We start from the raw sequence: 130,137 nt of genomic DNA on the forward strand, positions 1-130,137 counted from the left end.
TTTGGAAGCAGAATGAACACCGAATCATCAAAGAGCAATCAACTGTGGGCTCCAATTCAGACATCTCTTTGGGTGGGAGAGGTTTAGCTCTATACAAGATGAAAGTTTTAAATCAATAACTCATGCTTCCTTATTCAGCACCACCAAACCAGCTTTTCAACAAATGTTAAGGGAACTTCTCTAGGCAGGAAACACAAGAGAAGGAAAAGACCTCCAAAAACAAACCTAAAACAATTAAGAAAGTGGTAGTAAGAACATACATATAAATAATTACCTTAAATGTAAATGCTCCAACCAAAAGATGTAGACTGGCTGAATGGATACAAAAACAAGACCCGTATATATGCTGTCTACAAGAGACCCACTTCAGACCTAGGGACACATACAGACTGAAAGTGAGGGGATGGAAAAAGATATTACATGCAAATGGAAATCAAAAGAAAGTTGGAGTAGCAATTCTAACATCAGACAAAATAGACTTTAAAATAGACTATTACAAGAGACAAAGAAAGACACTGCATAAAGATCATGGAATCAATCCAAGAAGAAGATTTAACAACTGTAAATATTTATGCACCCAACAGAGGAGCACCTCAATACATAAGACAAATGCTAAGAGTCATAAAAGGGGGAATCGACAGTAACACAAAATAGTAGGGGACTTTAACACCCCACTTTCACTAACGGAAAGACCATCTAAAATGAAAAGAAATAAGGAAACACAAGCTCTAAATGACACATTAGACAAGATGCACTTCATTGATATTTATAGGACATTCCATCCAAAAACAACAGAATACACTTTCTTCTCAAGTGCTCATGGAACATTCTCCAGGATAGATCATATCTTGGGTCACAAATCAAGCCTTGGTAAATTTAAGAAAACTGAAATCGTATCAAGTATCTTTTCCAACCACAACACTATGAGACTAGATAAAAATTACAGGAAAAAAACTGTAAAAAATACAAACACATGGAGGCTAAACAATATGCTACTAAATAACCAAGAGATCACTGAAGAAATCAGAGGAAATCAAGTACTACCTAGAAACAAGTGACAATGAAAACACGACAACCCAAAACCTTGGGATGCAGCAAAAGCAGTTCTAAGAGGGAAGTTTATAGCAATACAAATCTACCTCAAGAAACAAGAAACATCTCAAATAAACAACTTAAACTTACACCTAAAGCAAGCAGAGAAAGAACCAAAAAAACCCCAAAGTTAGCAGAAGGAAAGGAATCATAAAGATCAGATCAGAAATAAATGAAAAAGAAATGAAGGAAACAATAGCAAAAATCAATAAAACTAAAAGTTGGTTCTTTGAGAAGATAAAATTGATAAACCATTAGCCACACTCATCAAGAAAGAAAGGGAGAAGACATAAATCAATAGAATTAGAAATGAAAAAGGAGAAGTAACAACTGACACTGCAGAAATACAAAGGATCATGAGAGATTACTACAAGCAACTCTATGCCAATAAAATGGACAACCTGGAAGAAATGGACAAATTCTTAGAAAAGCACAACCTTCTGACACTGAATCAGGAAGAAACAGAAAATATAAACAGATCAATCACAAGCACTGAAATTGAAACTGTGATTAAATATCTTCCAACAGACAAAAGCCCAGGACCAGATGGCTTCACAGGTGAATTCTGTCAAACATTTAGAGAAGAACTATACTCTATATTTCTCAAACTCTTCTGTTCCAGACTTCTCTCCCAGCCTATGGTTGTTGTCAGTAATCTTGGCATTCCTTGGGTTGTAGATGCATCACTCTAAAATCTGCCTCCACTGTCATTCTTACAAGGATGCTAGTCATATTGAACAAGGGCTCCATCTACTGTGGCATGACTTCATCTTAATTTATACCTTACTTACATGTGCAAAGACTCTATTTCCAAATAAGAGGCTAGGACTTCAATATATGTTTTTGTGGGACACTATTCAATTCACAACAGTAAGAAAAAAATTTTCCTGATTTTAACAAAAATGACTAAGGGGAAAGAAACAATTTTGTGTAAACTATTTTATGGACCTATTTACCCCTAAAAATGTAAACCTTTGACTTAACCTATGAAATTTCAATATCAGAAAGTTACGTTTTATATAGAAGGCCAAAACAGATGGGTGGCTTTTAACTCATCAGGTCAGTGCCCTTTGGCCTCATTAAAATAATCCATTCCAGTTGCTACACTTGGGCAATATCTAGAAATTTCCTGTTTGAAGTTGACTTCTAGCAAAGGACTTATCATGTATGATGAGACCAAAATTTAGGGTGTTAGAGTTTAGGCAACTCAGATATTAGAAGCTCAAGGAAAGAATCAAAGCTGGGTATCCACTTTGGATGTTTCCTACATGACCCACCAAACTTGGAGTGCTTCCAGTGGAATTCCAGAACAAGAATGCTTGGAAAGTAGTTTTTCTGATTTCAGAACAGTAACAAGAGAGTTGCTCTAGCAGCAATTCCAGTGAAACTGGCTCCATCAGGTGTTGTTCCTATCATCCTTGGAGGGATCCTGGCCAGAAGTACATTGCCATGGACATTCAAGTTAAGCCAACCCAAACTTTGAACAAAGCCAGCCAATCAGGCAGCTTTAAGGAAAAGGCAGAGTAGAGACAAATCATCAGTCATTTGTGACTGACTCTTCCATTTTTACCTGTTGAAATTAAATGTATAAAGCTCTTAATTTGGGAACATTATAAGTACCATGAAATCAACAACTATATAGTAATTGCTTTGACTTCCACAATTTCCCCCAACATTTTACAGTGAAAATTTTCAAGCATACCGCAAAGCTGAAAGAAGTTTATGGTGAACATCACCTGGATTCTATTATTAACTCTTCACTACACTTGCTTTCTCGTATGTCTATCCATTGGTCCAACCTTCTATCTACCTATCAATTTATCTTATTTGTATGCATTTCAAAGTAAATTACAGACATTAGTTCATAACCTCCTAAATACTTCACGCATATCATTAACTGGGGATTTCCACAGCTTAAAGAGCTGTGGAACAGGCCACATAAATCATGAGACATTTATAGCATAGCACCTCCATAATGATAATTTGTTTCATGGTAAGTGTCTTAGATAGCATTCCCCAAGCACTTGAGTGAATATCTAAAATATAAGGCAAGAATGGTTATAAGGTTTATATTAAGATATTTCATCAACAAAATATTTAAGGGACTTCCCTGGTGGTCCAGTGGTTAAGACTTCACCTTCCAATGCAGGGGGTGCGGGTTCGATCCCTGGTTGGGAAGCTAAGATCCCACGTGCCGCATGGCCAAAATTGTAACAAAATGTAACAAATACAATAAAGATATAAAAAATGGTCCACATCAAAAAAAAATCTTTAAAAAAACCCCAAATATTTAAAAACTCATTGAGACATCTTACTCGCAAATATTGGTACTATATCCCTTCCTGGGTGTATATATAAGAACTTGGGTTGGTATTACTTCAGAATTCAGGCCTCACAAGTTCCCAGCTGTCCTATAACTACACTGAATGTGCTGACTTAAGTCCTCTCCAAAGACCAGAATCATTCTCTCTCTACCAGGGCATCTCTCACACTGTTTCTTCTACTACAATCCTCTCAAATACAAGTTTAAACTCTAGGCCTCACCAATAAAAATTTCATAAAGCATTACCTTCTATTTTATTAATATTTGTCAAACACTATCTTTCCATTAAAAAGAAAGCACTCTTGCCCCCTCTGTTCTCATGGGTTGCTGACATTGCAGGGATTGCCTGGATAACATAGCCCCGTTCTGACAGAAAAAGATTCAAGTAAAACATAGAATTTCATCGATTAATTGGAGAGAGAGAACAAGGACAGGGAGACATTCATAAACTTAAAAATTGAATGAAACAATTCCCTCTTTATAAGAAGATCAGTAAACAGAAATGTTATAGAAAACAAACTTACAGTTACCAAAGGGGAAATGTCAGGGAGGGATAAATTAGGAGTTTGGGGTTAGCAGATACAGACTGCAATATGTAATATAGATAAACAACAAGGTCATCCTTTACAATAAATCTATATCTATATTTTTATTATTATGCTGTACACCAGAAACTAACACATTATAAATCAACTATACTTCAATAAACAAATAAATATTCAAAAATTTAAATGATCCCCCCCACCCCGCCAAAAAAAGAAAACAGAAATGCTAGAACTCAGGGAAGAGATGGCAAAGCAATGGGAGGAGATGAATCAAGAGCTGGTGGAAACCGGCAAAGAACTGGAAAAGAAAAATCATAGAAATAAGACAAAATTGGAGGGAGCACAAATCAAATCAAACAGATGCTGTAACGTAATCAAAACAGAAAAGAAACTTACTTCTTTAGAAGTTGAAAAGAATTAGAAAGAAAATGAGAAAGAAACAGGCAAAGGAAATCCAACACATTGTTAAAATTACCAAATAAGCAAAGAAAAAAAGACTTAAACAATATGAGGATTAGAGGGACAGAAACAAAATGATAAACATGATACACCCCCTGCAGTAGAGAAACTGTAAATGGTATATGTCTGGCAATATAAAAGTGATTTAACTATCACAGAGTGAAATGGGAAGATGGGGGAAAAAAAGGTGGGAAGAAAAGCACAATGATCTGTAATATATCTGAGTCAAAGGATGTCATTTAAGGCTGTAAAATGAAGTAATATAAATACTAGCATATATAAATCATACAAAGATAAATTTTAAAAATTGTTTCTTACCAAAATTAGAAGGTGTGGGGCAGCAAGTTGAAGGGAGAACAGGAAAATAAGCTTGTTTTATTATTGTACATAGTAAGGAAAAACAGATATCGTCTCTAAAGAAATAAAGGGCTAAGGGTATTACATATGTATAATTACACAAGTAACCACAAAACAAACACACTAAACTTCCTAAATATCAGATGAATCATCCACAGTATAAAATAAAGATCACAGACTGAAATACATTTTAAAAACTATAAAGGGAATTCCTTGGCAGTCTAGTGGTTAGGACTCTGTGCTTTCACTGCCGAGGGACCAGGTTCAATCCCTGGTCAGGGAACTAAGATCCTGCAAGCCATGCAGTGCAGCAAATAAATAAATAATATGAAAACCGCATATATAAAAAAAATAACAGAATTAAGACTACATACGTCTTTTAAATCAATAAATATAAACGGACTGAACACATCTATTAAAAGAAAAAGAATTGTAGACAAGTTCAAAAAGTAAAACACAACTCCAAGCTGTGTGTAAAATACTTATTTAAAACAAAGTGATTCAGAAAGACTGAAAATAAAAGCATGGGAAAAGTTATACCAGATAGATATAAACTGAAAGAAAGCAGGGGTTCCAATCATAAAATCAGAATAGTTGGAGTATCAGAAAAAGAATATTAAATGAAACAATAAAAGGACATTTTGTAATCCTAAAACTTGCAATTAATGGTGACTATATAAGAGCTATAAATATTTACTTGAGCATGAAAAAACATAGCATCAATTTTCATAATTCGGCAAGTAGGAAATACCAGAAAGCTTGACAAAAACATGTTTCTAGTAGAAGCTTAATTTCTCTCTCAGTCCATGAGTGAGAGTGAGGATTTAGAAGATTTAAATAATGAAATTAATAAGGGAGATAAATTAATAAAAATTCAATACCCAGAAAACAGAAAACATGTCTCTTTTTCAAGCAGCCATGGTACAGTCAACCAAAATTGACCAGACTAAGCTATGAAGAAAGTCTCAATAAATTCTTTTCGATAGTGAGTTTTGTCATCGAGAAAATGAATGCCTTTCCATTTGTCCAAGTATTTTTTCCTTCAGGAGTATTCTGTCATTTACTTCACACAGGTCTTTGCCTAATTATTGGCACACTTATTTCTTGATATTTTATCTTACTTGTCACTCTTATTAATAGACCCATTCCATTAAATTGTCATACTAACTATATATATGGATATATAGGGAAATATATACGTGTGTGTGAATATATATACATTTCTGAATATTAGTGCTATACTATGCTCCTTTACTGAACTGTAGATTTTTCAGCTGATTTTTGTTGCCAAATAACCAGAAACTGCAGTCAACTTCCCAGCAGCCCTATAGTCCTGAGGAGGGTGGCTGGCAGGGTAATCTGAAGGTTTCTGCAAAGACTCAAAACAGCTGAAGCCCACTCAGCTGCCTTCACTGCTGGAAGATAACATGATTTCTGCCTTCTTTCCACCTTCCAAATTCTTATAATGTGCATTTTATGCATACAGTATAAACTGCAACCATAGGATCAAAGGGAGTCTAGTAAAAGTACTTTCTGGTTTCCAATTCACCTGATATAGGAGAGAGCATACCAGGGGGTGGGAATGAATGCTGGTCGCCAAAAAAAAAAAAAAAAAAAAATATCCAGCACGAATATAAAATATATGAAAAGTTTTTAAGATGTCAATAAGATATAAAAAAATGGTGAAAGGACATAAAGAGTTTCCCCAAAAGTTGGTATAGGTATGAATAACAGTTCACAGAAAAGGATGCCTATTTAATGCCTCTTAAATATATGAAAAGGATGTCTATACTCACTCAAAAGAAGAGAAAAGCAGATTGAAAGTATCCCTAGATACCAGTGTCCATTGTTTGGAAACACCATAAAGTCGGTAACACACTGTATTGGTGAGTGTATGAGGAAACAGGAACTCTCCATGTATGTGGTGGGAGACTGTGATGTGGTATTACCTACCAAAATTAAAACTGCACACAAATATTTCACTTCACTTAGAAATTCCACTTTAAAGAACTTATCCTCTAGATATGCTTACACATGTGAAGTTGAAATAGCAAACACCTGCATACAACCTAGCTGTCCATCAATAGGGGATTGGTTAAATAAATTATGGTACAGTCTTCAATGGATGATTATGTATATTAAAAAATGGAGAAAAACTTTGTGTACCACTTTAGAAATAGTTTCAAGATATTAAGTGACAAAATCAAGGTGCAGGACTTTACGAAGAGAAATCTAACTTTTGTTTTAAAAAACAGAGGAAAAATCACATATTATTATTATTATTATTATTTTTTTATTTATTTATTTTTGGCAGTACGCGGGCCTCTCACCGTTGTGGCCTCTCCCGTTGTGGAGCACAGGCTCCAGACGCGCAGGCTCAGCGGCCATGGCTCACGGGCCCAGCCGCTCCGCGGCATGTGGGATCTTCCCAGACCGGGGCATGAACCCGTGTCCCCTGCACCAGCAGGCGGACTCTCAACCACTGCGCCACCAGGGAAGCCCCAAATCACATATTATTGCATTGGCTTTTAGATGCTAAAAATTCTGGAGTGGCATATAGGAAACTAACAGTAGTGATTATCTTTGGGAGAGGACAATAAGAAATGGGCAGATGGAGGACAGAGTGGGGAAGATACTATTGGGATTTATGGTTGAATTATATAAATGTGTTGCTTAGTCAAAAATAAATAAATGATTTTTTTAAATGAAGAAGACTGAAGAAGGAAAAGAACTTGGCAAAAGTTCAGTGGAATGTTATAAAGGCAACATCAAAAGACTTGAGCTTGCTTTCACTAAAGCCAACCAGTCCTTGAAATATAGAGCTCTCAGTTCACTTGCTTAAATACTCTGAACTGGCTTTTGGTCCAACTGCTTTAGAACAGAATACAAAGCCCTTCATAATCCGCACCAGGCTACCTTTTAAACTAGGGCTATTGCCAGACACCTTCTGCATTCCTCCTTTCACAAGATATACCCTCACCTCTGGCATGTTTATAACTTCCTGTTTTTAAAATCTCCTATGCTTTTTCGTGCCTCCATGCCTTTGCTGATACTGATCTCACTTTCTGAAATATCTTACTTATCTTCCTAAAGTGCCCCTACTCACTCTTGAGACCCAAGAAGTAACCCCTTTGTGAAACCGTTTCGGAGCCCTCCCAAATCATGGCATAATTTGCTGGGCCCTCCTATGCCTTCCCAAGTCAAATGCTCATATCTCTATTTCATTGTTCACGAGGCTACATGATGATTAGTGGAATAGAGGTATGGTGCCCCACTAAAGTTGGCAGATATCAGATGTTATCTTTTTATCCTTAGAAACCAATATGGTGGCCCATGGTTAGCACAGGACCTGGCCTCAAATCATGCTTACTGTATGGAGAGTGAGGTGTAAAAAAAAATGTATTTGAGAATAAGAAAATTTAGGCACTCACTCTGTGCTTATATATTTCAAACACTTTGATGGAATGATTACTGGTCTGCTCTCCTATGTTTACAACTTCAGGAACAGAATCCAAGGCAATCTGTGGGATGTACTAAACAGATCCTGAGCATACTGGAATATATTCCATTTCAAAAGATGCACAGTGGGTTTGACATCAATGCAGTTGTACGATGGGGAATATAAATGTGCAAAAACGTGCTCTGAAAGTAAAGCGCCATCTGTTGTACATCATTACTTGAAAAGGATGATCATTTGGGTGTGTATTTTCTGATAACATGTGTACTTAAAACTTCCAAACTTAATGTACCACTAATTTACTTTAGCATTTTAGTTCTTTTCCTTAAGGAGAAAAAGAAAAAAACAGCCCACAAATGCTTCTGCCTTGACCTTACCAGCACCCGTTTCCACATCACCCATCACAAAATAAACAGAAATAGGTCCTCTTTAAGAAGCCTTGGTTTTAAAAATGGGTTTCTTACATGTCAGAAAAATACATTTCAATTTATAAAAAGGTTCCAATCAGCAAATTCAATCTCAGGTTCATATTTTACATCCAAAGTCTTATTCAAACACCTGAGTCCCTGTGCAATTATTTTATTTATCATAACTGAGTAAATTATTCATAATTATCATATATGATCATATCACATCAGGAAATTGAATCAAGCAGAACTACCTATGCCTTCTTTCAGTCCAATTTTATATTGAATCTACACAAAAGAAGTGGAAACATTCTCCCCTGAAGTTAGGCTGAGTTGGGTTGGACTTGCCATTCCATCACTATGGTTGGACCATGGGCAAGTACTCATCCTCATTAAACCTTTGTTTCCTCCCTTATAAAAGAGGAACAATAATAACAACATGCCTTAGAGAGCTTTGAATTAGAAATGTGTTGCATGTAGTACCTGGCAATTAATAGGTTCTCAATTAAGTTTTGGGTTTTTTTCTAAATCATGGTTCCATGTGCTAATCAGTATTTTCTTTGACTTATTGTGGTTTCCTCAGTCTGGAGCACCTGTGCCATTCCGCTACCTTACCCTAATCAGGCAAACTCATCTTGGTGCTTAAATACCAATGTCAACTTCTCAAGAAAACTTCCTGATTCCTTCCAACTTTTCTAGGCCAGGTTAGTCATCCTTGAATATTCTGCTTACTTCTGCATTACCCTTGTTATACTGCTGTGTATTATTTATTTACTCACCTGTCCCCCACTTTAGTGTAAGTTCCTTGGGAAGAGAGATTGTGTCTTGATCTGTGGTACCTTTGTACCTTCTAACACCGTGTCTGCATTTAGAAGGGAAATAAAAATAAGAACTCTTAAAATGCTTTTATTCAGATAGCTGGAATTAAAGACCCTGTAGGTATTAATGAGATTTTGATTAAGAACTCAAGGTGAAATTTCCTATTATGGTAAATATTTAAAATGTTCTACGTCCTGAATTAGTCATTACTCTTCTCAAAAAATAAAATAGTGGTACCTTTTTTTGTTAATCTAGAGAATCTTAGGTTTTGAATCTAGTGTTTTCTTTGCCATATAAGTAAAATAAAATGGCAACTCTGCTGAAGCAAATTCAAGCACAACATGGACAATGTCCACAATGTATGTCCATAATGTCCAAAGTCCATAATAATGTCTCACCAAACCTAAAACACAAAGTATGTCAATAATGTCCAAAATCCATAACCTAAAACCTAAAACCTAAAACACAGGGTCTCTCATTTTAACCTTTGGGAGAAAGGTTAAAAAGTTTCAGTGATGAGTGTTTACCAGCTATTCTATGTATTTAATTCCCTGATGAACTATGTCTGAAGGTGGAGTAATACTGGTTTCAGGGCAGGGCAGGAAATATGTAAGAATCCTCAATATTCCCTTCAAATCCCTCTCCACATGGATATGTTTCATCCGTTAAGATTAATGTAATTAACAAGATCATTTTTCAAGATGGAAAATACCACTATTGAAAGTGAAGCAATCATTTGAATGCTATAATCAAGCACTCAATCAGAATTAGAACCACACCTTGCTAATTAAGTTGGAGGAATCTTACACTAGGAGTCTGAAAGGCTCAGACTCTTACTCTCCATACTTTTGGTGTAGGACAGTATATCCAGATTTTGTTATTGTTGGAATCTGCAGAGATACTCTACTTCAAAAGCCAAGAAACCTGGTTTTTCAAACCAAAAGCATGCAGAAATCTAAAATAACTCACAGAGTTTTTAACACAAACAGAGGAAAAGAAAGATTTTTTTATTTATAAGTGCCCCTTATTATCTTAGGAAGAAGGATTCCACCATGGGGAGGAGGTGAAAGGGCCTGAGCTCTGTAATAGAAACCAGCTTCCCGACCACGCCTTCATTAAAATGTCCATTTCTCACCAATGCTTGAAGGAGGGGCTTTTTATTGGAGAATAAGGAAGGAGACCCTCTGAGTTCTGCTCCCAGACAGTCATGGAGTGAGGACAAAAGCTGTACCCAGGATCCAGACACATCTGTCCCACACAATTATTTTAGTCTTTTGGTTTGATTCAAAACCCCAAAGTGAGCAACTAATTTCATCACTGACAGAGCTGAAAGAAAAAGATAAACTAACTCCAACCAACATAGGGGTTATACATCCTGCAGGAGTTTGCTCCTGGGAACTGATCAAAAACAGTGATGTTACCTGGAGTCAATAATGGAAAAACTCTTTAGAAATCATTGAAATCGAGTTTAATGGGCCACGCGGTCACAGTCTCAACTGGAACAGCTCTACCGACAGAGCTGTAAATATTTCCCTTCTAAATCACAACAGTCCAATACAGCATGGCTCTGTAGTAAAATCCTCCCTCCTGGCTGATGAAATCCGTTGCTGTGGTAACAGGTGAAAGCAGCAAGTGGCAGAAAATCATTTTCCATCCCCAGCATGATGCCTTCCCCTTTCACAAAATAACACCAGCACTCAGGCAAAGTAACAAAAAAGAAAAGCCCTAACTGTGAACACTCTAGAATGCACAGATACTGTCTCTTCCTTGCTCCACTCCACCCATCTCCCCACCCCACCCCATCACCTGATCCCTACCAAAAAATTTTTTTTGATTCATCCTTTCCCTTATCACAACTCTCCCTTCTCTTTGGACGGATTTGATAGTGATAGTGTCATTTTGTAGTTTTTCACAAACGTTCACAGGCAGCCAGGAGCCAGGACAGACCCAGTAACACCCCCAGTTCCCAATTCATCCACCCTCCAAGTCCAAACAAGCCCTGCTAGATCCTTACCTGTGAAAGTGAACACATCCCCTACCCCTCCAAACTGATCTACTTTCCCAAATTCCTCATTTCGTATCAAGGTGTGGCCACTTTTCCCTGGTCTCAGATTCATAATTCTGGTGTCACGTTTTACTTCCGATCTTCAGGCCACACCAGCTGCTAAGTTTTTCAGATACTTCTTTGTGGTGTCCCTGGACTTCATCCCTTCTTTCGCCCTCCGCAGCAACTTTCCAAATGCGAAACTTCGTGACTTACACTTCATGTGCTAACCTCTCTCCTGGCATCATATTCTTTCTCTCTGACCTATTTCCTAACCCTTGTATTATAATGTAGAAGTCCAAAAAGATTTTTCTTTTCTCAGCCTTGAAAAATCAGAGAAATGCTTGTAAAGGAAGACCTGCCCTTGTTGAGGAAATGATCTGAATCAGAATCAGCTGCTTTTGGCTAGAAGCTCAGTCTAGAGGGCCTGAAAGTGGGTGGAACTATTGTGGGTGGGGTGAGGGGAAGAATTTGCCAGTTACTCAGCAGAAGAGGAAGGACGTGGGAACCAGCGAGATGGCAGCGGCTTTGTACCCCAGGGTCCCCGAAAACTTTAGGGAAGTGATCAAAGTCACAAAATGCCTGACCTTACTTAGATTTTGGTTTTGCTTATTTTGTGGGATTTGTATCTGTGTGGGGCAATTGGTGAAAGTGCTGTTCTTGTCATCCAGGTTGACATGGCAGGACTTAGGCAGCCAGTTTGTCTTCCTGAGACAGACAGGGAGCTGAGGGAAAAACTATGAATATATGAGTAGTAAGAAATTCTCAAAACCATAGAAGGGCTCTGAACTCTCATTTGTCATGTTTGACTATCTGAAGGAGGCCCTGGGTGATGCCTAGCATACATTTTAGTAAATTTATGTAATTTTATAACCTGCCTTTAACACTTTCTGGCCCGAGGGCATAAAAACAAACAAACAAATAAAAATTTTAAAATGTGAATAGGACACTTTATACATTGTGACTACAACTTTGTAAAAACTATTTATATGAAAAAAATTAAATATACCAAAAGATCAACAGTCTGGTAGTGGAATTGTGTATAAATTTTCTCTTTTTCAAATGTTCTGTAATATGGTTATATTACTTTTGCTTTACATTTTAAATAAGTAATTATGAAGGCTATATAATAACTTGAGGAACTGTTTATGATAGAGTGTATTTTTTAAATAGAATAAAAGTAGTACTGTGGTATGTCTGCAATAATGTAAAATAAAAATGCAATACAGGTATCCTCCACTCTTTGAAAGCTCACTTTACACCACTTCACGTTTATGAAAGGCTTACATTAGCACCTGTTTCCGCTAATGGAAAGAAATCCTAAAAGGATTTTTGTTTTTGTGAAAGAAGGTGAAAAGCAACAGTAGTGTTCAATGTTTGTTTTGAAGTGAGCTGTTAGAGACAGCGTGCACCCTGAGCAGAGAGAGTGGCACCACCAGCTCCTTCTCTGGAACTACACTCAACATCTCATCATCAAGTTGCCTTAGCTTTAACTGTGTCTGTGAGCATCTGCGCTTTAATCTCAATTTGTTTTGTGCATCCCTTAGCTAGATGTGTTCTAGGGTAACTGCTTCTTCACTTTACGCCGTTTTGATTTACAAAAGGTTTTGTAGGAATGCTGTATTTTGTTTCTTTTTTATAATTAATTAATTAATTAATTTTTGGCCGTGTTGGGTCTTCGTTGCTGCGTGCGGGCTTTCTCTAGTTAGGGCAAGTAGGGGTTACTCTTCGTTGTGGTGCACGGGCTTCTCATTGCAGTGGCTTCTCTTGTTGCAGAGCACAGGCTTTAGGCATGCGGGCTTCAGTAGTTGTGGCTTGTGGGCTCTAGAGCGCAGGCTCAGTAGTTGTGGTGCATGGGTTAATTGCTCCGCCGCACGTGGGATCTTCCTGGACCAGGGCTCGAACCCGTGTCCCCTGCATTGGCAGGCGGATTCTTAACCACTACACCACCAGGGAAGCCCCTCTATTTTGGCTATGGAGGAAACCCGTGTATGTAGACAAGTGGTGGAAAAGTGTTAAAAATGATCCCAGTTTGATTTTTATGGGAAGCAGACTCTGAGACAAAGTTGGGTTCGATATGTTTATCAGGGAGCCCTTAGGATCAAGATCTGTGGGAAGGAGGAGGCAGAAGCAGGGAGGGCAGGGAGAAGTGTAGCTGAACTGGTTCCTGGCAGTTGTCCCCGCTGGGCCAGAATCCCTGTCCTGCATGGTCCCCCCGCACTCAGTCACTGGATGTGGGCCACTCCAGGGAGTGGCAGCCTCGAGAGAGGCACTTCTCTGCTGCATGGGCCTCCATCTGAAGGCTGTCTGATGACAACACTTCTAGCAGCTGAGCCAACAATTTCTTCCTTGAAGGGGTCTCTGAGCCACACATATAATATGAATTCATATGTACAGCAAAGTGATTCAGTTATACATATATATTCATATATATATGTCCATAACTGGGACAAAAATGAAAACATTTTGTATAGAATGGCAGGATGGAATGTCATTCGAAACAGTTTTTGTGTGTAAATATCCCTTTTAATTTGGCTATGTCAAATGTTTATTTCTATAGAATGGGGCTTTTAATAGTATCCATCTCATAGTGTTTCTGTGAGAAGATAAGAAATGCAAAGCACAAGGCCTGGCACAAAGTGCTCAATATTATTATTGTTCTTTGTTTCTAACTTTTCCTAAATTATACCCTGATGAGAGGCTAGTCTTCTCCTTTGCCTTCCTTGTGTCACTAGTCAGGGCCTAACTACCCTTTTTTTGCACCTGCCCCTTCTCTTTCTGCTTTCTGGTATTGAAAATGATGTAAGGAGTTTGGGATTAACATACACACACTATATAAAATAGATAATCAACAAGGACCTACTGTATAGCACAGGGAACTCTACTCAATATCTTGTTATAACCTATAAGGGAAAAGAATCTGAAAAAGAATATATATACATATACATATATGAATATAGATATATATGTATGTATAACTGAATCACTTTGCTGTACATATGTATTCATATATATGAATATATATGTATGTATTATATGTATTTATATATTGTATATAAATTTATGTGTTCATATATATGTATACATATGCATATATATGTATGAATAACTGAATCACTTTGCTGTACACCTGAAACTAATACAAGATTGTAAATCAACTATACTACAGTAAAAAATAAAAATGAAAAATAATTTTCAAAAATTAAAAAAAGAAAAAGAAAATGACATAAGGATGTGATGCTGGAGTCACACCAGCCTTCTTACGAGCGCTGGAAAACAGGCAAGAGGGAAACAGGCCCACACTCTAAGGATGGTAAAGCAGAGGAATAAATAGTCTGGGTCCTTAATGGCGTTGTTGAGATGCCAAGCAACCCTGAGTTGTTTCACTCAGTAAACCATAAATATCCTCATGATATTTAAGCTACTCATAGCTGGGCTTTATTACTTGCAGCTAAAATCATTTCTAACAAATATTTAGGTCAGTAGGGATAGATGCAAGACTGGGAGGAAAGAAACACATGAGGTTTACAAACTGGCTTGAGTTCTGTGAATATGGGAAATTCATACATAGAACTTCATGATGAGATCCCTTCTGACTGGGTCTGCTTCAGATTGATCCATGGTTTAATTTTCTGAATACCTCCCTGCTCGTGACACAAAACAAATTAAGCCCTCCTTTGCCTCTAGGCTATATGGAGCAGGTGTGTGGGGAAAGAAAGGATACTGATGAGATTTTCTGTTATTGGTGGATACCAGTGTGGCCATTAAAAAACAACCTAGAGACCTGCTTCAATCAGTACACTGAGATTCCTAGAACTTTGGTAAGAAGACCTGCATTCTGACAATTTACAACATCACCTATAATTTTAAGCTATTCATCCTCTTTATTATTCAGTGGGCATGATCCCTGTGGAGTTGTGGAAAGACACTTTCATCTCCATCCTTAGGAGAGCTGTGTGAGCATGGCTCAGCTAGTGACTGACTGTGGACCTAGGGGGAAGAAATTCAGGAGCTAGGAGTTTAACACACTTGCCAGAATTCTCCCAGCAAACAAGGAATGGAGAGAGGAATAGACTTTACTGCTTCCCCAATTTTTATTCTTCATGCTAACTCTCTAAATGATGCTGCTTATCAGAGGCAAATTTCAAGCTTTTGTATTGTCATAGACAAAAGAGACAGCTACAGAAATAAAAACTCCCTAAATGATTATTTTAAATGAATTTCAAGAACTGTAGAGTTTGGAATTGAAACATTGTGAAAAATAAGACTGACTTCCTGGGTTGGCTTCTAAGAATAGAGTGAATCCATTTCCAAAGGAGGTGGATGAAATGACCCAAGCCTCAGGTCCACTGATCCCACACGCTCATACACACTTAGAAATGTCAGTTATTTAGCAAGATGCTTCCCCATGTTAGTGACACACTTGGTTATGCATATGCCCTAAATTCTGTTTTGTCTTGGCTCTTAACTTCGTGTGGGTGACTGCACACTTGTCCCAATGAAATGATTTCTCTCTGCATGGTTGGGGTCTATGGGATTAGCAGAGCAGCTCCCTGCTCTCCTCTGCTGGGCTGTGCTTCTCTTCCAGCCCTCCACACACCCCAGCCCAGACATCCTGGCACGTCTTTCCAGACCTTTCTTTCAGCTGCTTACATGAGTATGTGTTTATCTTTGACCCATCAAGTGCTGTGCAATGAAGTCCATACATATAATGTCCACGTATCCTGACTCTACTATAAGGATCTGTCTGCTGCTTCTCTCAGCACCTTGGGTGAATCCAGAACCCTGAGGAGGGGCACACTGGAGCAGTTGGTAAGTGCAGCACTACAGAGCCTCACTCTGACCTGAGTGCTTCTACGAGCAGGCCAGCTTTCATCTCCTTTGTTCATGCTCCCCTTGGGCCCTCTGCTCATCAGCAATGCCTCAGCAGTGCTCAGCATCACATACAAGATAAGCAAGTACATCCTGCCCTTCAGGGTACCTACAAGGCATGAAATCAGATTAGGTGATGAGAGCAGATAAAAAGGCCTGTATAGGGGCTTCCCTGGTGGCACAGTGGTTGAGAATCCGCCTGCTAATGCAGGGGACACGGGTTCGAGCCCCAGTCTGGGAAGATCCCACATGCCGCAAAGCAACTAGGCCCGTGAGCCAGAGCTACTGAGCCTGCGCGTCTGGAGCCTGTGCTCCGCAACAAGAGAGGCCGCGATAGTGAGAGGCCTGCGCACCGCGATGAAGAATGGCCCCCGCTTGCCACAACTAGAGAAAGCCCTCGCATAGAAACTAAGACTCAACACAGCAAAAATAAATAAATTAATTAATAAACTCATACCCCCAACATCTTCAAAAAAATTAAAAAAAAAAAAAAAAGGCCTGTATAAGCACAACCGTGCAAACCCTGAACAGACACATCAAATGCATAATAGACTGTTACTTTTTAACCCCAGGCCAAAGAACTTGGCACAGAAGGGACCAATTTTAATCTGTGAGAAAGAACAATAGTCGGCAAAGTGATTCCCTCTAATTCCTTTATTCCATGAACTGGTAGTAGAAGTAAAGCTATAGGACACTCCCCCAGATAACAGACTCTTCTTAGAGTTCTCTTTTTGGTCTAAATGTGGGTATGACAACATTGGGCAGTGTTTCCCCCAGTGTGAGCTGAGAGCCCTTTTCCCCATAAATCACCAGGGCGGATTATTTAAAAACATAATTTTGTAGACTCCATCTCAGAGCCAAATCAGAAGCTCTGGAGGGTGGGGATGCTGGCAGTGTGTATTTTAACCAGATCCCCAAATTTGAGACCCACCCACGTAGAGAATATGAGGTTTTACTAACATATCAATGTTTCCCAAATGTGCCTGGAGCCATGAGGATCTTTTTAAACAGACTCCCAGGCCCCTTCCCTGGAGATGCAAGTTCAGTAGGTCTGGGGCAGGGCCCTGGAATCTGTATGCTTAACAAGTATTCCAAGTGATTCCTCTGGTGGGGCAAGTTTGGGGAACTCTGATAGGAGGCGATTGCAAAGCACATCCCAGTTAAACTATAATAGTAAATCTGCCAGTTATTGCATCCTTACCACTAAACACTCTGCTGAATGTTTTCCAGTGATAGCTCATCTCAAGACGATCTTAGGAGGTAAGTGGTATTCTGACTGCTATTTTATGCAGGAGGAAAATGAGACTTAGCAAAGTAATTTGAGGTCATAGAGCTCATAAGTACTGAACTCAGGTCCTAGGAGTTAAAGGTCCCTGCTCTTTCCCAGGGGACCAGCCTGTCTCTCTTTACACACCAGACAAGCACCAGAATGGAGTGTCTTCCCTCCTGTACTACACTGGAGAGATCCTCTTCTATGTGGTTTTGCGATGTTTGGAATCAGGACTTAGTATTCAAGGTCATAAAATACATTCCTCTTCATTTTGTAAAATGTTTTTTTGACCAAAACCTTTTTAGGTTTCTATTTTTAAAATTCTTGGTCTGATGCTCACACTTTATATAAAATTCACTTCTTCATCAGAACACCTGAAGTTTCATACCATCAGGTTCAACCCCAGTGACCTGTGGAATTCACCTCTATGTCATAGTGCAGAACTTGGAATTATTTATTACTGCCAAGAGGCTAGAATGAACATCACAGAATCTCCTTCTGAGCAGCTTCAACAAAGATGCTTTGGTCTTAGATATCCTTGATCTTTTTTCTTTTCTAACTATATCTAATGTTCACATGAAAATTCCAGGTCAGGCTGAACTCCTGAGCTTGTAAACTAATTTTGAAATTTGCTGGAGAAAGTTTGTAAAAAAACAATCTTCAGAAAGCTACTTTCTGTGTGTACATATTGCCTGGGGCTGAAGTACATCAAAGAAAGGATTGTGTCATAGTTAGAAAAGGACATGGGGAGGTCTGGGTGAGGTGCGAGTGGGGAGGAGATGAAGTTGGTCTTATCCTAAATTAATGGACATTATATGTCATTTCTCATTCAAATTCAAAGGTGGAAAAAAGAACTTGATGATGGGCAAGCCAAGCTTGATTTTCAGTGTGGCCACCATCCTAAAGGGTTATTTGGTTCTGGGTAGTCTCTGAGCTCCAGAGCAATGGATCATGAGTAGTTCAAATGGATAGGGAAAACAAATCAGGAACTGTTCTTAAAAAGTAATTGCATTTTTGATATACCATGTTGTTGGATTGGAAAAAATCAGTATTATTAAAATGATCATACTACCCAAGGCAATCCACAGATTCAGTGCAATTCCTATTCAAAACACCAATGGCATTTTTCACAGAACTAGAACAAATTTTTTTTTAATTTGTATGGAAACACAAAAGACCTTGAGTAGCCAAAACAATCTTGAGAAAGAACAGAGCTGGAAGAATCATGCTCCCTGACTTCAGACTATACTACAAAGTTACAGTAATCAAAACAATATGGTACTGGCACAAAAACAGACACATAGAACAAGGGAGCCCAGAAATAAACTCACACACTTATGGTCAATTAACCTACAACAAAGGAGGCAAGAATATATGGTGGAGAATAGAGTGGTGCTGGGAAAACTGGACAGCTACATGTAAAAGATGAAATTAGAACATTCTCTAATGCCATATACAAAAATAAACTCAAAATGGATTAAAGACCTAAATATAAGACCAGATACTATAAAACTCTGAGAGAAAAAAATAGGCATAACACTCATGGACATAAATCTCAGCAATATTTTTTTTTGATTCATCTCCTAGAGTAATGGAAAAAATAAACAAATGGAACCTAATTAAACTTAAAAGCTTTTTCACAACAAAGGAAACCATAAACAAAACAAAAAACAACCTATGGGATGGGAGAAACTATTTGCAAATGATGTGACCAACAGGGGATTAGTTTCCAAAATATACTAACAGCTCATACAGCTCAACATCAAAAAAACAAACAACCCAATCAAAAAATGGGCAGAAGACCTATACAGACATTTCTCCAAAGAAGACAGATGACCAACAGGCACACGAAAAGATGTTCAACATCGCTAATTATTAGAGAAACGCAAATCAAGACTACAATGAGGTATCACCTCACCCCAATCAGAATGGCCATCATCAAAAAGTCTACAAATAATAAATGCTGGAGAGGGTGTGGAGAAAAGGGAACCCTCCTGCACTGTTGGTGGGAATGTAAATTGGTGCAGCCACATGGAGAACAGTATGGAGGTTCCTTAAAAAACTAAAAATAGAGCTACCATATGATCCAGTAATGCCACTCCTGGGCATATATTTGGAAAAGACAAAAGCTCTAATTTTAAAAGATACATGTACCCCAATGTTCATAGCAGCACTATTTACAATAGCCAAGACATGGAAGCAACATATATATATATAATGGAATATTACTCAACCATAAAAAAGAATGAAATAATGCCACCATTTTTCATTAGATTAGAGATTATTAGACTAGAGATTATCACATTAAGTGAAGTCAGAGAAAGACAAATATCATATGATATCACATATGAGGAATCTTAAAAAATGATACAAATTAACTTCTTTACAAAACAGAAATAGACTCACAGACATAGATAACAAATTTAAGGTTACCAAAGGGGAAATGGGAAGGGGAGGGATAAATTAGGAGTTTGGGATTAACAAATCAACACTACTATATATAAAACAGATAAACAACAAGGACCTACTTTATGGCACAGGGAACTATACTCAACATCTTGTAATAACCTATAAAGGAAAAGAATCTGAAAAAAATATATATATATATAACTGAATCACTTTGCTGTATACCTGAAACTAACACAACATTGTAAATCAACTATATTTCAACAAAAAGTTGTTTGTTTTGAAAACAATTTTTAAAAAATACTTGAAATATTGGGGAAAAAAGTAATTGCATTTTTGTAATCAGATGAAACAGTGGCCTGTTTAGTTACTGGGAATGCTTAAGGCACCACTCAGACCTAACTGCTTCAGCATCCTCTTTCCGTCTTTGTTTTTCCTTTTAAAGAAAAGCTTAACAGTTTTATTGAAGTATAATTGGCATAGATACACTGCACATATTTAGAGTGTACAATTTGATAAGTTTTGGCATTTGTATACACCGTGAACCATCACCACAATCAACATAATGAACTATGCATAAGTTTCCTTTTGGGTTGTTTCTAGTTTGGAGCCATTATGAATAAAGCTGCTATGAACATTTGTTTACAAATCTTTGTGTGATATATGCTCTTATTTCTCTTAGGTAAATACTTAGGGGAGGAATTGTAGGGTCATTTAATTGATGCAGTCTTTTATTTTTAAGAAACTGCCAAACAGTTTTCCAAAGTTGTGGTACCATTTTGCACTCCTACCAACAGTGTTTGAGAGCTCTGGTTCTTCCACATCCTCACCAACACCTGGTATGGTAGGGCTTTCTAATTTTAGCCATTCCAATAAATGTGTAGTCATATCTCATTGTGATTTTAATTCACATTTCTCTAATGACTTACAATGTTGAGCATATTTTCATGTGCTTATTTGTCATACATATACCCTCTTTGGTAATATGCTTGTTGAAATCATTTGCCCTTTTTTTAATAGCATGTTTTTTTTAACTTTTGAGTTTTAAGAGTTTTTTTTTTTTTTTAACATTCTGGATATAAGTTCTTCATCAATTGTATGATTTGCAAATAGCTTCTTCTAACCTATGGCTTTTCTTTTCATCCTCATAGTCCTTTAAGAAGCCTGTTAATTAGAGGAATCAAATCTGCCAGCAGCCTGGGTGTGGCATGCCCACTGCCCACTCAGCCCCATGTAAGAAGAGCCAGAGGAAGGCCTAGGACCTCCCGCAGCTGTGAGTCAATGCCCCAAGGTGATGTCAGGGTCAAGAGTGGAGGGCTGGTGCCAGGGCAGGCCGTGGGCAGGGGAGACAGGAAGGGCATCTGCTAGAAACGGGTACTGGGCTAGAGGCCCCCTCATATTTCCTTATTCTTGTCTCACACTCAGTCCTAAGAGTTAGCCGTTATTACCCTGATTCTATAGCAACTTGCCGAAGGCTACAGAGCCTTCTGTAGCAAGGCTTCAAATTAAACTATGTACGTCTGACTACAAAACGAACGTTTTGGTTTTCGTTTTGTTTTGGTTTTTCACAATGTCACCCTGTCTGCACAACAGCCTTGCATGGCTGTGGGCTGGGCTGGGCTAAGTGGATAAGACCGCTAACCTAATTGAACACAGTACCAGTCCAACAAGAGTTCATTGAAGCCCATCTGTGTACGGAATAAAGAAAAAATTGTCTTAAATAACCACCTGAAGGCCAGAGAATCTCATGGAACTATTATGCCGTAGAGACAGGGCCCAGTCATTTTATAAGAAATATCGTAAAATGCACATGCTTTGTCCACCATATTGTTTGTACATAGGAAAAGGCCAGTCACTAAATTAGCCTTGAGAAAATGGGTGGTCTTCAACGAGCATTTGAGGAGACCCTAGTACTGCTGCGTTTGCCAATAGATAACATAAGTACTGGTCCATCAACCTGAAAAAAACTGACTGTAATCACTCACTGGTGTGTGGTATCAACAGAGGCACCACCAGCAATCCCATGTGCAACTGATCCAATTTGAAGTGATTTGAAGGCTCTGCCAACATGATGTGACTAATTCAAATGTATAATAATGACCTGCTTCTCCTGAACAAACTGCAGACAAAGATTCTGTGTTTCCAGGAGACAAGTCTTCTCCAGTCGCCTTCCCAGTGTCTGAAAAAGCATAAACTAGAAAGGAAGGTTTATTTATTTCTTTTACACTTACTGGAGTATAATTGCTTTACAATGTTGTGTTAGTTTCCGCTGTATAACAAAGTGAATCAGCTATACGTACACATATATCCCCATATCTCCTCCCTCTTGCGTCTCCCTCCCACCCTCCCTATCCCACCCCTCTAGGTGGTCACAAAGCACCGAGCTGATCTCCATGTGCTATGTGGCTGCTTCCCACTAGCTATCTGTTTTACATTTGGTAGTGTATATATGTCAGTGTTACTCTCTCACTTAGTCCCAGCTTACCCTTCCCCCTCTCCGTGTCCTCAAGTCCATTCTCTATGTCTACATATTTATTCCTGTCCTGCCCCTAGGTTCATCAGAACCTTTTTTTTGTTTGTTTTACATACTATATGCGTTAGCATATTGTATTTGTTTTTCTGACTCACTTCACTCTATATAACAGACTCTAGGTCCATACACCTCACTACAGATAACTCAATTTCATTTCTTTTTATGACTAATATTCCATTTTATATATGTGCCACATCTTCTTTATCCATTCATCTGTCGATGAACACTTAGGTTGCTTCCATGTCCTGGCTATTGTAAATAGTGCTGCAATGAACACTGTGGTACATGTGTATTTTTGAATTATGGTTTTCTCAGGGTATATGCCCAGTAATGGGACTGCTGGGTCATATGGTAGTTCTATTTTTAGTTTTTTAAGAAACCTCCATACTGTTCTCCATAGTGCCTGTATCAATTTACATTCCCACCAACAGTGCAGGAGAGTTCCTTTTTCTCCACCCCCTCTAGAGCATTTATTGTTTGTAGATTTGTTGATGTTGGCCATTCTGACTGATGTGAAGTTATACCTCACTGTGGTTTTGAGTTGCATTTCTCTAATGATTAGTGATGTTGAGCATCCTTTCATGTGTTTGTTGGCAATCTGTATATCTTCTTTGGAGAAATGTCTATTTAGGTCTTCTGCCCATTTTTGGATTGGGTTGCTTTTTTGATATTGAGCTGCACGAGCTATTTGTATATTTTGGAGATTAATCCTTTGTCAGTTGCTTTGTTGGCAAATATTTTCTCCCATTCTGAGGGTTGTCTTTTTGTCTTGTTTATGTTTTCCTTTGCTGTGCAAAAGCTTTTAAGTTTCATTAGGTCCCATTTGTTTATTTTTGTTTTCATTTCCATTTCTTTGGGAGGTGGGTCAAAAATGATCTTGCTGTGATTGATGTCATAGAGTGTTCTGCCTATGTTTTCCTCTATAAGTTTTATAGTATCTGGCCTTACATTTAGGCCTTTAATCCATTTTGAGTTTATTTTTGTGTATGGTGTTAGGGAGTGTTCTAATTTCATTCTTTTACATGTAGTTGTCCAGTTTTCCCAGCACCACTTATTGAAGAGGCTGTATTTTCTCCATTATATATTCTTGCCTCCTTTATCAAAGATAAGGTGACCATATGTGCGTGGGTTTATCTCTGGGCTTTCTATCCTGTTCCATTGATCTATATTTCTGTTTCTGTGAAAGGAAGATTTATCGATCCTTTTAGTCAGGATGGCTATTTCCAACTACACAGGATTTATAACATAACCCAGAGATGTTTATTCCCAGTGGGAACTTATTTTTCTTACCTTCCTGTTTTTTTTCCCCCCCTCTGAGTAATTTCTGCTCTGAGAGAATGCTCTTTTCCACCTCCTTCTGATGGAATTTGATATTTATACACAGCAGAAGGATACCTCGTGAAACAGTTGTGTTTGAAAGATAATCCTTTCACTTGTCCTAGATGTGGAAATTTTGTCCTGTGGGTAGGATGGTCCATCTCAAGATGCAGCCAGACATGACCCAATAGGGGAGGGTGAGGCAGTCTGTTATGAGCCAGGACTTGGGTCCAGAGAACTTCTCACTGGGGCTGGCGGGTGCTAGGGGAAGGGGCTCTGGAACTGGAGACCCCCACCCCCATCATGAGTCTCACTCACTTCTAAAGGTTGACCAAGCCCTACTGCACTTATTTTAAAATGTATTTAATAAACATTTATAAAGAGCTTACTGTGGCCAGGCATCATCCTAATCACTTTACACAGATTCACTCATGAAATTTTCATTATTGCTCTGTGAGGGTGATACTGTTTTGATCTTCACTATACAGAGGAAGGAACAAAGTCACTGGCAGGTTAAGAAGCTTGACCCCAAAGTCACCCCAAAGCCAGGAGGTGGTAGAGCCTGACAGTGGGTGTCTGAGTCCACTCCCTTTATCCCTACCTGTGCTGCTTCCAAGAAAAGCCCGACATGGACAACGGGCCATGGCAGCAGTCATGGAAGAGTCAGATGGGAGCAGGTGGCACTCAGGACTCCAGGCCAAGGGAGGGTATAAAGGAAGTCTGTGGGACTATAGAGCCAGGATTCTCAGACCAGCCCACATGTGGGTGAGGAAGGAAGCTCTGAACCAGAAATGTCAAATGTGGCACCCGCATTTAAATCCTCAGCCTTGCTTCTAATTTGTCTTATAGCTAAACCTGATGGTTTGATTAAGGAATCTATTCATTCATCCATTTGCACATTCATTCACTCATTTATTCATCATTTATTTGTTCAATCAGTCAGTCATTCAAAGAACATTTACTGAATGTGTCATATTGCCAGGAACCTTGCTAAATGCAAAGGAGAAAACATAGCAATAAACCACAGACTGTACACTAATTAATTTAAGATTTAATAATATCCCTAAATTAAAATAATCCTTGCTTGAGAAGCCCTGGGAATAATTTACATTTAGACTTATTTAAAAATGAAGGCTAATTTAAATTGAGATAGAAAGGAATAAGTTTGCCCATGAGTCAACAGTAGTACACATTTAATGTGGATCCTAGTCATTGAACCATTTTGGTCAAATGAGTCCATTTTCCCCCTTTGGCTAAGCTAATACTAAAATTAAAGAAAGGGTAATAGGAGGTGAAAATATAAGTTTTGACTTCAAATTCACTAAAAAGAAAAAAAAAACTATAGGTACTATTGAACCATACATTTAAATGCTAAATCAATGTTATTGTTTGAGCAGCTGTTCTTTTACGAACAATTTTATAAGGCATAAGCTAAATTTTATTTCATTAGCAGAGTATAGCTTTTCAATAAACAATGTAAATATAATAGGTAATTTCAATTAAGGCATTAATTAAATTGGGTGAACTAGGGTTTACTTTAGACCAGTGGTTCTCAAGTATTTTGTCCTCAGAATTCCTTTATGCTCTTAAAAATCATTGAAGACCCTAAAGAGCTTTTGTTTTTGTGGATTATATTTATCAACATTTATCATTTTAGAATTTAAAGCTAAGAATTAAAATATATATTGATTTAAAGATAACAATAAACCCATTTCATATTAACATATTTATGAAAAATATATTTTCTAAAACAGTAATATTTAGGGACAAGAGTGGCATTGTTTTACATTTTTTGCACATCTCTACTGCCTAGCTTAAGAGATTCTCATATTTTCTTTTGAATTCAATCTGTTGCAATACACAGTTTTGGTAGAAAAAAAATCAAACTTCACAGAGATATTTAGTTGGAAAAGAGAGGAGCATTTTTAAAAGCTTTACTATTGAGGTATAACTGACAAATAGAATTTTAAAATATTTAAGGTGTACATCCTGGTGATCAGATACATGAATAGATTGTGAAAGGATTCTTCCCATCTAGTTAATTAACTTAGTATAATGTCCTCAAATTCCATTCCCATTGTTAAAACAGCAGGATTTCCTTCTTTCTCATGGCTGAATAATATTCCACTGTGTGTGTGTGTGTGTGTGTGTGTGTGTGTGTGTATACATGTGTGTGTGTGTATATGACACATCTTTATCTGCTGACACTTAGGTTGTTTTCATATCTTGGCTCTTGTGAATAATACTACAATAAATATGAGAATGCAGATACCTCTTCAAGATCCTGTTTTTTGTTTCCTTTGGATATATACTCTGAAATGGTGCTCATGGATCATATGGTAGTTCTATTTTTAATTTTTTGAGGACCCTCCATACTGTTTTCCACAATGGCTGTACCAATTTCCATTCCTACCAGCAATGCACAAGGATTCCCTTTTCTCCACATGAGAGGAACATTTAAACAGCCTTTAAATAACTGTGGATAACCTTCTTTGGTACAGTACCAAAACTCAACAGCAGTACTTTCTTACAGGTAAACTGCATTGTGGAACCTGAAAAATCAATGAACCTTTTGTACTTTGTAACATTAAAATCCACTGGTCTATCTTGTACTTCAAGTTGATCTCTTACTTATGCATATATTTTTTTACTAGATCACATTTTGGTAAATAGCCACTCATAACACTGTGCAGATCTTCCAAATGTTGATATCAACAAATTGTACAATATCCAAAAAAAATCACATTTATCAATATCTCCATCAATCTCATCAAAAATTATCTTTTTTAAATTTTTTAAAATTTGGCTGCGCCGGGTCTTAGTTGCAGCATGCAGGATCTAGTTTCCTGACCAGGGATTGGATCCAGGCCCCCTGCATTGGAAGGGTGGAGTCTTACCCACTGGACCACCAGAAAAGTCCCCAAAATATCTTTAAGTATTGGGAAGCTGACAAGCTCACAGTAGAAGACACAGGTTTTCCAAAATTCTAATCTCTTGAAAGTCAAAACTTTATCATTAGCAAAAAATACAAAATTAGCCAAAAATGTCAGTCCTGGAAGTGACAGTCTACTTTGTTAGTTTTCAAAAAAAATGCCCGCCGAATCCACCAGTCTGAATAATCATGGTTTGTATGTTATTTGTTCTATCAAGTAAAAATGGTCTTCTACATATAAAGCAGTCAGCTCAGCTTGCAATTCAAAGAGCTTTTCCTTGAAACAACTGTCTTCAGTCTACAGCAGAAATGTCTTATACGTCCTCACTGTTTTGTCTCACATAATAGTTTTCTGTTGCATCAAGGTCATTGTTAAGTGAAACTGGCATTTGTTTTTTCAGGGCATGAGCGATGTTGGAAGAATACAAACACCACTGGTACAATGAAATTGCCTTAATTTGTATTATGGCACCAGCGTTTTTACCCACCACTGCTTTTGCACCTTCAATAAAATGTCAACACATTTGTCCCAAGGATAAACCATAAGATTCAGAAAGAGTGATTCAACGCTTTGAATTTTGCAGTGCGGCTGGAGCTTATTGCAGAACATTCACGTATAGGAAACTCTTCTTTGTGCTAAGTTAGTGCTGGTATGAGATGAACGTCAGCAAAAAAAGTCAGTACAGCCATGTCTATAGACCAATCCATTTGTAAGGTGAAAGTGCAATTCTGCAGAAGTGATGTGAACTCCATCTTCACATTTGTAGCTAAATCTTGAATTCACTGAGTTGCTGTAACCTTGGAAACTGGTACTGCTGGGATTTCCTTTACTTAACTCACTGACCAGCAGGCAGTGAGCAACGTCTGATTAAAAAATCGTTACAGGATTTGTCTCTGAGTTGTTTGTGCTCCTTCAGTCATGTAACTTATCCTAGAAGATGTTTCATGGAGTTTTCATTTCTAGTTCAAAAAGTTGGAACAAATCATTTTTTGCATTTAAAGAGCTCATCAGGTCTATGTTTAAAATACTCGATTATTTATTCTTTAAACTCTGAGTTATTGGTCTCAAAATTGGCAAATCTAAATTGCATTATAGAATGACAATTTAATTGATACTCTATATTATCTGAAAATTTTCTATTGCATAAGACCCAGCTGGGAAATTATCAACACCCACAAAGTGAAGGAAACAGAACTTTTGTCATTTGTTTCATTTAGAGTTTTGCACAGTCTCTTTTGAGAGAATTCACAGAATTTCACAGAATTCTGTTGTGTCAGTTTCCACATTCTTCAGCATCCTTAGACATGGATGGTATAACTGTGGGTTGAGAAAGCAAATCCTCTAATCTTTCCTTTTTATGCCAAGATCCCTTCTTTAAATGTAAGAAAAATATATTATAATTTTAAATTTTACAATAAAATTATTGAACTCAAAATTTTCAAATGTTTTCAATAAACTTTTAAAAGCATTGCAAAATTGTTTATACAGTATGAACTCACTTAACAAAAATACATATGTGTGTATATCTAAATATAAAAAATACATGCAAGAATGGCCACAGACATGTTAATGGCGATCATCTCTGAGTGGTGGGATTTTAGCCATTTTTGCTTTTTCCTTTATATTTTCACATATTGCCTAAATTTTTGCTGTGTTTTTAAAAGCTATTTTCCTTGTTTGTTACAGGGAGGGTACCCGTTCCCAACCTTGGGATGCTGCTGTGTGACGTGCTGTGGAAGGATGAGTGGGACTAGTCAGACGGTTTGATTGATGAATCTGATGAATCTGCCCAGAATTAATCTGGGAAAGGGAACTTGTCCATGCTAATCAGAGCTTGCAAAGTTGTATTTGAATACCAAAACATGAATACTTTTTGATTTACTGAGAGAACTATAGCTGTCAAATTCCACCAGAATATCATCTCATTCTTTTCCAAATCACAGTGCAGATGGGAGAAAACAAATTATGGAGTCATAGAAGGCCAGAACAGGAAAGAAATTTTAGAGATCATCTGGCCCAACCCTGTCACGTTACAGACAAGAATACTGGGCTCCAAGAGGAGGAAGTACGTCTTCCAGGTCACGGAGAAATCTCGGAGTGTGTGTGTGGTGAGGACCAGTGCCACCTGGGAGGCCTGAGATTATGTCTTCATAGAGCCCTGATTTATCAGCCCTGGACAAAGTGTGTCCCAGCCCTGACTCTCCACCTCTCCCTTATCAACATCACCAAGACTTCCTATAAGCATCTTGTCATGGCTCCAAGATGTCTTCTTATCATTGTTTAATTATACTTACTCTACAATCTTCCTGCTTTCTTCAGAGATGCCACCTCATCCTCATAAACATATGATATTGAAGTCTTAAAGCAGAATGAGCAGTCTTAATGCATTAATGAGTCGGCTGTTAATGTTTATTACTATCAGTTGCTGACTGAATCCTATTTCCAGATTCCAGAGTTCAGTCTCTGCTGAGCCCATCATTTTTATTCCTTTAATGTATGTGCTGTAAAGATCCTCAGCCAGCAGGGCAATGGTCTGGAACAGTGAGCAAGGGATTGAGAGGAAATAAAGGAGATACTCCAAAATCTACTACAGGCACATTTCTTGCCCTAAAAAATTGCTTAAACCTACAAAATGTAAAGCCAGGTTGCACTGAATGTGGCTGCCTAGCCATCTGGAAACACTTCTGGGAAAAGGTGGGGTAGGTATTATGGTTCTCCAGAGAAACAGAACCAACAGAAGATATATATAACAGATAGGTAGGTAGTTAGATACATCGATCTATATATAGGAATATATATAGAGAGAGGATTAATTGATTGACTGACAGAGAGAGAGATTTATCATCAAGCAGAGTATGCTATATTGATTACCAACCTCAGGAAAGGACTCCACACACTTATGCCCATTGCATCTTGGTATTGGAGTGACCAAGGAAGACACTATGTAGTCAAGCACTAGATAGAACAAGTCTTTACTCACATAGAGAAGGGGCAGAGCAGGATTAGCTCCAATAGTATGCCGTGGTCCTTATGGTTGGTGGGTCCACCTCCACCATGGCCAATGCAAGGCAATTGGCCTATGAACCCCCAAGCTCCTGAGCACCCCTCCCCAGCGGCAATAGAAGGACCCTGACTGGGTCTGAAATACCGAAAGCTGGGGTTGTGCCTGAGGGCCGCTGACATACCCGCTTAAACAGAACAAAGGGACAACTCATCTGGGAAAAACATTTCCACACTAGGTGATAACCTGCACAGGCTGTATGGGTTCTTTATCTCTAAGGCCCAAGGCCCATTCTTATTCCGCCAGATTGGGGTGAAAATACTGTGCACATGACACTGTCTTTGCCAACATTTATTTTAAGGAACTTGCTCACATGACTGTTGGGGACTTCTAAGTCCAAAATCAGTGGCTAGAAAGTCAGGTGAGAGTTGATGCCGTGTCTTGAGTCCAAAACCTGCAGGACAGGGCAGTTGGCAGGCTGAACACTCAGCAGGGCTTTTATGTCTTGAGGCAGAATTCCTTCTTCAGGAAACCTCAGTCTTTACTTTTAAGGCCTTGAACTGATTGGATGAGGCCCACCCACATTATGGGGGGTCATCTGCATTGCTTACAGTCTACTGATTAGTCATGTCTTAGAAATACCTTCACAGCAACATCTGCATTAATGTTTGATCAAACAGCTGGGCATGATACTCTAGCAAACTTCATTTTTTTAATGCATTGATTACTTTCCTTATGCCCTAAATCACTGGTTCCTCTCTGGATGAGTATCACTGATTCTTAATTATCCTCACTGTGCCATTTCCCTGTGGGAAAATGTTCAGAGGGTCTCCACTACCACTATAGTTAAATACAAACTCCTTATTCTGACACATAAAACCTGTGACCTGGCCACACACATCACCTGCCATCACTCACCCCCATGCAGGCAGCCAACCTGTACCCCTGGCTCTTCCAGGCTCTAGTACTTGCTCCCTAGGTTGCCACCAGCCCTGCCCATCAAAATCCTACTGCCTGAGAAAGGTCAGCTCAAAGACCAAATCCATTCAAAAATCTTATTTGTTGCTCAATTGAAAAAATCTCCCTCTTCTATGTTTTCAAAATATAGGTCCTTTTTTTTTTTCTTTTTTTTTTTTGGCCATGTGGCATATGGGATTTTAGTTCCCCGACCAGGGATGGAACAACACCCCCTGCAGTGGAAGCGTGGAGCCTTAACCACTGGACCACAAGGGAAGTCCCACAGAATAGGTTCTTTAAAACTTTTATTTTTAATGTTCTGCCTTCTACAGAGACCTTTCAAATTCACTATATCCCTTGGAATGTAAGCATCCTGAGGACAAGGATGACCTCGATATCCTCACAGAACAGGCGTTCAGAGGCCCAAATAATTTCAGAGTCTGAGAGATAAGGGAGTAGAACAGTGTTCTCAAGGTTACCGAGCAGCATGAGAATAATCTTTACTTTGAGATGAAAAAAGCAAAGTCCTGCTGTAACTACCTTCCCACTCCCTCCTTCTGTACACTGCCCTCTGAGGCCACTTCAGCCCCACCTGTACACTCCAGCTGCCCCAACCATGGCCTTGGAGGAAGGAATGTAAGGCGTACAAGATCAATTCCTCTAATCGCTGACGCTGCTCTCACTTCAGACTCCCACTGTACTTCCCCAGGACTGAGACCCACTCAGTCCGCCAGACCTTAAAGGACTAGATTCCTGCCCACGTCCATCCTCTCATAACTAACCAAGAGTTACCCAAGGCCGCAGCTGTGGTTAAGAAGAGGAGCATGGGCTGAGTCTAAAGATCTGGGTGTGAGTCCTGAATGTTCTACTCACCAGCTTGGTTAGTTATGTAACTTCCCCCAGCACCTCTTCCCCATCTGCAAAGTTAGCATTATTGATACAGTGCAATGCATAGGGCGCGGGGTTTGGTGAGGAACAGATGAGATGCAGCTCTTGAAAATGCTCTGCAACACTTGCTACAGATCTCAGTTATTCCCTTGATTGGGGCTCATCGCAGTCCCTCTGCCCCGGAAACTCTTGGGATCAGGGACTTACCCCAATTTACCAGCCTTTCATGTGGGGTCATGTGGGAGGACAGAGGGAAGGAAAAATGCTAACTGAATTGAGAAGACCTCTTAAGACAGAAAAGCGAGAGAGGCAGCTCCCTATAATCAATGAATCAGTTTATTATAGGGTAACTTACTCAGAGGGTGGGATTGGGATGGGAGGTGGTGGGGGAAGAAAATGATCTGGAAGAATTTGGCATTTGCAGCTGCATTCTGCACCGCCAAGGGGCCATTGGGACAATTTTATAATTAACCTAGGGTGTCGGGGGGCGGGCGCGGGGGTAGGTGCTTAGAAACAGGAAGTACATTCTTAAGTCAAGATTCATGAATGGGTAACTAGTTTCATGGACGCTGGGAATAGTCACCAAAGCTTTTCATCATTGTCTGGGGACTAACTCAGCATACAGGTTACCTGGTCCTAATGACTATTAAATAATACCTATTAATTACAAAGCCCTTGATGACAGAGAAGTGATTTACTGCACAGTACAGTCCTGGGTAGGGTCAGCAGAAGGACAGGGGAAACAGTAAGGGTCCAAGATAGTGTCAGTTATGCGCATTCCGCCCCCAACAACTTGATGGCCCCTACAGTCTTATCTGACATTCTTCCATGTAGACCCAAGAGCTGGATATAAAGATTAAGATCTTTATGTCAACTGATGTAAGTGTAAGAAATTCAAACACAATTTTCTTATGTTTCTTATGGCAATAACTTTGAAGTTATTTTTGAAATAGAACATTCTCTAAGAATGTTTAGGTCCCCTATTTTCTGCCCCTTTCCACATGGTGGGGTCAGCCTGCTGGTCAACCGGCATGGTCTTCATCCAGCTTTCATGTCCTAAGGCATGGCTTTTACTGACTGGATCAAGCTGGGCCCCAATTCCTGACCACCCTGGGCTGGCTTAGCTGATACTCTCTTCTAGAAATGACAAGGTAGGAGAAAAGGTCAGCAAGTGGCAGGGTCTAGTCATCTGAGGGCACATGCAGGTGGCAGACCAGCCAGGTGAGACAGAAGCCCATAGCTCAGCCTTGGAGGGGCTCTAGTTGAGTGAGTGGCACTGTCCTCCTTTAGGTGAAACTGGAGAGTTGGTACCCATCTTCTGTGCTGGACAGCACTACTGCCGATCCAATAAGAAAGGGATGCTCCACCACTCCCTCCTCCACTCCTCCCTCCTTTCTTATTCCTAGAGCGTTTCAGCAGGTGCAACACTGGCTCCTCTGTGGCTTGGCCTCACTGCCTTTATACGGTCCACCAATCCCTTCATCCCTCTGGCCTTAACTGCTCTTATCCTCCATGCCCATTCTGAAAGGGATTCCACCAGCCTTCATCCAGGAAACCTGTTATGATTCCTTAAGACTAGGGAAGGATTCTGTCTCTAGCTCTCGTGGTACCCTTTGCACATTTCTAATGCAGCATTTATTGTAACGCACCACAGTTGTTTGTTTACTTATTTGTACCCACTAAATTAGGAGCATCTGGATTAAAAAAAAAATCTGTTACAGTGAGAGATGGAAGTGTCTGCCCAAAGTGGGCTCAGAGGACATCAAAAATTCTGAGTTAACAAAGGGACAGGATGGGTGGGTGACAATAATGCTCTAGATGAACAAACTTCCTAACAATTGTGTATCACTTGGGTACTTGAAGATGCTGGGAGTATAGGGAAACTCCTGCTGTTTGTGTGGGCCTTGGTTCCGTGTGGGTAGGCATGCATCAGCACGGCAAAATGCCAGAGCTCAGCCTGGGAACTGTGACTTAGAAATAAATTATATAGATAGTCAGCGCTTTCCTATATTCTCCCTTGCCTACCATGTTGTAACGTATCATTCATGAGCTCTGCAATGAATCACAACAAGAAAGAAAATAGTGATCCTTTTCAGTTTGCCTCTGAGATTGCAGAGAAATGTGTTATGCAATAAAAACAGCACTAACATTCTCTGAAAATGTTCCCCTAGAACGTACCTTCTAGGGCTTTCCAAACAGCTCAGAAGAAGGGTTTCAAAACTTTTCCTGTAAAGAACAACTTGAGGCTAGCACTTCTCAGAAGAAATGCCAGCCTCAGTTTTTCTCGGCTTAATTTCATTTCAAGAATAGTACATTTTCTTCCTCCTCCAATCAAGCTCCACTGCCTCGTCCCAGGAAGAAAAGGAGTCATGGTAAAGCAGCCACAGTTAATAGATGAAGAAAGGAAGAGAAAAGCAATGAGACTGACAACAAAAATACATTTGGGAGGATGGACAAAACCAGAAATTCATTATTTAAAAACACTAATAAAATAGCTAAGCTTTGAAAAGATTGATGAGAGAGATAACTAGCTAATAACAGGAATGAAGAAATGGCCTTTAACTACAAATGAATACGCAATACCCCAAACAAGAAAATACTATGAACAATTTTTCCCAGTGAATTAGAAAAGTTAGATAAAACAAACCATTTTCTAGATGAATATGTTAGCAAACTGACTCAAAGGGGAAAAAAAGCACAGAATCCCAGCTGTAGTCTAAATGTTTATGTCCCCTCAAACTCATATATTGAAATCCTAACCCCTAAAGGTGATGGTATTAGTAGGTGGGGACTTTGGGGGATGCTTAAGCCATGGGAGTGGCTAATGAATAACATTAGTGCCCTATAAAAGAAAGATCTCTAGCCCACAGCACCATGTGAGGACACAGAAGAAAAGTGCCAGCTATGAACCAGGAAGAGGCCTTTCACCAGAATAGCACCATGCTGGCACCTTGATTTTGGGCTTTTCAGTCCCCAAGACTGTGGGAAATAAATTTCTGTTGTTTATAAGCTACCCAGTCTGTGGCATTTTGTTACAGCAACTCAAACAGACTAAGACAACTCCAAATAGACTTTAAAATATTAAAGATGATCAATAATATAAAAATCTGCCCATGGGATGAGGGGAAAAGTGATGAAACAGTTTTACAAATGAGATCTACCAACAATTGAAGGAACAGATCCCTGCCATGTAGGAATTTTACCATAAAATAGAAAAAGGGGAAGAATTGTCCACCCCAAAACACACATTACATGACCAGTATTACTCCGATATCAAAACCAGGTTAGAATGATTTAAAGAATGAAAATAACAACACTAATCTCACTCACAAACACTGATAAAATCCTCCTTAATAAAATATTAGCAAAGAAGATTCAGTGATTAGAAAACAAAACAAAAATTATGACCCAAATGGGTAACTGGTTTCATCCCAAGAATATGAGATAAGTTTAGAAAAACCTATTGTTTTTTAAATCTATATTTTGTCTATTATCACATTAGCTGAATAAAAGAGAAAAACAAAATCATCTCAGTAGATGGAGAAAAACTTTTTTTTAATTTATGATTTATAAAACGTAGCATATTTGTTTGCAAAATTAGAAGGAAATTTCAACTTAATAAAAATTTTAACACAAGATTGTACTTAATATAGAAAATAGAATAAGTTTAACATTTGATAAAATTAACACCATTAAAAATTAAAAACACAAATTCACAGATATAGAGAACAAACTAGTGGTTACCAGTGGGGAGAGGGAAGCGGGGAGGGGCAAGAGAGAAGTAGAGGATTAAAAGGTACAAACTATTAGTATAAAATAAGTTACAAGGATATATCATACAACACAGGGAATATAGCCAATATTTTATAATAACTATGAATGGAGTATAACCTTTAAAAGTTGTGAATCACTATATTGTACACCTGTAACTTATATAATATTGTACAGAAACTATACTTCAATTTAAAAAAATTAAAAACAAATGCCATGCACATATATTGGGAGAAAACTGTAATTCGAAAAGATATACACACCCCAATGTTCATTGCAGCACAGTTCACAATAGCCAAGACATGGAAACAACCTGTGCCCATCAACAGATGAATGGATAAAGAAGATGTGATATATATATTATATATATATATATACACACACACAATGAAATACTACTCAGCCATAAAAAGAACGAAATGCCATTTGCAGCAACATGGATGCAACTAGAGATTATCATATTAAGTGAAGTAAGTCAAAAAAAGGAAGACAAATACCATATGCTATCACTGATATGTGGAATCTAAAATATGACACAAATGAACTTATCTATGAAACAGAAGCAGACTCACAGACATAGAGAACAGACTTGCAGTTGTCAAGGAGGAGGGTGGGTGGGGGAGAAATGGATTAGGAGGTTGGGGTTAGCAGATGCAAACTATTATATAGAGAATGGATAAACAACAAGGTCCTACCATAGAGCACAGGAAACTATATTCAATATCCTGTGATAAACCACAATGGAAAAGAATATGAAAAAGTGTGTGTGTGTGTGTGTATATATATATATATATATATATATATATATATATATATATATACACACACACACACACACACATATATATAACTGAATCACTTTGCTGTACAGCAGAAATTAACACATTGTAAATCAACTATAATTCAATAAATTAAAAAAACAACAAAACAAAAGTGCTGTGCAAACTAGGAATAAAAAGACACTTCCTTAACCTGGTAAAACTTGTAAAACTATAGCAAATATCCTATTTACTGGTGAAACATTAGTTTTAAATAATTTAAAAATTATTTTAAAGGAAGAAATAAAACAAACATTCACAGATAGTGTTCATTATCTAACTCAAACTTGAGAAAACTCAAGAGAAAAACAGACCAATTATTAGAATTACAAATTGAGGTCAGAATAAGACAAATATATATAAATAGGTTGCATTCCTACACACAAAAATATACATATGCATAAAATTTTAAAGCATATCGAATATAATAGCAACAAAATGTAAGGTACTAGAAGTAAATCTAATGAAAATGTGCATATCTTTATGAAGGAAATTATAAACATTTATTGAAAGACATTAAAGAAGTTCTATGTCAGTGGAGATATATCCCCTTCAAGGATAAGAGTGAATATGATAAGGTTGTTAATCTCCCCCAAATAAGCTATAAAGCTTCAGTTATAATCCCAACAGTATTGTTCATGGACTTTGACAACTTTGCCTTAAAATTTATGTAGAAGAGCAAAGAACCAAGAGCAGACATGACAATTCTGAAGAACTTCAAGGTGGGTGAAGACCCTCATCCTGGCAGCTATGAAGGTCTTCCTAAAGCTTGAAGAATGAAGCAACATGGTACAGGGAAGGGCCAAAGAAACCTATGAACAGATGGGAGACTCAGGCATTGACATATTCATAGACAAAAACCTGACACATGACAGAAGTGGCTTTGGAAATCAGAAAGGAAAGGACAGAATAGTCCAGTGTTTTTCACATTTTGTTTTACCAATTACCCACAGTGAGAAATGCATTTAACACTGCAACCCAAACCATACAGCATGTAGGTAAGTATATACATAAAACGAAAACAGAAGATTCAAGGAAAATAGTTACAATTACTATGTGCAATGCATTCTGGTACTTTTCTATTCAGCCCTGTTTTATTTAAAACACACACAAAATTGTTGCAACCCATACAGTTGATTCCATAAGCGCTATAGAGTTGTAACCTTCAATTTGAAAAACTGCACTGTGCAACAAGGTTCTTGATAGAGAGTTCTGTGCAGTGGGCATGCTAGTATGGTTCCCCAGGGGTTGCAGAGGGAGTTGATTTGTAGTGTTTGCCCATAACTGTGGTATAAAAATTCCTGCCATGGCCCATATGAGCTAGCAATGTGTTTAACAACCAGCTAACGCGAGGCCTGAGAATGAACAATGAACTTTCATGAGCTAGTACGAGGTAGCTGCAGCATGCTGCTGATTCTTGGATAACTGGTTACCCATATGAAAGAAATAAATAATCAGACCTGTACACCACACCATATATGAACATTAATTTCAGGTGAACTAAATACCTGACACATGAAAAACAAAGATGTGAATGTGAAATGTGAAAAGCAAAAGTTAGAAAAGTGCAAAACAAAAAACAGTAGTATATCTTTTTAACTCCTGGGTAGGAAAGGATTCTTAAATGATATGAAAATCACAAGCCACAAAGGGAAAGCTTGATACGTCTGATTACATTTAAAATAGACATTCCTGAGCATTAAAATTCATCACTTAAAAAGTGAAAATACAAGCCACAGCCCAGGATACAACATTTGCAACTCATATACATTCAGAATTTTATAGGAATTCTTATAAATCAACAAGAAAAAAAAACCTATAGAAAAATACACAAAGACACGTGCAATTAATTTACAGCAGAGATGATCTAAATGGCAGAAGAAAAAGGAAGAGAGGGAAAGAGGAATGGAGGGAAGAAGAAAGAAAAAGAAAAGCTCAACACCATTGTAAAGCAATTATACTCCAATAAACATGTTAAAAAACAATCTCACTTGGGTTAGATGTATCAGCTGGGTTCAGACTGGAAAGCAACATTCACACCCAGCCTTTCAGTTCAGAGGAAATTTAATTCAAAGACTTTGGAAACCCAAAAGTCGAGTCAACCAAGAGATATAACTGCAGGAACCCCTAGGCTGGGAAGGAAAGAGAAGACATGGTGTTTTCAGAATCCAGGACCTGGGGCTGCCCAGCAGGCCCTGAGTGGAGAAGGGGCCATCCAGCTGAGTCAGAGCCATGGCAGGGGCTGGCCAAGGTGAGCTGGGGCCATGGAGACCCCATGGAGGCAGAGTGGATGGGGAAAAAGACCTTGGCTTCTCCCATTTAACCTTCCACCAGTGCTTCACATTAGCTGAATGAAAACGGAAGCCAGCAGGCAAGGGACCCTGGGAACTGTCCTTTTAGAGATGGTCTCCCTCCAGGATAGGAGAAAGGAAAGATCTGAGAGAAAACTTGTAAATGCCCAACACATCAGGGGATGCACTGAGACCACTCCGTATCCATTAGATCTGGAATATTTCTAAAGTCAAACAATAAAAAGCATTTTAAGGATATGAATGTATGAGAAATCTAATACACTGGTAGTGAACGAGGAAACTGATACAACAATTTTGAAAATAGAGATTTTTTTTCTCTAGTAAAATGGAAGGTACACACATCTGTGACCTAAAAATTCTACTCCTAGGTAAAAATTCCAGAGAAAATTCTCACATGTATGCACAAGGTGACATGTACAAGAATATTAACCATTTGGAGATGGTTTAGAAAGTGGAAATAATTTCAATGTCCATCAATAAGAGAATTAATTTTTTAATGTTATATATTCATATGATAATGGAATACTATACCACAGTTAAAATGAAGGAACTAGTGCTACATGTTTAACATGGATTTATCCCTCAAACCGTGCCATTAAAACAAAGCAAAGAGCAGAAGACCATATACAATATCATTTATATAAAGTTTAAAAACATAAAAGACAATTCTGTATTTTGCACAGGGATATTGCTTAGGACCACATACAGAGGATAAAGTATAAGAAACATGCAAGAGAAAGATAAACACAAAATGCAGGATAATGGTAAACCTGAGAGTGATCTTGAGGAAAATGGCATGATGGAAGGGTCCCTAGGAGGCTTCATCAATATATAAGTGCTTTGCTCCTCAGGTTAGGTGGGCAATACTTGCCTGCTCCTGACAGTTTCTCTCCACATTTCTATATGTCTGAAATATTTGATTTTTATTAAAAAGATATGGAAGGACTGGCATCAAATTACTTTATTACTCACCTATATATATCAATCCTCATATTGGTCAAAACTTTGAAATGTGTTTATAAGAATTCATAACACAAAGCTGGTGTGAGAAATAGAAATGGTTGGTAAATTGCCCATTAATTACTCCTTATGTTTTTGGACTTAAAAAGAACTTGTGAACTTTCCTCCAAAAAACTCAGCTCCCTTCATTCCATCAAATATATAAAAACCCAGAACATTTGGAGATAGTATTAGTGGCTAATATGTATTAAGTATGTCCTCTGCTTCAGGCACCTATCATCCCCACTGTATGTATGAGAAAAACAGGGCACCAAGAGAAGAAGTCGATTTCCCAAAGCCACCTAGCTAATCGGGGATAGAGCCATTTCCACACTCACTCTTCTACCCCACCCAGGTCAGCCCTTGTTTTTCTGTCTTACCTCGGAGTAATTTTTAAACCAGGGTAGATGAAATAAGGGTGCTTCTGGCTATCTCTAAACCTGACCATAACGTGGAGCTTTCTAATGTCACGGAATAGAAAACAAAATTCAGCGGGCTCTCTGGGGAGAAGCGAGCACACCCTATTGGCACCCCTGGTTCCCCGAGGCCATGCGATAGCTCCCACCAGTGTGTGACCTTGGGCAAGTTAATCAAACCAACTTCATTCCAGTCCTGGTTCTACCATTTTCTGACCCATCACTTAGCTTCTTTAAGCCTCATCCAGAAAACAGAGTATTTAATACCTTCCTCATTGAGTTGGTCTGAGGGTGCTAAGTGAAAGCACGTCAGAAGTTCTTGCACCCTGCCTGCCCTGTAACCTGAGATGGTTACCCACGGGGCAGAGCCAACAGTGCCCGTCCCTTCCCCACTCCACATTCAGTCACCTCACGTTGACATTGGCCATAGTGAGACAGGCTGGGACCTGGGACCCTTTGCTGCAGTGCTTGCAGCTGGGCAAACATCTCCCCAAGCAACAAAATACAAAGAAACTCGAAGGGACTAAAACAAACTGTGTGCATGTGCGGTTGAGGCACATTATGGACAACAAGATACAAAAAGACCAAAAAAAAAATCAACTGCCACTTCTGAAGAGCCAGGAACAAAAGCAGGACACTGTGCATGCCCCCTGCGCAGAGCACCACCAAAGAAGTGGGTAAAGCATCTAAGCCACTCCTCCGGCCAGACCCCTGGACACAGCCCTACCCTCACCCCATAGAAGGAAGCAGCTCAGCCCCTGCCTTGGGGCTCAAGCCAGCGAAACTGTGGCTTGTTCTTGCTCCCCGCTGCTGCAGCAGCAACCCCAGTAAAGCTTTGCCTGAATTTCTTGTCTGGCCTCTTATCAATTTCTATTGATTAAGGAGGCTAAGAGTCCTGGTTGGTAACAGCAGCAAAAGGACTTAAACCACAAAAATGGACAAATTCTACAAATCAGGGCTATATATATTTATTTTTCTAAGAGCTAGTTGTTAAACATTTTACCAGCAACCCCTGCAGCACTGTTGGAATTGGTTTGTCAACTATATAAATATTGACTATTATTGTTTAAGATTTCATGACCAAGAGGACAAAATGGAGAATGTTTAGGGGTGAAAAGAGCTCCCACAAGAACATGGTCCTCCATCTCACAGAACACCTGTGCAGCACACACAGGTAACGCCTTCCTCTGTGCACAAGCCAGGATGGTGGGGTGCCAGGGAAACAGCAGTTTTTCCACAGCTGTTCCAACACAAAGGGGCCAAGCTCCACGGCTTCATTACTGAGTGAGCAGGTGGTATCTTCACGTGTTACTTTCTAATCTGACCAGCATTGTGCTTTTCCTGAAACCCCGGTAAGTACCGGGAACCCTGTACTTGGTTGTCTTTGCCACTTCCTAACTGGGTGAGGGAGAATGCCCCTTCTTCTAATGGTTTACTGCACAGAACTCCCATCTCACTGAAGGCTTAGAACAATTAATTCAAGATTTTAAAATATGAAAGTATATATATTAAAATACACCAGACAATATGTGAAAGGCAATGAGAAAAATCTAGATGTATAATGATTCCTGTGATTTTTTTTCTCTAAACTGTGCAAGAATGTGGCTATCCTGAGAATTGCCTTGTGACAATTCTTATATTAGTAAAATATTAACTTGCTCAGAAAGTGAGAAATCCTCAACATAACAAACACCTGAATGTATTTTACTAAGAATTTCAGTAGCTTCTCCCTTAGACATGTTTACGAGCCAGAGTTATTTGTACCAAACACAAATAACTGTGTTTCTCAGCATGTTCGAAATGAGAGGAAATAAGAATTGTAATGAAGTCAACACAGACCACCTCAGCAAACACTACAATAAAAACACTTCCCTCACTATTCTGATCACCACGAGTTGAGATGATGGCTAATTAGAAAATCCTGAGTCAGAACATAAGCTCTTCAAATTCAAGGAAGAGAGTTGCCAGCATCATTTTCAGATTTAACTCCAAGTGTCCAGTTGCTAAGAGACATATGGACAAAATGTACTGTAACATGGAGACGGTTGTTCCTCCCAAAGAGCCAAGCTTACACAAAGCCTGTGTGGTTTGTATTTGCCTCCACGGCTACAGTGATGATTTGCATTATTTAATGTGTTTGCCATTGTACCAGAATTAAAGATGTCTCATCATGGCCTTATTTGTCATTAGCTGCCCGCCTCTCAGACCTGTCCCTTCCAGAATGTTCTCCCCACGCTATCACCAGAGTTCTCTTCTTAGAATGTTAGTCATTCATTTATCAACCTCACAGCTGCCTTCTGCACTGTTATTTAGTTTACACTCTTAATTTAAATTGATTTATACCCAAGCTTATTCTTGCCCTAAGCACTCCATATGATTTACTGTCACACAATGGAAGAAAATATTCGTGAAACATACCTGAAAAAGGACTTGTATCTAGATGTACAAAGAATGCTTCCAATTTAACAATAAGAAAAACAATCCAATTAAAAATGGGCGAAAGATTAAAACCCTACAAAAGACAATATACCAGTGGTCAATAAACACATGATAACAAGCTCAACATCAACAGACATCAGACAAATGCAAATTAAAATCACAATAAGATACCACTACACACAAACTTTTAAAAGATTAATAATTCAAGGTTGTTGAGGATGTGGAAGGGTTGAAATTCTCATACAGTGCTTGCTGGTAGGACTGTAAAATGGTACAACCAATTTGGAAAAAAAAACAACCTGGCATTTTCTTAAAAGTTTGAAACTGTACATTAAAAAGCATAATTATCTAACTAGTATATGTCTCAGCACTAGATCTAGAAATGTACACAGAATAAAATAGGGTTTAAAAAAAGTTAAAAAGTTAAAGTCAGTTACCACATGACTCAGCAATTTCACTTGTGGGTATCCATCCAAGAGAAATGAAAAAATACATCCCCAGAAAGACTTGGGCATGAATGTTCTGGGGACATTAGAAGCTTCTCTCGGGGTGACACCCTTCCTAAGAGCTGAGCACTTGCTGGAGGGCTGGGGGCAGTGGCCTGAGGTCCCCTCGGCTTGCTCTCCGGGTGTGGAACCAGTGCCTCATTACCAAGGCCCCGAGCTCAGTGTGCTGCCCCCCAATATGGAGCCTCCATTCCATGAGTGCTGACCGGGCAGCAGAAGAGAACTTTAACCAGGAAAGAAAACGTGTTTTTTGTATTTCGGATAGGTGACTCTGGCATTCTGGCAGACAGAGAGAACAGACTTGGGATTGCCAAGGGGGAGGGAGGGTGTGGGAGGGAAGGATTGGGAGTTTGGGATTAGCAGATGCAAACTAGTATATACAGAATGGATAAACAAGGCCCTACTGTAGAGCACAGGGAACTATATTCAATATCCTGTGATAAACCATAATGGAAAAGAATATGAAAAAGAATGGATATATAACTGAATCACTCTGCTGTACAGCAGAAATTAACACAACACTGTAAATCAACTATACTTCAATCAAAAACACACAACCCTGCCCCGCCAAAAAAAAAACCAAAGCAGAAAGACACCAAGAGACTGGGGCTGGCTGAGGTTTCACTTTTCCTTTTTAACCAATTAGCCGCCATTCTAAATATTGTAGACCAAACAGAGACTGGGTCATCTGCCCAAGGGTGGCAGCTATCAACAGACACAGCCCCAAACTAGTTTAGGACAAGTTTATGTGGCAGAGAAGACCACAGAGGAAGCTGGAGTCAAGCCTTCTCCAGCATGATGGAGTTAAGTATTCTGGAGTGGAAAGCATTTCTCACTCCTCCATCACATTAAGGTGAAAATTGAGGGCCCATAGCAAGCTCTAGACAAAATAAAATTATCTTACCTTGGACAAGTTTCTCTGTTCTCTTAATAGACTGTGGTAGGCAGAATGGTCCCCCAAAGACGTCGACACCCTAATGCCTGCAGACTTTGAATATGCTATATTAAATGGCAAAGGGGACTCTGCAGATGTAACGCTACAGATTTTTAAGATCAGGAGGTTATCCAGGACTATCTGGGGGGGCCCTGTCTAATTGCATGAGCCGGTAAAAGCAGTGAACTTTCTCCAGCAGGGGGAAGAAAGACTGTAGCAGAAGGGAAATGCAGAGAGATCTAAAGCATGAGACGCGCTGGATCTACCACTGCTGAGGGGAGCCACCTAGATAGCATGAGAAGGGACATGGGCAGCTATACAAGCAAAGACTGGCCCCCAGCTGACTGCTAGCAAGGAAATGGGGAACTCCAACCTCAAGGAACTGAATTCTACAAACAACCTGAAGGAGCCTGGAAGCTAAACATTCTCCAGCACCTCCCGAGAAGAATCCAGCCCAGCTGACAACCGGATTTCAGCCTTAGGAGGTCTTCAGCAGAGGACCCAGCTGAGCCCCATTGGGCCCAGACCTCTGAGCCATGGAATAAATGGGTGTTGTTTTAAGCCTCGAAGTTCACAGTAATTTGTCCTTGTGGAAATAGAAAACTGATACAAAACTGACACATAAACACATTTTTAAAAAGGAAGTAAGCAAGCAGAATTCTCAAGGAAAAGTGACTTTGAGTATAATTCCAATTTTCTTATTGCAAATACAGGACGTAGGAGCCTTGGAGCTCTTTGCTCAAGAATAATAATTACAATCCATACTCCCTTCTGCACTCCTCAGTATACGGCTGTATTAAATGGGAGACTGAGGCTCATTTAGGGGAGTTTCTAAGGCCCTCTAGCAACACTGGAGTGGAGAATGGATTTCAGTGAGGTCAAGAATGCAATAGGAATAAAAAAAAAACAAAAACCTGCAAAAGGAAGACCAGTTGTCGGGCTATTGTACTGAGGTGACTGAGGGACCACAGGGCAGGGCTAGCTGGTATGGAGGAATCCGATTGGAGAGGAATACACTGATCCTGAACAGTTCCAGAAGGGCTGGCTAGGTGGAAGGTAGCACCAGTAAATCAGAGAATTCAAGAGGAGGAATAGACCTGGGACAGACTGAAACCATGGGTTTGCTTAAATCCACTTCAGCTGCCTTCACTGATCAAGGTGGTTTTGCATGTCCTCCAAGAGGCATGTAACCTAAACAATAAGGTATCTATCTGCCCGAGCTATTTTCCAGGAACTTGGAGTCAGCTGTGTCTAGTTGGAGCTTAGCTGGTTAACACTGGATAGGACCACTGACCCTCCAAATGGGCACACATGAGTGGCCACGCAGGGACCTTCTGATGCCAGAGGGTCAAAAACTCCACCCTCAGCTCGGGCTAAGCGCCTCCACTCTTGAAGGTGCAGAAGCCTGTAGCCTTGTTACGCCTGTGCAGAACAACAATCACCCCCACCTTTTCCCGGTCACCTTTCCCCATGCTCCCCACGACTAAGACGGCCCTGCTTCTTCGTTCATTATCCCATAATTCCCCTGAGCCTGTTGCGGATCTGAGACTTGTTTTCCCGGCTTCTCACCTGGCCGCCTTTTTAAATAAACCCTCTCTTTGCTGCAATCCTTGGCGTCTCAGCCTTTCGGCTTGCTGAGCGTCAGCCAAACATTACCCTGGTTTGGTTACAAGATGGTCACGGCAAAAGCTTAGTTTGGGGTCTGTTGAATTTGAGGGGCTTGTGGAACACCCAGGTGATAACTGGATAATGAAAACTGAAGCTCAGCTGATTCTCAAAGATGCCAATTTGGGAATTATTAACATATACGTTCAGAAGATGCTCATGGGTTTTCTTTTGCTTTAAAATACAGTAAGAAGACTGAGGAAGAGAAACAAACAGGGAGTAACCTGGAGGTAATTAGAAAAGGGTTTGGAGGAGAGAGGGAAAAGGAGGGTAGACAAGATGAGAGAGCTGGCTAAGGTAGAATTAACAGATATATTACTAATAAACTACAAAAAAAGGTGTGCCTGGAAAGTTCATGATCTTAGGGGAGAAAAAAAGAGGTGGTAGGAAGGCAGAGGTAGAAAATGTTCCTGTTAGCCACAGGGAGCATTGCCACCCCCCGCCTGAGTGAATGACGATGCATGGAGGAGGGAGACACAGGGAAAGAAAGTGTTGATCCAGCCACTTGCACCTGGGGAGCTTCCTGCGCTGGGGGTTTGTAATTTGAGGAATGTTAATATTGTGTTCCTCCTGAGTACACCATTCATTCAGTGAAGACTTAGCTATTTACCAAATCATTTACAGGGGAGCTGGAGACCCCCCACGCCCCTATTTCTGTAAAAGCAATGCTGCCATCCTGAATACGGCTGTAAAATCTAAGTTAGCTTACGCATAGCCACCTATGCATCCAACACAGTTTCCTCATGAAAAGCTCACAATGGCTTTTCTTTTTTTTTTTTTAACATCTTGATTGGAGTATAATTTCTTTACAATGGTGTGTCACTTTCTGCTTTATACCAAAGTGAATCACTTATACATATACATATGTCCCCATATCTCTTCCCTCCTGCGTCTCCCTGCCTCCCACCCTCCCTATCCCACCCCTCTAGGTGGTCACAAAGCACTGAGCTGATCTCCCTGTGCCATGTGGCTGCTTCCCACTAGCTATCTATTTTACATTTGGTAGTATATACAGTGGCTTTTCTTGATACCCTTTGCAGAATCCCAATCTGTGAAAGCTTTTGAAGGCTGCACACAGCAGCAGGGAGAGAGAATAAGATGCCCACACAGCAGAGCTTAGGAGGCAGCTGTGGAGCAAGCAGCCAGCCAGGGAAGGTACCATTTAGGATGGAGTGTTCCTCATTTTCCCAGCTGGTCTAGATGGGCTCAAAAAGAATTTAAATTTAACCTATTCCAAAGCACCAAATGATTATTTTAGACCATGAAACCAGATGCTGTACTTTCATTATCTTTCCTGATGCCTCTAGTTTTGGCTAAGAATCAAAATAGTTGTCAAGGCTGTCTTAAACTTTCTAAACACATACAATCCAAAGCTGCATGTGTGAAGTGTCTCCAGAATCTTTTATTGCTGCTTTTAAAATTCCCCGTAGACACTAACCCATACTGTTGCACTCATACACATTTCTACCACAAAGATTAAAAAGTACTTAAGAGTATTTTTTTATTCTAGTCTGTATCAAGGCCACAGACACACAAAATGTTTGGATCACTTAATAAGTTATAACATTCCATGTTTTCATAGTAAGAACGAGGACATAAATGATCATTTCCTGAGTTTACAGTGCAATGTAAAATTTAATCTGTATTGCTAATCAGACATCTTACAGCATAGAAATGTGATCAGAATGATCATTTGCTTTATCATGTCATAAAACACAAGAGCTTATTGTAGAACAGTGATACAGTTTAAATGGTAAGGAACTTTGTGATTCATAACAAAGAATCCTCTATATACTTGTTGCCACGATTGACCTTCCAGGACAAATATCAGTAGTAAAACAAGTTATGGTACAAAATAAAGTCAATAAGGTATCTATAGTGAAGAAACATTTGATTTCATTTAAGAAACTAAAACCTGGATTCTAGTTAACCTACATACAAAAATGTTCTTTAAAAAAAACCTAAGTAATCACAAATTTAGCTAAAACAGTTGAATGACAGCTCTTCACTATGCTGTAAAACTATGGATCTCATCTTTGGAAAAGTTCAAATCATGCAGCAACCTGAAAAGCAAATAAAAAGCACATGTTTCTTAGGGAAGATGTTTAAAAATAAAGAAGTAAGATCAAAGTTTACCACCGTAACCATAGTATTTCTTCATTTTCCCCATTTAGCATGTGTTTTCTAAAAAACTCCACAATTATCACTCCTAAAAAATTAACAGTAATTCCTTAATATAATCTAATATCTAGTAAGTGTTCACACTTTCAATTGTCTCATAAATGCCGTAATTTTTAAAAGTTTGTTTGAATCAAGATCCAATTAAAGTCTACTCACTGTGATTGGTTTATATGTCTTTGGGGTATTTTTTGATCTATATCATCCTCTCCATCTCTCTCTCTCTCTCTCACTCTCTCTCTCTCTCTCTGTCCCGCAATTTATTTGTTGACAAAATCAGATTTTTAAGTGTTGAGTCTCCCACGGTTCTCATTTTGCTGCATCCCTGTGGTTTACTTTAATAATATGTTCCTTCTTCCTTTTATCTCCCCAATTTAATAATTGGATCGAGAGGCTTAATCAGATACAGGTTCAATTCTTTTTGACAAGACTACTTCATAGTGCTCTTTCATCAGGAGGCACATAATGCCGGGTTGCCTCTCTCTTTGGATGCTAACCACCACTGGTGATCTATGTACAGATCTACTAGTTTCATTAGGGACCGAAGTTGGTGATATTCTACTCCTTTCATTCTTTATTCGTTTATCAGCCGAGGAATTCTATAAAGAATAACTTCTGCTCATCTATTATGTGGTTATCCAGTAGTATAACTCATACAGAAAAGGCAGAATAAATGTTGGTTTTCTTCCTCTTCATTCACCAGATTTTGAAGTAAGGACTTGATCCCCTAGCATTCTATCATAGTTTTCCCCCACTGAACAGAAGAAGCAGAAATACTGCTTAAGTATAATTCAACTTGGAAAATACTGTAAATGGAGACTGAAATCTTAAAAGTAGCTCTGTTTAAAATAGTGCTGAAGGGGACTTCCCTGGCGGTCCAGTGGTTAGAACTCCATGTTTCCACTGCAGGGAGCATAGGTTCAACCCCTGGTTGGGGAACTAAGACCCTGCAAGCCATGTGGCATGGCCAAAAGAAAAGGAGGTGAAAAAAAATAAATAAAGTGCTGCTGAATATAATAAACATTTACTTCGTACTCACTCTTTGTAGTCACTGTGCTAAGTATTTCACCTGCATCAATATTATCATTTATTCCCTCTGATAAGTGAGTGCACTAAACTTAGAAGGTTTTGGCCCTAGGACACTTAGCTGATGATTGTAGCATGACCCTAAGTGGTGGAGCTGGGATTCCAACCCAAAGTGGCAGCTTCCAGAGCTGACACGCACATTCAGACAAAGGGACAGGACAGCATAGGAGTTACGAGGGCCAACGTGGTGCGGCAGGCAAGCCTCTCACTATCTGAACCCAACCAACCTTTCTGGACATACTGCCTGTCTTATTCATAATTAAAATTAAAAATAAAATAGCAAGAGAGAAAATTACCTAGCAAATGCTGGGTTCAGTCATATACCAAACAAGGAAATGCAGGGCATTTAAGGCAGTCATATTTTAAAGTCATCTAGAAACTCAGTAGTGGCTATATGTAGCCAAATATTTTAAAATGTCATTTTAGAGTTAAATAAGATCAAGGTGGTTTTTAAATAAGACGGTCACTACCACTTCTTTGTGTGGAGTTCAACTCTTGGTCTTGGCTTATTTATGTTCTAGTCTCTGGTTTTTGTCTTGCTGTTTGGCTTTCTCTCACTGTGTTATCGATTAATGCTCACCCAGTTGCAGAGAATGATGGAAGATCAAAAGCTACAATGAGATGAACACTGCTTATTATGACATATATTTTTAAAAAATTATTATATATTATGAAGCTTTGGTGGAAGAGGAGGTTGAATCTAGTGTCCCCAAAACTATCTGGCACCAACCTGTGAAAGCGTCCACACTACCAGACACTACCAGAGGCCATCAAGAGCTGGCTGTGTCTGACTTTTGTGTTCACGTCTAACTCTGTGCACAATCCGGGCCTCCGATGCTTCACCTGCATGCAGATTAAACACTTTGTTATTATTTTCTAGTGCTGTGACATACTACTGAAGTGCAGGTTCATATGAATAGGAAGAAATGAGAGCCACGTCAACTGCTGTTTATAGGAGGTCATCATTTCACAGTGCTGGGATTCTCTCTCCTACCATGTTGCTACTCACTTCATTCCTTGTTCTGTAAATGGCATTGGTCCACAAATGCAGATGAGGACTTTGGATGTGTCTAAAGTTCTTTTCAAAAATTCAGAAAGGAGAGCTGGTGAAATGTTTCCCCGTTTGTCATTCCATTCAGAAGTATGTGCTGAGAGAAAAAATTCAAGGTCAAATCTGGAGAAAAGAAACATTTAAAAAAAATCTATTACATTAAATATATTATGAACATGTTTCCAGTTCAATAACGCATCTTTTTCTCCCCTGGAGAACAAATGAATATATGAAGGTTGACACCCTTGCTAGAAAAGCACTAGAACAAAATGTAAACAAATATTTTGCAAAAACATACAGGTAAATCCACATTTACTAAAGATAAACTTTTGCTACAGATAAGAGAATAATTTGACATTTTCTATTGAACTCATTAGAAAGAGAGCTCCAAAGGATCTCACAGAACTCCACATTTTTATTAATAATTCGCTTGTATAAAGCACAGTAAAAAGCAACAACCAGTGACATGTGCATTTTCATCTGACTCAAACCCCTCCAATGAGTCCTTGACCCCGATAACCAACGGCCTATCCGACTTCTTATTGTTACGGTCTTCTTGGCTTCAACCTTGACTTACAGTATCCCTGTGCCACACCTGATGTCACTGCTGTGAATGGCACCACAGTCCGTTTGGTTGCACAAACCAGAAACCCAGGATTGAACTGCCTCACCCTTCACGTCCAAATTCTCCCCAATCCTAGCTCCTAACTCTGTGCTCTGCTTCTCTCAGCCTTCACTGCCACACCCTGCTTGTTCTCTTTCTCCTTCTGTAATGTTTCTACCACACCCCACTGTTCAGTTTCTTAGCTCAAGCATCATTTCCAGGAAGCGCCACCAGTCTGGAGTCCTTTCATAATTACATGGGTTGTAGAAATGTTTCCCTTTTCCTCTTCTCTATAGCCTTTCTATTAGGCTGTAAATATGTGGCCACCAAGGTGATTATTCTAGTAATGTCTACCTTCCCCATTAGACCAGAAACTCTGTGAGAGCAGGGACCATGTTTGCTTGGGTTATCACTGCACCCCTAGAGGCCATCACACAGGAGGCACTCAAACACTATGGAGTGAAACATTTCAAAGAAAAGAAAGGGTACAGAATTATGATCAGAAAGAAGCACATCAAACCAAATCTCACAAGGAAACGACAGACCATTTCTTCCCACAGCTCTGTAATCTGTTAAGTGAACTGCTGATGAACAGCCATAGCAAATTCAAAATTCTAAGCTCTACCTGCTCCCTTTGCTCCATTTCTGCAAACACAATTATTTCTTATCATTTTCAGTAGCATCAGTTTGAATGTGTTTCTACACTTTCCACTTGAGTAATATGTTAATCTCAATCTTAAGAAAACGCGGAAGCGAATAATTTCTCTCGTGAGGTGGCCCTGGGAGCCAAACATCAGAACAGAAGCAAGACATGGCTGGAGCTGTGGTCCTCGCCTGGCTGGGCTGCAGCTGGGTGAACGCTCCCAAGAGCGGACGGGCCAGCACAAGCATACAGACCAGCTCAGGGCGCCAGCCGGGGCTACAGAACCCGTCCCAGCTCTCACCAGACCCAGCCTCTAGGGCTTATAGGTCCATCTGTGGACCAAGGTGGGAAAACTATATGCTCTCTTACAATTCTAATATTCTGATTTTGTATTTAAAAACCCAACAGAGACATGTTTTATTTCTTGCCTTCAAGGTTCCCATTTCACTTTAGCAGCAATAGGAATCCACCCTACACAAAACAGTACCCCAAATTCTTTCTTTCACTAGCATTTTTTCCTTCCCAGCACTTATCATTAAGATAGCATTACGTAATTCTGGAATGTGATGTTTGTTTGCTGCTCCGTGATGCCAGAGTCCTGGCCTGTCTTGTTCATACTGTATCCAGGCCTGGCTTGAGGCAAGTGTGCAAAAAACACTTGATGAATGAATAAAGGAATTTATTTAGCAAGAAGCCATATTGGTTAAAAATAAACACTATACTCAGAAGGACAAAGCCATATGCCGGCATCTGTGAAATTACATATAAAGATGTGTGTGAATTTGTAAGGGCATTTTTCTGGGAAGAAGGTCTATAACCTTTCATCAGATTATCAAAGGGGACCCAAAAGCAGCTGTGGAACCACTGTCTTAAGACGTTTCTAATTATACACAGACAACGCAATAAAATATAGCAACTGCCTTGTTAAATTACAAATAAAAGGTAGTCTCCTCTGCCTCTATTTCCAGTCAGTCTGTCACTGGAATAAAACTGCTAAGATATATAAATCAATACTGGTGTCCTTTGTCATCTGAATAAAAATCTTAACTTTCCTTTAGTGAGATGCTTTAAAAAGAAAAAAAGAAAAAAAAGCGTAATCAGTGGCATGCTTTCTGCAGGCATCTACTAAAGGGTGAAAAATAACTGTGATCCTTACATAAATGGTATAAATTCCTCATGTATTTTGTATTTATTCACATATTGGTCCCCTGGGTATACCTTTGGGTCTCTCAGTGGAAAACGTGACCAGGTGGCATGGATGCGATTTTCAGGGGGTTGTAAGGAGGCTGACATCTGTGTCTCTTCTCCTTCACAGCCCTGGAAAAGAGCTTTCACTGGAGCGGGAGCGATCCCAAGGTAAGACTCAAGAATACAGGAATGAAGGACTTCTTATACCATATCAGGATACAGATGGTTACTGTGGATGGTTGCTTCTGAATTTTTCCGAAGGGCAACTTACTGTCTGAAGCCTTTATAGCCTTGAGGCATGAGGGGACGCACTGGCAAACGTCCTGAAACAACTTTCTGCCCTATGATTTCAGAAGTGCCAGAAAGGACTGGGACTCTTGAAAAGGTTACCTGAAAATAAATTTCGAGAATCCATAAAGTGCAAACCAACATGAGAGAGAGAGAGACAGAGAGAGACACAGAGAGGCCTGCTTCTGATGAATGTCTATGAAGTCTAAATGTCAATGGAAGTAAACAAGCTTGTCCAAAAAAAAATTACTTTAAAGTAGGCTGATAAATGACCTGAGATTAAAAAAATCTTGAAATATAAACGTGTGCATTCAGTCTAAACCATACGCAGAGCCTGAAGTCATTCAACAACGTATTCCCTCCTCCTCCAGGCAATCAGCTTCCCAGACCCACTCCTTCCTATTTCTTACACATACATCGCCCTGCCTTCCCATTTTTACTGCCACAGCTCCAGGTCCGGCCCTTCTATCTCTTGTCTAAGATGCTGCTCTAATAAGCTTACCCTCATCTATCTGGCATATCCTTGTTATACTAGTTCTCCTAAAAACCCAGAGCCAATCTCACAACTTCTTTGCTAAAGCTTCAGTGGCTTGTCACTGCCCACAAAGTAGTATTTCAGAGTATTTGGGGTCCCAGCTTTTCCTGGTTTCTCTAGCTAAAGAAAAATACTAGAATCTAGAGAAAAACTTGCTATTTGCTCATGGGAAAAACAGCTCACAAAATAAACAGCTAGGGGTTAAAAATATTTCTCAAAACGAATCTGTTTAAACACGTGTGCTCCTCCAAATGTTAGTGGTCGTCCATGAAAACAAAAGGCTAACCTGTCAAATAAGTTTGGGACTACTGGGTTAAGAGAAGTTAAATAGATTTGTTTAGAATTTCAATATGCTAAGTTTATATTAAACTTCAAGATGATAACATAATATACATTATTTCTCAAACTTATTTAATCATAGAGCTCTTTAGGGGGAACGCATGAGTATTTCAAGGAATACACTCCAAGAAACACACGCCTGGGACTTCCCTGATGGAGCAGTGGTTAAGAATCTGCCTGCCGATGCAGGGACATGGGTTCAATCCCTGGTCCGGGAAGATCCCACATGCCACGGAGCAACTAAGCCCATGCACCACAACTACTGAGCCTGCGCTGTAGAGCCCGCGAACCACAAGTGCTGAAGCCCACGTTCCCTAGGGCCTGTGTGCCGCAACTACTGAGCCTGCATGCTGCAACTACCGAAGCCCACGCGCCTACAGCCCATGCTCCACAACAAGAGAAGCCACTGCAATGAGAAGCCCATGCACCACAATGAAGAGTTGCCTCCACTCACCACAACTAGAGAAAGGTCACATGCAGCAACGAAGACCCAATGCAGCCAAAACATAAATAAATTTTTAAAAAGCCCAAAAAACATTAGGAATTGTATTCAATACCTTGTAATAACCTATAATGGAAAATAATCTAAAAAATATATATCTGAATCAATTTGCTGTTCATCTGAAACTAACACAATATCGTAAATCAACTATACTTCAATAAAAAAACCCCAAAAAATACCACCCTTGGAGGAACATCTGGGAGGAACAGAGAGTGGTATAGGGTCCAGATTAGGGGCCCACATAACTGAGTTGCCTCACAGGCTGGGGAAAAAGAAAGGCGTTCAAGCACCTTGTTTAACTTACTTGTGCTTCTGGAATCACTGGATTTTGCTGTCTTAAATGGGACTTACACATTGCTGGTCCCCAAACTGACACCAGAATATAGAAAAACTTTACCTTTCGAGAGGCTATTGTCAAAGTGGATCAATAGGCCTTGGTACACTTTGACTTAGTGATTCTTTTGGTGAATCTTTATCCTGCATAGTTAGAGAGGTACAGAAAAATTTGTACTCACTATGTCAAACAGTAGAGGGTTGGTTAAACAAATTATGGTATGAACTCAATGACCAAATACAATGCAGCTATTAAAAATCATGGTGTAGTATGAGTTTTCCCAAGTAACGCTACTGGCAGTTTGGGCAGCATAATTCTTTGCTGTCCTGTGCTGTCTTGTGCGCTGGAGGCTCTTAACAGCATTCTTGTAGGCTCTTAACAGTCTCTACCCACTAGGTGCCAGGGGAACCCCTTCCATCAGTTGTTACGATCAAAAACGTTTTGAGACATAAATGTCCACTAGGGTGTCAGGGTGTCGGGTGGGGAGAAACAGAATCACTCCAGGTTGAAAGTATTCTATACATAGAATACACACAATTCACTAAAAATGTAGTTATAAAAAGTATAGTCAGTATGGCTACATAATTTAAAAATACAAAAAAATAATGTGTGCATTTAAGCGTGTAAGTGCGTGCATGTGTGTATGTATGTGTGTGTCTGTGAGAGAGAGAGGGAGAGAAAGAGAGAGAAAGAGCATGGAAAGATACAAACCATAATGTTGTTCCTTGGGTGGTAAGATTATGGGTGATATTTTCCCTTATATATTTTTCTATACAAATATGTATTAATTTTATAAATGGGGGAAAATCAGCAAATCATCAAGTTCTACTATTTATAGAAAAGAATATGCTACTAACTTTACTAAAATAAGGTTATTATCTTCAAACATGACTGCTTTGAAAGGGAAGGAAAATACTTATTATATTTATATATTACAAAATGCCATCCAGAAGCCAATCTCACTGTCAAACTGTCCTGCACCTCAAAAAGAATTCTGCAAAAGCAGAGAACTCAGAGCGGCGCATTCTACTGGGGGAGCGGGGAGTACCAGAGTGTAAGACTGAGTCAACCAGGCCTCAGAACACTGCTCAGTAGTCGAGACAGAGATAAGTGAAATTTAATTTGGATATCAGTTTACATAGTAATTAGCTACACCTGCTGCTGTACATATTTACCTTCTACTGGAGTTAACAGTCAAGTGTAATAAAATATTTGGATAAAATTCAGGCAAGCTAACTTTTTTTTTTTTCCATTGAAATTTTACGCTTAATGACATGAAAAGTGAATTGAAACAGAAACATCCTAAAAGAGTACAAATGGTCTACCTATTTTTGGCAATTCTGTTAAGTTTAGCAACATGGGAAAATGAAGAGATCCATTCACTGGATTGTATGAGAAGATAAGCCAACACAATATCCTGTTCCCTGTTATACCCCCATACAGGCACCTGGGAGACGCTCACAGGAAATTCATGAGTAAATGAATGTTACAAATATGCTAATTCTGGGCGAGGCACCCACATCCGCTATCTCATGGCCCCCACTACCAAACAACCCTATGACAGAGATATTGATGTCCCTGTTTTACAAATGGAAAAACTGAAACTCCCTCAGATCAAGTGACTTGCCCGAGGTCACAGGTTAATAAGTTTCCATCATACAACAATGTTTTGAAGAATTTCCTTTGCCAACTGTATTATTTGGATAAACTCTGTGGACAAGCACAGCATGCTTGTTGAAAATGAAAATATTAGATAATACATCAGTCTCAGTATACATTTTTCCTATCCCTCCTTGTTCCCCAAAGGATTGAATGGAAAGCTGTGTCCTAATCCTACAGAGAGTAAGGTATTTCATTTGTTTTAACTATAGAACTTATTTTTTTTAATAGTCACAATCCAATAATAATTTAACCAAGGAGATGTGTTCAAGTTTCACATTCTGCCATCAGAAACTTTATTACTAAAACGAGCAGTGACATAGGAGAGTCAAGATATAGGAAAGGGTGGCTTAACAGATAAAAAAAATTAAGCCTTAAATGTTAACTAAATGACAGATATGACAAATTAAAACTACCTTATATTAAATTTGAACTTTCACTTTCCTTCTATGTATGGGACTCAACAATTATGCTCTGAATGAACAGTACTACCGACAGCCATCAGTAAACCTTTAAGGCTAGGTTTCTCCTCTATCTGCGTAAAACCTGAGAATATGGAAGGTTCCTGACAAATGTTCCAAAGCCACATACATACACAAGGCCTCTGTGTTTCCCACTGAGGGTCTGACCCCAAGGCCTTTGTGTTTTCCAGGGAGGGTCTGACCCTGAGTCTCCAGGGGGGTACAGATTATCCGACGCTGGAAGTCAGTGCCAGTAGAGGGCACCCAGCAAGGAGAGTGTACCTCCAGAAAGTGGACGGAAAGGGAGGGAGCAGAGAGAGCACAGTAGCGGGAGCAGGCAGGTGAGAGCCAGGAGAGAGAGAGCCAGCAGAAGAGAGAGGATAAAGGCAGGCCAGAAGCAAAACACTCACTTCTCCCAGCACACTGGAGTGTCTCACTCACTTAGAGCCAGTCATCCAGAAGTGAAAAAGAAGGTGCCTTTCCTCATCTTCAGTCCTGCAGCCTATGCAATTCCACCAACCCAAATTATGTGGACCAAGCAAGACAAAACAAAACACACAGGGGACGTTGTTAAAGTGCAGAAGCTGTCAACACATGCTGTTTTACCAATTCTTTCTTTTTTTAAAAAAAAATTTTAACTTTTTATTTTATATTGGAGTATAGTTGATTAACAACGTTGTGTTAGTTTCAGGTGTAAAACAAAGTGATTCAGTTATACATATACATATACACGTTACTTCTTATGTCGAGTTTAACATCAATGGATAGACTAAGAGTACAATGTCTGTTTGCTGAAATAATAGTAAATGAATTTTTCTTGTACAAGCAAACTATCTTGAAGAATACCATGTCCCAAACCTGTCAGAAATACTTTTTTAAAAAAAACCTAGCTAAAAATGTGTAGCTATGTCTGCTTAAAGTCTTTTAAATGCTTGTTTAGGAAACAGGAGCTCAAACAGTCAATACAAGAACACATGTATACAGAGGTCCTTCATAACAGCAACCCAAATATCTGAGGCAGGGCTTCACAGTTTCCAAGCATTTATACTATCTTCTCTAGTCCTCACAACAGGCTTATGAAGTAAATAGGAAAGATGTCATTATTCTATTTTGAAAATAAAGGGACAGGCCCACAGAGCTACATAATTTTTGAATACAGTTTCAAGCTAGTAAAGGGTAGACTGAAAACCAGAATTTAGGTCTTTAGGCTTTTTGATAAATGCTGCTTTCGATTTTCCACTTTGAAAATTAGTGAAAAAGACACTTGAAAAACCCAGGAATTTGTATTTCTTTAAATTATGCTCTAAATTGCCATGCAACTACTCAAGTATAGTACATACTCTTAGGTTTATGTTTTAAGTATGTAAGAAAGCACTTCGATAATTAAATTCAGGTAGTCCTTAATTTGTGCAAATTATTTACTAAAAGAGAAAGAGGGGGAGGATGGGAGACAACAGGGAGGAAAAGACTAGAAGGAACCACAGCATCACCTTAGTGAGGATGTTCAGAAAATATTCAGAAGAACCTGGAGCCCCTGGGACAGCTGGATTTCTGAGGTCTTTAACTTTTAAAATGTCTAGAACTTTATCTCCACCATACTGTCATAAACATAAATACGTCAGATATTTTGTATGACTTACGAAGTTCTGCAATTCTTAGAAATAGTTTTTAATGATTACAAAAATGTTTCAGAAATATGACAGCTTGTCCAATTCATTCTTCTTCTGAAAATTTTGTTTTGAATTTCCAACTGCTTTCTTTTTTTAAAAAAATTAATTAATTAATTAATTAATTTATGGCTGTGTTAGGTCTTCATTTCTGTGTGTGGGCTTTCTCTAGTTGTGGCGAGCGGGGGCCACTCTTCATCGCGGTGCGCGGGCCTCTCACTGTTGCAGCCTCTCTTGTTGTGGAGCACAAGCTCCAGACGCGCAGGCTCAGTAGTTGTGGCTCACGGGCCTAGCTGCTCCGCGGCATGTGGGATCTTCCCAGACCAGGGCTCGAACCCGTGTCCCCTGCATTGGCAGGCAGATTCTCAACCACTGCGCCACCAGGGAAGCCCTCCAACTGCTTTCATACCTCTTTAGGGGAGATGGGCATATGCGTGGTTAAATTATCTCACTTCCTTGGACTGTGCTAGGGCTCTTTTTTCAATGAAACAAATTGCCACCTTGCTGTCCTTGCTGCCTCATTTTACCACTGAATTCAGCCTGACTCAGACTTTTTTCTATTACCTATACCAGCATTTCCCAAAGTGTGTACTGAGGACCACTAATGATATTTAATACGTGTTAATGTAAATGAACAAAAATGAAGAGAATCTTGCTAAACAATGCAGAATGAATCCCCTTCTTGGAAAGTCACAATGGACATTGGCATAGTAAAGGCTCTAAGAAATCCTGTAGTAAAAAAACATGTTTATTTTTGCTTAACCTATCTCACCAGATTTATTTGATCTGTTCCCATAATAACAAGAAAATCTTGAATTACCAAATTGGCTACACTAGATCATTTTTAATTAAACCTAACTCAGTATAAACAATATAAACATAAAGCCCAGTATATATTTTATTGATACATATTTGATGACCTTATCAAACTATTTCTTTGGGGGAGGTATACTAACATTACTTAACATTACTTACATTTAGTTGTTTTTTTTCTTTTTAAAGAATTAGTGATTATTTTTGTTTGAAGGAGTTTCCTGGTCAGTTAAAAACTCCAACCAAAGGAAGCAGGGTATCAACTGACTAAACCTGTATGAATATTTAAAAACAGAGCTAATACCACTTTTATACCTTTTATCCTTAAATGCTAATTTCTCCAATTGGTTTCTCCAAATTATGTCATCCTCTGTTTTATTGAAGAACATCAGCTTCACTTCCCTTAAAAGAAAAAACAACAACTCAAAAAGTACTATTTCAATTATAGAATTAAAAATATGCATGAATGGAAAGTCTAAAAGTGAACTAACATGAATGTTTTTTTAGTGCCAATTAGGTAACCAAAAATATCAAAAATAAAGGAATCAAGTAAATAAAAAAGCTTGGAGTGGAGGAAGCAGAGTGAGAAATGACGACTGAGGGATAACATGTCTGTTGAGGTCCACTAGGTATTTAATTGATTTAGAATACCTTCTACTAATCTAGCAGTCTTACAAAGGGTAGTAATTAAAGACAAAATGACATACCTGAGACTGGATATATTAGTCAAAGCATAACTCAGTACTTTAACCATTGGTGCGAAGCCTGTTCCTGCTGCCAATAAAAAGAGATCTTCCAATTCTTGGAACTGGGATATTTTAAAATTGCCCTCGGGATTGTTTACAGAAACATAATCTCCTAAACAATGAAATATACATAAAATCAGGAAAAAAAAAACTGAGACCGTTAACATAGCTGAATTAAGAACACTAGGAGAAACAGGTTGCATAATTATCAGACTACATCTCAGTTTTTAAGGAATGTAAGGGGTTTTGAGAATACTCATTAGGCTCCCAAGTATGTCATTATACTCAAATTATCATTATAATCAAATTAATAATGAGATTTCATTATACTCGTTTCCCAATATTGTTTTCCCAAATCAACTGGAGTCTCTAACATACAAACTACTGCCAAATATTTAACTACAAATTATCAATAAAGGCTTGATTGCTAAACTAAAACTAGGCACTTCAAAAGCAGAGTCCAAGTATACCTGTCTTGCACAGTATAGGGTGGAAAAATACATATTCACTACTTACGTACAGATTTTTTTTTTTTTTTTTTTTTTAACAGTACGCGGGCCTCTCGCTGTTGTGGCCTCTCCCGCTGTGGAGCCCAGGCTCCAGACGCGCAGGCTCAGCGGCCATGGCTCATGGGCCCAGCCGCTCCGCGGCATGTGGTATCTTCCCGGACTGGGGCACGAACCCGTGTCCCCTGCGCTGGCAACCCGTGTCCCCTGCACTGGCAACCCGTGTCCCCTGCACTGGCAGGCGGACTCCCAACCACTGCGCCACCAGGGAAGCCCTACATACTGATTCTTAACCACAGTAATAAGCATAGTAGGAGAGAAAATTGAAATAGAAATGTATTCTAATATGTTGTTAGTAAATGTGCTAACTTTGCCTCCATCAAATCTCTGAAAATATCTATCAATTAAAACAAGAGCTGTTCTGCATTTAATTCCCATAAAGACAAAGCACGATCAGAAACCGTACTTGGGGCATGCTACTTCCAAATTTTCAATCAAAACAGTTGAATAAACCCATTTCTGCTATGCAACTGATATAATCGCTATGTACCACTCATATAAGAGAACTGTCTTTAGGACATTTCAGAAATTTTCAATGTAACTTTAAAAATACAAAATAAAGCTGACCATATTTTAAAAACAATTTCAGATGCTCTGGTTTATTTTTAAATGTTTGGATGCTCATAATTTTTCCCTTTTTTGTCCATGACAGGATAGTAAGAATGTTGTAGTAATTGATGAGTTAAACATTAGAAAGTAACAGAAGCTCCTTGTTATACTTTGAAAGGGACCATAACATCAGAACATCCTCAGGAAAAAGTCAGCTGGTTGTTTACTAAAGCAGCCTCACAGAATGATATTAACTTGATAACTTTTGTCCACAGTCCAGTCCTTCCAATGTCATAAAATTGATTAGACTCAGGCAAAGACTTGATTGCTAATCAAGTTCACAAGAGATTAAAGCACACATGCCAGAATGGCAATGGATTTTCAGCCTGACTACCTGCATCTAGTGACCTGAGCATTACATGCCCCATCCAGGGCATCTCATTCCCAGTATTGGAAGACCAAATATTTGGAACATTTGGAAGGGCAAAATCATCATTTAAAAGTTGCTTGATGAACATGGAATTGAAACAAAGAAGTGGATAATTTTATAGGGTAGCTCACATAGGCCATAATGAGGCTTCATGAATTATCACTGCTCTCATGAAGGCATCTCATTCCCAGTATTGGAAGACCAAACATTTGGAACATTTGGAAGGGCAAAATAATCATTTAAAAGTTGCTTGATGAACATGGAATTGAAACAAAGAAGTGAATAATTTTATAGGGTAGCTCACATAGGCCATATTGAGACTTCATGAGTTACCACTGCCATGCCAGTGTACAACCCTCTAAGTAGCACCAGTATCTGTGCCATGACTAGTTCCCCTAGATGAAGTTGAAAAAACACTGATCTTGTTATTTTGGCTTTCCTTTCCCATGCTCTATGCTGACGCTCCACCCTGCTCTCTGCTACACAATCTCTATGGATAGGTTACAATACCATCAGTTAAGTTTCCAGCTGCTATATTACAATCATGTTGTCAGTCCTTCACAAGGTGATATCACCTTCACTAGATCTGTAGGTATTCAAAAATTCTTTAGGTTCACATTTATGTTCAATATTTTGATTTCTGTAACCAAAGATGACTCATCACATCTATCATATGTGGACTGCTGAGCTTAACTTTCATAAAGCAGCAAATTTTCTCTATTTCCAAATTTTAGTGATCTACTTCACTCGATATTACTGCTAATACTGTCTTAAAAGGGGAAGAGCTCTTTTATCGTTAGGCAGAAGGCAGTGAAAAGTTGAAGACACAGAAAAAGGAGTAGAAACAGGAAGGGGGGTGGTCTCTAAATATTAGTAGATTTCCTTATACTCCCTTTATTAATTCTTTCAAAGTACTTTTATTGAGAGCCTGTTATGCACTAACTGACCTGCTGGGTATGGAAAATACAAAAATAAGACATATCTATCCTTAAACTCAAAGTCCTGTACAGAAGGAATATTATTTATTCTTATCCTAGATCAATGAACAAAGTGTTAGTTACCGAGGGGTTCAGAAGAGGAGGGAGGCTTCATAAAGTAAGTGATATTTTTTAAAAATGTTTTTAAAAGGTACTTGACAGGTAGAGAAAGGCATTCTAAAAAACTCAAGCACCTAAGAATGAGGATGACAAACTTCTGGACTAACTGATTAAGTCCTCTTCATGACCTGCAAAGACTTGGATGCTATTTCCAGCTTCACCTCTCACTATACAAAATACTTGTGCTACTCAGGTAATGGAGACCCATCCAAGGCGTCAAAGCTGCAGAGCAACATGATTAAATCTATCATCAAGGCAGTATGGAAAAAGAACTGGAAAATGCAGATTAATAGAAAGATACCAGTTAGAAGCAACTGAGAGAGACCAATTACAGATTAAGAGAGAAATGATGAAGGCTTGATCTAAGAAGGTGGCAGAAGGGATAGAAAAGAAAGATTAAAAAGTCACTGAGTGGTAGACTCAATAAAACTTAGTGACTGACTGGATTGGGAGGGAGAAAATGGGAAGACACAGGGATGACTCGAGTCTCCAGATTGGGTCAAGGATGAACAGTGATGATGCAAATAACAGATGAGGAATGTGGAAACAAGGATAGGTTGGTTGGACTAAGAGAACACGACTTTGGTTGCAGACATGATGAGTTTAAGATATTTGACAGACTCCCACAGGGAAATAACTAAAAGAAAGTGGAACATGTGATCCAATCCAGAAGACAATCTAGGTTAAAAATATATATACTAACCAATCTGAAGATGATCAAGCTCTAGTGTGAAGAGTCCAGCAGGGTAGATTTTGATCAAAAAGTAGATGTATGGGCTTCCCTGGTGGCGCAGTGGTTGAGAGTCCGCCTGCCGATGCAGGGGACACGGGTTCGTGCCCCAGTCCGGGAGAATGCCACATGCCGCGGAGTGGCTGGGCCCATGAGCCATAGCCGCTGAGCCTGCGCGTCCGGAGCCTGTGCTCCGCAACGGGAGAGGCCACAACAGTGAGAGGCACGCGTACCGCAAAAAAAAAAAAAAGTAGATGTATTTGTTGTTGGGAAGAACTGGTTCCTTTAACTCTGAGAATAAGGAATCAGATACAGGTGTATATGGCTTCATAATTTCAGTACCTGGAAAAAGTCACAACAAAGAAATTCAAATCTAAAAATCTAAATGAAGATGAAGCATACAAATTTTATGATGCTATCAGTATATATTTAAAACTGTACACTTAATGTGAACTTGATTCTATGTTTTATATGTATGTAGTACATGTATATATACCCTAAACCTATGTGTGCTGAGATAATTTTAACAAATCAGTAATCTACCCATAATATAAATAATCTGTTTTTATTAAGCATGGCATAAGGTGATGGGGTTTTATGTTAATAAACTTAGACAACCATCTACACCATCAGCATGTAAGCTTTGTAATAGGCCACAACAAAAATGTCATTAAAAGTTTACACAGAGATGCAAGAAGGTACTTACATAATAATTTTAATTATACACCAAGTTTTTAAAATATTTTATTTTATTTTATTTATTTATTTATTTTTGGCCTCACCACACGGCATGCGGGATCTTAGTTCTCCGATCAGGGATCAAACCCGTGCCCCCTGAAGTGGAAGCACGCAGTCTTAACCACTGGACCACCAGGGAAGTCCCCATACACCAAATTTTTAACAATGGATTCCGATGGCCAGTGGGATCATTTGAGTTCCAGGAAGGGAAGAATTTCACTTTTTACTTTATATATTTTGAATTGTTTTAACAATTTAATATTTTATATATTACTTTGATAACTGAAAAGAATGTTAATCCAACTACTTCTAAGACTATAATAATAAAAAACAGGGTAAAATTAATAAGAAGTCATATTTTAGCCAGCCAAATTCCAAAGAAAGAGGAGTCACCACATATTTGAAAGACCAAAATTTTATACATGGTTCCATCACATATACAAAAACTTATCTATGTGTAAATTATAATACACTGACAATAACCACACTGGGGAAGATACCAGCTATTGAATGATAACTTGGCATTAGTGATGATGAAGAGAAAAACTGAACGGTACCATCATAATAAACCATAGTCACCAAATCCTGGCTGGTAGTCTGTGAGGCTGATTGCTGGAAAGGCTAAGAGTGTTATCTTCTGCAGTTTCAAAAGACTGAGAAGATGTTAGACATTGGTAAGAAAGGTATTTAAAACAAGGAAATGAGGTAATTTCAGGACGAAAATGAGGGGAAAAGAATTTACACAGTAAGGAGTATGTTTACAGAGCTTCTTATACTAGTGGCACATGCAAGGAAATCATTTATAATCATCCACTCATTTTCAGTTTTATAAATTCAACTTCATAAATGACAGACCCAAAAGTGGCTAAATAAGAGACGTTAGTGTGTGTTTCTGGCAGTTGTCTTCACAGAAGACCATTTGTGTGCTCCCTCACCTCTTTCCTTTAAGGCTTTGTTAGTAATAAATTACAATGCTCATGGCACTATCTCTGTGACTGGTGATAATTTCTTTGTTCATACACTGATGCAGCACAGTTATAGTTCCCACATGTAGGATCACTGCATCCACAAACCTAGAGTCTGGCTATCACTAAGTCTAGCTTCCCAGAAACATTTTATTTATAACCTAAATGGGCACTTCCTCGAGAGATTAGTACTGATTCCGAACTGCTTATAAAAGTAGAAAATGTTTCCGCAAAGCCTCTGTTTGCCTTACCTGTAATAGTTAGCTTGAAGTAAACATGTTGCCCAGTTGGCACCTGAAGATGTGTGCTTGGTGGCAGCATCAAGCAGAGAAGCTTCGTACCATGAGTCACATCTTCCTTGGAAATTAACTGGCACTTTCTGTAGTACAAACCTAGAAAGTGATTCATTTTCTCTTAGTGATGAATAAATTAAATAAGCAGTACTCTCAGATCTACCACGCAAAAACACAGGCTCAGCTTTTGCTCTTTAGTGAGCTTGAGTTTCACTAACAGGCCTATGACATTTTAAAAATTCATCAGTATTTTGAAAATCTTATAGTGTTAGTTTTTTCCATTTTGTTTCCTTTGATATCCATTTTCTAAAACCTGTAAGTACTTCTGTAATTTGAAAAATAAGCTCTATAAAATGAGTGTTATTTTCTCATGTCTGTTGTTATAGCATGTTAAAACCATTATAGTTTAAGAAATTAAAGTCTAGCTTATTTCTTCTTAAATTTACTTTTTAAAATAATTCCATTCTTTAAGCCTATAACAGCTATATAATTAAATTGTAGATGTGAATGATATTTGATAATCAACAAAGCTCATTCTAAATTCTTTTCTTACAGAATGGAAAAGTCCTGAAACTCAAATATTTAAGGTTTAACAATACTAGCACTATTCAATAACTTAGAAATATTTCTTTGATAAAGGCAGGAAAAATATACATTCTTGTGTCTCTGTATATGTGTATTATATATAAACAAACAAAATTCATATATATATGAATTATAGAACATTTCAATGGTCAAAAAATGATTAAAACAAAAAATAGACTTAGGTTTAAGGGTATAAGTTCCAATTATCCGGAAAATTAATTTAAGTGAAAAACTGAAGATGCCAAGTCTGTGGTACTAAAATACAAATAAACAAAAGGAATCAAGTATTTCTATAAATATGGGAAATATTTGAAATTAATACCCTAAGCTCAGGAAATATTATTTGTATGCAGAGCAAAATAATACCACTTGGATTGGAAGATCTTGTTACAGAAGTTCTGAAAGCATGAATACTTTCACTTGTAAATTTTCTTTCAGATGTAAACAGCATGCCAGAGTAGACTTTGTTTCATAGTTTCCTCTCTTTTATAAAACAGTACTTACAGAGATGTCAGGAATTAATCCTAATAAAGCATCTTATTATCCTAATTATGCTCTTTTTTCTAACCTAAAAATATTTATGTAGGTGCAGAAAGATTTACTCCATACCTCAGGATGTGAAGGTCCTACATCGAATAATGAATGGTTAGTGGAAAACTAAAATTCACATAGAATCCTAAGAAATCATTTTGGACACAGTTTCATCCAATTCTCTTCTTCCTTGTCCCTTTTGCTCCCAAAGACCCTGGTCACTAAATCTTTCCATCTGTTACCATGGTAGCTCGGTATGCACGTAAACTTAAGAGTGCATCGTTGCCAGGGCAAAGCTTAGACCAGATTACAGCTAAGGGTACCGTCCCAGAGTTATCCCGGAAGGCCTAATCCAGTACTGGACCGACGAAGGATCAGAGGACCTAGGCTCACCCCCAAGAAGAAATGAAGGTTCAAACGATCTCCTTATCCCCTCCTCTAGACCTTCCTGGGACCCAGAGTGGTAATACAATATGAGACCCCCCATCTATATGTCTAAATACGTGAAAGTTATAAATCAGACAAATAACAACTGCTAAATAAAATATGTTCTATGCTGTACCTTGAAATATACTTTCATAACGTCCTAGAAGGCTAGGTTCAAATTCAGGATTCTTGAACTCCTCAGAGTTCCACGCAGGAAGATGGCAGAGGGGTGACAGCAGCACCCCCTTGACTGCCTATGGCCTGACCCCCCTCTTCTCAGCCCCACTGTCTGACCCTGAGTGGAGCCTTGTGCAGGTGTGGGCGCACCAGCCCATACGTTAAGGCCCATTTACATGCTCTCTCTATAAACAGCCTTGGCCACTTCCTGGATAGAAGGGGATTTGGGGCCATTTGGGCAGGGAATTCTGGGGTTCCAGATACCTGGAGGGCAGTGGTGAAGGAAAGCGCCTGAACTCCAGGTGGATAATTCTTCACCTTGCACACTCCTCATCCCGTGGGAGCCGCGCGGCTGCAGGAGAGCCCTTGTGTTCTCCAAGCACGCAGTCCAGGGCAGGTGCCCCTCCTGACAATTTCACCTCTAGCCTTTGCCAGAAAGGATTTGCTAGAGTAAGTATGCACCTCTTTGACTATACTTAAAACACAAGGAAACTCTGGGTTCCAGTGATTGACTGGCTTTCCTTGATAGAGAATTAACACAGTATTCCTGCTATTTAACACCACTGAGATAATTTCAACATCTTACCGATAAAATAATAAAACTGCCATAATTTCACAAGGATGTGCTAACAATAGGTTCTAAAAGTCTTAAGAAAAATTTAAGAATGTTTTCGTCTTTCAGTTGCACTGAGGAGAGAAGTGTCACAGGCATGGACCTGAAAAATGGGGGAAAAGGAGTATAAAGCAGATGCACTGACGACTTCAGCCTGGATAATGCCTGAATTGACGTGTCAGGGTTTTGGTTTTATAAGCATAATTATACAAGAAAATGAGAAACTGAAAATAAATATGAGATGGTGAAACAAAAACATACGACAGAAAACTGTCTGCCCAGAAACCTCACTTCTTTTTTTTAATCTTTATTTTTTTATTGAAGTATAGTTGATCTTCAATGTTTCAGGTGTACAGCAAAGTGATTCAGTTATACATACATACACACACACGCACACACACACAAAACACACATTCTTTTTCAGGTTCTTTTCCATTATAGGTTATTACAAGATATTGAATATATTTCCCTATGCTATGTAGTAGAGGTCCTTCTTGTTTACCTATTTTATATACAGTAGTGTGTATCTTTTAATCCCATATTAACTTCTTTTAATAACATACATACAATATTGAGACATTCAGCGTGACAATGAAATGCTGAGGATAATATGATAATTTGGGTATCCTTTTTTCTTCTTGTTGAAAAGAAACTATAGCTTTCCTTCTAAAGAGTAGACTTTCACAGGCTAAAATAAAGACAAAGCTCAGTGGGAGAGAGAGGTGAAAGAGAGCACTGGACTGGGAGTCCATACTGCCTTCAACCTGTCCTTCAGCTCCTTCCTGCTCCTAGTACACTTTTTGTTTTTCTGGCCATGCTACACGGCATGCGGGACCTAGGTTCCCACACCAGGGATGGAACTCGTGCCCGCTGCAGTGGAAGTGAAGAGTCCTAACCACCGGAATTCCCCCTGGTACGCTTTTAAAGCACCTATCCACTCTCATTTTCCCTGCTGGAAGCAGGGGCTTACAGAAGTTAAATGGCTTGCCCAAGGTCACAGAGTCGCTTGAGAAGATGTGGATGGGGCAACAAGTTATGAGAGTTTCTCACCCCAACTCACAGGCCTTGTTCAAAAAGTTTGAGAATCATCGTTCTAGAACAGTACATCTTTCTTTAGCTCCTTCCTCCTTATTTTAACCACATCAGTTCAAGCATAACTGTTTATAGATTATCCCTCCACCCTTTACAACTCCCTCTTTTAAAGCACCTATCCACTCTCATTTTCCCTGCTGGAAGCATGGGCTTACGGAAGTTAAACGGCTTGCCCAAGGTCACAGAGTCGCTTGAGAAGATGTGGATGGGGCAACAAGTTATGAGAGTTTCTCGCTCCAACTCATAGGCCTTGTTCAAAAAGTTTGAGAATCATCGTTCTAGAACAGTACATTGTTCTTTAGCTCCTTCCTCCTTATTTTGACCGCATCAGTTCAAGCATAAATGTTTATAGATTATCCCTCCACCCTTTACAACTCCCTCCTAACTATTTAATGTCCAAATTAAGGAATCAGTTCAGCAAGTCACCATCCCTCCCAGGTACATCTCTTCTTCAACATCCCCAGTTCCTACTGTTCTGATCAACCACAGGTTTTCTTAGCACTATTTACTACTTTCAATTACCTAAATACAGGTGTCCCCCGCTTTTCGAAATTTCCCTTTACGCCACTTATCTTTTATGAAAAATGAACATTAGTACCTGTTTTTCCTAACTGAAAGAAATCCAAAGAGGATTTTCACTTTTATGAAAAACAATGAAAAGGGAAAATAGCATTCAGCATTTGTTTTGCAGTGAGCTGTTATGGAGGCAACGTGCACCCTGAGCATAGAGAGTAGCACCCCAAGCTCCTTCCCCGGGAACTACACTCAGCATCTCAGCATCAAGCCGCCATAACTTTGAACTGTGCCTGTGAGCATCTGCACTTTGTCTCAGTTTACCTTGTGCATCCGTGAGCTAGATGTGTCCTAGGGTGACTGCTTCTTCCCTTTACACCATTTCCATTTATGAAAGATTCCATAGGAAGGCTCTACTTTTGGATAGTGGGGAAACCTGTATGATTTACTTACCTCCTAATTTGCAATCTACCTTTACTCATGTCTTCCTCTAAGATCTTCTTGAACCAACAGAAGGAAAGCAGTTAGTGGAACTACACACTTAAAAAATGCTCCAATGGAAAATAAATAACCCCAAACATCAATACTAACGTCTACAATACTTAAAAATATATTGATATACATAGATATGTCCACGCAGAAAAACCCACAACCTACAGCCATTCAATTCAATAGACATTCCATTTAGAATCTGGGTTATGTAAGGAGGGAAATCCAATATTACATTAACACCTTGGAAGAGGCTCAGAGCAAGACATAATATTGTCTCTTACCTCAATTTTATCAGATGCCTGAAAGGGTGAAGCCATATGTTGCTGAGACCACTCCGGTTTCTGGAACCTATTAAGGTTGAATAGAAAGCCGGCACATTTGAGGGGCCTTGCCCTGGAAGACATTTTTCATATGAGGTGGTGATGGACTGGAGAGCCATTAATAACTGAATGAGATTCTAGTAAAGCACTGGTTTCTTCTTAGCTGTGTATCATTTGATATAAATGGTTCACGGCCAGAGACCAGGGGCTGGGCTGTGAGATAAGAGAAAATCTATATATTGGCCTCTGCCCCCGCTTCCTGGCACAGAGTTCCTAAAACTCTTATACTATCCTAAGTGATAAGAACAGTAGGATCCTCTCTTGTCTTTTACACAGTAGTTCCCCCTTATCCATGGGGGATACATCCCAAAGCCCGCAGTGAACGCCTGAAACTTCTGGGGTTTCCTATATATATGTACATATTATACAGTTGTAATTTATAAATTAGGCACAGTAAGAGATTAACAACAATAACTGATAATAAAATAGAACAATTATAACAATATGCCATAATAAAAGTTATGTGAATGTGGTCTGTCTCCCTCAAAATATCTTACTGTACAAACTTAATGCCGTTTTCACCTTAACTAAGTACTTATCATGAACTGTGGCAGTAACTTTTGCAGTTTAAAGTACAACAGCAAAACTAGCACGGATTCCTTTTTCCTTCTACACAATTTCACAGAGAAGATTTGTTCTCATGGTAGATCTTAGCAACCTCGTAATTTGATTTTTTTTTTTCCTTTCCTTGTTAAGACAAGAACTTTCACCCTTTCACTTAAAGGAAGCATTTTATGGCTTCTCTTTGGCACACTGGAATTGCCAGCATCACTTTCCTTGCGCTTTGGGGCCATGGCGAAGTAAAATAAAGGTGACCTGAACACAAGCACTGTGATCCTGCGAGAGCTGATCTGATAACACGGAAGGCTACCAAGTGACTAACGGGTGGGATGCGCTGGACAAAGGGATGATTCACGTTTTCAGCGGGACGCCTTGAGACTTCATCACACTACTCAGAACGGTGCACAATTTAAAACTTATGAATTGTTTATTTCTGAAATTTTTCATTTAATATTTCTGGACCACAATTGACTGCGGTAAGTGAAAGCTCAGAAAGCAACACCACAAATAAGGGGGGGAACCACTGTATTTGTCTTTGACCCTCATCTCTAACACGGGATTCCTAATACCCTTGTAAATTCCTAAGTAATAAGAGAACCAGGAACATTTTTGTTCTCATGAGGTGACTCTGGGTGGGCTCCTGGATGAGCGCCGGTCACCAGAAAGACTCAGCTATGATAGAAGTTTGGAATTTCCAGCCCCACGTTCCACCCTCTGGAGAGGGGTGTGGGGCTGGAACTGAAGTTAATTGATCATGCCTACGTGAGAAACCTCCATAAAATCCCAATAGCAGGGGCTTTAAAGAGCTTCCAGGTGGGCAAACACATCAACATTGGGAGGGTGACAGACCTCAACTCCCCATGGACAGACATTCCTGTGCTCAGGACCCTCCCAGACCTTCTCTCACCTTCTGCATCTCTTCCGTCTGGATATTCATCTGTATCCTTTATCATATGTGATCTACTCTAGCAAACTGATCAAGCCCAGGGAAGGGGTCTTTGGAACCTCTCATCTATAGCCAGTTGGTCAGAAGGACAGGTGGTAACCTGGGCTTGCCACTGGCATCTGAAGTGTGTGTGTGTTGGGGGACGGAGGGAGGGATCATGTGGGACTGAGCCCTTAACCTGTGGGATCCGATGGTGTCTCCAGGTAGACAGTGTCAGAACTGAGTTAACTTGTAAGACACTAGCTGGTACTGCAAAGAACTGCTTGCTGTGGAGGAAAATCTCCATGTATTTGGGACCAGAAGTGTCATAAGTGAAGTGTTCTGTGTGAACAGTAAAGGAGACACATAGGAGAGAAAGACAGTAGGGAGGAAGTGAGTTTTTTTCCTACACAGGAAAGAAAAACCTGAGTTTTTCCTTTACAGAATCTGTCACAGTTCATACAGCAGGTGTCAGCCTGATTTAGCCTTGCTGGATGTCTGTTTCTGCCAAGACAGTGACCTTGATGAACAATGAACTTGTGTGCAGGGATGATGTTCAGAACACCTGAGAACAAGCGGAGCCTTCCATAGCTCAGCTGGTAGAGCAGAGGTCTGCAGAACACTTGAGAACAAACTATTTTCAAGAACTGTGCAAATATCTAACACTTTTGACTATGGATAAAATAACTCAAACCCATGAAGTCACTAGAATACCTTCCTATACTGAAGAAACAACAAAGTTTTGTTATTATATACTTTTAAAAGTATTATATAATTGCATTTATTTTGCTGTTTTTAAAAATTATTCAGCCTTTTCACTAACTTTGGTAAGACTTCCACTTAACCTGTAGTAGTATAGTTTTATCATCCTCACCCAAACCACTCTTGAATATATGAATAAGAATACGTTCATAACACAGCTTCAAACACTAGGATGATAAACGTGTATGGGCACACATCTTCCATATACTGGGGTAAAACCTAATGAAGCAGCATTAGTAAATTGACAATAAAGCATAGATTCCTTTCTGTTTTAACTATTACTGTTAAAAATATACCTAAAGTGGGCTTCCCTGGTGGCACAGTGGTTAGGAATCCGCCTGCCAATGAAGGGGACATGGGTTTGACCCCTGGTGCGGGAAGATCCCACATGCCGCGTAGCAACTAAGCCCATGCGCCACACTACTGGGCCTGCACTCTAGAGCCCGCGAGCCACAACTAGTGAGCCCGTGTGCCACAACTACTGAAGCCTGCATGCCTAGAGCCCATGCTCTGCAACAAGAGAAGCCACCACAATGAGAAGCCTGCGCACCTCAACGAAGAGTGACCCCTGCTCACCGCAACTAGAGAAAGCCTACACGCAGCAACGAAGACCCAACGCAGCCAAAAATAAATAAATTGAATAAATAAATTTATTAAAAAAGACATAAAAATTATTTTAAAAAATATATATATATACCTAAAGTGTATTCAGGTATTTTACTACCTCACCTAGACTGATGTGAGCTGAATCCTTCTTTCAAAGTGAGGATTTTATAGAGTTAAATATTAGCATTAAGTTAGGAGAAAGGAAGCTCTTTCTCCAAGACTAGATTCAATGTTAGGAGAAGGAAGCTCTTTCTCCAAGACTAGATTCAATGGGGCCCTTAGACAATGGGGTCCACATCATAGCAAGGTTGTCACTAGATTTGAACATTTCTGTGCTTATCACTTTTCCTCAGTTTCATAACTAATAATTTAGTTAACATTATACACTGAAGTGCCTGAGCTGCCTGAATTCTAAGTTTTTAAACCTCTTCTATTCTACCTTTTAGTATAGTAAATAATTTCTTACTCATTTACAGCCGGCCCCATCTATTCTGTGTTTCTTCATGTTCAGGCCATTCCACTAGAAATAAGAAGACAGCAAAATGCCAAAGCATCTTATAGTTACTGTGCAAGCAACAACTTTACACCTGCTGGGCTGAGCAGACAATTTAAGAGAACAAAGCACAATGAAGTTTCTATTTGCTATCCACAATATTTTCTTCTTTTCCAGTAATTCTGAATGCTTGTTTTAGGCAGCAAAGAAACACGGATGCACAGGCAAGGAAGGGGAGGGGAGGGGTGAGGGCGGTTCTTTCTACCCCTGCAACAAGAGCTGTGGTTCACGGTGGCAGCGAACAGCTTGCCTGCAGAATCACAGGCTCCACAGAAAGCCTCCATTAAGTGACTGCTCACAGAGTGCTGACAAGCACATTTACACCTACAGACAGTACTTCAGTGTGTGTGCACGTGCACACGTGTGGTGTGAGCAGTTAGGAAGCCCTGATGAAAGTATAGTCCAAATAATGAGAAACTGCCATTATTTTAGGTTAAAAAATAAATATCAGTGATTTCATACAGTTCAAACTGAATTATAAAGACAGTTATAGATTCTATATATATTTAACCTAGAAGTTTATAAACAGCTGCTGACATATCACAATTATGACACAATTTTTTAAAATCTTGTTTATAATTTTGGATCCCAATATTCGTTTACCGAGTTGTTTGTTGGCAAATCTGTATAACTGCCTTTGTCTGGTGATCTAAATTCCCATATTAAAGGCAATCACAATTAAAATAAACTTTAGGTAGGATACAGAAATAGCAATCCAATTATCTATTAGCTTCTGACTCTTAATAGACACAAGTTTGTTAGTCATCACACACACACACACACACACACACACACACACAACTACTCACTCATAATCTTCACCTATTCATCTTTGGGAAGAAGAAAATAATTGGAAGCACCCAAGTTACAAATGGTAGTTTGGTTCTAGTCATATAATTTAATTTACTAACTATTACAGCTGGATTAAAGGTAAAAACAAAGTAGTTTCTCTTCTCCAATTATGTTCTTTGCTATATTTGAATCTTTTGTGTAAGTAAATTCTAGATTTGACATGAGATGGTAGTGCATTAAGTCTTCAACTTACAGGCTTATTTTCAAACTTAAATTTTTAAACTAAGAAATTTCAGTAAGAGGAAGCCAGCATGAAAACCTCCTTGAAGACCAAGAAGACACGTGATAGACTGAACATTTGAAGCTACTGACAGCAAGTTAATCATAATACTCTGATCATGTAAGTATTCAGCTTTGCTAGTGCGGAAAATAACCTATAGTTTTTGTCATGATTTAAGGAAGAGAAAGGACAAAGAAGAAATTATCTATGCTAATCCTGTCAAACAAATTAAAAAATAAATCCCCTAAACTCTGAGTCATTTTCCAAAGTGGAAAATCGAATTCACTGAAAAATACATGCATGGCTCTAATTTCAGGCAAGAAAGCTAAAGCGAACTATGGTGGTTCATGACTCAAGCCAAAATTTATGGCAGGGATGAAAGAGTTCATGGAAAGCCTCAGGAAATTATAGAAAAGCAATGTTCATTCTATTTCCAAATGGAGGTCAGTCTGGGTTCTCAGTATCATTTATTTCTAGGACTTAGCTTTTATCTGGTTTGCTATGATTTTCCAATCACTAGAGAGTTGGATAATTTCAGGGCAACAGATTTCACTTTAATAATATCTCTTTTTATTTTCACTATCTTTTACCTATTCTCTTCTGATCTGCTACATCACTCAGTTATTCCTCTATGTTCTCTCTCCCTACCTTATACCACACAATTGAGACCTCCTGCTCTGGGAAAATGACTCTATTTGAACTTTTCCACATGTGGCTTACATTTTCTTTCTCTACCACCTGCAAAAGGTCTGGCACAATAAGTACCCAGTAATGATACCTGGAAAGCCCTTCATAGTTTTTTGGGGTTTTTTTTAAAGCCACTTTCAAAACATTGCTTGATATTCACCTCCTTCATTCATGGAGAGTCATTTAAGGTCAAATTCATCTGCATCTGTTTGTTCACTTAAGGTAACCTTAGAATACATTCAAGTTTGCACTATGTAATGTGACGAAAGAAACGGAAGAACAGCTTCAGGGCTAACAGCACATTTTGGCTTCTGTAAGAAACTTGCTTGCTTGCTTGGGGCGGGAAGAACCGGGTTCCTGATTGGCTGATTCAAAATTAAACAGCTCCCTCCCGCCTTGGGGACTTCCCGTCCTGTGAAGGGTATAAAGGCCTCGCCCGACTGTTAGTCGGGGTCTCACTCACTTCTCTCCGAGTGGGACCCTGTCCGGACAGTTTGTGTAAGCTTCTATACTTGTACTTGTATAAATCCTTTGCTAATCTTTCTGCTTGGTGTTGGTGATTCTCGGGTGTCCTTGGTTGGGACACGGGTCGCATTTACCGGGGAACTTGACTCCAGGCGTGTGGCTCCCGGACCGCAACATTTTGGGGGCTCGTCCGGGATCGGACAGTGGAGGTTAAAGACCTGAAACAGGGTCCCTCCCTGTCTTTGGACTACTCGAAGTGGAGGTTAAAGATCTGAAACAGGGTCCCTCCTCCGAAGCCACCGCCTGCTCCTTTGGGTAAGTTTGCGACCCTTGGCTTGCCGGCAAGAAACTAGGAGACTCCATCAAGGCTTGTCGGACGCGACGTTAAGCCTGGAGTCAGGAGGAGTCCCGGGACGCCGCGATTCCTCCTTGGGAATTCAAAGTCGGTTTCGATATTCTTTGGTCCCAACTTTGAACTGGGATTGTGTCAAAACCTGTTGTTCTCTCCTTCTGTCTTTTGTCACTCGTGTGTGCGCTCTTGCATTTGCTTGGACACTTTGGCTTTGTGCTTGTGCTAAAACTTTTAGCTCAACAGGAATTTAACAATGGGACAAGGTATGTTCCGGATGCAGACCCCCCTGAGCCTAGTTCTGGACCACTTCAGAGACTTCCGCCAGATCGGCAGGGAATTCGGGGCCTCTGTAGACCCGGAAACCCTCCGCACCTTTTGGAATTGGAATGGCCGGCATTTGAGGTGGATGGCCATCCGAAGGTACGTTCTTTCTTCCGGTTATAGATGCGGTGGAAGATATTGTCTTTAAGGCACATGATGATCAGATTCTTTATATTGAGTGTTGGCGGGGTCTCGTGGAGACACCACCTGACTGGCTGAAGCCCTGGTTGCCCCCGCCGGGAGCTACCAACAGAAAGGAAATAAGATCTAAAGATAACATATGTGCCGCCAAGATGGGGGACGGGAAAAAACCTAATGTTAAAAGCTCTAAGTCCCCGCCCCCTCCTCTCGTAGGGGAGGGAGAGGAAGAAGAAGAAACCCCTCCTCCCGAGGCGTCTGCACCTCCCCCTCCCCATGTCCCTCCCTCGCGAATACCGGCCCCGATGACGACATCCTCCCAGGTCGGCCCAGGAGACCGCATACCCGGTCTAGAGATCACTTGACTGAACCGCGACCCACTGCTCTGCCTCTGCGGCAACAAGCACCTAGTCCAGGGGAGGCACAGCTTTTTCTTACTTACGCCCCATTCTATAATTGGAAATTACAAAATCCTCCATTTTCTGAGAAACCACAAGCGTTAACTCACCAGCTGACCTGGGATGATTGTCAGCAATTGTTACAGGTTTTGTTTACCACAGAAGAAAGAGCGAAAAAATCATGTGGGGGGCCCGTAAACAGGTACTTGGTCCAGATGGGCGGCTCACCGATAACCCCAACCTAATTGAAACCGTGCTCCCTAGTACCCGACCGGAATGGAATCCTAACACGGAGGAGGGACGAGGGGCTTTGGCCCGTTTTCGCCAGGCTCTGTTAACAGGACTTCGGGCGGCAGCACGAAGGCCAACTAATATGTCCAAGGTTACAGAGGTGACCCAGGGAGCCACAGAGTCTCCAGCCGCCTTCCTGGAAAGGCTGATGGAGACTTATAGGCTATGGACCCCCATAGACCCTGAGGCACCAGAAAACAGGCGGGCGGTTAACTTGGCCTTTGTGACACAGTCGGCCCCAGATATCCGAAGGAAATTACAAAAATTAGATGGTTTTGAAGGGAAGAACTTATAAACTGAGAAGAGACAGTTAAGGCAGGTATTAAAAGAAAAAGTATTCTCAGTCACTAGGCAATGTGTGACTTGTGCACAAGTAAACCAAGGGGACGACTCAAAACACCAGGAACTGCATCGGTATCGAGGCAACGAGGCAGGCCGCTTTTGGGAAATGGACTTTAGCCTGATAGGAATTTTAAAAGAGGCCTTCTCCCCTAAGCTAAGTATTAAACAAAGGGGAAACCTTTGAGATACAAATGTCCTATCTGGTCTTCTAAGAAACCCTTATCTCTGCCATCTTTTTAAATGCAAATTTAAAAAAAGAGGGTAAAGTAACTTAACACTTGACTTGTCAAGGATAAATAGAAATCCCAAGTGTCTTTTCTATAAGCACTAGTAAAAAGGATTTAGCCATCTAGATTGGTGACCTTGATTTGTTCCATCTGCCAGAAGCCCAATTTGAATCCAACCCCTTGTAACTGATAGATTTTATGTTGTACCTGACTCAAGACTGAAATTTTGGAATGGGAACAATGAGACCTCTGTGTTTGTATTTTCATATGTATTTATATGTGTGTTGTAGGTGTATGGTATTGCCAAAAATTAATTCATAAAAGAGCTCTACTTAATTGGCTTTTAAAAAAATCAAACACTTACATAAATACTCAGAAGTAAAAAAATAATCTGGCCAGAATGAATTTCGGGTTCATGTCATCTGAAAAATATTCAGTACTAAACTGATATCTGGTATTGAAGGTGGCTTAAACTTGTTGGTTTAATATAGACATGTCTTTAGAGTCATCAATGTTGAGTATAATACTTCTGTTGTACCTAGGTTTACTAAAGGTCAAATAAAACCTTATTCCATCTGTTATAAATCTGTCAACAAGAAAAGTAACTCAATGTAAAAAAAAAAAAAACTTTAAGGAAGGTATGATGTATGTTTTCAGTAAAAAAAAGGTGGGACAAATGAGAATAAAAAAAATACTGAAAACAGTAATACATGATCAGGATTTTCTATGATTGGACTGAATTTAGTTGGGTAAATGGACTTTATTAGGAATGGGCTAGAACAAGACTGGATTTGGTTTCTTCCCCCAAAGTATTCTTAAAATGCTGCTTTTGACAACAGACTGTGAGTTTCTTTGCATTTAAGTGATCTGTATTTGCTTTTGAGATCTTTTGTAACTTTGGTTAAGGAATATGTATTGTCTCACAGTGACCTATGATCTTATTTGACCAACAGTTTTAAAACTTTTTGACAAACTTCCCAAATATCAAATATTAATTGTTTCTTTTGATTTCCAGTTAACTTTGTGATACTTTAGAGGTCCCCTGAGGTATCTTAAAGAAAAATATTTAACTAAGATTACTTGGTATGTTAAACGTAATCATTCATAATTCTGGTTATTGTAACCAAGTTTCTTTATTGATTCCGAGGATTTGGACTGGATACAAAAGAAAAAGGGGGGAGGATTAGATAACGAGAAGGAAGGAAAGATATGGATTACAGGGGGCCACTGGGACTCAACGCTGTTTTTTGGACCACGGGCAGGAAGGTCGACTTGGGCAAGCAGGCAGTCACCCACTCCTTCCTGGTCATGCCTGACTGCCCCTGTGGGGGCAGGACGGGGATCACCGAGTTTCTATTCCTGAGAACATAGGCCTGATGTTGATTCGATGCTTGCATGAGGGAACGCATCTGGGATCTACAGGGTTACATGAACTGTTAAAAACTCGTTTTCGAATTCCATAACCAGTTTCCTGAAGTAACCTTATTACAATGTGTGGATGATTTACTTGTGGCTGGAAAAACTGTGCGGGATTGTCTAACAGGAAGAAAAGGCCTAGTAAGGTTACTACAGGACTTGGGCTATAAACTCTCAATTTTAAAAACTCTCAATTGAAGGGGCTTGGATTTGTCAAAAACAAGTGGACTATTTGGGGTATATCCTAGAAGGAGGACAGAGCACTCAGGCCATCCTGGCCTTGCCAGCCCCTGCCACAAGGGGGGGAATTGAGAGAATTCTTGGGAATGGCGGGCTATTGCCGGCTCTGGATACCCAGATTTGCAGAGCTGACCAAGCCTCTATATGATGCCCTGGGGGGCGTTGGCCGGAGTGGCCCCGAGGCCACCAAGATTGGCTGGGCTGAGACACAAGGGAGGGCCTTCCAGGACATTGGAAGGGCTCTTGCCTCGCCTTCTGCTCTGGCACTCCCCAACCCTGATGTGGGCGAGCCGGGGTGGCAAGGGGAGTACTAACTCAGAGGCTTGGGCCCTGGTGAAGGCTGATAGCCTGTCTCTCTAGACGGCTGGACCCAGTGGCCTCCGGGTGGCCCTCATGCGTCAGACAAGTTGCAGCCGCTGCCCTGCTAAACCTCGGCACTGGAAACCTTTTGTACAAAAACTGAAAATAAAATTTCCGGAACCCACATTGCCACCTGGAGACTTAGTCTGGGTAAAGAAGCATAACCCCCAGACATCGGAGACTAGGTGGACTGGACCTCATCTGATTGTGTTGAGTACCCCGACTGCTGTTAAAGTCGACGGTGTCCGGACTTGGATTCATCATAGCAGAATAAAGAGAGACTAAACCACAGAGGAACCAGAAGAGCACTCCACAGAATGGAAAGCACAGGCTCACCCGCAGGACCCCCTAAAGCTGCGCATTATTCGCAAGCGATTTTGGGCTGGGGTCCTATGTTGCTCTGGGTGGGACAACGGGGGCAAGTGGGAGGATATCTTTTTTTTTTTAATGTGGACACTTACAGACGGATTGACTGGGCAAACTTGAGCCCAAAATGAAACATACCTCCTGAATACGGAAGACCAGGAATCAAGGATTTGATTAGTTCCTAGAAAAAGGCGGGGATGTGATGAAAGAAACTGAAGAACAGCTTCAGGGCTAACAGTACATTTTGACTTCTGTAAGAGACTTGCTTTGCTTACTTGCTTGGGGCAGGAAGAACCGGGTTCCTGACTGGCTGATTCAAAATTAAACAGCTCCCTCCCTCCCTGGGAACTTCCCGTCCTGTGAAGGGTATAAAGGCCTCGCCCGACTGTTAGTCGGGGTCTCACTCACTTCTCTCCGAGTGGGACCCTGTCCGGACAGTTTGTGTAAGCTTCTATACTTGTACTTGTATAAATCCTTTGCTAATCTTTCTGCTTGGTGTTGGTGATTCTCGGGTGTCCTTGGTTGGGACACGGGTCGCATTTACCGGGGAACTTGACTCCAGGCTTGTGGGTCCCGGACCGTAACAGAGACTTAGTCTGGGTAAAGAAGCATAACCCCCAGACATCAGAGACTAGGTGGACTGGACCTCATCTGATTGTGTTGAGTACCCCGACTGCTGTTAAAGTCGACGGTGTCTGGACCTGGATTCATCATAGCAGAATAAAGAGAGACTACACCACAGAGGACGTGGACACTAACAGACGGATTGACTGGGCAAACTTTAGCCCAAAACGAAACATACCTCCTGAATACGGAAGACCAGGAATCAAGGATTTGATTAGTTCCTAGAAAAAGGGGGGAATGTGACGAAAGAAATGAAAGAACAGCTTCAGGGCTAACAGCACATTTTGGCTTCTGTAAGAAACTTGCTTGCTTGCTTGGGGCGGGAAGAACCAGGTTCCTGACTGGCTGATTCAAAATTAAACAGCTCCCTCCCGCCTTGGGGACTTCCCGCCCTGTGAAGGGTATAAAAGCCTCGCCCGCCTGTTAGTCGGGATCTCACTCACTTCTCTCCGAGTGGGACCCTGTCCGGACAGTTTGTGTAAACTTCTATACTTGTACTTGTATAAATCCTTTGCTAATCTTTCTGCTTGGTGTTGGTGATTCTCGGGTGTCCTTGGTTGGGACACGGGTCGCATTTACCGGGGAACTTGACTCCAGGCGTGTGGCTCCTGGACCGCAACAGTAACTTGCTCTTACTGGCCTATTTCTTGATACAAGTATTCTTCAGTCTCATGTTTGTGTATGTTCTTTCTTCCTCCTGGGAAAATAATTTCTGATGCCTTTAATTTGTTTCATACGACAATACCTAAAATAGCCTTCTACACACAGTATGTACTCAAAATACAGCTTCGTGATACTTCTTTGAAAATTAAAATACTATCCACAAATATATTTTTATAATTTTAAATATTTAAAGATGCTAAACTGAATACATGCAGTTAGTTTCTTCTGACTCCTCCCTAAAACAACAGCAAATATTTTTTTTTTCTATGTGTGTTGTTTTTTTAAGGCCTGGCCTGCAAGGACAATAAGAACTGAAATAAAAAAGCAACAGAAGTTTGGGAGCTGACAAAGCAAAGAGACGACTGGTAACTGACTCAGTAGAGTCCGTAAAGCTAAATCCTAAGCTAGACAGACAAAAAGCCAAAAGTCAACCCATCTGTAATATGAGATCCTTTTGAGGCTCAGAAATTGACAGGACCAAGTATCTCTAGAATCAGAGTAAAGGCAGAGCTAAAACCAGTTTCTGGAAGAAAGTTCATATATATACTAACAAACGTAAGGTAGATAGCCAGTGGGAAGCAGCCGCATGGCACAGGGATACCGGCTCGGTTCTCTGTGCCTGCCTGGGGGGGTGGGATAGGGAGGGTGGGAGGGAGGGAGACAAAGAGGGAAGAGATATGGGAACATATGTATATGTAGAGCTGATTCACTCTGTTATAAAGCAGAAACTAACACACCATTGTAAAGCAATTATACCCCAATAAAGATGTTAAAAAAATAAAAATAAATAAAAATAAATGGGAATTTAAAAAAAAAAAAAAAAGAAGCCTAGATGCCTCCTCCCCCACTTTCTGAAGTCCTCCCCTACTTCACACAGCCACATGACTGATTCTCTCCTATTCTGGCAAAGTATCAGTATTTTGCTCTCTCCGTAGAGGGCAAAACAAAGGGTCTCTAGATTGGGTATATGTTATAGGCTGAACTGTGTCCCCCTCAATTTTCAACGTTAAAGTCATAACCCCCAGTACCCCAGAAAGTGACTATATTTGGAGACCGTGTACTTTAAAAAGTAAGTTAAAATGAGGTCATTAGGGTAGTCCCTAATCCGATGTGACTGACGTCCTTATAAGAAGAGGCAATAGGGACACAGACACACGCGGACAGAAGACCATGTGAACACAGCCATCTGTAAGCCAAGGAGGGGCCTCAGGAGATGTCAACTTTGCCAGCACTTTCGTCTCAGACTTTTAGCCTTCAGACTGTGAGAAAACAATTTTCTGTTGTTAGGCCACCAAGTCTGTGGTACTTTTTCACAGCAGCCTTAGTAGACTAATACAGTATATTAGGCAAGAAAAAAAATAAAAGAAATTAAGTTTACAGATATCCGAGCCTTATTTTCCCGTATAACTTCTGAAATGCTGGATGTGAGGTAGAAGACTGTTTACCCTAGAGACTCTGACAAAATAACTGGCATCAGACTTTTCCTGAAGAAACTATCCAGCCACATAGTAAATATCACTGTCAACAAGCTACACCCACATGCACAGAGTTTCCAATCAGCTTTTAGAGTTCCACCCTGAAGTATGAGCAGATGGTCAAGGATCAGCAGACATTCAAAGAAAGCATCTAATATGAAAGACGGACCAAAATAAACAAACTGTAAGAATAGAGGCTACACAGGGAGACAAAAACTCTCAAACACTATAATTCTTAAAAAGAGAAGATAGAAAATAGGATGCTAGAACAAAGGAACAAAAATCAAAAGAGTTCTCCAAAGTTAACAATATGAGAGTAGAAATGAGTAACACAACAGCAGAGCTGGAAGACACAGCTGAAGAAATCTCCCCAAAAGTAGAAGAAAAGGACAAAATTGAAAATGAGAGAGAAAAGACAAGATAATTAGAGAACTGGTTAAGAAGGCTTAAAGTAAGACTATTTCTAGAAAGTAAGCACAGACCAGGGAGGGAAGAAATATCAGTATTCCCCAGGCCTGAGGGTCTTAAATTTCCATAATGGAAATATTAGCAAAGAGGATGAACATTTGGCACAGAAGTTGAAAGCAGACCCCCCATTAAGGTATATCAAACCGTGAAATTTCAAAACACTTGGAAGAGGCAAATCCTACCAGTTTCCAAAGAGAAAATATGGAGTGCGTTCACTTTGTGAAAATTCATCAAGTAGAACACTTGTAATATGCACCTTTGCCTATAAATGTTATAGTTACATAAAAAGCTTTAAAAAATAAAGAAAGGAAGGAAATGAATGGTATCATCCTTTAGGAATAAACTCAGAAACTGGTTTAGGTAATCAGAGAGACAGTAAATGTGCCTTCTCTAACAGAAAAAACTAGATGTGCCTACAAGGCATAAACTTAACTTGTTTTTGCACCTTTTATTAAAAGAAAAAAACCTCAAGGAGTGAATGGTTGGACAAGAATTTGAGTGGGTTTCTTCATTTAGGTATCATTACCTAATGACCTCTGCTATGTCTAAACATTAGATAGCAGAGTCAGAAATTTAATTTCTGCTTTAAAAAAAAAAGGACGATAACAGACACAATGTCCCTTTTCAACTCCTTAGAGAGAGATATAAGGACCCTTTGGCTCACTGCAAGTGGCCATCCAAACTCTGATACAACTGAGCCACTGACACAACATTTTCATTAACCCAGGACTCAAAATAATAGCACAGCCTACCTGTATCTTTCTTTGGAATAAGTGAATTATGATTCTCCAGGAGATGATCAAGGCATTTCCAAGAAGTATTCTCTTTTTTCCTCAGGACAATCTCTATTTTTCCCACATTCTCAACAACTCACACTGAAAAGAAGATAAATTCCATTTGTATTCATTGATATTAAATATAATATAAATATAGATTAATATATTATATATATAATATATATTATAAATATAATATATATAAAATATTATATATAATATAATATATATTAATATATAAAAATTTATATATAAATATAAATTAATATAATATATAATATAAATATAAATTAAATATAAATATAATCTTTCTCAAACAACCCACATGTCCCAATCAGATATGAATGACACTGAACATTTGTGAGATAAGTAAAATTTTGTGTACATGTTCAATTTTGTTCATAAACAAAATTGTTTATGCCTTATATGGTGTTAAATCCAGTTTATGTTAGATTCAGATTAACTTCTTTCAAATTAATTTATCAAGGGCCAAACTAATACATAATGCTAGTTTTCATACAAGCTCAAATAGAGCCATGGCAACTAATTAACACATAGCTTAAAAACAAACCTTAAATATACAATATCCAAATTAGCCATTGAATGGATCCACAAAAGCAGATGTAATTTATACTCTTTAAACAGTTCTTGGGATCTGAGGGGTTCTTATGAGTGAATTCAGTAAACCAATATTGAGCCTAATAAACATAGAAAAAGCTTCAGGAGAATGAATCCCAATAAAGTGCATGTCAATCTTTGATAATTAAAAATCTTTTAGATTCTCTTTTTATTTTTGAAAGTTTAAAATAGTTTAGAATACATGAGTACACTAATAAAATAAACTTTTAAAATTGATTAAATTTTATTAATTGAATGTGCTTTTAAAGATCTAAAATATATTTCTGTCTTTAGAAACAATCTGTCCTTCCTCACTGCAAACACATAATTCAGTAGCAATTTAACAACTTTTAAACACAGATTAATCAAATAAATTCAATTCAATGAGCACTGATTTGAAGCTTAACAAACATAAGAAGTCCTTGACTTTAAAGTGCTTAATTTATACAATTTATAGAACTTACTATGGTATAAAGAAAAGGGAAGGTATAGAACCGGTGTAAGGTACTCTGACAATACTTTAAAACAAGAAACCACATGTATATATGAATACAGAATGGAATATTATTCAGGCTTAAAAAACGAAGGAAATCCTGCCACTTGCAATGACGTATGATAAATCTAGAGGGCATTATATTAAGTTAAATAAATGAGACAGAGAAGACAAATAGTGTATGGTATCATTTATATGTGGAATTAAAAAAAAAGTCACACTCATAGAAACAGAGAGTAGCAAAATAGTGCCAGGAGCTGGGGCAGAGGGAGGGGGGAATAGAGAGAGCTTGATAAAAGGGTACAAACTTTTAGCTACAAGATGATTAAAGTCTGAGGATCTAATGTATAACATGGTGACAACAGTTGATGACACTGTCATGTATAATTGAAATTTGCTAAGACAACAGAACTTGTGTTCATATGCATACACACACACACACACACACACACACAAAGGTAAATATGTGAGGTGATGGATGTGTTAATTAATTTGATTGTCTGAATCTTTTCACAGCATACACCTTTATCAAATCATAATGTTGTACACTTTAAATCTTTAAATATATTGTAATTTTGTCAATTATATTTCAATAAAGCTAAAGAAAAACAAAAAAACAAGAAGCCACCATTCTCTGATGTCTTCTATTGCTAAACAGCTGTGTAAAATCCACATTGTGTATTTACATGCAGAAATATTCATAATTTTATGTGCTCTGTCAACATCAAATATTTGAATATATACACCTAAGAAAAATTTGTCTGGTCTGGTCAAGTATATTTCTACAAGCTGCATGTCAGGAGTAGGGCCGGAAGGAAGAATGGGGACAGGAATCTTTTTTCTAAGGAGAGGGAAAGGAAAGGGCAAAGAGATGAGATGAAAAAGGGGAAAGAAAAAAGGCGTGGGAGGAACTGAAACCAGAGGGAAAAGAGTACATTTAAAACAATGTATTTGCTTGTATAGAAAACATCATGTCCTTGTCTGCAACATGAAAATATACAAATGAATAATAAGACAAATGCTGTCCACCCCCTCCATGTGTGTGTGTATGTATATGTGTGTGTGTATATGTACATAGATAAATTATTTTTGGTAGCTTACCAGAAAAATCTTCCTGAATCTCATGACTTAGGGCTGGAGAAAAAAAAAAAGTTAAGATTCAACTTCAGTTCCTATGGTCTACAAACACCATATAAGATCATTTAAATGGTTCTTCCATGCACCATTTCAAATCTCTCAAACATAGCCTGAGAAATCAAAAGAAAGAAACTGAACACAACCAAAATACTGTATACAATATTTTGAGACAAATTACTTAAATATGTATCATCAATTTTTCCATTTCTCTCCCTATTAATTAAGGAGTAAATACTCAATTGCCCACAGGTGGATAACCCACACTGGTGCAAGGACAGTCCCAGATTGACAATGCTACAAACCAAGAAGCGAGCAAGGCAGGGAGAGATAGCACGTGAAACACACATACTCCATGGTGTGCACATGCGTGTGTGAATATAGGCTGGGACTGGGTCTAGCTCAGCGTTTCCTTTCTTACTGTTCTCTAAGTTGAATATTCATTCAGTTATTGAAAAAGAAAATTATTGGGCATTTTCCAATAATTTGGAAAATTATGTGTTATGCACTTTCCAGGTGTTACAGTTATCACAGTTAGTAAAAGAGAAAAATCCCTGCTATTATTCAACTTCATTCCAGAAGGGGGTGATGCAAGAAGTATTTTTACAAACATCTGCTCTAAAGTTTACTGTGTTAATATAGGTACGTGGAACTTAAGATTCTGCATTATTTTAGTCCTTCTGATCTAATATTAGCAACCAGGAGTATCACATTTTTGACTGTGGAATTTTTGTTTGTTTTTTATATGTGTGCAAGATACAGTTAGCTACAGTGTGAACAGAACTAGCCATAAAGTATTTGAAACATAGTAAATGCTGACACAGAGGTCTTCCTTAAAGAAAAATCATGACAGAGCTAATGAATAATGTATACTTTTCTAGACATCTGAGTTTTTGATTAAAACTTTCTCTAAGAGACAATATATATTAGATCTTATGCTAGCAAAAAATAGGGTAGCATGTATTTCTAGAAGAAATGTTTAAGATTTGAGGTTGATTAGTGAATGGGGGGGAAATAAGAAAGAAAAATCATTTATCAACTCCAATCAAATTCAGGACTAAAGGTCCTTCATTAATATGGTAATGCCATGAGCTGAATCGCGAGTCATCTGAGGCCTGGAGAATTTCAGTCTCTGTTTTGCAAAAGTAAATGAAACGTTCTTTACATAAGAATATGTGCTTAAAATACAGTTTTCTTCTTGCTGTTTTGGTTTGTTTCATTTCTACTTTCTAACTAGAATAACATTACCTTCTTTAAAGGAGAAAAGGATGAACTCCTAGAGTCATTACAGGTGAGAAATGGATTAAGAATCTGCTACCTTGATTCTAGAGTTTAGTCCTGATTTCTTTCTGATAGATCTGTAACCTCTCAAAACAGACAGAAGTGAACTGTATGGTAGGTCTTTGCCCATGAAGGGACAGGCAGCTGAGGGGTACAGTGTAACCTTGCGGCTGGCAAGAGACAGGCTGATAGAACAGCGCCTGGTGATGCCTACTCAGCAGGAGCACATGACAGGCAGGCCTCCGGAGATTTATTTGTAGGTATTAAGTTACAGAGTCTCACAAAGCTGGGCCAACAAGTATTTCATATGATTATTGATTCTGATCACACCTAATTGTTTAAACTTGGGAAAAGTGAGGTTGTACTGCCATTTGCTAACACTTTCCTTAGTATAAAGAAATATAAAAAAAAAATCAGAAATGACAAACCAAAATGACAATGGCACATAAAATATTATAGGTACTGAGACTCTACACCAGTAACTACTATACCTAAAGGAAACAAAAGTTGTTTCCATTAATACAGAATAAGGTACTTACCAATATGTATAGGTTATGAATAATCCTTGATAACTTTCTGCTCTAAAGGAATCATCCCCGTGATCACCTATTACAGAGTCTAAATTGATATCCTTAAATGGAAATAGAAAAGAGAAAGATTAAAAAGTAAGCTTTTCACCAAACTCCTATTACTCTACTTTTAAGATGATCAGTGGAAGTTCATATGGTTCTTATTTACAGAACCCACAAGCTAAATACACATTATTCCTGTTTTTTGTTCTCTCATACAACCCAGTTCCTCTCCTTCAAAGCATATATCACAATTTTAACTATGCATTTGTCTATGCTTAATGTCTACCTTACACGCTCGTCTTTAAGCTCTAAGTGTAAGGGGCAGAATACTGTCTTCAGAATATTGCTCAGCACCAAGTAGGTGCTCAAATATTTGTTGGATAAATAATTTTGAAAAAAAAGTTAGAATCAGACAAGAAGCCAAGATAGGTGGGAGGGAGGGAGACGCAAGAGGGAAGAGATATGGGAACATATGTATATGTATAACTGATTCACTTTGTTATAAAGCAGAAACTAACACACCATTGTAAAGCAATTATACTCCAATAAAGATGTAATAAAAAAAATTCTTCTTCCAAAAAAAAAAAAAAGAAGCCAAGATATTTGTGTTCATTTTTATCTTCCCACTATTATGTGACACTGCAAATAACACCTCAAGCTCAGCTTATCAAAATAATAATAATAATATTAAATTCACTAACAAATTTTTAGATGTCTCTAATTTCTACATAGTTTTGGTGCAAGTTATTTTGATGCCTATCGTTTACACCATACTCTGAATACATTATTCCACGTAGAAACCTTTCCCCTTCCCTTAATCATCCATCCTCTGCACTTCACTGATATCACCAATGAGAGCACACAGACCCCAACCTCGCCAGGGCCTGTCCTCTTGGTTCAGGACTGCTTGGTTAGGAGAAAATACTGAGAGGTAGTGGAAGGCGGGACAAGCAGTGCATCTCTGGGCCTCTTGGCTCTTTCAGGCAGAGGCTGGTCACTTCTGCAGAGCCATCAAATCCTGCTGCAGGAGTAGGAGGCACTCACCAGCTCAGATGTGGTTCTGCTACTACAGAAGTAGCAGGAGTTCTCAGAAATTCCTAGCTGCCAGAACTTGTCTTTAAATCTCCACAGTTCCTCAAGTGTGGGAGCCTTGTCAGTTGCTGGAGGATGTGTCTGGAGATGTTGTAAGTTGCCTGCTTATTTATCTGATTTCCCAGCTGGACTGTAAGCCTGGGGAGAGTTCAGTCTCTATGAATCTGGCCCATCATTAGATTCCTGAATTCTACGATGGTGTTGAAAATGAAGCAGGGATTCAATAAACACTTAGTGAATGAATTAACTCCTTAATTTTAGTTTTCAGAGGGCATTAACTGAACCCCACATACTAAGCTCCAGAGTACAGTCTCTCCTGGCTCTTGAATTCCAATTTAAGTGCAGGAAATTAGTTCGCATGGTGAAGTTAAACTGGGACTCTCACTGCTGTTATCCATGCTTAAACACAAACAAAAAAAAAATCACAGAAGAGCACATAAAATATGCTTCTTCCTAGTCTATTTTTTCCCTAAGATGCTATGGCATGGTTGTTAAGGGCATATACTATGGAACCAGCCTGCCTGGGCTCAAAACGCTAGATCTGCCACTTACCATGTGACTTTGGGTAAATTACTTAATTTCTGTTTCCTCATCTGTAAAATAGGGGTAACGAAAGGATCTACTTCAGAGTTGCTGTAAGTTAATACAAGAAGAGCTCTTAAAAAAGTACACCTGCGCATAGCTAACATTTATTATTTACTTTTTTGTTTTTTCTGATCTTAAAAATGTACCTTCTGTTTAGTATATATGACAATGGTGACTAAAGCTTCTGTTTGGAACCAGTCGTAGCTGTAAAATATTTTAAAAAGAATAAATAATCATGTGCAGTAACATATTAAATCATTAAATATATAATTTTAAAATATATACAATTTAAAAATATAAAATATGACACAATAAATACATGATTTAAAACATATAGTTCAAAATCTACAGTGAGAAATATATTTCTCTAGGTAAAGTTGTTTTTCTAAATAATCAGTGGTGTTACCATGAAATAAATAATAAAGCAATTATTTCTCAATTTAAAATACTTATACTTCCATATGTTCCAACTTGGATAAAAACAAACAACATCCTTGACAAGGCACTTTTTATAAAGGTTACACATCTAAAATTCCTTTTATCAGAGCAGTAACACAACATGTTTTCTGAAGGAGCATAACAAAATCTACATGCTTATTACCTTCACTCCTCCTTATCACAAATATATTATTACTCCTCAAGAAATTAACTCACCAAGGATACTTAATGGTCAACAGTAAAATCTTAAGGAAAAACTAAGTCTTCGGTTTTGTAATAGCTATTGATCAAATTGATTCTGTTTTTGCACTCACTACCTGTATACAGGCCCCCAATGTGAATACTAGGAGGTATCCTGAGGCCCTTAACTTAAAATTGAATATGAAATAATTTAACAGGTATAACAAGTAGAGCTGGAAGCTGCTGTTATAGACTCACAATAGGGGGAAAGGTGGTAAGAGAAAGACTACAAATAACACACATAACCCTAAGGGCATCTGAAATATCATTAACAAAAATATACATGGATTGCTTAATTTACTAAGACAGGGTACAATACATTTTGAAGGATTTCCATTAAAAACTGATAAAGCAAACTAGACACACAAAAAAATAGAATAGTTGAATAAATTATGGATATTCTATGATCAATTTCCATCATATGATAGAATACAGACAAAAAATGATTTTGCAGAATCTTTCATGACATAGGAAATTGATCATAAAATATACTGTAACACCATATTATCAAAATAGAATAGTATGAAAATAGGTATGACATGAATAAACTGTGTGGAATAAACCAAATATTAAGAGTCTATATCCAGGGTTGATGGGATTACAACTGATTTTATCACTTTCTTTTGTATTTCTATTTTCCAAGTTTTCTACCATGAATATATATTTTATAATCAGAAAAAAATAGTTCTTTTTTAAAGCTGTGGTGTTTAAAATGGGTTAAACTTCAGTTATGTTAAAACTTCATATTTATGGAACAGCTCATTCTCCAGCAATGCCTGATAAATGAGGCACTACAGTTCTTGTGTCAAAGAAGCATAATTAATATAATAAGCAATAAATCAAACTTAGAGCCATTTTGTTAACGTGTATATTTTGGTGTAGAACTGATTACGCTTTAAAAAAGTAAAACAAAGGGGCTTCCTTGGTGGCGCAGTGGTTGGGAGTCCGCCTGCCGATGCAGGGGTCACGGGTTCGTGGCCCGGTCCGGGAGGATCCCACATGCCGCGGAGCGGCTGGGCCTGTGAGCCATGGCCGCTGAGCCTGCGCGTCCGGAGCCTGTGCTCTGCAACGGGAGAGGCCACAACAGTGAGGGGCCCGCGTACCTTACGCTTCAAAAAAGTAAAACAAGGATGCATACCTTGGAGAACTAGGTCCTTCTTTGGCAAGTGGATCTGTCACTTGGCTCTTGGGAAGCATGCCTTCACAAAGAAAAACAAACAAAATAGCTACAGTTCATCCATGTAGCATTTTTCATTTTCCCCCCCATCTTTTCAGTAAACTTCTTATTGAAATATTATGAAAGGACACAAGTCATAAATGTACTACTCAATGGATTTTCATAAGTAAAACATACTCTTGTAGCCAGCACCTCCCTGTGACCCCTTCCACTCAGCACCCCTCCCCCAAGGGTAACCACTATTCTTTTAACATCATGATTAGTTTTTGCCTGCATTTGACCTTTATAAAAAATGGAATCATAAAATATGTTCTCTTTTGGTCTGGCTTTTTTGGTCCAGCTCTATAGACATTTCAGTTAATGTCAAATCAGCATGATTAATAGTAAACAATAAATCAGGTCTGGAGCTTTCTGAGATTTTATCCAGGATGCTGAATGCACCAGTAGTTTGTTCCTTTTTATTACTGTGTATTACTACACTGTACGAACATACCATATACTGGAATGTTTCATTCTCCTGTTGGTGGACATTTGGGCAGTTTTTAGCTATTACGTATAGTGCTGTTATAAATGTTCTTGTACATGTACATATACATTCTTAAAGAACATCCATCTACATTTCTGGTAGGTATATAGGACATGTATATGTTTAGCCTTAGTAATTACTGCTAAACAGTTTTCCAAAGTGGTCATACCAATTTACACTTTCTACCAGAAGTGTATGGGAGCCCTGTTGCTCCACAACCTTGCTGACACGTGGTATTCTGTCTTTTTTCATTTTAGACATTCTTGTGGATGTGCCCCAGCATCAAGTTTTATTTTTATTTTTTTAAAGATTTAATTTTTAATTTATTTTTGACTGCATTGGGTCTTCATTGCTACATGCGGGCTTTCTCTAGTTGTGGCGAGCGGGGGCTACTCTTCGTTGTAGTGCACGGGGTTCTCATTGTGGTGGCTTATCTTGTTGCGGAGCACTGGCTTTAGGCACACAAGCTTCAGTAGCTGTGGCTCATGAGCTCTAGAGCACAGGCTTAGTAGTTGTGGTTCACAGGCTTAGTTGCTCTGCAGCATGTGGGATCTTCCCGGACCAGAGCTTGAACCAGTGTTCCCTGATTGGCAGGCAGATTCTTAACCACTGCGCCACCAGGGAAGTCCTCAACATCGCATTTTCAAGGCTCTGGTTTTCTCATTGTTTTCAAAAACTCTGAGAACACGTAAGAGCTCCAAAGATACTATCAGTGATACTATCAGACAAACAACTTCAGGTGTTACATCACAAATTGCATAAAGTAGTCTACAATAAGACAATCTTTTCTAGTTAAAAAAGAAAAGGTAATTCATCTGGCAATCCAGTTTATTAGCTGAATTTCTATAACTTTCTTGTGCAAACAGGGAGAAAAAAAAACCCAATTTTTAAACATACATTAGTAATACGGTTCAGTCAGAACAGCCCCGTACGTGCATTTCCTAAGTGTCATACCAAACTTTTTGGGGGGGTTAGTGGCAGTGTCAGTCATAATTCCAAGTCATACTGAACGGCTGAGGAAGCCAGAGCTGCTGAGCCCAGAGGAGGGGAGATTAATAGGCTTGGCTGCTCAGCATCTGTGTAGACACTGGAAGAGCACCTGGTGCCTGAGGGAGGGACATGTTCAGCCTGGCCTCTGAGGGTGGAACTCCTAGTCACCATGAGTATTCAAGCTGAGGGCAGATGAACACATGTTCAGGGATGTTATAGAAGGGATCATGGTAAGAGTCAGGGCTGTTCGATGTTTTGTGACCCCCTAGAGAGGTGGGAAAGGGAGGGTGGGAGGGAGGCTCAAGAGGCAGGGCATATGGGGAGATATATGTATGCATATGGCTGATTCACTTTGTTGTACAGCGGAAACTAACAACATTGTAAAGCAATTATACTCCGATAAAGATTATATAAAAAAAGAATGTAAACAGTAATTACACTCCTGAAAAAAATCTATCCTATAAAATAAAAACATCAATATATAAAGATTAAAAAAAAGGAGGGCTGCAATAAGGGATCTACAAAGTTCTCTGCCAAATCCTCTAAGCTTAGGCAAGTAAACACATCCTTTGTATAAAAAAATATCTAAATACCCCAAATAATTCTGTGAGGCAATATTGTACACAGTCATGTGAATATGATTCATTTTTTACTATAAATGTATATGACACCGTTTAAGAGTTTCTTTTCCTCATTATAGTCTGTACAGTGGTTTAGAAAAAAAGTTAGGTAAGAATATTGTAACATCAGCGAGAAGATCAGTTAATATTATTGAGTTAAAGATAACAGCCCTCTTCTTGAAGTGCTTTCTTCCGAGGCCTGAGGAGAGAAATAAGGCTGATAAACAGATGGCCTATGCTTTAAGTAAGAAATTTCATCTCTGAAGACTGAAGGCCATTTCTGCAGGTGTTTGTCTCCCATTTCACTGGGTTTTTTTCCTCCTTCTTTGGACATTTTTGTTCTAATATCTTGTTTAATTTCTTTAGAAAGCACATAAAGACCCAAGTTTTGTCCTGGTCATCATATTCTAAATTAGCCAAAACTATCCAAAGATTAGATTAGATTAGATTACACTTTATATATGAAACATACATATTAACCCAAAGAAAGACACCTTATTATCTTTCCTATCTAAGTGAGCAGTTAAAATGATTATTATTACTCCAAATTTAAATGGCCAAAATGCTGAAACTATGTTAAGACTTTCACTTGTATATCAGTGCAATCAATCATTAGGGGTACAAGCCAGAAAAAAATTTAATGGGTGTTTTCTTTCAGGATGGCAGCCAGCTCACAAATCTATATTATATTTTGATCACCACAAGTTTTATAACCATATGTCAAAATAAAATGCTCAGCAAGTTGCCAGAGTTTAAAAAAAAAAAAGAATGCCAAGCTAACACAAAATATTCAAGTAGTAAACTAAATTGATGGACATTACTTTTAAGGTGACATCATCTTGTTTTGTAGAAAAAGAAACTGAAGTACGTATATCAAAGCTTTCAAATTTTTTATGTTCTGATTTTCAATCAACCAGAGATCCCATAATTACTACCACTTCCCTCACATGCCATAAAATACCCATGATTAAGGAGGTCAGATAACCATTCTTTTTATTTTCCCCTTTTAACCTAAATAAGTTCATAGCTGAAAGGGATCTTAACAACATACACCAAATTATCATCCGCTCCCCTCATTTAAGGCTGAAAATCTGAGGTCAGGACTTGAATGAACCCCACAGCTCTTTAGCAGCAAAGCCAAGATTAAACTTCATCTTCCCTGAAACTAAGCGCCATTTTTCTTAACATGCCATTGTGAGAGATAATACTTTCTGAAAAGACACAGGACCTGAAAACCATTTAAATTATTACTCAAAATCAGCTTTGTTTTTCAACTACCAGATGAAAATCTAGTCATTAGTTTGCAAGGGATCACTGATGTCCCTGCTTGCTGACTTACTTTCACACAATTTCATCTGTCTTTGCTACTGCAGTTGTGATCATTTGTTTTATCAATATCTTAGAACAAATAGCAAACTCACAGTAACATAAGTAAATTAAACTTAGTTTCAGGATACAACATAGTTGGCAGTTTGATGTATCTCATTTATCATGTAAAACAATTTGTTTTTATCTAAGAGGCTCACAGATTTTGAAAACTTGTCCCCAGGGAATTTGTTTCTAGGGAAAAAATATGTCATCTCATATGATTACTTCCTGTCTGATGTGAATTGATTTGAACCTGTCAGAACTTTATGGATCCTGCTAAGTTATTCATTTTTTTCTGAGTCTTTTTTTCTTTAATACAAGAAGTATCAGTAGGAAGAGAACATCTACCTAAATGATCTAAAATATCTTTAAAACTCCACTAGTGTACTTTTGCAACTCTTTTTGAAAACTGAGTCACAGAAATAAGAGAGGCTATAATTTTTATTGTTAAGCACATTTACATCAGAGTTACTTTAGGCACATGAGATACTTTCCTCTCTAACAAGAAATCTAACATTCTGTCTTGATAACTAATTCCATCATTTCGTCAGCTCCATGGTCAAGAAAATTTGCATCTTCTTATAATATTGGTTAGACTGCATTACTCTGATCAGAGCCTCTGCTTTCTAGAAAGGTCAGAGTCCTTTAGAAGCATGGAGCTGTGATCTATCAGCACTCAACTCTTCTTTGGTAAGAGGGCTGGAGACAATTTTTAATTGTGACCCCAACCTAGTTTACCTCTTCTAAGTGGAGCCACAGAAGGATCCCCTGGGATGAGGAAAGTTAAAAAACAAGCAAGCAAGCAAACAAACAAACAAACCCTGTCTTACTATCATACTCATTCATTTAAGAAATACCTGTTGACCATCAACTTAATAGGGATACTGACACAATATGAAATCCTTTGGATAAAATGTTAGGAAAATACGACTATATGTTCAGTTTGCTTATACATGCGTAAAGATGATTTGGAAGGATACACAATAACACAGTTACCTGCATCTGTGCACAGGAGGGAAAAAGGTAGGTGGGAGACAAAGGTATGACCATGGCACTTCTCATTCTGGAATCATGTAAATGTATTACTGAAAAAAATAAATAAACTAAATTGAAAACTTCAATATGGTCTTTTCAATATGATATGATATGATAAATGTTTTAAAAGATATATAGAAGGTGGTATGGAAGCACAGGATGAGGGAGGGAATTGCTACTTGGAATTTGAAAGGACTTCATTGAGGAAATAGTATTTTAGCTACATTTTGAAAATATGTATGCATTTGTCAGGAGGCCCTGAACACAAACATTCTAGGAAGACAAACGCTGCACTTTTATATCTGAATGTCATATTTATCCGTAGCTACATACCCCAACTTCCTTTCTCACTCCAAAAAGCCGATGTCATGTAACCATCAGATAGGAGCTCCGTCTTATTACCAGGGATCTTAGTCACAAATCCAAAGTGTGCCATTCCATGTTCCCTTTACTGCTTTGCCTGGCCAGAAGACTCCCTGGTTCTCTACAATGTATTTAATAACCATTTTTCTCTAGCAATTCTTCCTCATCTTTAAAGAGAACTAACTCTTCATAACACAACTGAAGCCTAATTCTTGGTTTTATTTCCGAAGTCATAAACTCATTTCTCGAATTCTATAAAATTTAATAATTTATGTATTTTAAACTATCCCTTCTCTTTTACTCTCCTTAATTTGTCTTTGTAAGTATCTTCTGAATCATCTTCAAATTTTGTACATCTCTCAAACTTCAAGGCCCAGAAGTTTACTCCTTATCCTAGAAGTAGTCTACTAGCAGAATTAAAATAAAGGTTTAATAGTTCAAACACATACTCTGAAAAATTCCAGGATTAAAAAGTTCTAAAAGTACCAGAGTATGTAGTTACTTATTCCTGGTCAATTTTTCTCTCCACTGTTCATTTAACTAATCACAGCAAATACTGCCTTTTTAGAAGTTTGTATTTTCTGTTTTCAAGGCTACACTTGTCATTTTTTATTCGATTCTCCAATTTATTAGTTATTTCCTACTCTTGTCCTATCCTCAGAGGGATTAACCACTCCTTCCTTATTTGGTATTACCTATACACAAATATACACATGTTCAAAAATCATTTTTCAGGACTTCCCTGGTGGTCCAGTGGCTAAGATTCCACGCTCCCAGTGCAGGGGGTCCGGGTTTGATCCCACATGGCACAACTAAAGATCCCGCGTGCTGCAACTAAGACCCAACACGGCCAAATAAATAAATAAATAAAATTTAAAAAACACTTTAAAAACAATTATTTCTCTCTGAAAACAAAATAACTACTAACTTAAACCAAACACTGACAAGTCACAATCATACAGCAAGACCCACTTCCTGCTCAGGCCTGCATCTGCCCCCTGACCAGGGACTTCTCACCCCCCATTTTTAATTACCTGTCCCTTATATCTTTATGGCAGGAATCACTCAGACAGTGCGACCTATAGCACAAAAGCAAATGAAGGCAGCCTGGCTGAGAAAGCAAATCTGCTCAGTCAGTAAAGTCCACTTCATAATGACACCGACCCCTTTCTCTTCACTAGTAACTGTCTTGCTTCCCCCGTACTGAGCCTCTGAGTTGTGTTCTGTCCACCCACTTGAGCCCTGAACTGTCCCCATTTTATCAATAAGGAAACAGTAGCTCCTAGAAGAGGGAACTTTGACTGACTATACAGAAGCTGACCTCCCAGCTGGCAGCCAGCCCACCCAATTAGTGATGCCACTAATACCATCATTTTTAAGAATAAAAAACTAATCCATAGATGAGGGTTTCTCCATGTCAGCACTAGGAACATATGGGGCTGGATGATTCTTCGTCGTGGGAGTTTATCCTGTGCCTTGTAGGGTATTTAGCAGCACCCCTGACCTCTCCTCTACCCATGGGAATGCCAGTAGCATCTAGTTCAGCTGTGACAACCAAATCATCTCCAGACATTGCCAAATGTCCACTGGGGAGCAAACTCAACCTATGTTAAGAACCACTGGCATATACCAAAGAGAAATAAATTAGTTGAAAGAGGGTAACTTTAATGAGGTAATTTTCTGCCTTACAAAAGGAAGCACCCAGGATTTCTCTCAATGGTGGGCTTCTCCTATTAAATAACTGTAGCCTTTAAGGAAGGTACATATACCTACAAGTCTCAGGATCTTCCCTTTTAAACTGAGGGTGTTAGAACAGCTCTAAATCCCTCTTCCACCTCAAAAGGATTCTACTGATCTATGGTTCTAAGTGCTTTACAGTCAGCAAGCGCTTGTGAAAACTGAAAACATAAAGTATTAAAAACCATGATAAAACAATGAGAAATTAAGAAGAAACATTCCTGACACTGGGCTATGCCATTAGAAAGTGTGACTATTTTACAGAAGGGCCATCATTAAAAACTCTACAAATAACGAATGCTGGAGAGGAGAGGGTGTGGAGAAGAGGGAACCCTCCTACACTGTGGGTAGGAATGTAAACTGGCGCAGCCACTATGGAAAACAGTATGGAGGTTCCTCAGAAAACTAACAGTAGAGCTACCATATGATCCAGCAATCCCACTCCTGGGCATATATCTGGATATCATCTGACACCGGTCAGAATGGCCATCATCAAAAAGTCTAGAAAAAATAAATGCTGGAGAGGGTGTGGAGAAAAGGGAACACTCTTGCACTGCTGGTGGGAATGTAAATTGATACAGCCACTATGGAAAACAGTATGGAGTTTCCTTAAAAAACTACAAATAGAACTACCATACAACCCAGCAATCCCACTACTGGGCATATACCCTTAGAAAACCATAATTCAAAAAGAGACATGTACCAAAATGTTCATTGCAGCTCTACTAACAATAGCCAGGAGATGGAAGCAACCTAATTGTCCATCATCGGATGAATGCATAAAGAAGATGTGGCACATATATACAATGGAATATTACTCAGCCATGAAAAAAACGAAATTGAACTATTTGTAATGAGGTGGATGGACCTGTAGTCTGTCATACAGAGTGAAGTAAGTCAGAAAGAGAAAAAAAATACTGTACGCTAACACATATATATGGAATCTAAGGGGAATAAAAGGTCATGATGAACTTGGGGTAAGGCGGGAATAAAGACACAGACCTACTAGAGAATGGACTTGAGGATATGGGGAGGGGGAAGGGTGAGGTGTGACAAAGGGAGAGAGAGGCATGGACATATATACACTACCAAACGTAAAATAGATAGCTAGTGGAAAGCAGCCGCATGGCACAGGGAGATCAGCTCGGGGCTTTGTGACCACATAGAGGGGTGGAATAGGGAGGGTGGGAGGGAGGGAGACACAGAGGGAAGAGATATGGGAACATATGTATATGTATAACTGATTCACTTTGTTATAAAGCAGAAACTAACACAGCATTGTAAAGCAATTATACTCCAATAAAGATGTTAAAAAAAAAAGATGCATGCACCCCTATGTTCACAGCATCACTATTCACAATAGCCAAGACATAGAAATAACCTAAATATCCATCGAGAGATGAGTGGATAAAGAAGATGTGGTACATATATACAATGGAATATTACTCAGCCATAAAATAGAATGAAATAATGCCATTTGCAGCAACATGGATGGACCTAGAGATTATCATACTAAGTGAAGTAAGCCAGAACAAGAAAGACAAATACCATATGATATCACTTATATGTGGAATCTAAAATATGACACAAATGAATCTATCTATGAAACACAAAAAGACTCATAGAGAACAGACTGGTGGTTGCCAAGAGGGAGGGGGTGGGAGAGGGATGGAGTGGGAGGTTGGGTTTAGCATATGGAAGCTTTTATATATAGAACTGGATAAACCACAAGGTCCTACTGTACAGCACAGAGAACTATATTCAATATCCTATGATAAATCATAATGGAAAAGAATATTAAAAAAAAGAATGTGTGTGTATGTGTGTGTATGTGTGTATATATATAACTAAATCACTTTTCTGTACAGCAGAAATTAACACAATATTGTAAATCAACTATATTTCAATAAAAAATATATAAAGGAAATGTGACTATTTAAAAAATATAATATATTAAAATTTTAAAAGTACATTTATGATCTGGAACAGTGCTGTCCAGAAGAAATATAATGCAAGCCACAAATATAAATTAAAATTTTCTAATAACCACATTAACAATGTACAAAGAAACAGGTCAAATTAAGTTTAATAATATATTTTTACTTAATGCAACATATCCAGAATCTTGTCATTTCAACATATAATCAATGTAAAGTTATGAGATATTTTACATTCTTTTTTTCATCCTGTCTTGAAATGCAGTATTTTACGCTTGTAGCACATCTCAATTTGGAGAGTATTTCCATACTCAATAGCAGCCACATGTGGCCAGTGGCTATAATAATGACAGCAAAGGACTCAAAAAAGGGCAAAAAAAAACATTCGTCATCTTTGCCAGAGAATGAAGTGTTCCACATAAATAGTCAGTTGCTGAAGCTCACCTTTTCAAGCAAAGTTTCTCCCTTTATTCATTATCGATATCGTTCTAAAGCACAATACAAACCACAATACTTTTTAAACAAAGGATTATAAAAACCCCACTGATTCTTCTCTTGATAAGGACCCACTAGTATTATGTGTTTTATATTCTGACACTGTTAGCTCTTCTGTGTTCTTCCCAGATATCACTCCTACCCTAGAAGCAAGTAGATAAATGGAAAACTGTCCTCCCAGGACTGCTCAGCTGTGGGGATGCCTACAAAATGCTACTTCTGGCTCCTCCCTGCACTGGGGTCTGGCAGGTCACCCCACCTAAAAGAGGGTGTCAAGGGTCTCATATTGAAAGAAGCCCATATATAACATTTCTCTTCAGTATATCCATCACCCCCGCAACCCCCTATAAATCCTCATATCAGCAAGTCTGCACCTACTGTTTCCACTTTGTCTCTGTTTTCATCCTCTATTCCCACTTCATCTCTGTTTACACCTCTGTTCCCATTTCATCTAGAAGCTGTAGTTGTGGAGTGAACATAGTCTCTAGTTTGCTACAGTTAACAGTTTACTGCCTGCCCCCTGTTGTCTCAGTGTAACTACTAATAGAGGCTCCATTCATTCTCCAATCTGCCCCAGTTTGGACAATTACATGGTCACACCATCTAATAGTCTCTATCCTTAAGTCTCAAGCCAGCAGACTTCAAGGATCAATCTCTGCCTATAGAAGAAAGGTATAGGAGGTACTGTTAAAACAACATTCACTTTAATTATCATGAACATTCTTGACACATTAAACCTTTCTCTTTAGTTACTTTGTCCCTTTTTTATGATCTACTAGTTCTGGTTAGGTTGGAGTTCAGACTGTATCTTGCTGGATCTTAAGTCTCTACTGTTTTGCAAAACCCGATCCATTTACTTGCAGTCAACAACTTTCCTGATTTGTAAAATTCTTGTCTTTGCTTCCTAATGCCTTGCAAGTTCCCTCACATCACTACCTGCTACTGGCCTCATCCTAGCAAAACACTTATAATCCAAAAAGGCTTTATAGTGAAACAGAGATCCATAAACATGTTCTCACATGCCCTGTCAATAATAATGATAATACTTAACTTTCCCCAGAAGCAGAGCCATGGTAAGACACGTGGTGATAATTATAGGGATACAAAGGAATGGAAAATGTAAGCAGCCTCAGTATTGTAGGAGTAGAGGGGCAAAAGTAGCCACCACAGCAATAACCACTTCTACTATTCCCACCACCTGTTGCTTCTCATGCATCAGGTGGTTAGCAAACATCGTTTAATCCTCACAATGACTTTAGGATGTTTCATTCTTAGACCTCATTTCACTGCTGAGCAAAAAAACACTCACATCTGTTAACTGATGCTGAAGATCAACAGCTCATGAGTGTAATTTGAGGTGGAGAAGAGATCTGAAGCCATGTTAGTTTCTATGAAACTTGTGCTTTTTCTACGGATCATGAAGCCTCAGGAGCCAATCCCAGGGTCAGAGACAGTGTGAAAAAGGAAACTTTTAATTTATGAATACACAGTATCTCAGAGTCCATTTCTCATTCTGGATAAGAAATATGTTTGCACTTCCCTGAACCAGGTGGTGAGAAGGAGAAGGAATATTCATTATGGTTTAGTTCTTCACCATTAGGATTTAGTCAAAAATCCCAGTTTCCTCAACCCTTCTGATTTTGGTTTCATAAATCTGTTTATTTGTTTTTGTTAGTCTTAACTACCTTTATTTCATCCTTGTTACTGAATGACTTTAGGTTGTCAGTTGTTTTCCCTCAGAACTTCCAAGATACTGCTCTCTTTGTCTCCTATTGATGTTCTGGTAAATTAGCAGTAACAGCTAGTAAATTACACTAGTAAATTAGCTGTCAATTTACTAATCACTGGTTTGTTAGTAAACCTCTCTCTCTCTGGCTGTTGTCTTTGGTGTTCTGCAGTTTAACCATGAATAGTCTACGTGTGGATTTCTTTTTATTTATCTTGACTGGGGATTTGCTGAACTTGCTAAATCTGAGATTTGTGATTTACCAATTCTGGAAAAGTCTCAGCCATTCAGATGTTGTCTCTTCCTCATTCTCACTACTACTTCCTTCTGGAAATCTGATGACAAGTGTTAGATCTTATTGCTCTATCTTCTGCGTCTCTTGAATATTTTTCTATCATTTTGTTTCTATGCACCACGTTCTGTTCAACGTCTGCTGCTCAGTCTGGCAGTTCACTCAACTCTTCTACTGTGTCTAAACTCTAACTATTCATGCTATGCACTTTTTAATCTCACCAGCTCCATTTTTCATTTCTAGGAGTTCTATTTTTTTTTCAGTTTTACATGATTATTTTAGCAGTCTCTTGCTTTACTTATGTTACCAATTCATTCTTATTTTCCTAATCACTTTAAACATAATTATTTTTATTCATAATTATTTTTATAATTACTTGTATACAAATAATAAAGTCCAAGGGGTGAAATTCTGCTTTTGTTTCTGCTGACTTGCTTCCTCAAGTGTTGTTTAATTTTTCTACTGTACACTAATAACTGGTGATGTGTCCCTGTGGGAATTTTAAGGGTTTTAGGTTGAAAGTTTGTTCCACCATTAAAAATGTGTACATAAATCTGCCAAGCAAGCAGGGAAACCAGTAATGGGAGACCATTGTATTTCTCGGTTTGAAGTTTCTAAGACCACATAGGTGGCATATATATTTGAATTCCCAACTCTTACGTGGGCAAGACTGTGGTTATAAATTCTCAAAGGAGATTTCTCCTTCCTCTCGTCCATCACCTCATAAACAAGGTCAAGGCAGACCATCCTGACATCTCCCTTTGTTGTTGCACAGATTTCTTTTCAAGCCTTCCCATTTCACTGATCATATAGACTTCAAGAGTCAAGCCATAGGCAGGGATCTCAGCTCCAACTCCCTGCCTTTACAGACCCAAGATTGGGTCTCCCATTTCCTATGTGACCATTAAAATTCCCATGTGGCTCTACGTTCCAAGTATCTGATAAGTGCTTTGGGGAAATGGAGGCATCAGAACTAGCTTATCATCCTGGACTGCCGCTTCTAGCACCCCCCCCTTTTTTTAAATTAAATATCTGGGGACTTCCTTGCGGAATCTGCTCATTTTAAACAGTGTTTGCCGTATTTGATGAAACATTTTGAAGATTATCTGTCTTTCATTTCCAGGGAGGAAGGAAGGAAACCGGGAAAGTTCTTTTATTAATTTCATGTCTCCTATGACACAGAAGCCTAAGGAGCTGGCACACTTTCTGACCACACTGAACGGTATTACAGAGAAGCACATGACCTTTAGTACTGGACTGTGTAAACAAGATATGTAATGTTCAGGATGAGGTAAAATTATTCAGTTAGAAGTTTTCGTTAAGAACATGGCCCCTGCTGGCAGTGAATAGGTGAACTCAGGAGCACTTAAGAGAAGAAAGGGATTTGTTTACAAAAGTAAACTGGTTTGGAAGAACTGCCAGACACTAAAGTTCAAACTAGTTTGCTTTTGGTATACACTCAGACCTCGTTTTATTGTGCTTTGCTTTACTGCACTTCATGGATATTGCATTTTTAAAAATTGAAGGTTTGGAGCAACCCTGCATTAAGCAAGTCTATTGGTGTCATTTTTCCAACCACATTTGCTCGTTTCATGATTCTAGGGCATGTTTTGGTAATTCTGGTAATATTTCAAAGTTTTTCATCATTATTGTATTTGTTATGGTGATCTGTGAGCAGTGATCTGATGTTACCATTGTAATTATTTTGAGACACCACAAACCGCACCCACATAAGACTGCAAATTCAATCTATAAATATGTGTGATCTGACTCCTCCATCAAATGCCATTTCTTGATCTCTCTTCCTCTCCTTGGGCCTCCCTATTCCCTAAGACACAACAATCTGAAATTAGGCCCATTAATATAACCCTACTATGGCCTCTAAGTGTTCAAGTGAATGGAAGAGTCCCATGACTATCCCTTTAAATCAAAAACTAGAAATGATTAGGCTTAGTGAGGAAGGCATGTCAAAAGCCAAGACAGTCTGAAAGCTAGGCCTCTTATACCAAACAGTCGACCAAAGTGTGAATGCAAAGGGAAAGTTCTTGAAGGAAATCAAAAGTGCTACTCCAGGAAAGCAAAACAACCTTACTGCTGACATGGAGAAAGTTTTAGTGATCTGGATAGAAGATTAAACCAGCCACGACATTCCCTTCAGCCAAAGCCTAACTCAGAGCAAGACCCTAATCTCTTCAATTCTATGAAGGTCGTGAGAGGAGAGGAAGGTACAGAAGAAAAGTATGAAGCTAGCAGAGGTTGGTTCATGAAGTTTAAGGAGAGAAGCCATCTCTATAACATAAAAGTTCAGAGTGAAGCAGCAAGAGCTGATGTAGAAGCTGCAGCATGTTATCCAGAAGATCTAAGAAGATAATTAATGAAGGTAGCTACACTAAACAACAGATTTTCAATGTAGATGAAACAGCCTTCTACTGGAAGAAGATGCCATCTAGGACATTCATAGCTAGAGAGGAGAAGTCAATGCCTGGCTTCAATGCTTCAAAGGACAGGCTGACTCTCTTGTTAGGGGCTGATGCAGCTGCTGACTTGAAGTTGAAGCCAGGGCTCACTTAACCATTCTGAAAACCTTAGGGCCCTTAAGAACTATGCTAAATCTACTCTGCCTGTGCTCTATAAATGGAATTATAAAGCACATCTGTTTATTATATGGTTTACTGAATAGTTTAACCCCACTGTTGAAAACTACTGCTCATAAAAGAAAGATTCCTTTCAAAATATTACTGCTCACTGACAATGCACCTGGTCACCCAGGATGTCTGATGGAGAAGTTCAATGAGATTCATGTTGTTTTCAGGCCTGCTGACACAACATTCATTCTGTGGCCTGTGGATCAAGGAGTCATTTAGATTTTCAAGTCCTATTATTTAAAAAATACATTTTGTAAGGCTATAGCTGCCACAGATAGTGACTTCTCTGATGGACCTGGGCAAAATCAATTGAAAACCTTCTGGAAAAGAGTCACTATTCTAGATGCCATCAAGAACATTCCTGATTCATGGGAACAGGTCAAAATATCAACATTAACAGGAGATTGGAAGAAGTTGATTCTAACCCTCCTGGATGACTTTGAGGGGTTCAAGACTTCAGTGGAGGAAGTAATTGCAGTCATGGTAGAAACAGCAAGAGAACTGGAAATAGAGGTGGAGCCTGAAGATGTGACTCACTTGCTACAATTTCATGATAAAACTTGAATAGATGAGGAGTTGCTTCTTATGGATGAGAAAAGAAAGTGGTTCCTGAGATGGAATCTACTCCTGGTGCAGATGCTCTTAAGACTGTTGAAATGACAACAAAGAATTTAGAATAGTACAGAAACTTAGCTGATAAAGCAGCAGCAGCGTTTGAGAGGACTGACTGATTTTGAAAGAAGTTCTACTGTGGGTAAAATTCTACCAAACAGGTCTGTATTCTACAGAAAGGAAGAATCAATCAATGTGGCAAACTTCACTGCTGTCTTATCTTAAGAAGTTGCCATGGCTACCCCAATTTCATCAGCCACCACCCTGCTCAGTCAGCAGCCATCAGCATCAAGGCAAGACCCCACCAACAGCAGAAAGATTGACTCTCTGAAGGCTCAGATGATGGTTAGCTTTTCTCAGTAACAAAGTGTCTTTAAATTAAGGTATGTACATTGTTTTTACAGACATACTGCTACTGCACATTTAATAGGCTGGAGTAGAGTGTAAACATAACTTTTATGTGCACTGGGAAACCAAAAATTTCACGTAAGTTGCTTTACTGCAATATTTGCTTTATAGCAGTGGTCTGGAACTGAACCTGCAATACTTCCGAAGTATGCCTGTATACGTGTACTGCTTATTTGTTTTATAGCAAGAGAAAGAAAAACTTCTTTTTGCACCTCTGCTACATTCATGCTAATTTACTCACACTAATTCTTAGCCCTATGAATCTGTGTACAGATGAAAAAACTTGAGGCTCAGAGACAGAAACTGCCATCTTTATGGCACAGCCAATAGGTCATGGAGCTAGGGTTCAAATCTAGGTACGCCTGTGCTATTTCTTTACAGCTGACACAGGCCTCTAACAATAGGGCCTTGAAATACAAAACTCACTGAACTAAATAAATAGTAGCAGAGTCAGGTCAAACAAGCCAATGTGTTCCTAATTTGGATGTCAAAATCAGGAGTTGTTCAAAAGAAACCACTCTGTTCCATCCACAGTAAAGGATTTAAGCAAAGTACTCCTGCTACTCCAATTGCCTGTCTAAAGTTTTCAAAGGGCGCTCTTCCAAAAGAAGCTTAGGAGGAAAGAGATGATCTCCAACACCATGCCAACTGTAGAGTGGCAGTTTGGAAGGTAAGGAAAATAAATCGGGGTTTTTTTTGTATTTTTTTTTAAACATTTATTTATTTATTTGGCTACACCAGGTCTTAGTTGCAGCATATGGGATCTTTGTTCCAGTGTATGGGATCTTTAGTTGTGTCATGCGGGATCTCAGCTGTGGCATGCATGTGGGATCTAGTTCCCTGACCAGGGATCGAACCCAGGCCCCCTGCACTGGGAGCACAGAGTCTTAACTGCTGGAACTAGTCTATCATTGGTTCCCCCTCTTCCCGTTCATCCTCCGGACACATTGCAAACTGTACGAAACAGGAGGTTAAAGGTGCTGATTCTCCAAGTGGGGAGATTGTTAGTAAAGCAGCTTGAGTGGCGAACCCTAGCACCAGGAAATGAAAAAAGAGGTGGGTTTTAGGAACCTTTCCCGGTCACACGGTGTACCGTCCTCTGGGTTTCCCATGCATGTTTTAGCTCCAGGAAGATTCCCTTGAACCTGGAGATTTTGGACCCATGGAATGGGTGCCATGCAGTATTACTTTAAAGGGTCTGCATTTGCTCACCCAACCTCACCAATCCTCTCAGCCTCAAGAGTGTCCAGCCTTATGTCTCATCCAGCTGTGGGTCTAGATGTGGTCAATCCAGGTTGCATCACAGCCCCTGAACGAATTTTGTAAGAATTTCTCTCTCTTTCACTGTCTGTTTTTTTTTTTTTTTTGTAATTTACCTTTATAATGGGGTTTAGCTGATTTTCACTGCTGTTTATGCTGCTTTACACCCACTTGATTTACTTACCAAGAGATATCAATAAATAGTTTTTAAGATTCTTTCTAGTCAGATATATTCTTCTGTGGTGAATAGGGTGTGTTGAGTCCACTTTATTGAGCCAGGAGAAGGTCTTGTCTATTACATATATGGTTTATGGAACAGTATCTGTGCTAATTTCAAACTCTTGTTTTATGCCTCACCCCACCTCACCTTTCCCCTTAAGCAGCCATAAGTGTGTTTTCTAAATGTGTGACTCTGTTCTGTTTTGTAATTCAGTTCATGTGTAGCGATTTTTACATTCCCTCTATGAGTGATATCTTATGATAAGTTTCTTTTTCTGTCTGACTTATTTCACTTAGAATCACCGTATCTAAATTGACTCATTATGCTGCTACTAGCCTTATGACATTGATTTCATGGCTGAGTGATATTCCATTGTACATAAGTACCACAACTTCTTTATCCATTTTTCTATTTCCTCGGATATTTAAGGTGTACCCAAGTCGAGGTTCTTGTAAACAGAGCAGCACTAAACTTTGGGTTGCCTGTGTCCTGTCGATTTTCGGTTTTCTCAAGATATACTCCCATGAGCGGAAGTGCGGTTTGCTCTGTAGCTCTGTTGTTTAGATGTTTTAGGAAACACCGTACACTTCTCCAGAGTGGTTGTTGGCAATTTACATCTTGCCCATCAGCATAACAAGGATCCATTTTCTCCATGGCCTGTGCTGCATTTCTGGCTTTTACACTTTTCCAGGACGGCCCTTTTGACGGATGCGAAGTGAGACTTCTTTGTAGTGCTGATTTGCATTGCCGGCTTGTTTCGTTGGCCAAAAAGGGCGTATGCGTTTTTCTTGAATATATTCAGGAAAAACGCATATGCCCTATTTGGCCAACTGCATCACTAGCGAAGTTCTGCCACTTTTCATGTGCTTTAAATGCAAGTCCAATCTACCTCTTGAAAACTGTTTCCTGCAATTCTACCTTGCTTTCAAAGCCTACCTCAATATATTTTTGGAAGATAGTTATCATTTATAACCCTGAAGGTTTGTGAGTTGCAGTGCCCCCGAGCTCCATTTTTCAACTTGCTTTTTTGGGAACTGCCCGCAAAACCTCAGGATTGCTTCAGGCCCTATTCTGGTTCCTGGGACAAGCTGAGCCTTTGGTTAATTCTTCTTCCTGATTGGAAATTAGAGTGACATGTGTCTGTCCAAACAGAGCTAGTCTCTCATTGGTTCCCCCTCTTCCTGTTCATCCTCTAGACAAATTGCCAACTGTACAAAACAGGGTGTTAAAGGTGCTGATTCTCCAAGTGGGGAGATTGTAAGTAAAGCATTTGGAATGGCGAACCTGAGCACCAGGAGATGAATAGATGAGGTGCCTTTTAGAAACCTTTCCCGTTCAGAAGGTGTATCATCTTCTGGGATTCCCATGCATGTTTTAGCTGTAGGAAGATTCCCCTGAACCTGGAGATTTGGGACCCATGGAATGGGTACCACGCAGGATTACTTTAAAGGGTCTGCATTTGTTCACCCAACATCAACAATCCTCTCAGCCGGAACAGTGTCCAGCCTTATGTCTCATCCAGCTGTGGGTCTAGATTTGTTCAATCCTGTTGCATCACAGCCTCTGAGCAGAAGTTGTAAGAATTTCTCTCACTGTCCTTTTTTTAGTTTATTATTATATTGGTTACAGCTGATTTTCAATGCTCTGTTTCTTGTTGTTGTACATCCACTTGATTCACTTACAGAGAGACATCAATAAATTCTTTTTTAAATTCTTACCAGTCATATATATTCTTTTCCGGTGACTTGAGTGTGCTGAGTGCAGTTCTTTTAGCTACCGTGTAGGCCTTGTTGATTATCTATTTGGTATTTGGAATGGTATCTTTGCTAATTGCAACCTTCTGGATAATGCCTCACCCCTCCCCACCTTTCTCCTTTAGCAACCTTAAATTGGTTTTCTACATATTTGACTATGTTTCTGTTTTGTAATTTAGTTCATGTGTAGCCATTTTTGATTCCACCTGTAAGTGATATCTTATGATATGTGTCTTTTTCTTTCTGACTTATGTCACTTAGAATGAGCGTATGTAACTCCTCCCGAGTTGTTCCAACTGGCTTTATTTCATTGATTTCCTGGCTGAGTAATATTCCACTCTACATAAGTACCACATCTTCTTTATTCATTTTTTCCTTCCAAGGACATTTAGGTTGTATCCAAGTTGAAGCTCTTTGAAACAGAGAGGCGGTAAACATTGGGGTGCCTGTGTCCTGTCGATTTTTGTTTTTCCCAAGATATACGCCCATGAGTGGAAGTGCCCTATCCTCTGTAGCTCATTTTTAAGGATATTTTAGTAAACACAATACACTTCTCCAGAGTGGCCGTTGGCAATTTACATTTCCACTATCAGCCACACAGGGCTCCCTTTTCTCCTCGCCCTGTCCTGCATTTCTGGTTTTTACACTTTATGAGGATGGCCCTTCTGACTGATGCAAAGTGATACCTCTTTGTAGTGTAGATTTGCAATGCCCACCTGTTTGGTTGGCTAAAAAGTGTGTATGCCCTTTTCTTGAATATATTCAGAAAAAACGTATACACCCTTTTTGGCCAGCTGCATCGTTGGTGATATTCAGCCCCTTTTCATGTGCTTCAATGGTGAGTCCTTTCTACCTCTTCAAATCCCTTTCCTGCAATTCTCACTTGCTTACAAGTCCTTTTCAGTGACTTAACCCAAGATATTTTTCGACGAAAAATATCATTTTCAACTCTGCAGTTTCCTGAATTTTAGTGCCCCTGAGTTCCATTTTTCAGCTTGTGTTTTAGGGAAATGGGACAAATCAGCAGGATTTCCTCAAGCCCTATTCTGTTTCAGTGGGCCATCTTAGCCTTTGGTTAATTCTTCTTCCTGATTGGAAATTACAGTGACATGTGCCTGTCTGAACACCTAGGGCTTGTCTCTCATTGTTTCTCCTCCTTCCTCTTCATCCTCTGGACAAATTCCAAACTCTGCGTAACAGGATGTTGAAGGTGCTGATATCCTCATGTGGGGAGATTGTTAGGAAAGGCGCTGGAGGGGTGAACCCGAGCACCAGGAGATGAGGAGATAAGATGCCTTTTCCAAACTCTTCCCGATCAGATGGTGTACCATCCTCTGGGTGTGACAGGCACATTTTAGCAGTAGGAAGGGTCCCGTGCACATAAGGAGAACACCAGGGATTTTTCCAAATCAGTGTCTCCCCGAACCCCAAACTGGGGAATTTTTAAGCTACAGCTACACGTATGTTCATTAAGGGCCTTGGAAAGTAGGCAGAGTCCGAACTTTAGATGATTGACTTCAGGGTCAGAAGTGCTCACCATTGGCTTCCCTTAGGTTACATTTTATCTGTCGTTGATAGATGATGTCGATAAAAATATCTATTCTTTTTCAGATTATTTCCCCTTATAGGTTATTGCAAAATATTGAGTGTAGTTCCCTGTGCTATACAGTAGTTCCTTATTGATGATCTATTTTCTACATAGCAGTGTGTATGTGTTAATCCCAAACTGTTAATTTATCCCTCCTTCGACCTTTCCCCTTTGGTAATAATAAATTATAAGATTTTATACTTCTGAGAAATGGGGGAGCTGAAAGAGAGGTATCATTTTCAATGGAAAAGCATTCAAAAGAAGATTGAAGCTTTAACCAAGATTATTAGATGTGCATCCTTGGAAAGAAATCACTTCATTTCTCTAATGTTGACCTGACAAATAAGACAAACTTCTTCACTGAACTTGCTTATAATAAAATGATGGAAATATCCAATGGAAATGTTAGGAACATCTTATTTTACCCGAGCCTTATACACTGTTCTATGTTAATTACAGTTTGGCTCACACATCTGTTCATTGAAGTTACAATGTTCTCAATTTCTGTTACTGATCCACCAGAGTGGACCCCAACAACGGTCCCCCTGCCCAGTGTCATTGGAGCCAACAGATCGAGCCTGAGTTTGGTTCAGAAGCAAAGGAATATTTATAGGTTGATCAGAGAATGGAGAGGTAAGAGCGTGCGCTCCCCCGCGGGCTGTGGGCGGGGCTGCTGTGTAGCGATCCTGGCAGCGTCGGCGGGAGGGATGGGGCGGAGCTCTCGAGGGCCGGGTTGGCTGAAGCTCAGGCACTGTGTCTGGAGTCTGCATGGGGCCCCGCGAGCTGAGGTGTCGACCCATCGATTCTGCCCTAGGAAATCGGGTCTGAAGTGCCGGCTGTGGGACCTCTGCATGCGGAGCCCTAGGAGCACGTGAAATTAGACAAAGCACAGAGGAAAAAAAGGTTAGACTTTATTTTATTGCCCAGATTCTATTTTTATCTCCCAGGAAGTTTTCATGGGCTTTGGCGGTGACAACCCCCTCCTCTGCCTTTTGTCCCATTCCTCATTCTTGGGGCACTGAGGGTGCAGACCCCTCTTCTGTAACTGCTTCGTGCTGAGTTGGGAGTCCTCATAGCCGGGGGGAGGGGCAGAACTTCTCCCCAGCAGCCTCCAGGTGAGGTTGATTGTCCCTAGGCCTCCTGCCTCACTGCTCGTCCGCCTGAGCGCCAGCATTGGAAGTGTTATAGATTCTAGTGACCTTTAAGAGTCCAGGAAAGAGATGCGCAGAGACGCTGGGGCGGGGGCCGGTTTTACCCCGCCCCACATTTGTTCGGCCACCTTAGGCTGACGGTTTCTGCCAGCCTAGATGCTCTGACCAGTAGTCTGCGCTTTCTTCAATTAGGCCCCTGAATTAACGTACAAACAGCACCAGGTGTCAGAGCCCTGCCCGCTCAACTCCCAGACAGTCCAGGGTCGGTGGTGATCCAGGACCATGACGGCCACTGAGTCAACGGACTTCTGAAGTAGCCAGGAGTCCAGCCGGTCCTATTGGCGGTGTCTGTAGGTTTTTCTATGGTGACTGCATGATATACGGTCCCCCCGCCAAGCTTATTAGCTCCCCTCTGGGTGCAGTAAGTCCTGCAAGCAGTAGTCTGCTCTTTTGGGGCACACTTTTGTTTTCTGAGAGAAACTCCAGGTCAAGTGATGGTCACATGAGTCGTCATGGGGGCCCATTGCCCCCGGTTGTCTCTCTGGAGGTTGGAGTTGGAGGGCCTCCTCACCCGAGGTCAGTGTGCCCACGGAGCGACCCCTGGAACTTCAGGGCATGGTGGGTGGTTAGGAACACCACATGGGGTCCTTTTCCCTTAGGAGGGAGCTGGCCTTGCGGTCTGGTGATTTCCAGGTTCTTAGATACCCCCAGTATCCTGGCTGGATGGGGCGGCAGGCCAAGCCATTGGTGACCGTAGCTTCTCCTACCTGGAGGGCATTCTTGCGTTGTTCCACTTCAAGTGGTCCCAGTTTTGCACTAATACTCCAATGGCGATTCACCTTTCACCGGGAATGTAAAGGTCAAAGGGTTTAGCTAAATGAGGGAGTTCCAGGGCAAGGGTCTGAATTGACTGCTCTTTCCATTCTTGAAAGGCCACTTCTGGATTCTATTCAAAAGGATCATCAGCTTTTCCTTTCAGTGTTTCATATAGAGGCCCAGCTATTAGACTGTAGGTAGGGATCCAGATGCAGCAAACCCCAGCCTCCCCAGGAACCCCTAAGCTGTCTTCTAGTTTTAGAAAGGGCTAAGGCTGCAAATAGTTTCTTCCCTTTCCTGGAATGGGCTTCTCCGACCTTCTGTGAGAATGAAGCCAAGGCAGGTCACTTTAGTCTGTGATATTTGAGCCTTTTTCTTCGACACCTTCTGTCCTTTATTGGCTAGGTAGTTCAGAGGCCTCCTTAGTAGGGCTGGCGATCAGAATGTTGTCTGCATATTGAAGGAGGGTTCCCTTCTCCAGAGGTAGAACTTGTAGGTGTTTAGCTAACGTTTCCCCAAAGATTGTGTGGGAATTTTTGAACCCTTGGGGCACGACGGCCCAGGAGTATTGTTTTTGTTGTATGTTGAGTCCTGACACGCACAAGCCATAATTTCTTGTGACTCTGGGACTAATGGAATACAGAAGAAGGCATCATTGAAGTCTAATACAGAATACCATGTCCTGGTGGGTGGTAGAATGATCAGCAGGGTGTAGGAATTAGGAACTACTGGATGTATATCCTTGGTGGCTTCACTGACTGTCCTGACATCCTTTACCAGGTTCCCAGCAGCCCACGGGGCTCTCGTGGTCAGGCCAATCCCAGGATCCGGAGCTCACCTGGGTAGGTCCCCCCCAACCCCCACCCCACAGCCCATGGGGCTCTCGTGGTCAGGTCCATCCCAGAATATGGAGCTAATCTGGGAAGGTCCCCAGCAGCTAACAGGGCTCTTGTGGTCACGCCCCTCCCAGGATATGGAGCTCACCTGCGCAGGTCCCCAGCAGCCCACGGGGCTTTTGTGGTCAGGCCCCTCCCAGGATGCGGAGCTCCCGTGGGCAGGTACCCTGGCAGGGCTGGGCACACAGGAACCGTGCACATAGCCCTCATTGCAGAGCACCCCAAGCTCACCTGTCTCTCAGAGCTGACAGAGCACCTCAGAGCAGGAACTGAACTAACAAACAGCAGCTCCGACAGGTCTGTGACCCTGGGCGTCACTCTGTGTGGCTTCCCTCCACCTGGTCTTCCAGAGACTTCCACAGCAGCTGGGGCACCAGGCCTCTGTCTCCACCTGCCACACCCCCTCCCCCTGACTCCTGGGTTCCTGTCATTAGGAGAGAGTTTTCTTGAAGTTGTCTCCCACTCATGGGCCAGATAAAATGATTAGAAAACAAGCCGGAGCTGCAGCCCCTTGTCTATCCTGACTCTCAGGAGCCCACACCTGTTCCTTGGACCTGGCTGGTTCAGCAAGGTCCGTTTTCTGCAACTGTGAGCCCCTGAGGGGTGAGGATTGGCTGACCTGGGCAGCCTGACCGTGCCGGCCAGCCCTCCCCAGGTGTGCCTGGGTTGAGGTCAATATAAACACCGCTCCAGGCAGCAAAGAGCCCCTGCAGCTGTGCCTGACGCCATATTCTCTGCCCCGTCAGCAGTGTTGGGGTTGGTCTGGTGGGTGGGAGTGAGGGGCCACAGCTTTGTGGGTGGCCCGGTGTGAGTGGGGCTTTGCTGGACTTTCTGCAGCAGTTGCCAAGCTGCCACCTGCTAAAGAAGAGGATGTGTCACCCATACCTGCTGCTGGAATTTCTCCCCGGGCAGAGGTGAGGAAGGAGAAAAGCAGTGGGGGCCTGGGCAGGAGGGGTATCTCGGGCAGGGAAATGGAAAGATTCCAGAAGAGCGCCCGGGGCCAGGACAATCCTGGCTGGCCTGCAGGCACCAAGTCGGACGGCGTGCTGTGGCTGGTGTGGCTCCACGGCCCTTCCTGTAGGCTTTCAAGTCCTTGTACATATTCAGGTGTTTTACCCTGGAAGGGTGGGAACAGTTCAGCAGCAGCTGGCCTGGGGCTCAGCTCACGTGTACTCACAGACGCCTCGGCACGGTCCCCCAGCTTTGCAATGAGGACGCTCCTTGCGGGGTGGGGGGCTGCTGGCTGCATGGGAGACGATTCCCCACCTCTGACCAACTTCAGAATTGTTTACCACTGGAGCAAGTGCCCTGATAGGGTTTTCCTCTGTATAACTGGTGGGTTCTGTTTTTTTTTTTTTCTGTTTTGGTTCAAGGTAGATTTTATTCCTCTTTTTTGTACTTACAGATATAAGCATGGAAATAATTCATTCATGTAAATACATGTATGTGAAGGGAATAACATTTTTCTGTATTTTTAAAAATTTTATTTATTTTTGAATTTAATTTTATTTATTTTTTATACAGCAGGTTCTTATTGGTTATCTATTGTATACGTATAAATGTATACATGTCAATCCCAATCTCTCAACCCGTCCCACCGCCACCCCCCCCCCACAGCTTTCCCCTCCTGGTGTCCATACATTTGTTCTCTACATCTGTGTCTCTATTTCTGCCCTGCAAACCGGTTCATCTGTACCATTTTTCTAGGTTCCACGTATATGCATTAATATACAATATTTGTTTTTCTCTTTCTGACTTACTTCACTCTGTATGACAGTCCCTAGATCCATCGACGTCTCTACAAATGACCCAATTTCATTCCTTTTTATGGCTGAGTAATATTCCATTTTATATATGTACCACATCTTTATCCATTCGTCTGCCTGTGGGCATTTAGGTTGCTTCCATTACCTGGCTATTGTAAATAGTGCTGCAGTGAACATTGTGGTGAATGTGTCTTTTTGATTTGTGGTTTTCTCTGGGTATATGCCCAGTAGTGGGTTGCTGGATCATATGGTAATTCTATTTTTAGTTTTTTAAGGAACCTCCATACTGTTCTCCATAGTGACTGTATCAATTTACATTCCCACCAGTAGTGGAAGAGGGTTCCTTTTCTTCACAGCCTCTCCAGCATTTGTTGTTTGTAGATTTTCTGATGATGCCCATTCTAACAGGTGTGAGGTGATACCTCATTGTAGTTTTGATTTGCATTTCTCTAATAATTAATGACGTTGAGCAGCTTTTCATGTGCATCTTGGCCATCTCTATGTCTTCTTGGAAGAAATGTCTATTTAGATCTTCTGTCCATTTTTGTATTGGGTTGTTTGTTTTTTAATATTGAGCTGCATGAGCTGTTTATATATATTGGAGATTAATCCTTGATTAATCTTTGATTCGTTTGCAAATATTTTCTCCCATTCTGAGGGTTGTCTTTTCGTCTTGTTTGTAGTTGCCATTGCTTTGCAAAAGCTTTTACGTTTCATTAGGTCCCATTTGTTTAGTTTTCTTTTTTATGGCATTACTCTAGGAGGTGGATCAAAAAAGATCTTGCCGTGATTTATGTTAGAGTATTCTTCCTATGTTTTCCTCTAAGGGTTTTATACTGTCTCGTCTTACATTAAGGTCTCTAATCCATTTTGAGTTTATTTTTGTGTATGGTGTTAGGGGGTGTTCTAATTTCATTCTTTTACATGTAGCTGTCCATTTTCCCCAGCACCACTGATTGAAGACACTGTCGTTTCTCCATTGTATAGTCTTGCCTACTTTGTCATAGATTAGTTGACCATAGGTGTGTAGGTTTATCTCTGGGCTTTCTTTCTTTCTTTTTTTTTTTTTTTCCCTTTTACACCTTTATTGGAGTATAATTGCTTCAAAATGGAGTGTTAGTTTCTGCTGTATAACAAAGTGAATCAATTATACATATACATATATCACCAAATCCCCTCCCTCTTGCATCTCCCTCCCCCCCTCCATATCCCACCCCTTTAGGTGGTCACAAAGCACCGAGCTGATCTCCCTGTGCTATGTGGCTGCTTCCCAGTAGCTATCGATGTTACATTTGGTAATGTATATATGTCCATGGCACTCTCTCACTTTGTCCCAGCTTACCCTTCCCCCTCCCCGTGTCCTCAAGTCCTTTCTCTACGTCTGTGTCCTTAATCCTGTCCTGCCCCTAGGTTCTTCATAAACTTTTCTTTTTTTTCTTTAGATTCCATATATCTCTGTTAGCACACGGTATTTATTTTTCTCTTTCTGACTTACTTCACTGTGTAGGACCGACTCTAAGTCCATCCACCTCACTACAAATAACTCAGTTTTGTTTCTTTTCATGGCTGAGTAATATTCCATTGTATATATGTGCCAGATCTTCTTTATCCATTCATCTGTCGATGGACACTTAGGTTGCTTCCATGTCCTGGCTATTGTAAGTAGAGCTGCAATGAACATTGTCGTATATAACTGTTTTTGAATTATGGTTTTCTCAGGGTAAATGCCCAGTAGTTGGATTGCTGGGTCGTATGGTACTTCTATTTTTAGTTTTTTAAGGAACCTCTATATTGTTATCCCTAGTGGCTATATCAACTTACATTCCCAGCAACAGTGCAAGAGTGTTCCCTTTTCTCCAGTAAATGCCTCTCCAACATTTATTGTTTGTAGAGTTTTTGATGATTGCCATTCTGACTGCTGGGAGGTGATACCTCAATGTAGTTTTGATTTGCATTTCTCTAATGATTAGTGATGTTCAGCATCCTTTCATGTGTTTGTTGGCAATCTGTATATCTTCTTTGGAGAAATGTCTATTTAGGTCTTCTGCCCATTTTTGGATTGGGTTGTTTGTTTTTGTGAAATTGAGCTACACGGGCTGCTTGTAAATTTTGGAGATTAATCCTTTGTCGTTTGCTTCATTTGAAAACATTTTCTCCCATTCTGAGAGTTGTCTTTACGTCTTGTTTATGTTTTCCTTTGCTGTGCAAAAGCTTTCAAGTTTCATTAGGTCCCATTTGCTTATTTTTGTTTTTATTTCCACTACTCTAGGAGGTGGGTCAAAAAGGATCTTGCTGTGATTTATGTCATAGAGTGTTCTGCCTCTGTTTTCCTCTAAGAGTTTTATAGTGTCTGGTCTAACATTTAGATCTCTAATCCATTTTGAGTTTATTTTTGTGTATGGTGTTATGGAGTGTTCTAATTTCATTCTTTTATGCATAGTTGTCCAGTTTTCCCAGCACCACTTACTGAAGAGACTGTCTTTTTTCCATTGTATATATTTGCCTCCTTTGTCATAGATGAGTTAGCCATAGGTACGTAGGTTTATCTTTGGGCTTTCTATCTTGTTCAATTGATCTATATTTCTGTTTTCTTGCCAGTACCATATAGTCTTGATTACTGTAGCTTTGTAGTATAGTCTGAAGTCAGGAAGTCTGATTCCTCCAGCTCTTTCAATTTCCCTCAAGACTGCTTTTGCTATTCGGGGTCTTTTGTGTCTCCATGCAAATTTTAAGAAATTTTGGTTCTAGTTCTGTAGAAAAAGCCACTGGTAATTTGATAGGGATTGCATTGAATCTGTAGCTTGCTTTGGGTACTATAGTCATTTTCACAATACTGATTCTTCTAATCCAAGAACATGGTTTATACCTCCATCTGTTTATATCATCTTTGATCTCTTTCAGCAGTGTCTTATAGTTTTCTGAGTACAGGTCTTTTACCTCTTTAGGTAGGTTCATTCCTATGTATTTTATTCTTTTTGTGGCAGTGGTGAATGGGATTGTTTCCTTAATTTCTCTTTCTGATCTTTCATTGTTAGTGTATAGGAATGCAAGAGATTTCTGTGCATTAATTTTGTATCCTGCAACTTTACCAAATTCATTGACTAGCTCTAGTAGTTTTCTGGTGGCATCTTTAGGATTTACTATGTGTAGTATCGTGCCATTTGCACGATATTTGCAAGAATATTTTGGCTACAGGTCTTTCACAGTTATTCTCGTACTGATTCCTTCTAGTGTATTTTTCATTTCAGTTATTGTATTGTTCATCTGTGTTTGTTTGTTCTTTAATTCTTCTAGGTGTTTGTTCCTTAATTCTTCTAGGTCTTTGTTAAGCATTTCTTGCATCTTCTAGATCTTTGCCTCCATTCTTTTTCTAAGGTCTTGGATCATCTTCACTATCATTATTCCGAATTCTTTTACTGGAAGGTTGCCTATCCCCACCTCATTTCATAGTTTTTCTGAGGATTTATCTTGTTCCTTGATCTGGTATACAGTCCTCTGCCTTTTCATTTTCTCTATCTTTCTGTGAATGTGGTTTTCCTTCCACAGGCTGCAGAATTGTAGTTCTTCTTGCTTCTGCTGTCTGCTCTCTGGTGATTGAGTCTATCTTAGAGGCTTGTGCAAGCTTCCTTATGGGAGGGACTTGTGGTGGGTAGAGCTGGGTGTTGCTCTGGTGGGAAGAGCTTTAATCTGCTTGTCTGTGGATTAAATAAAAGTTTAATAAAAAGTTTAATCTGCTTGTCTGCTGATGCATGGGGCTGGGTTCCCTCCCTGTTGGTTGTTTGGCCTGAGGCGACCCAGCACTGGAGCCTACCTTGCTCTTGGTGGGGCTAATGGTGGACTCTGGGAGGGTTCACGCCAAGGAGTATTTCCTAGAACTTCTGCTGCCAGTGTCATTGTCCCCATGGTGAGCCACAGCCACACCCCGCCTCTGCAGGAGACTCTCTAAAACTAGCAGCTAGGTATGATCATTCGCCTACGGGGTGACTGCTCCTTCCCCTGGGTCCTGATGTGCACACTACTTTGTGTGTGCCCTCCGAGAGTGGAGTCTCTGAGTGCAGTTGAGACTCTGAGACTCGGAGTGGAGTCGCACAGACTCTGGGTCCTGTGAAGCTTCGATGCTTTGTGGTTCTAGAAATCCTATAGGAGACGGTCCACAGCAGGTGAAGCTAATGCTGTCAGTAGAGGTGGTGAAGCCAGAGATCTGCAGTTCCGACTAGAGGTGCTGATGTACATACAGGACAAAATCATCTCGTGTGAATGTAGTTCAGGCACGTTTAAGATGAATGCAGTCATGTTAATGCCTAACATCTTCTATCTTGTGCCTCTCCTCAGGGACCCCCTCCTCAGTTCCTGAGGCTCCTGTAAGTCATGTACAGGGGAATTGAGAGTGGGCTCTGTCCAGTCTGAGCCCTGAGCTACCCTGTGTGTATCTTAGGATACTCTGTATTTCCGTGGTGGCTCTTGTAACATCATCTCTTTCGTTTCTGATTTATTTGGACCCTCTCTTTAAAAAAAAAAAACAAAAAAACTACTGTTTTCTTTTATTCTCTACAGAAGTTTAATAAGTGTTTGATCTACTACCCTTACTCTATGTATACTTTTTGCCGTGAGATTTTTACTTTTGTTTGTTTTCTTGTTACTATCAATAGTTAGTGAGACTTCTTTTAAGCTACATTCAACATTGCTTATAAAACTGCTATATTAGTGATGACAGAGCTTTAATGGAAGTCGTGTTCTGGTTGTAAATTAGAATGCAATGTGCCAGCAAAAAGCCCCTTAAGTTTATGTCTCATTACTTCTTGTTCCTTTTTTTCCCTTTTTTTTCCTCTTTTTTTTTCTTGTTCTTTTTTAAATTTAATTTTTATTTTTTATCAGAGCAAATTTGATTAAAATGTTTTGTTTGTTCTAGGTGTGTAAGATGTGGTTCTTTTACACATATACATGTATCTATACTTCTTCAGATCATTTTCTCATGTAGGTTATGACACAGTGTTGAGTAGTCTTCTCTTGGTATTCCGTATGTCTTTGGTGATTATATATTTCACATGTGTTTCTGTATCTATGTTAACCCCAATATCCTAATGTATCCAGTCCTCACAGCTTTCCATTTGGTGAACCATAACTTTGTTTAATGAATCTGTGATTGCCTTTCTCTGTGGAAATATCTTCATTGGTATCAATTTTTAGCTGACACCTATAAGTGATATTATAGGATATGTGTCTTTTGCTGTCTGACTTAGTACAATTTGCCTGATTACCTCTAGGATCATGTACGGTGCTGCAAATGGCATTGTTTCATTATTTCCCCTAGCTAATAGTCCATCTGTACGTGTACGAGTTCTTCTTTGTCCACTCACCTCTTGATGGACTTTTTGGTTGCCTCCATGTCTTGGCTATTGTAATACTGCTGCACTGCACATTTGCCTGCCTGTGTCTTTCCAATTCTGTCTTCTTATGTTATAGGCCCAGGAGTGGGCCTCCTGTATCATATGGTATCTCAGGGTTTGCCGTTTAAATGCACCACGATTCTGTGCTCATGAGTGGCTCTTTCCAGGCTACATCCCACTTAAAGTTGAGGGTATGCATTTCTCCGCAACACCTTCAGCATTCATTTATTTATTTATTTATTTTTAACACCTTTATTGGAGTATAATTGCTTTACAATGGTGTGCTAGCTTGTGCCTTACAACAAAATGAATCAGTTATACATATACATATGTTCCCATATCACTTCCCTCTTGCGTCTCCCTCCCTCCCACCCTCCCTATCCCACCCCTCCAGGCGGTCACAAAGCACCGAGCTGATCTCCCTGTGCTATGCTGCTGCTTCCCACTAGCTATCTACCGTACGTTTGGTAGTGTATATATGTCCGTGCCTCTCTCTCCCTTTGTCACAGCTTACCCTTCCCCCTCCCCATATCCTCAAGTCCATTCTCTAGTAGGTCTGTGTCTTTATTCCTGTTTTACCCCTAGGTTCTTCATGACATTTTTCCCCCCTTAAATTCCATGTATATGTGTTAGCATACGGTATTTGTCTCTCTCTTTCTGACTTACTTCACTCTGTATGACAGACTCTAGGTCTATCCACCTCATTACAAATAGCTCAATTTCGTTTCTTTTTATGGCTTCAGCATTTATTGTTTGTAGTTTTCTTGCTGATGGATATTCTGACTGGTGTGAGCTGATACCTCTTTGTGGTTGGATTTGCATATGACTCATAATCCTTTGAAATTGAGCTTTAAGGCGTGTCCTTTTTATTTTTCAAGCTGTGATTACAGCTTAGCTCTTCAAAGTGTTTTCTTAAAGAATATGTTACATTTTGAAATTTATTGGCCATTACCTCCCTCAAGACATTTTGAGGGCAGGTTTCATTTACAGCCCTGCAGCACTTGTTCACATGAAGTGACCATTAGCACAGGCTTTAAAGCTGCTTTTGCAGGTAATGGCCAGATTGTGACAGCCTTTCTTTGTTCCCCATGCTGGTACTAGGGAAACAGACCTTCCGGCCAGTGGTCTTCCTCGGTTATAAATTAGAGTGGAATGTGCCCGGATAAACCCCCAAAAGCTGGTGTCTCCTTACTGTCGTTTGTTTTTTAAATTTAATTTATATTGTTATTGGAGTAATATTCCACTGTGTATATGGACCACTTCTTGGTGCATTCCTCTGTTGATGGACATTTTCGTTGCTTCCAAGTGTTGGCTATATTAAATATTGCTGGAGTGCAAGATTGCCAGCCTGTGACGTTTTGATTCTCATTTTCTCAGGTGATAGGCTCAGCAGCGGGTGTGACTGGTTGACTAGTAGTTACAATGTTTACCTTTTCAAAGCACCTCCATTGTGTTTTCATTAGTGGCTCTTACCATGTCCCCCTTAGAACCGAGGGTACGAATTTCTCCACAATCCCTTCAGCATTTATAGTTTGCAGCATTTTTGCTAATGGCCCGTCTGACTGCTGTGGCCTGATAGGTTTTTGTAATTTGAGTTTGCATGTCTTTAAAAATTCATCATTTTCCACGCCTTTTTCTTTTCTGTTAAAAATAAAGTGTGAGTACAATATATCTCTTGAAGCTGTCCTCTTGGAAGGTTGCCCTCTTTTGAATTTTTGGTCGATATTCGACCCCAGGATATTTTTGGAGGGCCGATGTCATTACAGAACTGCAAGTTTGGTGAATACTTAGTGACCATTAGCACTGGGTTTAAAGCTGCTGTTGTGGGAAACGGCCACAAGGAGGCAGCATTTGTCCTTTCCCAAATCTGGGTACTTAGGGCAGCAGAGCCTTTCTGGAAGTCGTGGTCCTAGGTTGTAATTTAGAATGGAGTGTGCCAGGAGGAATGTCCATAAGTTTATGTCTCATTACTTCTTGGTTTTTAAAATTTATTTAGTCGGGGTAATGATTAGATATTGTTTGTCCAGACGTACACAATCTAGTTCGTTTGTACAATATATATGTCTATTCATGTTCAGATCCTCTTCCCATGTAAAATATTACAGTGTTCCGTAGACCTCCCTTGCTATATGGTCGGTCTTTTTGATATATGTTTATAATATGTATTTGTATACGTATGGTAACGCTAATCTTAATTTATCCATTCTGCCCACCTTTCCTTTTAGATAAGCATACTTAATTTCTAAGTCTGTGAGTGTCTTTCTCTGTGGAAATATGTTCATTTGTGTTAGTTATTAGATAACGCCTATAAGTGATATCATAGGATATAGGTGTTTTGCTTTCTGACTTACCTCATATTCTGTGATTATCTCCAAGCTCATCTATGGCGCCTCAAATAGCAGTGTTTCATTGTTTTCCATGTGGCTAATATTCTATTGTGAACGTGGACCACTTCTTCTTCATCCATACATATGTTGATGGACATTTTGGTTGCTTCACTGTCTTGGCTATTGTGAATAAGGCTGCAGTGCAGCTTTTGCAGCCGGCGTCTTCTCGATTCTGGTCTTCTCAGGTGAGAGGCCCAGTGGTGTGACTACTGGATTGAATGGTACCTCAATTTTTACTTTTAATCGTAGCTCCTTTCTGTTCTCATTATTGGCTCTTACCACTTTACATCCCACCAGCAACTAGAGGGTACACAGTTCTCTAAAACCCCTTCAGAATTTATTGTTTGTAGACTCTTTGCTGATGGTCAGCCGACTGGTGTGAGTTGAAACCTTTCTGTTGATTAGATTTGCATGAGTCTAACAATTCCTGAGGTTGAGCTTTCACCCATTTTCCTTTTTTTAAAAAAGAGAGTGAGTCAAACTTACCTCTTCATACTATCGTCTTGAAAAATTTGCCAGTTTTGAATTTTATTGTCCATTCCCTACCCCAGCACCGTTGTTTAGGGCAGGTGTCCTTTGCAGCCCTGAGTCCTCGTGAATGTTAAGAGACCATTAGCTGTGGGCTTAAAGCCGCTCTTGCGGAAAACGGCCACAAGGCGGCAGCATCTCTACATTTCCAACTCTGGGTTTTTGGGCCGCAGAGCCTTCCTGGAAATTGTGTTAGTGGGCTGCAAATTAGAGTGGAATGTGCCAGGGCACATCCCCAAGAGCTTATATCTCCTTACTTCTTGTTTGTTTTATAAATTTAATTTTTATTAGTTATCAGAGCAAACTTGATAAAAATATTTTGTTTCTCCTAGGTGTACAGAATCTGGTTCATTATGTCAATGTATCTATTTATCTTTGGATTCTTTACCGTGTAGGTTATTACAGAGTGTTGCGTAGACCTCTCTTGGTATTCCGTGGGTATTTTGTGATTATATATTTCATATGTATTAGTACACGTTTGTTAACCCCCATATCCTAATTCACACATTCCTTACACTTTTCCATTTGGTTAAACATAATTTTTTTCTTAATCCATGCTTTTCCTTCTCTTGGAAATAAGTTCATGAGCATCAACTTTTAGGTAACACCTAGAAGTGATGTCATAGGATATCTGTCTTTCACTTTCTTTCTTATTTCAAGTTGGGTGATTATCTCTAGGTCCTTATATGGTGGTGCCAACGGCACTGTTTCATTGTTTTCCATGGCTAATATTCCATTGTTTACATGGACCATTTCCTCTTTGTGCATTTTTCTGTTGAAACAAAACATTTTGGTTTCTTCCCAGTCTTGGCTATGTTAAATGTTCCTGCAGTGCAGGATTGCCAGCCTGTGTCTTTTCCATTCTGCTCTGCTCAGGTGATAGGCGCATCAAAGGACCTACCAGATCACATGGTAGCTCAATTTTTACCCTTAAACGCACCTCCATTATGTTCTCACTGCTGGCTGTTACCAGTTTACACCCCCCCAGCAGCTAGAGGGTACAGAGTTCTCTGAAACCCCTTCAGCATTTACTCTTTGTAGACTTTTTGCCGAAGAACATTCTGACGGCTGTGAGGTGAACATTTCTGGAATTGGATTTGCATGGCTTTATTCATTGCTGATGTTGTGCATTTTTCAATTCCCTTTTATTTTAAAGAGAGAGAGAAAAAGAAAAGACAAAATGTGTGTAAAATATGCCTCTTGACACTGTCTTTTTGAAATGTTGACGTCTTTTGAATTTTCTGGTCGATTTACGACCCCAGGACATTTTTTGACGGCAGGTGTCATTTACAGGCTTGCGATTATTTTGAATATTAAGTGACCATTACCGCTGTTGTGTGAAACGACCAGAAGGCGGCAGCACTTCTCCTTACCAAATCTGGCTACTAGCGCAACAGAGCCATAATGGAAGTTGTGTTGTAGGTTGTAAATTAGAACGGAATGTGCCAGGAAAAGCCCCTTAAGATTATGTCTCATTACTTCTTGTTCGTTTCTTTAATTTAATTTTTATTCTTTATCACAGCAAATTAGATTACAATGTTTTGTTTGTTCTAGGTGTGCAAGATGTGGTTCTTTTACACATACACATATGTCGATTCTTCTTCAGATCTTTTTCCCATGTAGGTTATGACACAATGTTGAGTAGTCTTCTCTTGGTATGCCGTAGGGTTTTGGTGATTATATGTTAACCCCAATATCGTAATGTATCCAATCCTCACACCTTTCCATCTGATGAAACATCCGTTGGTTTAATGAATCTGTGATTGCCTTTCTCTCTGGAAATGTCTTCTTTGGTATCAATTTTTAGGTAACAGCCATAAGTGATATGACAGGATATGTATCTTTCACTTTCTCACTTACTACCAGTTGCATGATTACCTCTAGATTCCTCTATGGTCCTGCAAATGGCATTGTTTCATTTTTCTCCTTGGCTAATATTCCATCTGTCCACGTACCAGCTCTTCTTTGTCCACTCATCTCTTGATGGACGTTTTGGTTGCTTCCATGTCTTGGCTATTGTAATACTTCTACAGTGCAGATTTGCCTGCCTGTGTCTTTCCAATTCTGTCTTCTTAGGATATAGCCCGAGAAGTGGGCCTGGTGGATCATATAGTAGCTCAAGATTTACCTTTTAAAGGCACCTCCATTCTGTTCCCATTAGTGGCTCTTAGCAGGTTACGTCCCACTTCAAATTGAGGGTATGCATTTCTCCAAAACCTCTTCAGCATTGATCGTTTGTAGTCTTTTTGCTGATGGTTATTCTGAGTGGTGTGAGCTGATAACCTCTTTGTGGTTGGATTTGCATGTGTCTCATCCTCCCTTGAAATTGAGCTTTCAGGCATGTCCTTTTATTTTTCAAACTGTTATTTATTACAGGTGACTTCTTCAAATCGTTTTCTTGAAGTATGTGCCACATTTTGAAAGTTTTTGGCCTTTACCTGCCTCAAGACATTTTAAGGGTAGGTTTCATTTGCAGCCCTGCAGTACTTGTGCATATGAAATGCCCCTTAGCACAGATTTCAAAGCTGCTGTTGCAGGTATCGGCCAGAGGACGGCAGCATTTCTGCTTTCCCCACTCTGGTACCGAGGGAAACAGACCTTCCTGCCAGTGGTGTTCCTCAGTTATAAATTAGAGTGGAATATGCCCGGATAAACCCACCAAAGCTGATGTCTCCTTATTTTGTTTGTTTTTGAAATGTAATTTATATTTTTTAGTGGAGTAATATTCCATTCTGTACAAGGACCACTTCTTCTTTGTGCATTGCTCTGTTGATGGACATTTTTGTTGCTTCCAAGTGTTGCCTATGGTAAATATTGCTGGAGTGCAGTATTGCCAGCCTGTGACTTTTGATTCTCATTTTCTCAGGTGATAGGCCCAACAGTGGGTATGATTCGTTGGCTGGTAGCTCAGTGTTTACCTTTTCAAAGCACCTGCATTGTGTTTTTGTTAGTGGATCTTGCCATGTCCCAATTAACACCGAGGGTACGCATTTTCCCACCACCCATTCAGCATTTATTGTTTTTAGAATTTTGCCCATGGCCATTCTGACTCGTGTGAGCTGATAGGTTTTTGTAATTTGGATTTGCATGTCTTTAATAATTCCTAATATTCAGCATTTTCCCACACCTTTCTCTTTTATTTAGAAAAAAAAAGTGTGAGTACAGTATACCTCTTGAAATTGTCTTCTTGGAAGGTTGCCCTCTTGAATTTTGTGGTCGATTTTCGACCCCAGTATTTTTTTGGACAGCAGGTGTCATTTATAGGCCTGCAATGATTGTGAATATTTAGTGACCATTAGCACTGGGTTTAAAGCTGGTGTTGTGGGAAACGGCCACAAGGCGGCAGCATTTTTTCATTCCCAACTCTGTTTACTAGGGCAGCACAGCCTTTCTGGAAGTCCTGTTACTAGGCTGTAAATTAGAATGGAATGTGCCAGGAAAAAGCCCCTGAAGTTTATGTCTCATTACTTCTTGTTCGTTGTTTTAATTGTTTTAATCGGGGTAATTATTAGAATACAGTTTGTCCTAGGTGTACACAATCTGGTTCATTCGTACATCATATACATCTATTCATGTACAGATCCTTTTCCCGTGTAAAGGACTACAGAGTGTTCTGTACACCTCCCTTGCTATGTGCTCGGGCTTTTGGACATATCTGTACTTGTACAGGTATGGTAAACCTAATCTTAATTTATCCATTGCCACCACCTTTCCTTTCAGATAAGCATCGTTTGCTTTCTAAGTCTGTGTGTGTCTTTCTCTGTGGAAATATGTCCATTTTTGTCAGTTGTTAGGTAACACCTATAAGTGCTATCATAGGATATATTGCCTTTTGCTTTCCAACATACCTCATGTTCTGTGATTATCTCTAGGCTCATCTATGGTACCTCAAAGAGCAGTGTTTCATTGTTTTCCATGGCTAATATTCCATTGTGTACATGGACCACTTCTTCTTTATCCATGCATCCGTTGATGGACATTTAGGTTGCTTCCATGTCTTGGCTATTGTGAATAAGGCTGAAGTGCAGCTTTTGCAGCCTCTGTCTTCTGGATTCTGGTCTTCTCAGGTGAGAGGCCCAGCGGTGGGCCTGCTGCATCGTGTGGTAGCTCAACTTTTACATTTCAACGCAGCTCCTTTCTGTTCTCATTATTGGCTGTTACCCCTTTACATCTCACCAGCAGCTAGAGGGTACACAGTTCTCAAAGAACACTTTAGCATTTATTATTTGTAGAGTTTTTGTTGAGGGTCAGTCGACCTGTGTGAGTTGAAACCTTTTTGCAGATTACATTTTCATGAGTGTAATAATTCCTGAGGTTGAGCTTTTATCCGTTTTCCTCTTTTTTAAAAGACAGTGAGTAAAACTTACGCCTTCATACTATCTTCTTGAAAAATTTGCCTGTTTTGAATTTTGTTGGCCATTCCCTACCTCGGGACAGTTTTTGAGGGCAGGTGTCCTTTACTGGCCTGAGTCCTTGTGAATGTTAAGTGACCATTAGCTCTGGGTTTAAAGCCGCTCTTGCGGGAAACGGCCACAAGGCGGCAGCATCTCTACATTTCCAACTCTGGGTTTTTGGGCAACAGAGCCTTCCTGGAAATCGTGGTAGTAGGCTGCAAATTAGAGTGGAGTGTGCCAGGGCACACCCCCAAGAGCTTATATCTCCTTACCTCTAGTTTGTTTTTTAAATTTAATTTTTATTTATTATCAGAGCAAATGTGCTAAAAATGTTGTGTTTGTTCTAGGTGTACAGAATCTGGTTCATTATATCTATGTATCTATCTGTTCATCTTTGGTTCCTTTCCCGTGTAAGTTATTACAGAGTGATGAGCTCAATTTTTAACTTTAAACGCACTGCCATTCTCTTCTCACTACTGGGCTGTCACCGGATTACATCCCAGCAGCAGCTAGAGGGTACACAGTTCTCTACAACCCTTTCAGCATTCATGTTTTGTAGGCTATTTTGCCGATGATCATTCCGACGGTGGTAAGGTGAATGTTTTTGTAGATTGCATTTGCATGGCTTTATTAGTTCCTGATATTGAGCATTATTCCATGCATTTTTTTTAAACAAAAAGAAAAAGAAAAGACAAAATGTGTGCAACATATGCCTCTTGACACTGTCTTTTTGAAATGTTGACGTCTTTTGAATTTTCTGGTCGATTTACGACCCCGGGAATTGTTTGAGGCCTGGTGTCCTTTACAGTGCTGCACATATTTTGAATATTAAGTGACCATTACCTCTTGGTTTAAAGCTGCTGTTGTGTGAAACAGCCACAAGGCGGCAGCATTTTTCCTTTACCAAATCTGGTTACCAGGGCAACAGAGCCTTAATGGAAGTGCTGTTCTAGGTTGAAAATTAGAATGGAATGTGCCAGGAAAAATTGCTTTAAGTTTATGTCTCATTATTTCTTGTTCATATTTTTAATTTAATTTTTATTTTATATCGCAGCAAATTTGATTGCAATGTTTTTCTGTTGTTGTTCTAGGTGTGCAAGGTGTGGTTCTTTCACACATATACATATATCTGTTCTTCTTTGGAACCTTTTCCCAGGTAGGTTATGACACAATGTTGAGTAGTCTTCTCTTGGTATTCCGTAGGTCTTTGGTGATTACATATTTCACATGTGTTTGTATATCTGTGTTAACCCCAATATCGTAGTGTATCCGATCCTCATACCTTTCGATTTGGGGAACCATAAGTTTGTTTAATGAATCTGTGATTGCGTTTCTCTGTGGAAATATCTTCATTGTTATCAATTTTTAGGTAACACCTATAGGTGATATACGTTAGGTGTCTTTCACTTTCTCACTTACTACAAGTTACATGATTACCTCTAGACTCATCTATGGTGCTGCAAATGACATTGTTTCATTTTTTTCCCGAGCTAATATTCCACCTCTACATGTAACAGTTCTTCTTTGTCCACACATCTGTTGATGGACTTTGGGTTGCTTCCATGTCTTGGCTATTGTAATACTGCTGCAGTACAGATTTGCCTGCCTGTGTCTTTCCAATTCTGTCTGTCTTCTTATGTTATAGGCCCAGGAGTGGGCCTGCTGGATCATATAGTAGCTCAATGTCTACCTTTTTTTTTTTTTTTT

At 39.5% G+C, this 130,137-nt stretch overlaps 1 protein-coding gene across 1 annotated transcript; it reads right to left on the bottom strand.

The window, feature by feature from the left end:
- Positions 1 to 47,548: 47,548 nt before the first annotated feature.
- Positions 47,549 to 112,540, bottom strand: LOC103079455 (cytochrome b5 reductase 4). The gene is given in 15 exon segments (XM_082931410.1): positions 47,549 to 47,603; positions 49,814 to 49,978; positions 59,204 to 59,290; positions 59,596 to 59,746; positions 62,980 to 63,046; positions 63,263 to 63,348; positions 64,961 to 65,101; positions 83,876 to 83,998; positions 86,112 to 86,144; positions 87,965 to 87,999; positions 88,001 to 88,056; positions 89,821 to 89,878; positions 91,491 to 91,551; positions 93,717 to 93,746; positions 112,471 to 112,540. Coding segments are annotated over 15 exon segments (1,218 nt in total).
- Between the last annotated feature and the right edge of the window lie 17,597 nt (positions 112,541 to 130,137).

Source organism: Lipotes vexillifer, unplaced genomic scaffold (genome assembly GCF_000442215.2).
Source record: "Lipotes vexillifer unplaced genomic scaffold, Lipotes_vexillifer_v1.1 scaffold554, whole genome shotgun sequence".
Taxonomy (NCBI): Eukaryota; Metazoa; Chordata; class Mammalia; order Artiodactyla; family Lipotidae; genus Lipotes; species Lipotes vexillifer.